This window comes from Miniopterus schreibersii (genome assembly GCF_964146895.1).
Source record: "Miniopterus schreibersii genome assembly, chromosome: 9".
Lineage (NCBI taxonomy): Eukaryota > Metazoa > Chordata > Mammalia > Chiroptera > Miniopteridae > Miniopterus > Miniopterus schreibersii.
The window spans coordinates 30344332-30466227 of NC_138118.1; the positions used below are offsets into that span (position 1 = coordinate 30344332).

General features: G+C 37.2%; 1 protein-coding gene and 1 pseudogene across 8 annotated transcripts in view; one reads left to right on the forward strand and one right to left on the reverse strand.

Moving 5' to 3' along the window:
• The window catches only part of FOXP2 (forkhead box P2), a 664287-nt gene extending 661282 nt beyond the window's left edge, over positions 1-3005 (reverse strand). For all 7 annotated transcript variants that reach the window (XM_081147828.1, XM_081147832.1, XM_081147831.1 and 4 more), the window contains exon 1: positions 2686-3005. The gene's annotated coding sequence lies outside the window, so the exon portion shown is untranslated. The remainder of the gene's footprint in view (positions 1-2685) is intronic.
• A 71418-nt stretch (positions 3006-74423) lies between these two features.
• Positions 74424-121462, forward strand: LOC308562069 (pre-mRNA 3'-end-processing factor FIP1-like; annotated as a pseudogene). The gene is made up of 4 exons: positions 74424-74469; positions 111652-113001; positions 113079-113396; positions 121390-121462. The product of its transcript is annotated as a pre-mRNA 3'-end-processing factor FIP1-like (transcript).
• Positions 121463-121896: the final 434 nt, after the last annotated feature.

Genomic DNA, 121896 nt, shown 5'->3' on the forward strand with positions numbered 1-121896 from the left:
ATTATTTGTATATGTTTTCCTCTGATTATTCTAGTATTCATTCTAATGTAATGGTAACATTTTAATAATCTGTGTATTAAAAAGCATTTATTGTACTCATATTTAAATTGAATGTTAAAAATTATTCTACTTAAAAGTAAACTTTAAAGTGATCTTTTAAAATTTAGTGTCCTCTCTCACCTACAGGGATTTATCATCAGGTTTCTAGATTCCTCTTTAAAAATTAGTAACTTAATCACAATTAAACATTTATTTCACTTATTTTCAGATTACAATGATTTAGTGAGTTTCTTAAGGAAATACTAAACTGAATTACTACTGAACATGGGTCTAGTTAAGTAATAAAAATGAAAGGAAGGAAGGAAACAAGCAAGGAAAGAACTTTTAAAAGCTCTAAAGAGGAAATGAAATTTTATGATCCTAATGATCATAGTATATATAACTTTATATCCACTTATTAATAAATAAATCAAAATTGTAAATTAATTGTGTAGCAGTATTAAATAAACACTGCATTTAAAAATTCCAATAAACTGAGAATATACTTATCCATAACTCATGGTGACAGAAAAGATAAGCAGGCCCCTTGACAAAAAACATTTCCGAGGGTATGCCACAATGCAAAATTGAAGATGAAAATATCTGAAAGCTCATCTTTATTTCAGTTTTTACCTCTAACATAGACTCGCTATTAAACAGCCCCTCCTGTCTCCACAGCTGCTTAACCAAACTATTTGAGTCAGAACAGCATGCAAAGATGTGCCTTGCAGGCAAACTTTTGTTTTCTAAAAGTTAATCTTTTCAAATACTTCCAGTTCTTCCAGTTGGAAAACGTCCACTTCAACTAGGGCATCACTTTGACACCAGGGCATCACTTTCTCTCTGGGCTTATCTGCTATAACTTAATTATTCTTCCAAAGAGATTTAGGGCACTTTGGGGGAGGCAGCTCTTTAAGCATTTCTGAACCCATGATAACTATATATGTATGCACCTCACAGACTTTCTCTGGTCTGTCACACCCTTTCTCCCTCCAGCAGTTTTGAGCACTCGCCCAGGCCCCTTTGCTCACCTCTTGTCCTGAATGCCTGCTCACCTGGAAGCAAACAGTGCGTGAGGAATAATCCTCAAGTTCAAGAAACTGACTGGATTTCTGCATATGTCCAGAGAAAAGGGGTCGGGGGGAGGGGGACTGGACCATTATGGAAAGCAGCTGTCCATTAAGTGCTTTAAATATGGTGGTTAAAACGCTGAATAAACAAATAGAAAGAGGGGTCTAATTCCTTGGGTATTCCGGAGTCTGAAGAGCCTCCCTCCGGAGCGGTGTCCAGTTCGGCCTCTTTTAACTCGTCCCTATGCAAAACGCGCACCGGTTACACTCTCAGATGCCTCCGATTCTCACGTGCCTGTCGCTTCCTTTCTTCCCAATGAGTGTCACACCAGGCACCAGGTGTCCTGGAAGACTTACCTAAGAGCTCTCAGAGTCTGAGGATATAGGACAACTTTTCCTCCTTGCTCCAGCCAAGCGCAAACACCCACGGCAGGCAAAGGTCCACTAAGAAGCTTGCAAAGAGGTGGAGGTGTAGGAGCACACTCAGGCCTGCGGGCGGGGAGAGGCGCTCAGAGACGCACTCGGCGGAGTGCGCAGCCTGCCGGTGTGTAGAGTCCACGCCGCGGCCGCACGTGCGCTGCTGCGACCGCTAAAGTGCGTACGAAGGCATGCTCCACCCGGGTCAAAGTGTACCCCGCGCGCCCGCCTGCAGTCCACTAGTCCCCCGCCTCCACGAACTTACATGTAAAAGCCGACCGAGAAGCCTTCCCTTTCTCCGAAAGGTTTCTGCGCCTCTCCCACATTCCCTCCCTGAAGAACCCGGAGGAGCGATTTCCCTCAGAGCGAGGAGGCCTTTCCAAAGTGAAATATAAGTAAGACAAGGACCAATACCTGGTGAACCGTGTGGTGCTAACCATAGACTGGGGAAAGAGCGTGATGGGGGGGGGGGGGCAGTGGCGATGTCCATTATCCCCAAGCATCACTAGGGACCAGAGTTTCTTCACTCAAGAAACAGGAGTGTCCCCTCTCCGCCTCTGGTTGCCAGAGAAGTACTTCAAATATGTACGCTCAAGTGTGCAACTTAGAGACCAGAAGTAGCGTGCACTTGCCAATTGAGTAAATAAAGGTCAGCAATTGGACCATAAAGTGTGTGCTTCCAACCGGCAAATGTTTTTACTGGTCTTTCTCCTCAGAGGGTGGGAGAGAGGAGGAGGAAGAGAAAACATAATAAAACCAAATAGTAAACAAACACACATTTGATATTTCAAAATGCAGTTCCCTCCAGTGGCGGCCTGTCCAGACCAGGCAACATTTTGCATATTCAAAACTAAAAATCGTCCGTGAGCTAACAGCAATCTCCCCTCTCTGACTCCCCCGTCCCGGATCACATCCTAAAATGTAAAAGAATAACAAGCGGTAGTGTGAGGTGCAGAATGCGACCCAAGGAGCCCAGCCTGTATTTGACGCAAGTCACTCCCGCCCTGCCCGGTGGTGCGTTGAGGCTGGGGCGAAAGTTTGCCGCCTCTTGCCACCGCAGGCGGAGCGCGGGGCCAAGTCTCAGCCTGTCCCGGCGTGGAGGTGGCTGGGACAGGGCGGGGTGTGTAGGTGCGGCGCGCTCGAGTGTGAAGAAACTTACCAGAACTGGGGACGCCTGTGCAGCGTCCAGTGAGGTGGCACCCGAGGCAGACTAGGAGGCAAAAGCTCCCAAACAAAACACACACGCGCGGGTCCCAGCAGCTGCCGCCGCGTGTAGAGGGCGCACCCAAGAGTGGGGAGGTGGGGGAGCAGAGGAAGTCGCTGCCCGCGGAGGCGGCTGCTGCATCAATAACCTGGACCAGCACTCGCCAGCAGGCTGAGGGTGACTCCGGCCTCCAGCTGCGGCCGTAGGCACAGCAGAGGGGCTGCAAGCGCCCGCGTGTCTCGCGCTTTCTCAGAGGCTCGCGCTGTCTGGCTCTGCCGCTCCCCCCACTCGGATCTGTGTGTGTCTGTATGTGTGTGGTGCGTGTGTGTGTGTGTGTGTGTGTGTGTGTGTGTGTGTGCGCGCGAGAGAGAGAGAGAGAGAGAGAGAGAGAGAGAGAGCGAGCGCGAGCGCTGCGCGCGCACCCGAGTTATTGGCAATGCTAACTGTACACACACTGCGCGGGGGCAGCCCCTCCTGGGACTGGCTGGGTTGGGAAGGGATGCATTACAGGATCAGGAAGTACTGCAGAACCACTTGTTTGTTTGTGTTTTACTTTGAGTTATTGTTGTTGTTGATCCAAAAAGTGGTTTGGAACAGGCCAGTTAGGAAGCCTGTCGCCTCCATCCACTTATTTCCTCCGGTCCCACAACTTCTTTAATGGATGGGAAACGCGAAGAAATAGTTCAAATCCGCCGTAGAGCCTCCCGGCTGACGTCAGGTCCACCTGCTGTGTAAGCAACTAGCTGGAGAAGTTGTTTGTTCCGAGCCAGATCTTCCCCCGCCCCCACCGTCTCCTCAGCTCCCGCTCTGCCTCCAAGCTCTAGGCCCAGAAGGCAGTCCAGGAAGGGGGCAGGGAGGAAAGAGCACAAAACCGTATGCTGAACTGGCAAAGACGAGTTGTGTCTGCTGCTTCTTGGCAGTCCCCAAAGTACGTCCTCTCAGCAGACGGAGCTGCTGGCAAATGAAACTGGGGATTCCACGTGAAGTGCAGAAAAACTGGAAGGGATCCAAAGCCCTTAGTGGCAGGGAGTTAAAGTACTTGGGAGTCAGAAGGGGAACTCAAGCGTGCGTTAAACCGCTGATTGGTCTTTCCTCTCTCGGTTTGCGCCGCTGCAGCCTGGGGTGCAGAGAGGCCAAGTGTCTTTTTCACTCTTCATTGTGGTCCTGACTCCTGCCTCACTTGGGCCTAGAAGTTCTCTGGGTTGCATCCCGTGCCACTGGCTTGGGGACGGAGCTTGAAAAGGGGTCACTGAGCTGTGACTTTTAGGGTCCTAGGCTTTCGGGATGGGTCCCATCAGTGACTGAGGGGAGCAAAAGTAACCGAAATGAAAAAAGGAAGAAACTTCCAGAGCCTGCCCTGCGCTCACTTCAAAGCCGAGGCGCCGGGTGGGGAATGAACCCGCGCAGCCTCCAGCACTCAGGTCCGGGTTCCTGTCAGTGGGGCGCGATTAGGCCAGCCGGCCTACGCGAGGCCGCGGGAATGACAGGGACGGCGCAGTGGGGAGCGTGACCCGAGTGCGAGGGGGTGCTCCGCAGCCTTTCCCCCACACTGGCTCGGGGCAGGCGGCTCCTTCCCCGCCGTCTCGCAGCAGGCGCTCGGCGGCCTGCGGGCCGCGGGACCTTTCACTCGGCGCGGTGCCTGCGCCGGCGGCCAGAGCTCCGGTTCTGCTCGCAAGTCGTAGAGAAGCGCGGCGTTCTGAACGGCGCTGAAACTTTCCTCCAGACAGCTGCAGCCAAGAGAGGCTCTGGTGAGCAAAGAAAGCCTGGCCTCTCACTTCTCCCTGGCCAACTTTAACATTTCCGTAGGCAGAAGGGAGGGGTCGTGACTGGGGAGACCGGCGAGCTGCACAAACCTCTGCCTTTGAGTCTTTCTTTTCCTCAAAGAGCAGCGCGCCCTTTCTCTGAAGGGCGGGCGCGAACTACACCCCCGCACCCACACACGCGGTACCAACTCTTCCTTTCAGAACCCGCAGCTCTCCTGGAACGGCTCTGGCACCCACATCTGTAAAGAAAACGCCAGGTTTTCTAGAGAAACGAATTAAGTCAATAAGGCAAGGGGCCATCCGGGAAGGACGGCTCCTGCCAAGTAGGAACGGGGTAGAGCTGGGCTTTTGAATTGTGGTGGTTTTTGTGAGTTTTAAACTCCAGGCAGTCCGTAAGTGCTCTGCTTACGGATTGTTCCTACTCTTAACAAAATTATCTTTTTCGAAATGAAGGCTGAGTAGTAGACAAATAATTCGAATTTTTTAAAGATGGGAGCGGGAAGAGAGGAAGCGGTCCTTAAAATTAGAAATTGCCATATTCACATGGCCCTTCTGATAAGTGGAGATAATTTTATGTTAAGTAATTTGCGTTTATGCTTCACTGGCAAACCTAAGTAAAACCCAGAGTCTCTGAATTAACCTGAAACTACTGGAAAAGAGAACAGCAAACGGCATTGAAATCTTTGGAGAAACGAAGACCTACCTTTCTTTCCACAAGGTTTGTGAATAAAGGTAACACAACAGTTCAAAGGTCTACAGATGTTCACATTTTTCCTTCTTCCTCCCTTGCATACACGGGCCCCACTTACTTGCCTTTCTTTTTAAGGGTTGTGAAAAAGTGAACTGGAAAGGTTTGTTATAAAGCAGCGCGGGGCACTCCGAAGAGACGTTCGCGCTCTCAAGGAGGAGAAAAGAGGGTTAGGTTCTCAAGACTTGGAGAGGAGCGAGTTTACCTAGCCTTTCACTTTTCTATACACGAAGATACATTTTGGTGAAATTACCAGCGTCCGACGTTGGTGCGAAACCATATCGCACAGTCGGAGGAGCACGTGTTTCGGAGCTGACCGCACACCCCGCCAGACATCTCTCTAAGCGGGAGGTCGAGCCCGCGACCCCCCTGTGCCCCGCTCAACTGCGCCCCATTATCTCCTTTTCACCTACTGCGGCTCCCCGGGCCGCCAGCCCTCCCCGCGGGGAAGACGCCGGGGAAGTTGAGACAGCGAGTCCCGGCGGGAGCGGCCGCGCGCACCCCTCTCCCGCGGCCGGGGCCGGGCCGGCCGGTTCCCGAGGTGAAAGTTCAGGCCCCCGGCGCGCCGCGCGTCGCCGCGCCTCCCAGCCCCCGCCCCAGCCGCACGGCAGACGCGGCGCGGCGCTAGCAGCCGCCAAGGTGGCACGAAGTTTGTTGATGGGTGGTCGTAAAATATATTTATTTGCAATTCCTTTAACTCGCCCACCACCCCCGGCTCAGCAAGGCCGGGAACACTGCGGGCTTTGTTCCCTCGCCGCCGTTGGAGCCCGCCTGGGTTTGGCGCTCTGCGCTAACAGACTTCCCCCTAAAGTTCAAGGATAATAATAGGAAAACCGGGTTTCCGCAGCCGAGGAAAACGCTGAAACGGCAAACATCGAAGGAAAATTCTCTTCTGTACAAGTGGCTGGTCAGCCCACCCGGTCACAGCAGCCTCGGAAGGAGTAAGGGGAAGCCAGGTTCCGGCCCTGCAGTCCCGCGCAGGGTCGCAGCCACAGCTCTCACCTTCTTTGCAGCACGTGGGTCTGCGAAGTCCTGAGCAGAGGTTCCAGTGGGAAAGATGAACGGGGCTACTGTGTAATCGATGGCTTTCACCAAGTGGCCCTCCAAGTTCTCTCACGAAAATTTATTTGATTTAAAAATTAGATGAAACCGCGAATCAACAAAATTCCTAGCCACTGTTCTATTGCGATCCGGGGGAAATATAAATTCGTTTGAGATGGTCTCTGCCAGGGCATCTTGCTCGAAATAACCCACCCCAAATGAGATTAACTAAGACCAGGATGAAAGGAAGCAATTTACCCGAATGACACATTAGAAATGTTGGCTTACTGCTTCTTGGAGTGAACCTACTGAGTATTTAGGCATTTGTAATAAAAAAAAAAAAAAAAATTATTATTCATACATTTAGGTCTGTTTTCTCCAAAACTTTCAGTTAAACAGTAAATACATTTTTCTTGTTCAGAGCCATTTCATTGGTGTAATTGTGGTTAATACTTAAAATTTAACTAACTAGGGAGACAGATCACTGGGAGAGCAGGAAAGGGGTGAATTTTTAAAATTATATGTTGTCCTGTGGAATTCCATCTTCAAAGTTGCATTACTCACTTCGGATAGCCTGTAACAAAAGTCTTCTTTAAATACAAAGTAAAATATTTTTTCCTTTCACACAGAAGAATGGGTGTATATCAGGTTTCTATTTCTCAGGTCCACTACAATTTTCTGGAGATAAGCAAATAAACAGACTTCTTTTAGACATTCTTCTATTCTCCTCTCCTCCCAGACACATTTTAGGAAAAAGAAAATTCTAGTTTCACTGAAGTCAAATCAAGGGTAATGTTACAACGACAAATTGAATGTAGAGGCTGCAAAAGTGGTGGAGTTACACCACCATCTGTCGTTAAACTTTGGGACTACAAAATTTGGGACCTATAATAAATCTTAATGAACTTTCTGAACTTATTTTTTAATCACAAACTCTACTTTTCTTTTGTATTTCTATAACATATACCTTAGATCTGCCTGGATCCTGAAGCAAGTGTGTGTGTGTGTGTGTGTGTGTGTGTGTGTGTGTGTGTGTTCATAAATCCATGCTTTTACCTAGGTTCTCGAGTCATCTCATTTAAATAAATAAATACCCCACATCTGCCAGCCTGCAGATAAAACCATTTAGAATCAGCTGTGGGACTACAGATTTCCATCATCCATCCCCCCTGCCCTTGCTTCTAGTAAGTAGGCTGATGATAGGAAAGATCAAGTCTCAACTACAGGGCCACCCGTGTCCTGGAGTGAATAATAGACTCAATTCTCTCTTGAATTATAACCTAGTTCTTTGCTAGTGTATCTAATGTCAAAACATGTAAATGCAGCATATCTCGGCTAAGAGGTTAGCTGGGAGTGTCTTAAAAATGAATTAAAAGGCAGTTATATCAGGTTCCAGTTATGGTTGATCTTGCTACAGAGAAAAAGATCAATTGCTCTGGGGAGAATCTTGCTAAGACAGAGTTTATCCAAATAAATATAGAAAAAGGACAACTACTGGATAAAGAATTCCAATACTGACTCAAAAGCCTTCATCAAGCAAAGAAGACTATATCTTTTTCACAGGACACTCCAGTTGCACAGTATTTATATGAGATCTAATTTTTTAAGGATTTCAAAATATCTCACTCCCATATATAAAATGTTGCACCCCTTTCTGTATTAGGGACTTTATTTAAAATTTTTTATTTTCGCCTGGCTGGCCGTGGCTCAGCGGTTAAGCGTCGACCTAGGATCCACGCGATCAGGGTTCGATTCCCAGTCAGGGCACATGCCCGGGTTGCAGGCTGCAGCCGATCAATGACTCTCTCATCATTGATGTTTCTATCTCTCTCTCTCTCCCTCTCCTTTCCTCTCTCTGAAATCAATAAAAGATATATTTTTTTAAAAAAATTTTATTTTCCAGAAAATAATTAAAATAAAATATGACAGCTTGTTTATGTTGGTAAGGCACTCACTAGAAATAAGTTGAACCATACTAAATTGTCTATGTTTGACCAGCTTTGATCCACACAAAAGGCAGTTTCATATGCTTCAGATTAATGGAACCAAGATTTTTCTGAGATGTAGTCTATCTCTATAAGAGTAAGCATAGTTAATTGTCCAATTTTTAAAAAATTTGTTTTATTGTTGAAAGCATTACAGATGTCCCCCATTTCTCCCCTCCCTCCATCTTCCACCCCTCCCCCGTTCTTTCCCCTTCTGTTGTCTGTGTCCATGGGCTGTGTACAATATGCTTATAAGGCCTTTGGTCCATCTCTTCCCACACTCCTTCCTGCCTTCCCTCTGAGATCGGTCAGTCTGTTTCATGCTTCCATGTCAGTAGTTCTATCTTGTTCATCAATTTATTTTGTTCCTTAGATTCCACATATAAACCAGATCATGTGGTATTTGTCTTTCTCAGATTGGCTTATTTCACTTAACATAATACTCTCCAGGTCCATCCTTGCTGTCCCAAAGGGTAAGAGAACCTTCTTTTTTATAGCTGCATAGTATCTCATGGTGTAAATGTACTACAGCTTTTTTTATTCACTTATCTACTGATGGGCACTTGGGCTGTTTCCAGATCTACAATCTTTGATATTTACTTCCTGCCACATTGATTCAAATATGTTGTATTTCCTAGTGCAAGAGCCCTTTCCTTGTTGATGTTTCCACCATTAAATTAGTCTTAAGTTTGTATGTCTGAGTTACTATGAAATTTTGGAGGTGAAGAAAATTTTAAGATATTCTAATCCAGGATATTTAAAAATTGTAAAGCAATGGTCCAGAGGTGAAAGCAAGATTACATAGCTAGTTAGTAAAACTCTGATTATTATTATCGAGTTATTTTGTGTTTCTAAACACAATCTTTCTTTCTCTTATTTCACAAAAGGCATTTTTGCCACATACACATCCATCTATTTGAATTTTCTTCGCATCCATCAAAAGTGATATGGCTCAGTGATGGCAATACCTTTGGATGTCAGTACAGTATTGAAGATGGTTAACTGCCATGTCCACTATAATGCACAGGAATAAAAATATCTGATGACTTGTTTCTCTTGAAAGTCAATTAGAGTCTACAATATTTCTTCAATAGAGTAAAAAGGTTAATCACTGTTGATGGCAAGTGTTCATTATAGAAAAACTGATGGCAAGAGGTGCTCACACAAACCACAGTATATGATTTTTTTTAGGATTAATAACATTCAGGGGTGAAACCCATAATTTCAACAGCTGTTTGCCTTCACTACGCTCTTAAGAAATAAAGGCTAACACAAAGCAATGAGACAAAATGTAACACTTTTTTTTTTTTTTTTTTTTTTTTAAGCTATGAACAAAAAGAACTATATCAACATCCTGTATCAGTGTAGATTTTTATTTTGGTTTACTAACCATATTGCTCCAGTAACCATAGCAACTTACCAAAACAATGTTTTGAAGTGGTAAATTGTAACAAGTCATATAAGAGTTCAGTCATTTGCCCTTTTCTTCCCCTTCTGCTCCTCCTTCATTGTATTGTCCTTTTGTATCTCTTTCTCCTCTTTCTTCACTAAATACTGTGGTAAGTATTCCAAGATTAAAGATGTATAAGATTAGGTCCCTTCCCAGAACTTACATTCAAGTGAGAGATATAAGACATGTAAGTGCATTATTTCAGTAAAACATGAATTTCAACATATCGTAAGATATAGGTATATCCAGGATACACTTAAATTAGGGAAAATATTTCTTAAGGTTAAGTAAGCAAGTAATGTAGCCCTATATTTTTATTTGTGATGATAACTTTAAAAATAAATCTAAGAATACATCTTTTAATTAAAAAGTTATAATTCACAAATTAACAGCTCCAGAAAACATAATCTTTGGTTGAAGGACAATTTTGTGGTAAAAACAAGTTACACAGCAATAGATAACTAATATATAGATAATAAAAATGGTTATATTTCAGTAGTAGAATTTCAAGTGGTTTCTTTTTCCTCTCAGCTTTTAATATATTCAAATTCTTTGCAATTAAAATTTATTAATTTATAATTTGATAAAAATAAATAATTAAATAACTATTTTAAAATTTATATTTCAAAAAGTTACCCCAAAGTGCCTTTTATAAATGCCATAAATTTAGTGCCCTTGATAAACATCCTCTAATAAAATAAGAGGATCAACATCCTCTTTAAGTTATCTCAAGCATAACTTAAAGTTACATTTCAAATTTACTTTTTATCTTATTTACTGAATAGAGTGATATTCTACATTTTGTTAATACAACTAAACAGCATATCTACATATGATAAGCACATTTTATGAACTAGCAGTGTATCTGAACACCATTTACAACATTGTTATTGAGAAAATGTTTCACGTTTTAGACAATTCACAACATAATCTACTTTAACTTGGCATATTTCTACATATACCAATCAAAAACATATCATATAGGTAAAAGGTCTTTTACTCTTTGACTATATTGAACAGAGTAACAAAATATTTTCAGTCTTATTTTAAGTAAATGAATAAAAACAAACTGTGAACTGAAAAAGTGTGACTAGGTTCTCACTTCATATTTAATCATAAGAAACAACTATTGTCTCTCTTTTTAAAAAATTTATCTTTATTGTTGAAAGTATTACAGGTATCCCATTTTTCCCCCATTGAACCGCTCCACCTTGCTCTCACCCCCTCCCTAGGCCTTCACCCCATTATTGTCTGTGTCCATGGGTTATGCATATAACTTCCTTGGTCAATCTCTTCCCACCCTCCAACCCCTCAACCCTCTTCCCTCTGAGATACAACTGTCTGTTGCATGTTTTAGTGTCTCCGGGTCTATTTTGTTTGTCAGATTATTTTGTTCATTAGCTTCTTCTTAAAGAAGACCCTTCAACATTTCATGTAATACTTATTTGGGGTGATGAACTCCTTTAGCTTTATCTTATCTGTGAAGCTCTTTATCTGACCTTCAGTTCTAAATGATAGCTTTGCTGGGTAGAGTAATCTTGGTTGTAGATTCTTGCTTTTCATCACTTTGAGTATTTCTTGCCACTCCCTTCTGGTCCGCAAAGGTTCTGTTGAGAAATCAGCTGAAAGTCATATGGGTGCTCCCTTGTAGGTAACTAACTGCTTTTCTCTTGCTGCTTTTAAGATTCTCTCTTTGTCTTTAACCTTGGGCATTTTAATTATAATGTGTCTTGGTGTAGGTCTCTTTGGGCTCCTCTTGCTTGGGACTCTCTGTGCTTCCTGGACTTTTAAGTTTATTTCTTTCACCAAGTAGGGGAAATTTTTTGTCATTATTTTTCAAATAGGTTTCAATTTCTTGCTCTTTTTCTTCACCTTCTGGTACCCCAATAACATGAATGTTGGGCTGCTTGAAGTTGTCCCAGAGACTCCTTATACTGTCCTAATAATTCTGAATTCTTTCTTTTTGCTCTCCTGGTTTGGGTGTTTTTTGTTTCCTCATATTCCAAATTGCTGATTTGATTCTCAGTGTCCTCTACTCTACTGCTGATTTCCTGTAAATTATTCTTTATTTCATTTAGACTTCATTTCTGATTGGTACTTTATTATGTCACTGATGATCTCACTAGTTTCCTTAATAGTCTTACTAAGATCCTTGAGCATCCTTATAATCATTATTCTGAACTCTGTATCTAGTAGCTTGCTTGGCTCTATTTAGTTCTTTTTCTGAATATTTCTTCTGTTCTTTCCTGTGACATGTTTCTTTGCCTCTGCATTTTGGCTGCTTCCAGGTGTTTGTTTCTATGTATTAGGTAGAGCTGCTATGTCTCCTGAGATTTGTAGAGTGACTTTGTGTATTAGGTGTCCTGTGGGGTCAGCCTCCCCAGCCACATAAGCTAGGCCCTCTAGATGCTCCCTTGTGTGGGCTGTGTGCACTCTCCTGTTGTAGTTGAGCCTTGGTTGCTGTTGGCATCACTGGGAGGAACTGACCCCCAGGCCAATTGGATGTGAGGACCAGCTGCAACTACAACCAAAGAGCTGCTGTGCTGGAGACACCCCTATGGAGCAGGATTTACTTCAGTGGAGCTTTGGTGTTCACCAAGTCTGCCCCTTGAGTGTGTCATTCGTGGATGTGGTAGGGTTGTAATCCAGTGTGGTTGAGTCTGACCATCGGGTGCACTGTCTCTGGGACCTCCCTGGAGGTGCAAAGTCAGCCTCTGCCTGTACCTTGCCCAGGGCCACCCAGCATGAGCTACACAGCAAACCATAGTTGGCTGCTACTTGTGTTGGGCTTGGAGGTGTCCAGGAGAAGCCAAGCTATGAACCAATGCAGGGTGCCACTAGTGCCAGGCTTAGGGCCACTTATCAAGAGTATGAAGCACAATGAAGCCAGCCGCTGCTTGTTTGAGGGATTTTAGGGTAGTCCCAAGCATGAAGTTAGAGAGGCCACTTGCATAGAAAAGCCCCTGGAACTGGCTTGGATGAGCTTGCAAGTAGGGAGGGTCGGGGGTCTCTGGGAATCACCAGGGTGGGGTGAGAGGTGTGAATCAGGTGCTGGAGATTCAAATATGGTGCCTGCCTGCTGGCTCCATGGGGGGAGGGCTCACCAAAGGAGCAATGGCCTCTGCTTGCTCTTCTGTCTGGGAGAAAGCTGCCCCTCCAGCTCTCATCCTGATTTCAGGCAAGTTAGTTCCTCCTCAAATGTCCCAGGTTCCTTTCAAGATGCTGCCCATCGCTAGAGCTCAGAGGGAGTGCTACTGAGTCTGTGAGCTGACCCTTTAAGAGAAGTTGCCAAGGACTCCTGCAGCCTCTGCATCACTCAGCGACAGTCCCTGCTGGTTTTCACAGTTCGAAGTTGTGGGGACTTCTCTTCCTGACCCTGGAACCCTGGGCAGGGGGGGCTGTTGTGGGGCTGGGATCCCTTGTTCTTCTGGGAATCCTTCACTGATAAGATATCCCTCCCGGTTTTACCCCGTGGCACTGGGTGTAGGCTGGGGCCGTGTCTCCGGGATTCAACCCAATCCACCCTCATCTCCACCCTTCTTACTGGTCTTGTTGCTTCTTCATTTCCCTCACTATAGGAATTCTGTTCTAGATTTCAGGAGGTTCTGAGTGATGGTTGTTCTGTATTTTAGTTGTAATTTTGATGTGGTTGCAGGAGGTGGCTGGTATCATGGTTACCTATTCTGCCATCTTGTTGTCTTGTGAGTTTTACTTTTCACAACTATTGTTTCTTGAGGTTTTCCTAATTAGGTCATAGCACAGTTACAGTAGTTGAATAGAAAAGGTCAAAGCAAGTTCTAAATTAGGTTAGCAAAAATTAACAAGTCAGTAAATATGTTTTTATTGAATTACAATTACCATGCTGAGACAAATGAATTGCCTAATCTGTTAATAATTGTGCCTTCTGTCCTCACATTATAAAAACCCAAAATAACAATTTTATGCTCAGTTGACTTCTTAAAATATTTAAGTCACAAAAAAATATAGAAAGCCATTCTGGGATCCTGATAATATTTTTATATAATCAGTTTTCAAAATATCTGGATTGCCTTGTGGATTAAACAAATTGATAAAATAAAATAGTACTTAAAATAATTTTAATTTTCATAACATATGAATATGTAATGTGGGTATGTTAATTATCTAGTTTTGATATTTTTAAGTAACTGAATACCAAGTACATTGTTGAGTTTATTTTATAAAACTATTATACAGAATATTATCGTTGTATTCATGGTCATAAATAAATATGGTTCCTTCCATAAGGATATATCACATGTATTATACAGATACATTTCTGCTAAAGCAAGACTTCATTTTCCTTTCCAAAGATTCTCACATTTTCTGACTTATTTTTTGAAGCTAAAAAATCTTTTCATTACTTCTATGATCCTTGTCCCTTATGTTGTTGATTATTCTTCCATAACAATACTCTTTATCAACTCCTCACTAAACACTGTGAATGAGGACCACAGACAAAGATGTCTGAACTAGTGAAATGGATGAGGGATATTTTAACCAACTGAAGAAAACTCATTGATAGTTTTTCAAATAACTAGTTCATTAAGGATCATAGATCATAAAGCATCTTTGCTAGAAAAAAATCATACATTTATTAAGCAAAAACAAATGTTCATTAGTTCGTGATCCTATATGCAATCAAGTTCAGGCAATTTATTTTCAGATAAGAGATCTGAACACTCTTTGTTGGGACATGAAAATATTGGGGGAAAACACTGTAAAATGAACCACTGAAGGCAATTTAACCTCTAAAATATGGTAGTAAGATGAGCTCTACCTCATAGACTTTAACACAGAAATGTGGTGAGCAAATGTAGTCTTTCAAAGGAAAGGAAGTTCATACAGCTGTTTGACTGTGAGAATTAGATAACCTGTAGTCATAAAATACAGAACTTTTTATTTCCTGAATTCAACTTGGTTTAATTTCAGCAAATATTTATTGAGTTCACATTATTTGTCTGTCAATATTTAATATCTTAGAATCATAATCTTTAGGTTAGATGGAGCTTAGAGGTCACCTAATTCAAGATTCTTCCCAAAGAAGAAATTTGGGTATGGATTTTTGTTATGAAGTAGTACTTTGTGGAGTCTTTTTGTTAAAAAGTAGTAAGGAAACTGAGTCAGAGGTGGCTGGCTCTGCAAGTTCTTCCCCCAAATTCTTGTATTTCAGAGTAAATGTCCTCAGTGCTTTTACTGAGTGCATGTTGAACAGTTTACCTCTGAGAATTTGTAGCCTAAACTGAAGCTGGGCAAACTTATTTCCTGGGAGATTTTCCTTCCCCACTCCCCACTTCCTACTCAGGCAAACAAGTTTCCTTTCTGTAGCTTCATAAGGATTTACTTTTTCCTAAAGGTTTATACTGGAGCTAACTGTTGATCCCTCTAGAATAGATTCTGGGGTCAAACTTCACTTATGTGACCTTGATTTTGCATTGCCTCCTCATTATTGGCTTTGTATATCACATAGAATATATTGTAGCTTAGCAAAGTTACTTTATTTTACACTGATTATCTGTGGGCAGTCCATAATCAAGTTCATCAAGGATTTTTGGATGCCTCAGGAAGAGTCATCTAATGTCAAAAGCTGACTCAGCTGGGAGAGAAAATATGTGCTAAGCACCCTTGTTGGAACAGGCCCACTTGTCCTATTCTCTTTTATAGTGGAACCTCAGGAAGTGTTTCCTTGACAATATCTTGGGCTGCAGAGGAGTGGGCCTTTGCAGTGGGTGCTTAAGTTTTGTTATCTTGCTCATTCTAAAGAAATGTCTTTTAATTTTTAATTTTTTGAGATGACTCCTTACTGATTTCCAAAGAGACCCAAAATGCTAATTCGAAAGAATACATGCACCCTTACCTTCATTGGAGCATTATTTACAATAACCAAGATTTGGAAGCAGCCCAAGTGCCCAGCATTAGATGAGTGAATAAAAAAGCTGTGATATATTTACACAATACAATGTTACTCAGCGGGGGGGGGGGGGGGGGGGGGATCTTATCCTTTGTGACAACGTGGATGGACCTGGAGAGTATTATGCTAAGTGAAATAAGCCTGTCAGAGAAAGACAAGTACCACATGATTTCACTTATATGTGAAATCTAATAAACAATAGGAACTAGCAAAGTATTGGAGACAGACTCATGTCACCCAATGCCACCTCAATAAATTCAATTTAAAAAGCAGTGTCTTTTCCTAAGGTACTCACTGGCAAGAGCAGATCATCTTGAAGTGTATATATAGAAAATCAGGTACATTTGTTTCTACACATATACCTTATTATTAAGCATAAAATGAGTTCTAAGGGGCTTGTAAGATTTAGTGGGGCAGGCTCAGTTAAAAGTGTTTTAGTTGAATCCTCTCTTTATCATTCATAGTCATTAAACAGAATAGTTGCCACTATATTTTGCCAACTATAAACTTAGATTTCTAAAACACTGAGAAAAGCATGAAAAATATAATTGAACATATTAATTCTTGAACATTATTTTCTGAATAATAAAAATAGAAACAAAAATAATTCACCATGGAAAATGACTCACCTCAGTTAGAAAGATTTGAGATTATCATATATTTGGTATAAAGAATTTACTGAAAAGGTATTAATCAATTGATTTTATGTTGCAGTTTTTAAAGCCACAATAGAAAAGTGTATTACTAATATATTTTAAAATTTCTTTTGTGTATTCTGACTTTTTCTATAGTAAAAATAAATCTATTTTCAGTTTTTGATTATTGCTTCTGGGTTTGGTAGATTTCTGCATGTCTAATTTATTGATGTTTAAATGGTAACATAGCTAATTTTAGTAATACTTATTTAAAGTATTGGGTTAGTCCTTTTAGGCTGGGTTTAAATTTTTTCATTTATTTACCAAGGAGACATCTGAAGGTAACCAAACAAACTAGAAAATAGAGCTAATACTTGTACAGAAACACCCATATAAGCCAAAATGAAATTGTACTAAAAATAAATTTGTATACTTTATTTTATCAAAACTTTGAAGATCTTTTGCTCTGCAAAAGAGCCTGTTTTTTAAAAAGAATGAAAAGACAAGCTATGGGCTCGGAGAAAACATTGGCAAACCACATATATGAAAAAAGATTTGTACATAAAATACTTTAAAAACTTAACAATAAAGAAAACGATTTAATTAGAAAAATTGGCAAAAGACATGAGGAGACATTTTATCAAAGATAATATACAGATGGCAAATAGCACATGGAAAGATGTTTCATATCACTAGCTATTCATATCTGTTAGGACTGATAAAATAAAAGTGGCAATGTCAAATTCTGGCAAGGATGTAGTGAAACTGTATCTCTCATACATTGCTGGTAGGAATGTAAAATGGTGCAGCTGCTCTGGAAAATAGTGTGGTGGTTTCTTTAAAAACTAAATATACACTTATCATACAACGCAGCAACTGCACTACTGGACAATTATTTCAGAGATATGAAATTTAGGTCCACCAAAAACCTGTACAAGAATGTTCATAGCAGCTTTATTTGTAACATCCCAAAACTTAAAGCAATCAAAATATCCATCAATAAGTGAATGGTTAAACAAATTGTGTTACATCCATATCATGGAAAACATGGAATAAAAAGGAACGAACTATTGACACACACAACAGCTTGTACATTGTACTGAGTGTAACAGTCAGTCTCAAAAGGTGACATAATGTGTGGTTCCATTTATATAATATTTTCAGAATAACCAAATCATGAAGATGGGGAACAGATTAGGGTTTCCAGGGGATAGGGACTATCAGGTAAGGGGAGTAAATGTGACCATAAAAGAGTAGCATGGGAGGTCATGACTGATGGAATAGTTCTGTTTCTTGATTGCTGTGGTGGTTACTCAACTATATACATGATAAAGTGTCAGAGCTATATGCACACACTGTACCATTGTCAGTTTCCTGATGTGAAACAGTCATGGGGAAATATAAATATGTTCCTGTTATTTATAAAAATCTAAAACTAAAAAAAAAAGTAACCATTGGAAGAACAGTATGAAGAGTACATAGAATCTCTTTGTAATATTTTTAAATCTTCCTGTAACTATATAATTATTTCAAAATAAAAAGTTAAAAAATAAATATGTAAAAATTCAGAAAGTCAAACTTGAGAAGAGGAAACAATGGATGGTTATAAAGACAGGGGAGATAACTACTGCACAGCCTGCAACAGTCTTTGTTTATGTCCCTGAATAGTATTTAAGAAAAAATATACTCTCCCCGGCCAGGCGTGGCTCAGCGGTTGAGCGTCGACCTAAGATCCAGGCGATTGGGGTTCGATTCCCAGTCAGGGCACATACCCGGTTGCAGGCTCAATCAATGACTCTCTCATCATTGATGTTTCTGTCTCTGTCTCTCCCTCTCCTTTCCTCTCTCTGAAATCAACATATATATATATATATATATATATATATATATATATATATATATATATATACACTCTCATTCCCCAAAACACAGTTATTGCTAATCTCTTCATGTCTGAGCAGCTTACAGTTTAATTTTATCTGTTATAGAACTTCATATAAATTAGCTTATGTCTGGTTTATTTCGCTAATACAATATTTTGAGGTTTATCAATGTTATGTGTATCAATAGTTTATTCTTTTTTAATGCTGAGTGGTATTCTATTGAAAATATATACTACAATTTTTTACCATTCACTTGTTGATTACTATTTGGGTTGCTTCCAATTTTTGGACATAAGGGCTGTCTAAATTTTTTGGTTTTCAAACAGCTGTGCTTACATTACATTGTAAAAAAATAAAGCAAAACAGAACAAAACAACAACCAGCAGAAACAATTATAATAACAAACCCTAAAACCAAAAGAAAACTTCTGTGTCACTGAGAAAATTTTTTGATTTAAAGCAATGTTTAACTAACAGTGGTTTTAATAGTAAGAACTCTTATTGTGCCTTAAGAAATCTGAAGATTCATATTTTCAGGGTCTGCTCAACAGCTTAATTAAGCATGTTATCAGTGACTCAGACAATTTGTACTTTTTGTTTTATTATCCCTTTTTTAAAAAAAATATATCTTTATTGATTTCAGAGAGAGGAAGGGAGAGAGATAGAAACATCAATGATGAGAGCGTCATCGATCGGCTGCCTGCTGCACTCCCCAACCAGGGATCTAGCAGGCAAACCCTGGCATGTGCCCTGACAGGGAATCGAACCGCCCTCTCCTGGATCCTAGGTCCATGCTCAGTGGCTGAGCCACATCCTTCCGGGCTCTCTTTTATGCCTTTCTATAAGGAAGGAAAGCTTTGCCAAAGTTCCTCACAAAAGTTCCCCTCCTGGCTCATTGCTCTGAATTAGCTACCACTACCTCAAAAACAGCTGGGAAACTGTGCAAATTTAAATGATTGGCTTCATTGAAGCAGTCACATTTTGTCACTTGGGGCTGAGTGCAGTGCCAAGCCAGATAAATTAGGGTTGTGTTAGAAGATATATTAGACAGAATGGCTGATAGATATAGAATTAATAGTGTTTGTCATAATGCCTTCCTTTGATCTTTTTATTAATTTATGTTTGTTTCTCATTTGAGGTCTCAACTTTTATGTTGTTAAGTATTTTTAAAAAGTGCAATTCTTTCAATGGCACTCTTATTTGTTTGTTTTAAGAGATTGTAGATAAACAAAAGTCTGTGTTTAGGGCAAAATATAATCCCCCAAGTTTTCTCCAATTGTGATATCCTGTCCATATTGAAGAGCTGCTCTAGAAATACAAAAATTCCATCTCAGCTTCACTGTGTCTTGAGATAAAGTGCTTCTAATTCTCTGTTTAACTTTTCCATACTTCTTGGACAAACTATTTCTTGATATAACTCAAAACATATTTAACATGTACCAACTGTATAAGAGTAAGCTTGAGTTTAAGATATGATAGACTAAAAGAAAAGCTTTTATCACAACTTCTATGCACATTTTCATCAACTCATATGGTGTACATCTGGGCTTTTGATAGCTATGTGATTAAAAAAAACTGAATACATTCAGATTTAATTTTAAAATCTTGTGGATTCTTTTCTTTTCCAGTCATTTTAAAAGATAAATATTATTAACATAATCATAAAGCTATTTATAAAAGTAATTTGAAGATAGTGATAAATGTACATTCTTAGAATCTAAGTGTTTTATATTTAAAAAATAATAATCCCATTGACAAATAAGACAGAAAGAAATTAACATCTATTGAACACTTAAGATATTCCAAGAAGTAAGCCTGGTGCGCTGTACACTATCTTTGCTTTAGTCCTTCCTGTATATCTATGAAATGGATCTTATTTGAGATTTCCAGACAAGAAAACTAAGGCTCAGAGAAGTTAAATAATTTGTCCTAGGCCACATTAAAAATAAGTCCAGGACTGTGGATTTATTATCCAGATTTTAAAAATTAATAATGAATGAGCAACCAAGCAAACATGCCAGAAAAGCCAAATCAATGCAAACATTGGTAATATCAGGGAACTCTTTATTTATGTTGGAAAAATTAAAAAATAGACTATAAGGAACCCAGGAAAACATAAAATTTAAGTGTGGAATATATTTTCCACTTTATCATTATTACCATCAGTAACAAGCAGTTTCTAATAAATTTTCTAGTTTCTAGTGAGTCTATAGCAATTTTCACTTCTATTATAGCAAAAGTATATGCCAGATGGATTTAGAAAGTTTTGATTGAAAAAGATTTGTTCAACAACCAGGTAATTAAAATGGGCAGGAAAAACACAGAGTACCAGAAAAACAATGTGAAAAATTCACTAAACTTTGAATCTAGTGAAAATGTAAAATAAACATAAACCAATAATGTCATACAATTTGGGCAGAAAAAGCACTTGAAGATGAATCATCAAAGGATATAACCACAGTGAATTTTGAGACACTGTCAGGCAAAATAGAATTATGATAAAAGAATAGACATAAAGAGTGAGAAAAAGGATGAGGGGAGGCGGTGGGAGTATATGTTGAAAAAAAGGAATAAAAGGACTGGGCTGTGTATACAATAATGGAAAAAGGAAGTTTTTTTCTTACAGATGTTGGTCGGTGGCCAGAGCCCTGATCACAAAGAATGAAAGTGTGATGATGCAATTATAAAAGAAAGTTAATGGATAGATGAGAAAAACCTTACTATGGTCAGAGTAACAAGAGGGCAAAGCCACCTTGGAAGAAGCCTTTAGGCCAAGTGCATAGCCAGGGAGCAGATCTATGCTTTGCAAACTGAATAACAAGTAACCTCTGAGGCAGAAGTCAGTGTGTGTGTGTGTGTGTGTGTGTGTGTGTGTGTGTGTGTGTGTGTGTTGGGGTGGGGGATTGGGATGTCTTAAGGCATAAGAAACAGGACTCATTTTCCTGGAACCTTAATTTTATTGTCTGATAAATAATCAAAATATTATTTCTAATTATTCTATGACTTAGAATGTTAAATTCACACGGATTTTTGAGATAAATTATTTTCTCAGGTTTATTTTATATAACATTGTGTAAGTTAAAGTGTACAATTCATTGATTTTATATACTTATTAAATGATAAGTAAAACGATTACCACAGTAGGGTTAATTAATACCTCCATCATCTCATTTAATTACCATTCCTTATTTGTAATGAGAACATTTGAAATTTACTCTCTAAGCAACTTTTAAATATGCAATACAGTATTATTAACTATAGTCACCATGCTGCACATTATATCCCCATGACTTACTTATTTTCTAACTGGAAGTTTATACCTTGTGTCTTTCTTCACCCATTATGCCCACCTCAACCTTCCACCTCTGGCAACCACCAATCTATGAGCTTGTTGTGGCTTTTTTTATTGTTGTTGGATTTTTTTTTTAGATTACATATATGTATAAGTTGAGATCATGTGGTATTTGTTTTTGTCTGACTTATTTTACTTAACACAATGACCTCAAATTGTCGCAAATAGCAAGATTTTATTATTTTTTATGATTGGATAGTCTTTAATACTACTGTCTTGCTGTTCCCAGAATTTGCCATGCTCATTATATATATCATATATGTACATTCCATTTTTTAAATCTATTCACTCATCTGTAGACACTTAGGTTGTTTTCAAGTATTGGTTATTGTAAATAATGCTGCAGTGAACATGGGGGTTCATATATCTTTGCATTAGTGTTTTCATTTCCTTTGGACAAATTCTCAGAAGTGAAATTGCTGGGTCATATGGTAATTCTATTTTTAACTTTTTGAGAAACTTTCATACTGTTTTCCATAATAGCTTCACCAATTTCTTACCAAAGTGCACAAGGGTTCCCTTTCTCCTCATCTTCACCAACACTTGTTTTTAGTAGCATGAACATTTTAATGATATTAATTCCTCTCATCCATGAACACAGAGTATCTTTCCATTTATTTGTGCCCCCTTCAGTTTCTTTCTTCAAAGTCTTTTTTGGTGTACAGATCTTTCACCACCTTGGCTAAGTTCATTCCTTAAATATTTTATTATTTTTGATGTATTGTGAATTAGATTGCATATTCAAAGTAATTAGCACTTCATCTTCTGGTAATAGAACAGGCTTTGAGACCTGGAGAACAACATTCATTCATTGATTCATTCATTCATTTGACACAAGAATTTATATGCATATATGCATAACCCAAGGACACAGACAGTGGTGAGGTGAGGGACTGGGGAAAGGGGTGCTTGTGAGGTGGAAGGGGTCAGTAGGGAGCAAAGGAGACATCTGTAAAATTTTGAACAATAAAAAAAAAATCATTAAAACTAAAAAAATATATATATATATATACTATTGCTAATAAAAATGCACAAGATGAATATAAACTTTTTTTAAAAGAAAAATAAGATGCATACTTTTTTATTGTAAAGAAATACAATGTTGCAGATAAGACACTGATTCACACCATACATTTTATTATTATTATTATTTTTTTTCACATCATACATTTTAAAGCCCAAAGAGGTTGGAAAGGAAATACTATCATGTATACAATTCTTCTATAGCTATGCATAGATGCAGAATAAAATCCCAAATCCTCTGCTTAGCACAAAAGGCCATTGTGTCTACTGTTCACTCCTCTAGTGTTTGCCCTTGTCTACTCTGGTCCCTTCTTTCTAACCCTGCCCCCAGACTTTTATTCTTTACTACTTCTGTCTTGTGATTCCCAGAATTTGCCATGATCATGGCATTTCCTCTGCCTAGACTATACCTTTCTCCTTAAGAACCTGAGGGCAGGTTTGAGCATTCCTCCCAAGCTCCCACGGCACTTTGTTTATATTCCACTAAGGAAAATATCCCCATGTATTTCTCTGAATTGTTTTCTTTTCATTAGATTCTACATTCCTTTAGAGCAGGGATCAATTATTTGGTTTGTCTAGAGGTCTCACAGAGAGTGTATCAGAGTCTAATAAGTACGTATTGAATAAATGTATTTTAATAAATGAATGTGGTCATCTAGTACTCTATTTAGATCCAAACATAGAATAAAACTTATTAAATAAAGCTATTGCAGATAAAAGCCACAATTCATTGAAGACATGCTGAGAAAAAGATAATTAGAAAAGAAAATCCATGAAGTAATTGTAACCATATGCCACATTCTTTTTCCAGAATGTTTTAGGGAATGTTTTAAAAATTTAAAACTTTAAAAAGTTGTCATTATTTGCAGATGACATGATATTGTAATAGAGAATCCTAAAGACTCCACCAAAAAACTACTAGGTTTAATAAATTAATTCAGCAAGGTAGCAGGATATAAAATTAACACCGAGAAATCGATGGCATTTTTATACAGCAATAATGAACTCTCAGAAAGAAACTAAAAAAACAATCCCACTTACCATTGCAACTACAAAAATAAGATACCTAGGAATAAACTTAACTGAAGATGTAAAAGACCTTTACTCAGAAAACTATAGGACACTGAAAAAAGAAATAGAGGAAGATATAAACAAATGAAAAAACATACCATGTTCATGGATTGGAAGAATTAACATCATTAAAATGTAAATATTACCCAAAGCAATCTATAAAATTCAATGCAATCCCTATTAAAATGCCAACAACATATTTCACAGATCTAGAAAAAACACTTCAAAAATTTATCTGGAACCAAAAAACACCCCAAATAGCCACTGCAATCTTGAGAAAGAAGAACAAAGTTGGAGGGATCACAATACCAGATATCAAGTTATACTGCAAAGCCACTGTAATCAAAACAGCCTGGTACTGGCACAAGAACAGACATATTGATCAGTGGAACAGAACAGAGAACCCAGAAATTTACCCATGCCATTATGGTCAATTAATATTTGACAAAGGAAGAAAGAATATACAATAGAGTAAAAACAGTCCTTTCAATAAATGGTGTTGGAAAAATCGGATAGATACACGCAAAAAAATGAAACTGGACCACCAACTTACACCATATACAAAAGCAAATTCAAAATGGATAAAAGAACTTAAATGTAAAGCATGAAACCATAAAAATCCTAGAGGAAAACATAGGCAGTAAGATCTCAGACATCTCTCATAGCAATATGTTTGTTGATATATCTCCTAGGGTAAGAGAAACTAAGGAGAAAATAAACAAATGGGACTGCATCAAAATGAAAAGCTTCTGCACAGCAAAGGAAACGATCAACAAAACGAAAAGGGAGTCCACTTTATGGGAGAACATATTTGCCAATGACACATTGGATAAAGGGTTAATATCCAAAATACATAAGGAACTTATACAACTTAATAAAAGGAAGACAAACAATCCAGTTAAAAAATGGGCAATGGACCTAAATAGACACTTCTCCAAAGAGGACATACAAATAGCTAAGAGACATGAAAAAATGCTCAGTGTCGCGAATTATCACAGTGAGGTATCACTTCACACCTGTCAGAATGGCTACCATCAACAAGTCAACGAACCACAAGTGCTGGAGAGGGTGTGGAGAAAAGGGCACCCTAGTACACTGCTGGTGGGAATGCAGACTGGTGCAGCCAGTATGGAGTTTCCTCAAAAGATTAAAATTTGACCTGCCATTTGACCCAGTGATCCCACTTCTAGGAATATATCCTAAGGAACCCCAAACACCAACTGCAAAGAACTTATGCACCCCTATGTTCATAGCAGTGCAATTCACAATACCTAAGATTTGGAAACAGCCCAAGTGCCCATCAGTAGACGAGTGGATAAAAAAGTTGCGGCACATTTACACCATGGAGTACTATGTGGCTATGAAGAGGAAGGACCTTTTGGCCTTTGGCACAACATGGAAGGAACTAGAGAGTGTTATGCAAAGTGAAATGAGCTAGTAGAAGGAAGATAAGTACCAAATGATCTTGCTTTTATGTGTAATATAATAAAATAAACTGATGAACAAAGTGGATCCAGTAACATAGAAGCTTCGAACAAACTGAGGGATCTCAGAGGGAAGGTTGGGAAGGGGATGTGGGTGGGGAAAGATTAATCAGGGAACTTGTATGTTTATGAGCCCATGGAGGTGGACATTGGTGTGGGGCCTGGGGGTGGGATGGATGTGGGGTGGAGGGGATCAGTAGGGTGAAAAGGGGGACATCTGTAATGGTCTCAACAATAAAGATGAAGTAAAAATAAAATAAAAATAAATAAAATAAAAACAAAACTTTAAAGCAGCAGAACCTCTCTTTCAAATCAAATTGCACTGAGAAGTATAAACAAATGAAACCAAACAGTGCAAACTTTCTCGAATGCCTGTGGGAAAGGAAATTTGGGGTTCTAGAGGGCTCTTCCACTGGGAAAAGTGAATGAGAAGTGCACTGCCAATGGTATATAATATTAATATCTTACTTTTATATGGGACTTTTCAGGTTATATACTGCTTTGACATTGTGTTAATTGAGCCTCACAACAACACTGTTAAAGTGTGCAGGTTAGAGGTGGGGAAGTGGGTGTGGAGAGATTAATCAAAGAATTTATATGCATATATGCTTAACCCATGGACACAGATAATAGTGTGGAAAAGGTCTGGGAGGGGGGAGTGGATGAGGGATGGAGGGGATCAATGGGGCAGAAAAGGGGACATCTGTAATACTTTCAAAAATAAAGATAAATTTTTAAAAAGTTTGCAGGTTAGATACTATCTCAATTAACTAAGTCAAGGAAGGCTTAAGTGACTTGCCCAAGTCTTGACAAGAATTGCCCTCACATTGCCCAGCCGGGCATGGCTCAGCTGTTGAGCGTCAACCTAGGATCCAGGCAATTGGGGTTTGATTCCTGGTCAGGGCACAAGCCCGGGTTGTGGGCTTGGTCCCTGGTCAGGGGCATGCAGGAGGCAGCCGATCAATGACTTTCATCATTGATGTTTCTATCTTTCTCTCTCCCTCTCCTTTCCTCTCTCCGAAATCAATAAAGATACATTAAAAAAAAAAAAAGAATTGCCCTCACTGATGTTACATATGGTAGCTACTTAATGAAAATAGGTCCTAGAACTCCACATAGTCATGCCATCATCTTACCTCTGTGGAGAACTGTATAGTCATACTAATATCCTCCTCCACCCCCTCTTCCTCAGCTCCTTAAGAAGAGTTAAGAAATCTATCTAATGGGGATTCTCCCTCGGACCACTTCATATTATTGTGAGTTTACACTTGTGCAGGTGAGTAAGCTTGCCCTTCATGTCTTAATCTCACCCCATTTTAGAAACCAAATACTTCAATTGCCCTTTCTAATTCTCTATCAAACCATTACTTTGAGGATGACATTTCAGATCATTGTGGGACATTTATGGGCTGTTAAGTGTGAACAAACATTACTTGTTCCAAATTGCACAATATATGCTATTCCAATCCTTTTATACTACTCTGAGCATTTGCATCTAACATCAGGTAAGCAAAACCCAGTTGTTAATAAGTTCTATGCCTGCCAGGGACAATTTGTTGCCTCCAGGAATTATTGGCATTAGTAGACTTGCTAGTTAAGTGCTGGGCTTTCTCCCTGGGGAATCTGCACCATAGCCATCTGTGGATTCTCTCTGCTTTGTTGTGAGACAGAACAGTTCTTACTAGCATTTTGTGTCTCAGAGGGCATCTAGATTTAGTTCATGTTTGCATTGCTGTAGGCCCCTAAAGTCCACTCATATTATAAGCCCCGATGACCCCTTTAAGGGAGAACACCAGGATATATACTTCCTAGTTTCAATAACTTTCTCTTCTTGGAAGCATCACCATATCCTACTTTAATGTATCCCTAAATTTCTATTGTTGGGAAGAGAAAGGAGCTAAAAATAGATCATCATTTTCTGAGAAACTTGATACTTCCTGTGTAATCCCATTAAAAGCTCCCTAAGCAACAGCATCTCTAGTCATAAATATTACTCACTATGGATTACCTAAAATTGTAGCACAGTTTAACAAAACTTTAACAAAATCATCTGGAGAGATTCTGATTCAGCAGGGAAAACAAGGTATTTGCATATCTAAATCCCCGCGGGATGCTAATGATGCTAGTCTGCAGACCACTCTTTGAGAATCCTTGTTATAGCACATGGATTTAGAAATCATGTTTATGTCTGTTTCCCTGCTGAAAGATGAATTTTTCAATTGAGGGAACAGTTTTATTTGTCAATATGTTCCCATGAGCTAACAAAACATTTAGTAAATAATCAATAATATTTCTTTTTTTAATTAAAATTTATTGGAATGACAGTAGTTAATAAGATTATATAGGTTTCAAATGGCCAGGACAGAGAAACAACCCAAGTGTCCTTTGATAGATGATTGGATGAAGAAGATATGGTAAATATACGCAATGGAATATTACTCTGCCATAAGAAAAAAAAGATTTATTGATTGAATGAATGGTAATATTTTTTCTGTCTTTATGCTACTTATATTGATACTGCTTCTGTTGGTGAAATCACCTGTATATTTGAGGATGGTAATATGACTTTATTTTTCATATACATACTGTTAGCATTTTAATATAAATATTAGTAATAAAATTATTTTATTATATTTTAATAATTTCAGGATGATGCATTACTAACAGTCTTTGCTGAAACATCATTTGCTAAATAGCTAGATATACATTTATGTGTGCGTGTGTGTGTACATATGCTGGGTTAAGAAGAATACTATATTTTTCTATTATATGTGAATTGATGGTATAAATTTATTACATAAAATATTTGGCAGCCATATTACTTTTAGGCAAAATTAATGAAAAAATTGTATAGAATCTAAGCTAATTCAAAAGTCTGATGAAACATGTTCTCACAAATTAGTTTGGAGAATGGTAGAAACTACAAACATGCATTAATCTTTTTTCTGAAGATTTCTCTCCCATTCTGTCTTCTGCTCATTAATTGTTAAATTAATATTCATTTGGAAACTAGTTGGCCTCTTTAATGCCTGGTTTCCAAACTCAAGTGGAACTAAAGTCAATCTACCTTAATTTTTTTCTTTTACATCATGTTTGAAGTTTTTAAACTAGCACTACTAATTTTTATTAAAAATTAGCAAACCAAATTACCCTGGGCCATAATTTAGTTCAATCTCATTAGCTAAGTGAGGCCCAATCTTAGTGTTGCCCATCTTACTTAGGATATGTAATTAAAAGGGCCAATGAAGGCAGAAGTATGGTTTAAGGTATGGTAGCACTTACATGTGTAATGATGAGAAGCTGCAGTAACTAGAATTATTCAACCCTGCAAAAGTGAAGTTGTCAATAAAATTAACAATATAAAAGATGTAACAAAAGCTGATCAGCCTCTTCTTTGAATCAATCCAATAACTTGTTGGAAATAGTCACTGCACTATTAATGGCATATAAATTTAAAACCTATGAAAAGACACTTCTCCATACAGTATAAAATCAAGCTATGAAATGCTTAACCACTGAACATTTATTGTGAAATTTTGCAGTTAGATTTTTTAAATGACTTTAAAAAATTAATTTTAGTTTGAATTCAAAACTCACAACAGACTTAATAAGATTTAAAGGGCTTATGTTCAGTTTTGTCAACTAAAAAACACACTAATCTGAAGATACATGACTTTTTGATAATTTTACCTAATGTGGAATTACCAGTCACTAATGATAGTGAAAAGCAATGTGAAATGTTAAATATCCTGTGTGTTTCCTATTTGAGGTGTTTACAAAATGATTCAAAACAAAAATTTCTGATATTGCAAAATATTTTTTTCATTTTTGCTGGGCCTAAAATATTTAGATTTGATTTCACTAAGTATTTGCAATATTGGGAAATAAAAAATGTACCAGTATTGGGAAGCTGTTTTGCAATCTGGTCATAGTTAAAACTGTTAAGTAGGTGAAGTTTTTCTTTGAGGCTAGTCCACTTCCTTCTGGTGTCTGATACAATGCTCTCATTCTATTTCAGGGTTTTCCACTTCTGCAACAGACTTCCAAATCCTGCAGGGTCCAGATCTCTAATTGGTGATGATTTGCTAGACCTGTGAGGTAAACTGTGCTGAGGTGTGTAGTTTCTACCAGTTGGATAGGGTGCTGTAGACTATGACTTCCTAAGTCAGTTAGTGAAATTTGCAGTCTCTAGGCTTGTAGGAGACCTTAAGCATTTACTTTTCACACAGTGCAAGAACCTCGTCAAAGATACCTCTTTAGTAACAATTCTAGTATGGGATGCCAGTTTTAGGTATTAAAAAGTTATGTTTATATTAAGTCAAAATCAAGAGGTATGAAGATATAGAGGAAAGAACATCAGCTTTGTGTCCTCTTCATCAAGGCTGTATGTATACCTTCGTGGCTTACAAAAAAGTGTGTTTTTCCCATTGGGTTGCCCACTTTTTAACCTTGTTTGTGGAATTTTGTGCCAATAGGAACACAAGTTTTAAATGTCACATCTAGTGTACCTTTGAGTTTAGGTAACCATCGTCTGATTTTGTGTGACAGAAAAACTCGGATTCAGCAAATCCCTTGTGAGTAAGTAGCGTGAGGCCTGTGGAGTAGAGTTCTTCACTCTTTTCTTTGTGGAATCTGAGGATGATTTTTAACTTCATGGATCTCAGTGTCCTGATAAAAAGAAATAAAAGAAAAATATCAAAAGAATCATGACAATATTAAATATTTGTAAAATAGCATATAGTGAGGATTCAATAAATACTAATTTTATATTTTCTCCTATTATTTCTAGTCTAGTTGTTCATAGGAGATATAAAATTTTTCTGTTCCTCTTATTTCATGACAACTTTTAAAATATTCAAACCTAAGCATCATGTTTCTTTTTTTACTATTTTCTTTTGCAGTCTAAATATAATTTTTTTTCATCGTTCCTTGTATGGCATGTTCTTCCAATCCCTTACTACCCTATTTCTTTTGTATAACTGCATTCTAGTTTATAAAATCTTCATAGAATTATGATACCTATAATTAGGAATGGTTCACTAGAGAAGAGCTATATAAAATATTTTTTGAAATATTTATTTGTGTTTGTCTTCCATTCCTTACATCTCATCCTCCTCTTTTCCTTTGTCATGCTTCAAAGAACCTCATTATTATCAGAAATATTTTCTTATTAATTAGATAATTAATTACTTCAATAAGCATAGATTTATTATATCTCCTTATTTGAATGTAACTCACATGATGGTGAAGATTTATTCTATTTTGTTTTCCCCTTTTATAAGTGTCATTTAATACAGTCTCCAGCACATAGAAGATTCCTATGAATATTTGATAATGAATTTTTAAAAAATCATAAATTATTTGAGGAAGAGCTTATAATGACTATATACTTAGATTTTTCCAATTCACAAATCTTGCATAAAAATATAAGTGCTTTGAATTTAAAATTTGTTTTCTTATTGTAAAAATGTATACATGATAGGAAAAAGAGAACAATGGAAAGAAACAAAGATATCTATTCTTGATTCTACTGATTATCCCTTCTTTTCTGTTAGGTTACAAGGAGCTACTTGCTTTCCAAGCATAGAGATTACTTTCCACCCAGAGACAGAGGAATTTCTGCTGCAGCTAGAGCAGTAGCTCTTACCCACCATTGAGGGAATCCTCCTCTAATTGTCAACTTTGGATGACAGATAAAAAGGAAATTCCTGTGCCCTGGCATGCCATAGATAATTACAGCTGTGGTCATGTGTTCCTTGCAAAATGGAGATTACAATAAAAATACTGTAGAGAGGTACTTGAGGTATCTATTGAAGGAATTAAGGGCATTATATAGCATGTAACAGTCTATGAATATTTACACTATTAGTTCAAATAATTTTTAGGTATCAGCTACTTCAAAATGAGTACCAAGCTTAAGCATAGACTTAGTGGAAACAACTAATCCAAATGTCTCCAATTGGATCTGATATTAGTCTATTTTTTGTTAAATATAGAAATGAAAACGCTCATCAAATATTAGTCATGCATTAAAACAATTTGTTTTAAATTGTTTTAAATACACTCAAATGTTGACTCTAAACTATTGATAAATAATAAATATATTTTTGAAAGGAATCATCGAAAACACCATGTTTTCCTCTTATATTTTGCAAATGAAGTGGACTCTGTAATTTATTGGGTTAATGGAGAAAAGAAATAAAAAATAAACTTTTAATTTTAAAATACTGTATCAGAATTTTATATGCTTAAGAAATAGTTCAGGGGTAGCCAAGTTAAAATTGTCTAAGGGCTTTGGAGGGAATAGAACTGAGAAACTCAGGTCATCTCACTGCATATGGAAGAAGGCACACTCCACCTAGATTGTATAGCTACTGCCTGACGTCAGTGTATTGTGTCACTAAAGAATAGAGGCTTAACCCTGGCCAGTGTGACTTAATTGGTTGAGTGTCCTCCTGAGCACCGAAATGTTGCTGGTTCAATTCCCGGTCAGGGCACACATGCAGGTTGTGGGTTTGATCCCTGTTAAGCGGCATGCAGGAGGCAGCTAAAATGCTCTCACCATGATGTCTCTGTCTCTGTCGATGTCTCTGTCTCGGTCTCTCTCCCTTCACCCTTCCTCTTTCTCTAAAATCAATTTAAAAATCTTAAAAAAGAAAAGAAAAGAATATAGGCTTAGTGTTGCCAGATGTGATTTTTAAAGAGAAGCTCTAAGTTTGTATTTTTTACCTATAACTTTTATACACCTCTTAATACTTAAACATTGACAAAATATATAAAAAATAAATGACTGTACTACCTGATGTATTATGTCTGGACCATATCTAGTAATATGGAGAGTTAGAAAATAAAAAACTTTCTATTTTATCAATGAAGATATATTTTCTCCCCAATATTCAGAAATATAGAAATTAAAACAATCAAATGTAATTACCCATCAGATTGGCAAAAAAAAAAGAAAAAACCCCAAACCCTAAACTTAATTAAATTTAACATTTGCAAGCACAGAAAACTATGCACTGTTATTACAATGTTGGTAAAAGTATAAAGCATAAAGGTGTTTTGGAAAGCCAGTTGAGTGGTAGATATTAACATTTAAAAAAATTATGTATATATGTATATACACACACTCTTGGACAAACAAAGTTCATTTTTAGAAATCTATTTTAAAGACTCACTTGTGTATAAAGTAGTAATATGTATACGAATGTCACTTTCTGAATTATTTACAATAACAAAAGAAATGTGAAGGTAATCTATATATTTGTTGAGTAAGTGACAAATTCAATAAATATAATGCAACAGCTGAAATACAGTGGTACCTCAGTTTTAGAATGTAAACTGTTCCGGAAGACTGTTTGAGTTCTGAAACGTTTGAAAACTGAGGGATCAACAGCCAACAGCTAGGCCTCAGGATCTTGCACTCAGCGGAAGCCGTGTGGCATGTTCGACTTCTGAGGTGTGTTAGAAAACTAAAGCATTTACTTCCAGGTTTATGGAGTTCCTAAATGGAAATGTTCGTCAATGGAGATGCTGGAAAACCAAGGTACCACTGTATTGGGCAACAGCTGAAAAATGTGGAAGATTCATATATACTTACAAGGAAAGTATAAAATATATAATTATTAAAAACTATATCGAAATAATGGGTATAGTGTAATTATGATTACATGAAAATTGTATTTCTAAGTGTACATTTGTATATGTGTTACATATTTTTATAAGTACTGGAAGAATGAGCATTGTATAATTAGGTTTTCATAAAATATTTCTATGTGTATGTGTGTTAGTTCTTAGCAAAAAGACTGGAAAGACATACAACAGAATTTTAACTTATGTTGTCTTTCAGAGAAAATTTTGGAATGGAGAGATGAGAAGGTTCTTAGCTCTTTTATACTTATTACTTAAATCTTTTTACAGTGAGAATATATTCATGAATTTTTACATAAATGAAAGGAATAGTAAAGACCAAACAAAATGGAGTCAGTAAAATGGATTATCATAGTGATGAAAGATAATAATGTGAAAAATAAAGCATTGCCTATTGGTTAAAAATATTAATTAAATTGACATGGAAATTATTCTAGTAAATACAAAGCTTTATATTAAAACAATTTAAAATACAGTCCCTTTCATCTGATTGTGTTTAATTCTAAGACTGTCAGCTGTGTGACCTTGGCCAAGATTTGTGTATGTAGTAAATTCCTATGGATAGCACCTTACACATAATAGATAACGAATGTAAAATACTTAGTATAGTTTGATTCATTGAGTAAATTCTCTAAAAATATTAGCTATTGTTATTTTTGTTCATTATGAGATTAAAGTTATGAAACTAAATCAAAAGAATTTGCTTAAACATTTGTCTTATTTACTTATTCTTTTTCTTTATTGTATATGTGAAAGTTGCCAAGAGTAGATCCTAAAAGCTCTAAAAAAAAAATTATAACTATGTATGGTGATGGGTGCCAACTACATCCATTGTGGGGATTATCTTGCAACATATACATTTATCAAATCGTTATGTTATACACTGGAAGCTAATATAATGTTATATGTCAATTATGTCAATAATACATAAAAACACATGTTCAATTATGTTGCTATCATTTTAGCAAATTTTTGTGTATAGTGTTTTTGTGTATAATATCTTATAGTATAGACAAAGAAAAGAAAAATATTTTCAAATTAAAGACATCTGTAATACTTTCACAATAAAGATAAATTTAAAAAATTAAATAACTAAATAAAAAAGAAAGAATAAGCTTAGAGTTTTGCTCTGCAGGAGACAAAGTGGAGACAAATGCACAAGCAAGTAATAATAGACTCCTATGACCAGCACTATTGTTGAAACATATGGTATGATATCATGGGCGTGAGCAATTATGATGTTGAGGATGCTTCCTAGAGGAGATGACATTTGCAGATCATGAAGGATGATGATCAGGTGTCTGCAATGTTCTGCATAGAGAGCAAAACATGTGTGAACACAGGAAGATTAATGTGTGCTGTGTGCAGTGAAGGACAGCATGTTCTGTATTGGGGAAATGGGAGAAGGGGCTGAAGAAGCGGGTAGAGGTAATTTCATGTTGTTGTATTTTTCCATCAGATCACCAGGTAATAAAAAATGTCTTTTAGAAAAACAACTAGTGGCAGCATAAAAGATAAATTAGCAAGGTGGGGGGAACCCAACTTGGAAGGTATAAAACAGTTTCAATGGAAAGTGATCAAGGCCAGATGAATGGAAGATGTCTCACAGTTCTGTGACGATGCCAGCTCAGAATGGGTGTAATCCCTTTCCTACCATCAGGAAGATGGTTTTCCAGGCCAATGAGCATTTTTCATGGGAAAGAAGATTTTGAACAGTGGATGCTTATGTAGGTAGATGATATCTTTGGTCCTCTACTGGCTCATGATAGGTCCATGTTCTGTTCTGGCTTGGGACTGTGGAATGTTCCAACTACTTTATTCTACAGGTTTTGAGAGGAACTGTTCAATTTTCAGAGCATATTTAAATGATCTGAGACAACCTGGAAAAACTTGGTTTCCACACTAAAGAGGTTCCCAGAGATAACCTGACAGAAGAGTGTCCCCATCCCTGGAAAAATTGTGAAACCTCCAAAGCATTTAAGACCCTTATTTTGTGAACCCAAGGATGCCTACTGGGATTTCCCTTGTGCATTGCAAAGGCATTCCAAAGTAACTTCCTGCCTTCCAGCTTCTCCATTTTCTCTTTTCTTCCTGCAAATCCAACTGCACCACAACCTTCACCTCCTGACTTTCAGCATTGCTGCCCCCCTTCAGGCATTCTCTGCTTTACTATATCCCAAAATTGGTTCCTTCTTTCATATGAAATCCTGGAAAACAGAAGAAACTTTCTTGATTAAGGACAGCACCTTTAATTTTTCAGGAACCTCCTATGCCTCAGTTATATGACCTCCTGCCTCAGTCTCCTCATATGGGAAATGAGCTAATACATGTTGGATACATTTTTAGTGGTATGTCTTAAATTAGAAATCCATGTTATTTTTGTAGTGGGTCAACAACACTGCATAGATATCTGGATATGTGAAAGTTATGTATTTAAGATAATGTGTTTGTGAAATTTTCCCTCCTTTTAGCTGCTGCTATATTATTAGATAGTTCTATACATTATAAGCAAACATGGCAGTGAAATATTGTCTGTTTTTGAGACTATTGACTTTGCAACAACAACAAAATTCATGTTATTTTCATTTATCTTTATAAACATATAAAGTCATAATATTAACTCAGATAATGTGTTTCTAGATAAAACTCACTGTTTGGACATTGAAACCAATATTCATTCTTAGTTAACTTTTCTGTGTCAGCTTCATGTGGAAATGAAGCAACACTCAAACTGAAACCTATGCTATATTTCCTTGGTATCTTAGTAAACATTAGGCAGAAAGTGTACAAGGGTGAATTTTGACAATACAGCATTTCCATCTCTCCTGGAGAAGCTACTGCTGAAAGATCATTTTACCTGAAGATAATCAGAAAACCAAACATACACTTATTTTTGCTTCAGAAAAGAGAAACCACAAGTAATGTCAGATAGTAAAAGGAGAGATGACAGAAGCTACCAAAACATGAGATTTCAGAACAGATCTAGAGCTCTTGTGTTGTACAGCAACTTAAAAAACTTTTAATGATTGAAATGTATTAAAATAAACATTGTTGCTTCCAAATCTTGGCTATTGTAATACACAGGGATGCAGATATTCTTTAGAATTAGTATTTCAGGTGTCTTTGGATATATTCCCAGAAGTGGAATAACTGGGTAATAAGGCAGTTCCATTTTTAAGATTATGAGGAAACTCCATACTGTTTCCACAATGGCTGCAACAGAAGGTGCCCTTTTCTTCACATCCCTGTCAACACCTGTTGTTTGTTGATTTGTTGATGGCAGCCATTCTGACAGGTGTGAGGTGATATCTCATTGTGGTTTTAATTTGCATTTTTCTGATGATTAGTGATGTTAAGCACCTTTTCATATGCCTCTTGGCCACCTGTTTGTCCTCTGAAAAAGTGTCTATTCAGGCCCTTTGTCCATTTTTTAATTGGATTGTTTGTTTCTTTGGTGTTAAATTGTATAAGTTCATTATAAATTTTGGATATTAATTATTTATCAAATGTGTCATGAGCAAATATGTTTTCTTATTTAGGGTTTGTCTTTTCATTTTGTTGATTGTTTGCTTTGCTAAATCTTTTTAGTTTGTTGTAGTCCTATTTGTTTATTTTTCTTTTATTTCCTTTGCTTGAAAACACATAGCAGAAAAAATATTGCTACAAGAAGTGTTTGAGATTTTACTGCTTATGGTTTCTTCTAGGATTTTTATGGTTTCAAGACTTACAGTTAAGTCTTTTTATTTATTTATTTATTTATTTATTTATTTATTTATTTATTTATTTATTTATTTAATCCTCATCTGAGGATAATTTTTACATTTCTTTTCCAAGAGAGTAGAAAAGAGAGAGAGAAAAAAAAGAGAAACATGAATGTGAGAGAGACACATCAATTGCTTGCCTACCACACAGGCCCTGACCTGGGGTCAGATCAAGCCTGCAACTGAGATACATGCCCTTGGCTGGAATCAAACCCAGGACCCTTCTGTCTGTGGGCTGACACTCTAACCATTGAGCCATGCCAGTTATAGTTGAATCTTTCTTTTTAAACTTATCTTTATTGTTGATAGTATTACAGATGTCCCCCATTTTCCTCCATTGATCCCCTCCACTCTGCTGCCACCTCCTCCCCAGGCCTTCAACATTTTTTTTTTTTTTTAAATATATCTTCATTGATTTCAGAGAGAGGAAAGGAGAGGGAGAGGGAGAGATAGAAACATCAATGATGAGAGAGTCATTGATCAAGCCCGAAACCCGGGTATGCGCCCCAACCGGGAATCGAACCCTTATCTCCTGGATCCCAGGTCGACCCTCAACCACTGAGCCACTCCCAGCTGGGCACGGCCTTCAACATTTTGAGTTTATTCTTGTGTATGGTGGAAGGAGGTGGTCTATTATCTTTTTTTTGCATGTATCTGTCCAATTTTCCCAACACTATTTATTAAATAGACTATCTTTACCCCATTGTATGTATTTGCCTCCTTTGTCAAATATTAATTGACCCTAAAGGCATGAGCTTTTTCTGGGGTCTCTAATCAGTAGATGAGTGGATAAAAAAGCCATGGTACATTTATAGAATGGAATACTACTTGGCCGTAAAACAAAAAAGGAAATCTTACCTTTTTGACAGCATGAAGGGACCTGGAGAGTATTATGCTAGGTGAGATAAGTCAGCCAGAGGAAGAAAAACACCATATGATTTCACTTACATGTGGAATCTGGTGAACAAAATATATCGACAAACAAAATAGAAACAGGTTCATAGATACAGAGAAGAAACAGCTGTTGGAGGGGAGTAAAAAGGGTTAAGGGATTAAGCAAATCCACACACACACAACAGACACAACAGTACGGTGATTGCCTGCTGGAGGGAAAGGTAGGAGGAGGTAGAAGACAGTAAAGGGGAGATAAATGGTGGCAGAAAGAGACTTGGCTTTGTATGATGAACACGCAATACAGTATACAGATGATGTACACTTGAAACCTGCATAATTTTATTAACCAATGTCACCCCAATAACTCAATAAAAAGAATCATCATCATTCAGGAAAAGAATGGTGGAGAAGCAGAATTGGGCAGAGGGCTATGTCAAACAGCAGTTCAGACCCCAACAAAGCCTCATCCAATCCACTGAGGAGCTTTGGAGCAAATATTGTTCATCAGAGTTGTCTCACTTTGGGTAAAATAACAAAATGTCAGAACCTTTATACTCTTCCCTCTCTTCATCACTGATCCAGGCTGCTTCGAGAAAGGTAAGGCATCTCTGCAGCTATGGCAGGTCCTGAAGGAGCTTATGGCTGGAAGTTGCTGATTTCACTGCCCACCTCCCACCTGCAACAAGCTGGACATAAAATAATAAAATAATAAAATAAAATTAAATTAAATTAAAAATAAAATAATAAAATAAAATATAAAATAAAATAAACATTGCTTTTATTTATGCAATATTTTTTCATTTTAAAGTTATAATCTTTGTGAAAGTAATCTCAGTGACAGTTAAAAATTCTGTTTAATATGACTACTTCTGATTAAAGAAAAGTTTTATTAGAATTAAAATCAAGAAATGCATATGGATTCCTTTATCCCATTAGTTTCCTCAGCCATTTTTAAAACCCATTTTTTATTAATAAATGTAAAGCCTTTTAATTAACTAATGTTTGGAAGTAGGAAATCACAGTTATTCCCAGATATGCTAGATTCTGGTGAGGGGAATATAATCATTAGTATATATGCTTTTTTTTTTTTTTCCTTCAGGAAATAAAAGGCATTTAAAATACATGCCTCTGAAAAAGGCATGAATTTGCAATAGAACACCTACTAAACCCTTGTTTTCTTCTAATGAATAATTTCTGATTGATAAAATTACACACACACACACACACAATATGTATGCATTGAATGTTAAGAATATTTAAGCTAATATATTTTTACTTATTCATATTGAAGTTAGTCCTTAGTTACTTGAAATTTGGGCAAGTTTGTGACTTTGAGAAATTTATGTCTTCCTTATTTTATATTCTACAAAAGCAACAATTTATGTGGAAAATTATTGTATATTTACAATGAAAAACTACCAATTCAATATTTTTTTTATGTTTGTAACAAGTATCCACTTAATAGCAGTATAGTTTTATATAGTTAGTAGCAGAGTCTTGCATTTTCTAACACAGAATCTGAATCATACTGAACATTCAATGAATGCTTGCTAAAGGAACTACGGTACATTTAAGCTGGTTTTAAGTTATTCTGTTAATTTCATTTTTCTTATAATTTTTGTAATAGATACCTATTGCTAAAATATTATTTCCATCAGTTGAGAAAACTGAAATGACTCTTTGTTCTGCCAGTCCCTGTCTCCTTCTACACAAATTAACACTTTTTATAGAATCTAAATTAAGAACCCACATTTTCAGAGAAATTCTGTATTGTGAAGAACTGAACAATGAGTTGCTGTCAAGCCAGAAAATGAGCTTGAGTGGTAGAGTCCAGAACCTCAAACTCTGAGTTCATCATTACATCTAGGAACTGCCCCATAAAGTGCCTTAACTGCTAGCATCGGGGATAAGGATGTCATATAACTTACAAGTCCTAGGCCACTGAGAGCTTTAGGAACTAAAATGAACACCTATAATGACTGTTGGAAGCCATAGCTATGCACAGAACACCCGTATAATGTGTTCTGTGTGGTTGGCATTGCTAAACACACAAGCGGTCACATACTGTACAAGCTGAATATTCCAGGGCTCTTCCTCTGTCAGCCAAGGTAGAGGACGTGGTAGCAGGCAAACCTCAAGGTGACAAAAACCTTAAGTGGTGTGGTGAGCCCTGTAGTATGGAGGAAAATTTACAAGTATAGGTGGGGAGAAGCATCTGTTGCTACAGCATCTATATCATAATCCAATGTACCCTTGGAGTGAGAAAAATAATTATTAAAATAAAGGCATTGTGTAATGACGGACTTTGTTAAGTAAAACTAGATCTTAAAAAAACACACATAACGTATAGAAAGGGTTATATTAAATATTTCTAAACAAAATAAAAAACAAATATTTCTAATACTGCAGCCATTTGATAGAAAAAAAGAGTTAAATATTTTGAAATTGAAAAAAAATGTTACTGTGAATTTATTAACAGATTATTTCAATTTATTAGAAAAGAATAATAGTATATTTTATCTACTCAGAAAAAACTGTATTGCCTTTGTTACTTATTCTAAAATAAATTATTTTTTAAAAAAATTTATAAATATCTTCAGAAGAAAAGAATGATAATTCTTAAATGCTGGAGTATAGTTACGGAATACAATCTGTGAATTATGGCTATTTGATGCCACCTAGTGGCAGAGTGCTCTTAAAATCAGTTATGTCTACTTTTGGAAAATTTATAGTGAAAAATAATTTATAGAGGGATAGTCACATAAAATAAATAAAAATTAAAACAAAATCATTTGACACTCATAGGCATTAACTAAGGTTATTTGTTACCCTTGACACTGAAGAGACCTTTTGTTTGACAGATATAAGTATATAAAATGTTTTATAACTCAGTGAGATTTGGAGCTGATTTTTACACTTTTCTATTTTTATTTCTTTGTTAGTTGGTTGGTTAGTTGGCTTCTAATGTCAAGGTCATAAAGGTTTTATATAATCATAAATTAGTTATAGTTTTGGAATTATTACTTATTATATCATCAATATAATAAATGACAATCATATCATTCTGTGGGTAAAGTGAAAGCAACATATGTATTAGAGCATAAAGGAGGTTTAAAAGTAGCAAATCATTTTTTTCCAGAACTCAGAATATTGAACATTTCAATTTTAGTGGTTACATCAACATGCCTTGTGCCCACAGCATCCAGAAGGAACAGATGCAAAAACTAAGTGGCCATCCCTGGGGGTACAGTAGATTGGACCTGAGTGAGTACTGGAAGAAAATTGAAACTATCTGATTCTCTCTTGTGATCATTTGGGTTGGGAGTACTGAGAGGTTAAATCAAATGAATGAATGTAAGCATTTAATATGAAAATTCATGATAAGCCAAGGTTGATAACAATACAATAGAATGCCAGTCTTTCAAGTATGGAACCACACAAAAAAACAGAATAAGTCAGTTTTAGGAAAATCAGAATATTAGAGCCATAAGTGGGGGGGGGGGGGGCAAAGATGAAGGACCCTATAATTTATGAGAGAAAGGAGTAATCTCAACTCTTGACTTTCCGTTCCAGTCTTCCTTTGCCTAAGCATTTAACTTTTTTCTTGTCCTCGGTTGTCCCTGATAATACCTTCAAATAATTTCCTTTTTACTTGACTTAGAAGTTTTTTATTTTTTCAATCAAATGATCTTACACTATAAAATTTTGTTCCAAATTTGGTAAAATATATCTCTTCAGTTAGGGATAGTGTCTTTCCCAAAATATCTGTGAATATTAGTTTCACCAGGACATTATAGAATATTTGACTGTAATTTTAATTTTACACTGAATTTATAAATTTAAATGTGATTTTGATAATATTTTAAGACATATACTATTTTTCTCCTTTATTTGCCTTTCCCTTCTTCCCATTTATCAAGTATCAAACTTGTTGCCTCTTATGAATGGTGTTTTGGTGTAGGATGTCTGTAAACATTGCTGTTCCTGACTTGGGTTTCCAAAACCCTGAGGCAGGGCTATGTTTTTATGGGGTGGAGGGTAGTATTACATGGCATCAGCCCATGATTTGGAGAAACATAAATTGAAACTTTACTCCAGAAAAACACTGATATTGGGAAATGGAGAAGAGAAGTAGGATAGGGAACAGAGAGACAATTAAGCCCTGCTTCTTGAAAGCATTGATGGGGTAGAGATGTGGAAGGGAGACAAAATCCCAAGAAGTAAATGGATCTATATTCTCTCTAGGCAGAGGAAACCATACCCAGACACAAAAGGTTTTCCTAGATGCATAATGCCTCCAAAGGAACAGCAAAGGAATCTGAGATGTACAGGGCCAAGTGGCCAGGCTGACAGACCTGTACTGATAACCAAGTCTAGATGAACCCCTTTCTGTTATTCAAGAGCCTGTGCAAGACCCTGTAACTGGGCCACGATCTTGGGAGGATTCCAAGATGGGCTGAGGTTAAGTCTTCAAGATCTAAGTAGAAGGGGGGCTAGGAGCTAGAAATGAAATTGTTACATAAAAAGATAGTTATTGTACTTCTTGGTACATGGGCTGAAATTTCACTATATACATATTTCTAAAATATAAAGTGTTCCATTGCTGTTTCATATTGACCAACAATTACATTAACTTTACAAACACCTTGAGAAAGTTTTATTCTTACATTAGTGGTGTCTCCAAAAACTGGCTGCTTCAGCAACACCCAAGTGCAAGTTAAAACAAATGTACATCTCAAACTGCGCCAAGGATGCACTGCCTCCCCAGGGTCAGAGCTTAGGGGAAATTTTTTGAAAGAAGTGCCCCAGTTTCTTCCTATTTGTAACCAGCATGGGAACCAACACTCAAGCTCAGTGTATCCATTAAAATTACTCCATGGTTCAATCAATCTTTATTACTTAAACATCTTTTGGTTAAGTTAGTTCATTTGGAAGACTTTTATATAGGAGAAAAATTGTTATTTTTACTAAATTTGCTTTGAAATCACTGTGCATGAATAATCTCAATTATTAAAGATAACAAATGTTTATATGGACTTCTCTGACATTAAACACTTTCTGGACTAGAGAAAACTTTTTGAAAGACTAAACTAAAAAGAGAGCATAAGAATATTTTTAGGACCAAGTTACAAGGGTGAGTGGGTTCTAATATGAGTCACTGTCTAGCAAGGTAGAAGAATAGTGCTGGCAGTGATCTCAGAAGTGGACCCCTCTTGGCCCAGGCATAACACCAGGCTAACTCAGTACAGGAAGGACATGGATGACAAATGGTGACAGGATTAAACTTAGTCTTTCAAAGCTTTGCTCTTAACTACAGGGACTGAGTCTTCTCATGTCAATGAAAATCTACTGAATTAAATTGAATATAGGAACTCCCAGGTAAGCTCTTCTTCCTGTGCCTGAGGTAAGTAGTATCAGTAGCTTGGGGACTCCACCCTTGAGTTCCAATACTCATCCAACAGATTTTTCTTGCTTTTATGTAGCAGTGTAGTTCATGTTACTGAAATTCTAGTCTTTATCTGGGCATTTGAAATACAAAAATAAAAAAACAAGTTACTTTCCTCAAAGCAAGTATAACTAAAAACTTTAAATATAACCTTATGCATACATGCCAGAGTGATACACAAAGTACTTTGGTGGGGCAAAGCGAAAGGCCCCTAAGGCAACTTGAGATTTTGGGGAAATTCCCTAGAGAAGATGGTGAACAGAGATGATTTTTGGAATTGATCTGGTAAAGAACTGGAGAAGGGCATTTTAAGAGATGAACCTCCTATACAAGGCACAGGGTGAAAACATGACAATGCTTGGTATAATTGAAAAAGACTCAAGCTAATGCAGATGATAAGTGATGAGCGTGCAAGGCACTGGTAACAAGAATAGAGAAAATGGATATGAGACAGATTTAGAAAGGGAAATTGGTAGCCTTTTGTGGTTGGGTATGGGTGGGAGGGAGTTCAGGATGTCTAATGATTCTGTTTTTACAGATTGGATAAAAGAGGGTCCTATAGAGAAAGGAAATATGTTAGGATAAGAGGGAGGTTTCAGGCAAAGGTAATAAGTGATATTAGATGAATTGCATTTGAGGTGACTATGGGACACTTATTTGGCTACAAAAGCAAGTAATTGGCTATTTAGATCTAAAGTTTCAAATAGATGTCAGGGCTTCAGATACACATTTGGAGATTTTAAGCATACAGGCAGTAGTTAAAAACACAAGAGAAAATAAGTTTATTCAAAGAAGTTTAGAATGAGAAGAGCAGCAGGAAAAGCTTGATTTATAGCAGAGTGGGGCAGGATGAGAGGTGACACACCTTGGATGATTTGGTCTTGGTCTGTATTTGCTAATCACTTGCCTGCTGCTCTTGAACCCAATGCCCTCCCAGACCTAGGTTTAAGTCCCTGCCCCAGGCAAACTCTTGTTGCTCTTATTCATTATAGACCTCCTAGACTGAGTCCGGGCTTCTTTGTTTGGCAACATAATACTTATAAGTCTTTACCTATCAAACCACTTGCCTCAATCTGTTGACTTCCTAGGCTTGTGCAGCCTTCCAGGCTTCACTGAGAAATACAGGGAAAGACACATGGTAGTATGCAGTAGTTCTTGAACTTTTTTAAATTAGTGGGATCAGTGTTTCAAATGAGCTCTCTAATGAGATAAATCAGTGGTGTTTTAATTAAAGCTGAATGTGTGTCCCTGAACAACCCTCACTTAGATCCCACCTTATCACTGTAAGGCATGTCTTCAGAACTCTAGGCTTTATGGGACACCTTTAGAAAATCACTATTTTAGGGTAAAGAGTATGCACTTTAAGAAAAGAAGGTGTTAAACCCTGATTCTGCAGCTCACTGGCTATTTGTCACTGGGCAGACTGCTGTCTTTCTGAGCCTTATATGTTCCTCAGCTCTAAAATATGAGTTCATGGGCATGTTAGCATCAGATGAGATAATGTGTCAATGCAGAGTACAAAAGGCAAGGGAACCTTAAAAATGTTAATTTTTTTGCTTTTACTATATCTAGGCACTGGTGGGCAATTTATGAAATAAAAATAAAATCACAGAGTCTTATACTGGTAAAGGATTGAGAACTTTCTAGTCCATCCTCCCTAGGAATTTCATTTCAAAATGTGAACATCAGATAGTCATTTAGCGTATGCCTAAAGCTTGCTTAGAAATTGAAAACATTATTATTTTTTGATAATGGATTTTGTTATCTTCCTTATGTGCATGTATGCATACACACACACACACACACACACACACAAGCACACTCACCTGGAACTCACAGGGGTAAAATGATTTTCTGAGTGATTTTTCTGAGCTTTATTGAGAATGGTGGAACAAAAAATAAGCTCAAATTTTCTAACTCTTATTCTTCCCACCACATCGATTTTGCTATTGCTATTATTTTGATCTATTTTTTTTTTAGTCTAAATATCCCAGTTCCCTCAGCTTTGTCACTTTTTTATTGTTCACACTATTACAGATGTCCCTTATTACAGATGTCCCTTTACCCACCTCCACCGAGCCCCTGTCCCCCCTCCCTCTGGCTATTACCACTGTGTTGTCTGTGTCCCTTTGCATATATGTTCTTTTACTAATCTCTTCACCTTCTTTCATCCAGTCCCCCACATCACCCTCACCTCTGACATCTGTCAGTCTGTTCCAGGTATCCATGCCTCGGGTTCTATTTTGTTAGTCACTATATTTTGTTTATTAGATTCCACATATAAATGACATTATATGGTATTTGTCTTTCTTCATCTGGCTTATTTTGTTTAGTTAATAAAATAATATCCAGGATGATCCATGCTGCTGCAAAAAGTAAGAGTTCCTTCTTTTTATAACTGAGTAGTATTCCATTGTGTAAATGTACCACAGCTTTTTTATCCACTCCTCTACTGATGGGCACTTGGGCTGTTTCCACATTGTGGCTATTGTAAATAACTCTGCTCTGAACCTAGGCCTGCCTATAGTCTTTCTGATTGGTGTTTTAGGATTCTTAGGATATATTCCTAGAAGAGGAATCACTGTGTCAAAGGCGATTCCCTTTGAAATTCTTTGAGGAAACTCCATACTGTTTTCCGCAGTTGCTGCACCAGTCTGCATTCCCATCAATAGTGCATGAGGGTTTACTTTTCTCCAAATCCTTGTCAGCACTTGTTTGTTGGTTTATTGATGGTAAGCATTCTGACAGATGTGAGGAGATATCTCTCTGATGATTAGTGATGTTGAACATCTTTTCATATGTCTATTGGCCATCTATATGTCCTCTTTAGAGAGGTGTCTATTCAGGTCTTTTGCCATTTTTAAATTAGATTGTCTTTGAGGTGTTGAGCTGTACAAGCTCTTTATGTATTTTGGAAATTAACTCCTTATCAGATGTATCATTGACAAATAGGTTCTCCCATGCAGTTCCCTTCTCGTCTTCTTGATGGATTCCTTTGTTGTGTAGAAGCTTTTTAGTTTTATGTAGTTCCATTTGTTTATTTTTATCTTTGTTTCCTTGCCCTAGGAAATATATCGTCATAAATATTGCTACAAAAGTTATCTGAGATTTTACTGTCTATGTTTTCTTCTAGGATTTTTAATGGTTTCACTACTTAAATTTAAGTCTTTTATCTATTTTGAGTTTTTTTAATGACTCTTTTTTTAATGATTGTTTAAAGATTTATCAGTCTTGTTTATCTTTTCAAAGAACCAGCTCTTGATATCACTGATCTTTTGTATTTTTTTAGTCTCTGTGTCATTTATTTCTGCTCTGACATTTATTATATCCTTCCTTCTACTTACTGTAGGCTCTGTTTGTTGTGCTTTTTCTAGTTTTTGTGTGTTTTGTGTTTTTTTTTGATGTAGGGTTAAGTTGTTAATTTGAGATTTTTCTTCTTGATGTTGATCTGTAATGATATGAACTTCCCTCTCAGTCCTGATATTGCTCTATTCCATAGATTTTTGGTTGTTATGTGTTCATTTTCATTTGTTTCCATGAAGTTTTTAATTTCTTCCTTGACCTCATTGATAACGCATTCACTGTTTAATAACATGCTATTTAGCCTCTATGTGTTTGAAATTTTTGAGTGTTCTTATTGTAATTGATTTCTAGTTTCATGGCATTGTGATCTGAGAAGATGCTTGATATGATTTCATCCTTCTTGAACTTGTAAAGACTTTGTATGCATCCTAACATGTGGTCTATCTTTGAGAATGTCCTATGTGCACTTGAGAAGAATGTATATTCTGCAACTCTGGGGTGAAATATTCTGTAAATGTCAATGAAATCTATCTGCTCTAGTGTGTTGTTTAGGGTCACTGTATCCTTGCTGATATTTTGTCTGGAAGATCTATCCAGTGATGTCATTGGTGTGTTAAAGTCCCCTACTATGACTGTATTACTGTCATCTCACCCTTAAAGTCCTCCAGAAGTTTTTTTATATATTTAGGTGCTCCTATGAGTGCATATATGTTTACCAGGGTTACATCCTCTTGTTGAATCAACTCTTTAGTATTATGTAGTGACCTTCTTTGTCTCTTGTAATGACCCTTGCTTGGAAGTCTATTTTGTCAGATATGAGTATTTTTTACATCTTCTTTTTTTTAATTCCCATCTGCATGGAAATTTTTTTCTTATCCGTTCACTTTCAGCCTGTATGAATCTTTTGTTCTAAGGTGGGTCTTTTGTAGACAGCATATATTTTCGGTTCTGTTTTCTTATCCATTTAGCTACCCTGTGTCTTTTGTTTGGAGCATTTAATCTATTTACATTTAAAGTTATTATTGGTAGATACTTATTTATTGCCATTTTATTCTTTATGCCTATATTCCTCTCTATTTCTTCTTTTTCTTAGAGCAATCCCTTTAATATTTCTTGCAATGCTGGTTTGGTAGTAACAAACTCCTTTAGCCTTTTTTTTTTTTTTTTGTCTGTGAATTTCACCATCAATTTTGAATGATAGCCTTGCTGGATAGAGAAGTCTTGGTTTCAGATTCTTGCTTTTCATTACATTCAATACTTCATGCCATTCTCTTCTGGCCTGTTGTGTTTCTATTGGGAAATCAGCTGACAGCTTTATGGGAGCTCCTTTGTAGGTAACAGATTGCTTTTATCTTGCTACCTTTAAGATTCTCTTTGTCTTTAATTTTTGACATTTTAATTATAATGTGTCTTACCATGAGATTTTTGTTGTTTTTTGTTTTTGCTTGGAACTCTTTGTGCTTCCTGAATTTGTGTGACTTTTTCTTTCACCAAGTTAGGGAAGTAAGTTTTCTTTCACTATTTTAAAAAAAGAGGTTCTCCATCCCTTGCTTATTTATCCCTTTTCTACTTTCTCCTCCTTCTAGCATGCCTATGCTGTGGATGCTGTTACATTTCATTTTGTTCCAAAGTTCTCTTAAGCTATCCTCATTTTTTTTCACTCGTTTTTTTTGTTTGTTTGTTTGTTTTTTCTGCTCTGAATGGGTGTTCTTTCACCTTGACTTCCAAATCACTGATTCAGTCCTCTGCTCATACAACCTACTTTTTATTCCTTCCAATGTATTCTGGATGCCATTCTTCATTTCTGACTGGTTATTTTTCATTATTTCTATGTCCCTTTTATGCTGTTGAGCATCTCTATAACGATTTCTTTGAACTCTATATCTGATATATTGCTTGCCTCCATTTAATCTAGCTCTTTTTCATTTCTCCTGTTCTTTCATTTGGGGCCTGTTCTTTGTCTCCCCATTTTAGTTTTCTCTTTGTGTTTGTTTCTATGCATTAGATAGATCGGCTATGACTCCCAGTCTTCATGTGGTGTCCTGTGAGACCCAGTGGTGCAGTCTCCTTGATCTCCTGAGCTGGGCACTCTAAGAATGTCCCCTGTTTAGGTTATGTGGGCCCTCCTTTTGTAATTGAGTCTTGATTGCTGTTGGCCCATTTGTGGGTGGGAATGACCCTCAGGCTGGTTGACCATGGTGTACAAGCTGCTCTGCAGGTGCGGTCTTGAGGTGTCTTATTTGGCTCAGTAGTACAATCCTCTAGATAACTTTACCTCCATTTTCCAGGACTGTTTCTTTTTGGATTATTTGCACCCCCTGTTGTAGTTGAGGCTTGGTTGCTGTTGATCCTTTCATGGTTGACGTTAACCTTTCAGGCTGGGTGACTATAGGGGTAAAACTCGAACACCATGTATGAGACACTTTGCAGGGGCTGTCCACTAAGTTGGGATTGCTCCCAGCAGGGTCTTGTTCCTGCCAGGATCCTCCTTTGGGTGTGCCACTTTTGCAGCTAGTTGGGACAAACCCTGGTGTGGTTTGAAGTCCAACCCTGATAGTGTTGGTTCTGGGTCCACTGGGGTGAGTTTCAGGTGCACTTTGCTGTCAGTCACTGTTTGTGTCTCTTCTACTAGACCTGCATGTGCATGGGAGCGGCATGCACTGTGTACAAAGGTCAGCTTCTTTTTGCTTATTGCTGGAGGCAGATCTGTTAAAAGACCACAGCTCTCTTCCACTTCCACCTGTTAGCTACTCCACTTCCCTCCTGAGGTTCCACTCAATGAGGGAAATTAGTTCCTGCTTCAAAGCCAAATCCCTCAGTCTCTGACAGAGCCTCCAATTCTAGTTTTCCCTAGAGGGACTCACTGCTGGTTGTGTTGGGTAGAGCCTGTTATCTCCTCTGCAGGAGCAAGTTCAGCTGCCTTGGGCTCAGAGGAATAGATCAAAGAGTCTCCTGTTGAGGATGATGCCCACCCAGCCTGCAGGAGAGGGCTAAGCACTTCCTTCTGGTTACAGACAATAACCTCTGAGGGTCTCACACTATGAATATCCCTGCTGAGTCACTCTCCCTTCCTCTATGGAACTGTGCCCCAGCATGGGTATCTGGGACTTGATAAGGCTTATCCAGTCTCCCATAGGAGGAGGGTTAGGGATTTCCTCTCCTTCCCAGGGCAGAGTGACCTGAACTAGCAGGGGAGCTAAGATCTGCCTCCATATAATGTAGCAACAAAGACCAGCAATCACTCATCTGGGTCTTGGACAGAAGTTTCCCCAGGAGACACAGTTTGAAAGTCCCAGCTTTACAAGGCTCCCCACCACCCTTGCACTGCCAAACCAAGTAGAAAGAGGCCAAAAATCAGCCATGCAGGGCACTCTGATCTCTCCACATGGCTGGTCTCAGCAGGGCTGGATCGAAATTCCCAGCTCCACTCTAGCTCCCAACCCAACATGATGGGCCAGTAATCTGGTTCCACCATGCCATCAAACCCAGTAGGAAGGGCCAAAAATTCCAGCCTTGCATTGTTCCTCTGTGCTGCTGAACCCAAAAAGATGAGGTAGACAAAGACGCTCAACAGATGGGAGGGGGAGCCAACCGTGTACTCGAGGTGGGAGACATCATTCCTCCTCACCAAGTCACACAGTTTTGCCACTGGGTGGGTTTCTGCTTAAAGCCTTTCCCAGGGAACAGAGGGCCCATCAAAATCACTGCTGGGGCCTGGCCAGGCATGGCTCAGCAGTTGAGCGTTGACCTAGGATCCAGGTGATCGGGGTTCGATTCCCAGTCAGGGCACATGCCCGGGTTGTGGGCTTGATCAATGATTCTCTCATCACTGATGTTTCTGTCTCTCTCCCCCTCTCCTTTCCTCTCTCTGAAATCAATAAAGATATATTTTTTTAAAAAAATCACTGCTGGGTATAGCCAGAAGATCCCTCTGCAAAACTCAAGTACAGCAGCCTGGTCTCTCCAGCCCTTGGAGTCCATAACAAACATTCCCAGCTGATGATACAACAGTGGAAGTGCTCCTTTCCTGGGATGGTAAAATCTGTTTTTCCCAGGCAGAAAGACTCCCACTGATTCCCACTACTCAATTCTCTATGGGCTCCTCTTCCCATCTCTGATGCTCTAAGTTGGGGATCCTTGCATGGGGTTGAGATCCCAAGTTCCTAGAGGGAGGGAGTTCTGCAGCTGCAATATCCCACCGGCTTTTCAGCCACATCACCTGCATGAGGGGGCTCTCCCTTTCCACATCTCCACCCTTGTACCAGTCTCTACCTGGTTTCTCTTGTGCTCCTTAGTTATAATATTTCAGATCAGCTATACTTAAACTTGTTTTTCAAGTTGATTGCTCTGTAATTTAGCTGTAAATCCAGTTTGAATCTGGAAGCAAGTGGATGTAGCATCCAGATACTCTGCAGCCATCTTGGAATCTTTCAGCTTTGTTGCTTTATGATATACCTCTGAGACTTTCTATCATTCAGCCCATTCTTCCCTGAATGTATTCCTGTCTTTTATTTTCTAGTTAAAGTGAGGAATCTAGTAGTGTGCATACTATTCAGGTGTATTCTGGAAAACACATAATAGATTATATTACTTTTTTTTATTCCATCCATGTATACTTTAAAATATGCATGCATTTCAGCTAATTTTAAAATAACATTTTGTATTTCCATTATGAATGTAATATATAGTCACCGTAGGTCATTTGACTATATAGTATATTTCCAATAGTTATTCTACCCCAAAATAACTTCTTTAAATATTTTGTGTATTTTTCCACCAGAAAATAAGCTCTTTGGGAATAGAACTTTGATTTATTTTGTTCAATGTTAACTCTGTGCCTAGATTAGTACTTGGTATATATTAGTAGGCATTTATTTCTTGAGGGAATGAATGAAATATTCATATATATACATACATTTTTGAATATATAATAGTATCTGTAAACTTTTGTATCTCGGCTCTTCTCAGTTCATATTAAGTTATTGATAGTATTAGCATTTTTATGTTATAAATTCTATCATCTTAATGACTGCATCACACTCTATTGAGTGAATATGCTGTCTTTTTTTTAATGTTTTTTTATATTTTGTTGCACTAAAAATTAATGCTATCACAAATATCTCTGTGCATATTTTGTAATTTTTAAAAAATATCTTTTTCAGATATTTCCAAAGTGAAATTATTGGTTGAGAAGTGTGAACAGTCCAATATAAACATTCTTATTCTCCCTTTGCAGTTATACAGAATTTGAAAACATGTTGAATTTGTGGTTACCTGTTGTCATTCAACTTCTAGCTCTTTTTCACTTTAAAATCTACAGATAACCTAATCAACAAGTTTTGGGTATGTTGTTTAGGCATTTATGAATCCATATTACTGTAGATTTTGTCTACATTTCCTCTCACTTCACAACAGCAACCAATTCTTTCTTTTTGGTTAGAATTGAGTAGAAGTTCCCTTTTTGATTCTACTACCTTCTGAGAAATGAAATTTTCAGCAAGGCAAGGCAAGAATTTGTTTGATGCTCAGCCTTTTAGTGTAATAAGATATCCAGCAATTGTTTTTATAGTGGAAGTGCCCCATTACTGTTATATCTTTTCTCTATGACAGATTTTTAATCTGTTAAGAACACAATGCTTGTATCTTTTATCAGGCTGGGCAGTCTGTTGTCTTCTCTTCTACTGTATTCCTTTAGTTTCTCTTTCTTCATATGTCTTTCTTCCTTATCCATCCTTTGATTTTAGTATAAAAGTTCTTCTTATTAAAAACAAAACATCATTTTTTAAACAAAGACATAATGTATATGTATGTCTAATTTTAGAAGTCATACAAGTCAATTTTAGAAGGCATAGAAAATACTGAAAAGTATAAAGAAGAAACCTAAATAGAATCCATAAGTCACAATTTTAAAGGAAGTGTTTGTAACATTTTGTCTTATTTCTTTTAGATTATTTTTCTGTGTGTAAGAGAGACAGAGAGAGAGAAAGAGAGAACTGGAATAGGACTGTATATACAATTCTTATTTTGTGATTACATTTAACATTATATTATAAACATTTTATAATGGCTTTAAAACCTTTTGGGGGAAAAGTTTAATTTAATGATTACATAAATTTCATCATGGAAATAGGCTATAGCAATTTAATCATGTTTCTGTAATTTTCATTTGTTTCAATTTATACTTATTAAAAATAATTCTTTCACAAACATCTTAGAAAGTAAATCTTTATAAAAACCTGTAATAATTTCTCTTAGAAAAATTCCTAGATGGGTCCCAGCCAGCTTGGCTCAGCAGTTGAGATCGACCTATGATCCAGGAGATCGCTGTTTGATTCCAGGTCAGGGCACATGCCGGGGGTGAGGGGTTAATCCCCAGAAGGGGGCATGCTGGAGGCAGCCAATCAATGACTCTTTCATCACTGATGTTTCTATCTCTGTCTCTCCCTTTCCCTTCCTCTCTCTAAAATCAATAAAGACTTTTTTTTCCCAAAAAATCCCTAGATGTGTAATTAATTGCCCAGAGAATGTGCTCTACTGCTTTAAGCTGTGTCTATGTGTTTCTATATTCTTATAACCTTAGCAAAAATGAACTTTTGTAGTCTGCTAATTTTACAGATGTAATTGAAGTCTCATAGTTTTAATACTCATTAGATTATTAGGATAAATGTTCTCATTCTTTAGAGCATTTTTTAAAATTTGAAATTTGTTATTTTACTGTGCTTGTTCTTCCTATGTATGAGCTTGCTATGTATTTCAATTATTTATATTCTTTTCTTTCAATAACTTGAAGGTTTTCAACTTAGTTTTTATTTTATTATATTAATTTATGCAGAGTTTAAAAAGTTAAATTGCACTATGAGGTTTATAACTAACAACAGCAGTCCTGGACTCACTTCTACCCACCACCAATTCCATTTTTTTCAAAGGCATCCACTTTCAGCTCTCTTATATGTGTCATCTGCTATTTTCTCCAATATTTCTGAATTATATACTAATACAGCTATTTAAAATATCTTAAATTCAGACATCATTGGCTTGTTATTATAAAATTAGTTAATTTACATACTCTCTGCCTCTACCAATACATATCTCTTCTCCACTCCAACTCTCAAATATAACACATCTTTGGTTAGAATCATGGTTATATAAATATTGCTCATACTTGGTTATATTCATGTACAAGTTATATTTTCCTCTTTTGTTGTTTATTTTAGTTTTATTTATTTCATTTATTTATTTAATCCTCACCTGAGGCTATTTTTCCCATTGCTTTTTCTTTCTTTTTTTTAATTTTTATTCTGTTCATCAGTTTATTAATTAAGTTCTTTAGATTCCACATATAAGTGAGATCATGTGATATTTGTCTTTCGCTGCCTGGTTTATTTCACTTAGCATAATATTCTCCAGGTCCATCCATACTGTCCCAAAGGGTACTAGATTCTTCTTCTTTACAGCTGCGTAGTATTCCATCCATTGCTTTTTCAAAGAGAGTGGAAGAGAGAGAGACAGAGAGAGAGAGATCGACATCGATTGTTTGCCTCCTGCACTAGCCCCAACCCGAACTGGGGCTTAAGCCTGCAACCAAGGTACTTGCCCTTGGATGGAATTGAACCTGGGACCCTTCAATCCTGGGTCCAACACTCTAACCACTGAGCCAACCTAGCTAGAGCTATTTTGTTTTATTTTTGTTTTTGGGTTGTTTTTTTGTCCTCTACCAAAGATATTTTTCCATTGCTTTTCAGTGAGAGTGAAAGAGAAAGAGAGAGAGAAACATCAACATGAGAGAGACACATCCATTCGTTGCCTCAGGCATGTACCACGACCAGGGCCAAGAATTGAGCCTGCAACCGAGGTACATACATTTGCCAGAATTGAACCCGGGGGCACTTCAATCCACAGGCCTATGCTCTAACCAATGAGCCAAAGCAGCTAGGACTAAGGCTGTTTGTTTAGTTTTAATCATTCATCATTAACTTAGTCTCAAATCATATGTTTGTCAATATGATTAAACATACCAAGTAGACTTTTTCTTCCTTCCCATGGTGGCATTCCTCTTGCACCTTTCCTGATCAATTTTACATATAATAGTACAGTGTAGTCTTCATTCTGTTATCCCTCTTCACTAAGAAAGATTAAGGCCTTCAGTCAAGAAAATGTGTCCATTCTGATCCTGTTCTAATTCTATTCCTCTCCTCTGTCACTGTCACTATCAAGTTGGGCATTAGACTCACAGGCTGCTTCCCGTTAGCTTCTGTCCTCAATTAAATCTTACATATTAATTATTGGCTCTTTTTTTATGTACCATATTCTTTTTTAAAAATGTATCTTTATTGATTTCTGAGAGAGGAAGGGAGAGGGAGAGATTCGAAACATCAGTGATGAGAGAGTCATTGATCAGCTGCCTCCTGCATGCCCCCCACTGAGGATCAAGCCTGCAACCTGGGCATGTGCCCCAACTGGGGATTGAACTGAGATCTCCTGGATCATAGCTTGATGCTCAACCACTGAACCATGCCAGCTGGGCATTTATGTACCATATTCTATCTAACTAACTCTTTTTCTGCATTTGAAAAAAGTTAACTGTGGGACAGTTGAGATATACAGAAAGATAAAATATATAATAAAACATTGCATGTGTAACCTCCATTAACCTAAGAAATAAAACATAAATATAGTGTTAAGTTTTTTGTGTACTCTTCTCTGAGTATGTGCACTCTTCTTTTATATCCACTCATTATGCCATACATTCTTCTAGATCATCTTTTGTGTACTCTTCTCTTATACCCACTCACTCACTATGCCATACATTCTTCTGGATCTCCTTGCTACCAATATAGTTGATTTGATGTTTATTTCTGTGCCTTTATTTATATCATAACTGGATCGTACGGTTCCCTAAAATAAAAATACAGTATTATTTAGCTTTACTGATAGCATATTATATGGCATCTATTTTTCTGAAACTTGCTTTTCTCCCTGAACATTTTGCTTGTTAGATTCATTCCTGCTGATAGTTATAGCTATAATTTATTTTATGTTTGTGAACAAATATACTGCACTTTATCCATCTGTATTCCCCATAATAAGCTTTTAGGTAGTTTCTATCATTTTTTTGCTTTTATAAATAATACTGTTAGAAACATTTTCATACATGTCTACTTGTTTTCATTTTTTGCAATTTTTATTTTATATTTTTAGCTTGTGAAGCTATTTTTGTAATGATATATTTTAATAATAGTTTGATTATGTTAATGGAAAATAGGCTCTTTTAAGCATTGATTATATTTAAATTCTTCTAATATTTAAATAATACAGTGTCATGGTGTTGCTAGAATTTATGCATTTTGGAGGTACTGCCTGTATCTTCTATTCTGTTAAAAATATTTTTCTGCCACTATGTGTGTTTCCAATCCTTGTGTTCATTTTTAAGAGATTATGCCTAGGAATAGAATTTCTGGATTGTGGGGTATATGTATATTCAATGTCACCAGGTATTGTCAAATTTCTCTCCAAAGTTTTTAGACCTATTTACATTCTCACTATTTTAGACCTATTTAAATTCCCCTTTCTCCACATTCCTTCTAGCTCTAATTATTGTCAGACTGCCAATCTGGTGGGTATGAAATGGTGCATTATTGAGGTTTCATTTTGTATTTTCTTCAGACTGAGCTTCCTTTCATATATTTATTGACTGGGTTTATGCTTATGTCTATTATTCTTATTTTTATACTAAAAATAACAGTAAGGGAAAATACAATTATAGTAAGGTTAACTCCTCCTCCTCAAACTTTCTCTTTATTAGCCCCAAATTTATGAACCATATCAAAATAGAACATGCCTTTCCTGACCTGTCTTCTGCCTGATTTTTTCATTTGGGCCTCTTTCAAATGCATTTCACTCTGCTTGACTGCGCCTCCACCAACTCAAAAGAGTTGGAAAGAAGTGCTCCTTCTCGGTGCTCCTGTAGTATTGCTCTATTAATGTATGAGGTGCATTATATTGAAATGACTTATTTCCATAATTATTCCATCCTTGCCTTTCCCACTTCCCTGAAACTGGAAGTTAATCTCCTGGAGATTAGGGCTCAAATATTCAGGGGTCAGAGTTTTTGTACTTCCAGAGCTCATCATAGTGTTGAATATAAGTTGCATTTAAGTTCAGGGAGATTTTAAAAGATCCTAGAAAAAAGTGTGCCAGCCTCACAGTTGTTCCTCCATAGTCCAACAAGGAATCTGTGAGTAAGGCCATCTAGTGATGCTACTGAAAGGTTAATGCTGAGTAGTTAAGCTATTCATAGAACTAAGATTGTTCTAGGGAAGTAATTCTCAGCCTTGGCTACATAGTAAATTCGCCTGGGGAGTTTTAAAGACTACTAATGTCTGGTTTCTATCTCCAGAGATTCACATTTAATTGGTTATGACTACACTCACGGCATTGGGATTTTCAAAAGATTTCCAGGTAATTTTAATATGACCACAGTTATTAAAATACTGTTTTTTAAGAGCACAATGTTAGAATTGGCTACAGGCGGAGCTATTTGTAGCTTTAATCCTAAAAAATGGCCTCTGTTGTAGGCAAGGTAAGCTCCTCAGAGTGGATATAGCTGTGAATTGCTGCCCTTCTCTTAATTACCATCATTAGGAGAAGCAGAGAAACCACTTATGACATTCATTGCTGTCAAAGGGAGCTGCTACTACTAGGTGGTCAGGAAATCCTATTCACATGGTATCACCTCTGATTGAAGCTATAAATATAAGACTGGGGAGACTTCAACGCACTAAGGTATTTTTTCATCCTTACCATTCTGGTGAGTGACACATAGCAATGAGAGACCAGAAATCACATAACTTCCTTGGTAGGGGTTTACCTTGAGATTCAGAGAGTATCTGGAGGAATATTTGAATCCTAAACCAACCTTAAGCTTTTCCAGGAAAAATGGATGAGTTCAGAGAAAATGAAGTACATTTAGTTTAAATTAAATTTAATATTTAACAAAATTCTTCAGTAAACTTACTGAAGTGTTATAGTTTACCTAGAGTTTATGCAAAATTATTCTCAAAGAAATACTTTGTTATAGGATAGTTTTAAGAACAATAAAATTACACATGAAATATGCTGTTCTTCAAAGTTTAGGCTATGTTGTAATTTCCTCAGTGACTTTGCCTGTCTCCTTACCTAACAGATGAAGCAAGATAGGGGTGTATTATATGATGAAGGAAGCATCAGTCACATTATGTTTTGGTTATATATTCCTGTGTAATGAACCATTCTCAAAATTTAATTGCGCTTAAAACAGCAGTTTACTATTTTTTTTCATGGTTCTATAAATTGACTGAGCTCATTTGGGTACTTCTCATTTGGTGCCTCTTGAGTTTCAATCAGCTGGAAACTGGGGCTAGACTTTGAAAGCTTGATTGGGCTCGATGTTTAGATGGCTCACTCACATACTGGCAGACACTGTTGGCTGTCAGCAGGGAGCTCAGTTGGGGCAGTTGAAAGAAATGTTGACACATAACCTCTACATGTGACATGGTCTTCTCACAGCATGGTGGCTGAGTTCTGAGAGGAAATCTTCTAAGAGTCAATGTTCCAAGAAACAGGAAATGAAAGCACAGTACTTTTTTAGACATGGACTTGTAGTTAGAATATCACTTTGTCTCATTTCTATTGGTCAAAGCAGTCACAGTGTCTAACTAATTTTCATGATAGAGAAAATCAACTTCACCTCTTGATGTGGAAGTGGAAAGATCACACTGCAAGTGAGCATGTGACCATCTAGGGGAAACAACTTGTTACACATTGCTTTGTTTTTTAGATTTTCTTTCAGTTAATAATTTGACCAGGAAAATGTCACAGATTTATTGAAGAGTTTAATATAAATGATGAAATCCAATAAGTTAGTGAGATAGCATGTAAATAGTGATGCCATGAGTTGCCATCTTGTTTTTATGAAATAAGAAAAAACTCTGAGCTTCAGAGTTATATTGTTGATCAGTGTTTATAAGTGAACTTCAAATACACATTTCATTTATTTATTTAAAGTAAGAGAAATTAATTTAACTTTTCAATAATGTCATTAATAAAAGTTATGCTTATTATTACCCTTTATATGTTTAGCATCATATTTAGTACATTATGATGACGTTATCTTTTTATGTGGTAAGTGGGAAATTTAGAATGTTGGTGGGAAATTCAATTTACTGCAAATATATTATTTTTTAAGATAAACTACTATAGGCTAATTTATTCTCATTTTAAGATTCTTATAAAGAAAAGTTATCGAATTGCCTCAAATGCATCTTTTTTTGAATTAAATATATGTACACATATATTATTAGAAGTATGTATTTTGGTATGTAAGAACAAATATGTTGCATTAATTAGACCAATAATTTCTTCATGTTGTCAAATAATGAGTGCTCTGGTGCTTTATAATTGAAGCTGCAAAATTCCCACATAACTTTATGTTGTGATAGAGCTGGAGAATAAAATATATAACTTTCAATGGACATTCATATTTGTTACATTTTTCTGACAAAAAAAAATTGAACTAAACTCTATGCTGTTTTTTTTGACACCATCTCTTTTTTGTTAATCCTTCTGATGAAGATGTTTTTCTTAGTATATGAAAGGGTAGCAATAGCATTTTGGCTATAATGTGTCCAAATGTTTGTGGTTGAAAAGTGGCAGTTTATGGGGTAAGGAGTTATTTTCTGAAGTAGTATTTGGAATAATCTGGGAATTGGAAGTAGATAGATTGAGAAGTCTTTTGATATATTGCAAAAAGTGAGTCATTTTAAACAACAAATTAATTTGTAAGGTCTAGATAGGCACCGTGGGAACTAGAGGGCCCACCATAAAAACAATAAAATGGGGAATAACTTTCACACCCTTCACAACCTTTTTTATTTAACTGAATTCTTATTTCTTTTATCAGGATGAACATGCTTCAAAGTTTAGTAAAACACTTTTGTTGTCATAACATGATTTAAATTTCCCTTATATAGGGCCCCTTTGAAATACCTGAAAGCAAGATGCCATATAGATGCACAGGTTCAAAGGTGTCATTACTTTATCCATTTTCAGGGGAGAAGAGAGAAAAAAAACCTTATTAGCAGTAGACAGCATCTAAATAGTTAATGAGAAAAATTAATCAAATTTAAAGTTTTGATAAAATAATGAATTGGCAGAATATACAGTTTCCAAATAATTTACATTTGGCAGAACTGGTGAGAATAATACTTATTTATTTTTTATTTCTAATGTTTGGAGGAAAATGTTAAGGTGAATTTTGTACCTTCGTGTATTCAGGAGTATGAAAATACATTAAAACATTTTATTATTATTTTTTATAAATTTATTATTATTTAAGGATAGTAGGCGTACAATCATATTTTGGATATATTAGTTTTATGTGTACAATATAGTGATTCAACATGTTTTTGTTTTCTGTTAAATAATGTATTTATTTATTAAATCCATTTCCATATAAGTCAACTTAAATGCAATATGTTGATTAATGTTCTTTACTCACAGAATATTTATTATAGTTAATTAGAAACTCTACATTTTTAACATACTAATTGGAAAGAAAATAAATATATATAACGTCTCACTTACTTGAATGTCTTGTTTAAATCTCTGGTTGAAATGAATTTTCACTACTTAATAAATTTTTTGGTATCACCAGAGTTGGTACCATTTTGGAAGTTAGAACTTAGGTTATTTTTCATGCACACACACACACACACACACACACACACACACACACATATATATATATATATTTAAATTTATCTTTATTGTTGAAAGTATTACAGATGCCCCTTATTTTACCCCATTGATTCCCTCCACCAGGATTCCCCCCAGAGCCTTCTCCACACTATTTTCTGTGTCCACTGGTTATACATATATGTATATAAGTTGTTTGATTAATCTCTCCTCACCCACTCCCCCACCCCTGCCTTCCTTCTGAAATCCCTCAGGCTGTTCCATGCTTCTATGTCTTAGGATTTATTTTGTTCCGCAGTTTATTTTGTTCATTAGGTTCCATATATAAGTGAGATCATGTGATACTTGTCTTTCTCAGACTGGCTTATTTCACTTAGCATAATATTCTCCAGTTCCATCCATTCTGTCCCAAAGGGTAAGAGATCCTTCTTTTTTACAGCTGCATAGTATTCCATGGAGTAAATGTGCCACAGCTTTTTTATCCATTCACCTACCAGACCTGGGTTGTTTCCAGGTCTTAGCTATTGTAAATTGCACTGCTATAAACATAGGGTACCAAAAACTCTTTCTGATTGGTGTTTCAGGTTTCTTAGGATATATTCCTAGAAGTGGGATCACTGGGTCAAATGGCAGTTCTACATTTAAATTTTTGAGGAAACTCCATGCTGTTTTCCATAGTGGCTGCACACAGTGTACTAGGTATCCCTGTTCTCCATGTCCTCACCAGCACCTGACATTGATGATTTGTTGATGATAGCCATTCTGAAAAGTGTGAGTGATATCTCATTGTTGTTCTAATTTGCATCTCTATGATGATTAATGATTTTGAACATTTTTTCATATGTCTCTTGGCCATTTGTATGTCCTCTTTGGAGAAGTGTCCATTTAGGTCCTTTGCCATTTTTTAATTGGATTGTTTGTCTTCCTTTGGATAAGTTGTATGAGTTCTATATATATTGTGGAAATTAACCCCTTATCAGATGTATCATTGGCAAATATGTCCTCCCATATAGTGGTCACCTTTTTCATTTTGTTGATGGATTCTTTCACTGTGTAGAAGCTTTTTATTTTGATTCAGTCCCTTTTGTTTATTTTCTCCTTTGTTTCTCTTGCCCTAAAAAAATGTATCAGCAAACATTGCTGTGAGAGATGTCTGAGATTGTGCTGCCTACTTTTTCTTCTAGGCTTTTTAATGGTTTCATAACTGACATTGAAGTCTTATCCATTTTGAGTTTATTCTTGTGTATACTGTAAGTTAGTAGTCTAGTTTCATTTTTTTTTGCATATAGTTGTCCAATTTTCCCTACACTATTTATTAAAGAGAATGTCTTTACTCCATTGTATGCTCTTGCCTCCTTTGTCAAACATTAATTGAGCTTAATGACCTGGGTTAATTTCTGGGGTCTCTGTTCTGTTCCATTGATTTATATTTCTGTTCTTGTGCCAGTACCAGGCTGTTTTGATTACAGTGGCTTTGTAGTATAACTTGATATCTGGTATTGTGATCCATCCAACTTTGTCTTTTTTCTCAAGATCTCCATGTCTATTCAGGGTCTTTATTGGTTCCATATACATTTTTGGAGTGCTTGTTCTAGATCTGTGAAAGATACTGTTGGTATTTTAATAGGGATTGCATTGAATTTATATATTGCTTTGGGTAGTGGACATTTTAATAATGTTAACTCTACCAATTCATGAACATGGTATATTCTTCCACTTGTTTTTATCTTCTTCTATCTCTTTTTTTAATGTCCTGTTGCTTCCTGAGTACAGGTCTTTTACCTCCCTAGTTAAGTTTATTCTTAAGTATCATAATTTTTTTTTGTTGCTGTTGTAAATGGGATTTTTTCGTTTCTCTTTCTATGACTTCATTGTTGATGTATAAAAATGCTATCAATTTCTGGGTGTTAATTTTGTATCCTATTACATTGCCAATTCAGGTCTTAAATCACGTAGTTTTTTGGTGAGGTCTTTGGGATTTTATATGTACAATATTATGTCATCTACAAATAAGGACAGTTTTCCTTCTCCTTTCCCATTTGGATGCTTTTTATGTTTTCTTCTTGTCTGATTGCTGTGGCTAGGACTTCTAGTACTCTGTTGAATAAGAGTGGTGAAAATGGTCATCCCTGTCTTATTCCTGATCATAGGGGAAATGGTTTTCATTTAGTACTAACTTCATCTGTAGTTATTGGCCTATTCATGTTTTCTGATATTTTCTGATATTGAGTATAAGGTTGGCTATAGGTTTGTCATATATGGCCTTTACTATGTTTAGATATGATCCTTCTATTCCCCCATTTCTCAGAGTTTTATCAAAAATGCGTGTTAGATTTGGTCAAATGCTATTTCTGCATCTATTGATATAATATGATTTTTTGTCTTTCAGTTTGTTTATGTGATGTATCACATTTATAGATTTGTGAATATTGTGCCAGTCTTGCATCTCTAGAATAAATCCCACCTAGTTAAAGTGTATGACCTTTTTAATATATTGCTTAATCCAATTTGATAATATTTTGATGAGGATTTTAGCATCTATGTTCATCAGGGATATTGGCCTGTAATTCTCCTTCTTTGTAGTGTCTTTATCTGGTTTTGGAATTACGTTAATGCTGGCCTCATAAAAAGAGCTTGGAAGTGTTCCTTCCTCCTGGATTATTTGGAATAGTTTGAGGAGGATAGTTGTTCGGTCTTTTTGAATGTTTGGTAAAACTCCTCTGTGAAGCTGTCCAGAGTAGTTTTGTGTGCTTGGAGTTTTTTTAATTGCTCCTTGAACTTCATAAGTATTGGCCTATTCAGGTTTTCTGATTCTTCCTGATTGAGTTTCAGAAGATGATATTTTTCTAGGAATTTGTCCATTTTGTCCATGTTGTCTAGCTTGTTGGCATATAGTTGTTTATAGTATTTTCTTACAATCCTTTGTATTTCTTTTGGGTCAGTTGATACTTCACCTCTTTCATTTCGGATTATATTTGGGTCCTCCCTCTTTGTTTCTTGATGAGTCTGGCTAAAGGTTCATCAATCTTTTTTATTTTTTCAAAGAACCAGCTCTTGGTTTCATTGATCTTTTGTACTGTTTGTGTGTTTTTTTTTAGTCTCTATGTCATTTATATCTACTCTGATTATTATTTCTTTCCTTCTATTTACTCTGGGCTTTTCTTGTTCTCTTTCTAAGTCTATAAGTTGTAGCATTAGATTTTTTTATTAAAAGTTTTCTCTTTTTTTGAGGTAGGCCTGTAGTGCTATTAACTTCCCTCACAGGACTGCTTTCACTGCGTCCTATAGATTTTGAGTTGTTGTGTGTTCATTTTCATGTGTTTCCAGGGAGTTTTTTATTTCTTCCTTGATCTCTTTGGTAACCCATTCATTGTTTAAAAACATGCTATTTTAGCCTCCATAGGTTTGAATGTTTTTGAGTGTTTTTATTATAGTTGATTTCTAATTTCATGCCATTGTGACCTGAGACAATGCTTAATATGATTTCAAACTTCTTGAACTAGTAAAGACTTGTTTTGTATCCTAACATGTGATCTATCTTTGAGAATATCCCAAGTGCACTTGAGAAGAATGTATATTCTGTATCTTTGTGGTGAAATGTCTCTCAATGTCAATTAATTTCATCTGACCTATTGTGTCACTTAGGATCACTGTGTCCTTATTCATTTTTTATCTAGAAATCTATCCAGTGATGTCAGTGGTGTGTGAAAGTCCCTTACTATGATTGTATTGCTGTCAATCTCTCCCTTAAAGTCATCCAGAAGTTTTTTCTCATTTGAGTACTCCTATATTTGGTGCACATATGTTTACCAGGGTTATATCCTCTTGTTGGTTCAAACCCTTCCATACTATCTAGTGACCTTCTTTGTTGTTTTAATGGCCTTTGCTTTGAGGTCTATTTTGTCAGATATGCATACTGCTACCCCAACTTTTTTTTCATTTGCATGGAAATTTTTCTTCCCATAACTTCACTTTCATTCTGTGTGAGTCCTTTGTTCTTAGGTGAGTCTCTTGTAGACGGCATATTCAAGAGTCATATTTTTTTATCCAATCAGCTACCCTATGTATTTTGATTGGAGCTTTTAAGCTGTTTACATTTAAAGTTATTACCTATAGGTACTTATTTATTGCCATTCTTTCTTTATGTTTGTGTTCCTCTCTTTCTCTACATTTCTTCTTATTCCTCTTACACCAACCCCTTTTGCATTTCTTGTAGTGCTGGTTTTGTAGTAATAAGCTCCTTTAGCCTTTTTTTTTGTCTGTGAAGCTCTTTATTTCACCTTCAATTTTGAATGATAGTCCTGCTGGATAGATTAGTCTTGGATTCAGTCCCTTACTTTTCATTACCTTCAAAACTTCCTTGTGGCCTGAAGTGTTTCTATTGAGAAATCAGCTGGTAATCTAATGGGAACTCCCTTGTATGTAACTTCCTTTCTCTCTTTTGATGTTTTTCAGATTCTTTCTTTATCTTTAATGTTTTCCATTTTAATTATGATGTGTCTAGGTGTGAGTCCTTTTGGGTTCATCTTGATACGGACTCTTTATGTTTCCTGAACTTGAGTGATATTTTCCATCACCAAGTTAGTAAGTTTTCTGTTATTTTTTCTTCAAACACATTGCTTAGACTCTTCTTCTTCAGGTACTCCTATGATGTGGATGTTGTTATGTTGCATATCGTCCCAAAGCTCCCTTAAACTGCTTTTTTGCTTTTAATTTTTTTTCCCTAATTGCTGCTCTGATTGGAGTTTCTCCTGACTTGTCTTCTAATTTGCTTATTTGGTCCTCAGCTTCTTCTATTCTACTATTGATTCCTTCCTGTGTATTCTTTATTTCAGCTATGTCATTCTTCATTTCCAATTAATTCTTATTTATGGCTTCTACATCTTTTGTCAAGCTTATGCAGGTCTCACTAAGATCTTTATAGTTCTCATTAAGTTGCTTGTAATTCTCACTAATATTTTTGAGCAACCTTATAACCATTACTTTGAACTCTATATCTGATAAATTGCTTGTATCCATTTCATTTAGTTCTTTTTCTGGTGATTTTCTCTTTTCTTTCATTTGCATATTGTTTCTTTGTTTCCCCATTTTAGTGGGCTGGTCATCAGGGGTACCAGGTCAAGGCTCTAGAGAAACAACAAAGAGTCATGCCAGATAGTCCCTGAGCACAGGCATCTAGGTCATGATGGTAGGCCTCTGTGTCTGGGATGTGTTGGGTTACAATAGCAAAGCTGGGCACACTACATCAAGGCTGTAGGCCAGGTAGGCAGACAGGCCAGTCTGACTGTAGTAGTGTGAAACTGAAAATCAATTAAAATTTTAAAAATCAAAAAGAAACACATGGAACCTAAATAACAAGTTATTAAACAATGAATGGGTTAACAATGAATTCAAGGAAAAAAGAAAAATTGCCCGGAGACTGCCCAGCCAGTGTTGCTCAGTGGTTGAGCATCAACCCATCCACTGAGGTCACCAGCTCAATTTCAGGTCAGGGCACATGAATGGGTTGCACGCTTGATCCCTAGTAGGGGGTGTGCAAGAGGCAGCCGACTGATGTTTTCCTCTCATCAGTATTTCAGTTTGTCCCTCTTTCTTCCTCTCTTTCTAAAAAATCAATAAAAACATATTTTTAAAAAATGCTAACTGAAAAATAATTACCTGGAGACAAAAATAAACATACAACAACCCCAAATCTATGGCACATAGCAAAAACATCCCTGAGAGGGAAATTAATAGTATTACAGGCATAAATTCTTAAAAAAGCAAGAACAATCTCAAATAAACAATCTAACTCTACACCTAAAAAAACTAGAAAAAAGACAGAAAAGCCAGAGTAAGGAGAAGGAAGGAAATAATTACAATTTGAGTGGAAATAATGACATGGAAATTTAAAAAGTGATACAAAAGATCAATGTAACCAAAAGCTGGTTCTTTGTAAAGATATACAAGATTGATGAACCTTTAGCCAGACTCAACAAGAAGCAGAGAGGACACAAATAAATATAATAAAAAATGAAGAGGCGAGGTAGCAACTGAAATACAAAGGATTGTAAGAAAATGTGAACAACTATATGCCAAAAAATTGGATAATCTGGAAGAAATGGATACATTTCTAGAAACATACAATTCTCCAAAACTGGATCAGGAAGATTCACAAAATCTGACTGGGCCAATTACAACTAATGAAATTTAAGCAGTAATACAAAATCTCCCAGCAAACAAAAGTCTTGAACCAGATAGCTTCACAGGTGAATTTTATTAAACACTCAAAGAAGAACATATACATATAATTCTCAAACTATTTCAAAAAATTCTAAAGGAGGGAAGGTATCCAAGCTCATTTTACAAGGACAGCATGATCCTAATTCCAAAACCAGATAAAGACACTACAAAGAAAGAAAATTATAGGCCAATATGCCTGATGACCATATGTACTAAAATCTTCAACAAAATATTAGCAAATGGAATCCAGTGATACATTAAAAATATCATATATCATAGTCAAGTGGGATTTATTTCAAGGATGCAAAGTTGGTACAATATTTGCAAATCAATAAACATGATATATAACATATACAAAGTAAAGGATAAAAATTACATGATCATATTAATAGATGAAGAAAGCATTTCATAAAGTCCAGCACCAATTTATGCTAAAAGTTCTCATGAAACTAGAAACTGAGGCAGCACACTTCAACATAATAAAGACCATATATGACAAACCCCTAGCCACTGTCATACTCAATGGGCAAAAACCGCAAGCATTTTCATGAAGATCAGTATCAAGACAGAGATGACCACTTTCACCACTCTTATTCAAGATAGTACTAGAATTTCTAGCCACCACAGTCAGAGAAGGAGTAATAAAAGGCATTCAAATTAGAAAGGAGTGAGTAAAACTGTCATTATTTGCAGATGACTTGATATTGTATTTGAAAAACCCTAACAACTCCACCAAAAAATTATTAGAACTGATAGAATAATTCATCAAAATAGCAGGATACAATATTAATATTTAGAAAGTAGTCACGTTTTTATGTACCAATTATGAACTATCAGAAAAAGATTCTAAGAAAGCAATTCCATTCACAATTATTTCAAAAAAAAATAAGTTACTTAGGAATAAATTTAACCAAGGTGCTAGAAGACCTGTATTCAGAAAATTATAGGATATGAAGAAAGAAATTAAAGATGATAGAAATAAATGGAAGCAGATACAGTGCTCATGGATTGGAAGAATTAGCATCGTTAAAATGTCCATCTTACCTAAATCAATCTACAGATTCAATGCAGTTTTTATCATAATACCAATGCCATATTTCACGAGTCTAGAAGAAATATTCCAAAAATTTATATGGAACCACAAGACCTCTAATAGCAACAGCAATATTCAGAAAGAAGAACAAAGTTAAAGGAATCATGTTACCAGATATTAAACTATATTACAAGGCCATGGTAACAAAGCAGTGTGGTACTGGCATAAAAACATACATAGAAAACAATGGAACAGGATATAGAGCCCAGAAATACACCCACACCTTTGTGGTCAATTAATATTTCACAAAGGAGGCAAGAACATATAATGGAGTAAAGACAGCCTATTCAATAAATGGTGTTGGGAAAATTGGACAGATATATGCAAAAAGATTAAACTAGACCACCTCCTTACACCATACACAAGAACAAACTCCAAATGGATTAAAAACTTAAATGTAAGCCTCAAAATCATAAAACTCCTAGAAAAAACATATGTAGTAAAATCTCTGACATTTCTCTTAGTAATATTTTTTTTTATACATCTTTTTGGACAAGGAAAACAAACAAAAAATAAACAAATAATACTACAAACTAAAATGTTTTTCGCAGCAAAATAAACTATCAACAAAATACAAAGACAACCTACTGAATGGAAGAAGATATTCTCCAATGATATATCCCATAAGGGGTTAATATCCAAAATCTATAAAAACTCATACAACTCAACACAAAAAAAAACAAACAATTCAATTTAAAAATGGACAAAAGACCTAAATAAACACTTCTCCAGAGTACATATATATTATCAATAGACATATGAGCAGATGCTTAACATCATTAATCATCAGAGAAATACAAATTAGAACCATCTAATACAAATTAGATGCCTTTTGATCCAGCTATCTCACTTCTGGGTATATATAATTGAAGAAACCCAAGCAGTACTTCAAAAAAACATATACACCCCTATGTTCATTGCAACATTATTTTAAAAAGCCAAGTTATAGAAGCAACCCATCAGTAGATAAGTGGATAAAAAAGTGGTGGTACATATATACAATGAAAATGGGTGAAAATGGATGGACCTAGAGGGTATTATGCTAAGTGAAATTAGTCAGAGAAAGACAAATACCATATGATTTCACCTATATGTAGAATCTAAATATCAAAATTAACGAACAGACAAAATAGAAATAGACTCATAGATACAGAAAACAGACATGGTTACCAGAGGGGAAGGGGTTGGGAATTTGGTGAAAATGGTGAGGGGATTAAGAAGTACAAATCCATAGTTACAGAATAGTCACAGGGATGTAAAGTACACCATAGGGAATATAGTCAATAATATTTTAATAACTATGTATGGTGCCTGGAAATATCACAGGAAACACTTTGTAAAGTATATGATTGTTTAACCAATATGTTGTACACTGAAACTATTATGAAATATCATTGAATGCAAAGTGTAATTAAAAAATAAAACAAACAAAAAGTTACTTGTTTTAACAATCTTGAGAAAATTCTGTAAGAACTTTTGAAACAATTTTACTTGGCATTTGTAATTAAAATTTTAAAAAGAATATGGAAATAAACCTTTGGACTTGTAATCTATTTAGAAAGTAATAGTTAATTTCCCCATTAAAAAAAAAATGTGTCAATTCATTTTCAGTTGTAAGAAACACAAACCAATGACTGTTTTACTATAGGAAAGGTGAAGAAGTGTAAGAAAAAGGACACTGTCAGAATAGCTAGGATGACTGAAGGACTGGGTTTCGAGGTGCAGAGACCCAGGGAAGAGCAAAGGAATAGAAACAGAAAGACAGTACTGACAAATGCTTTAATAAGGATGGAACTTGAAAACATTATGCTAAATGAAAGAAGTCACATGCAAATGGCCACATATTGCATGATTGCATTTATATGAAATATTCATCATATGTAAATCTGTAGAGGCAAAAAGCAGACCAGTGGTTGCCAGGGGCTGGGAAGAGGCCAAGATAAGGAGTAACTGCTTAATTGGTACAGGGTTTTCTTTTAGTGTGATGTATATGTCTTGGAACAACATGGTGAGTGTACTAAGTGCCAATAAACTTATGCTTAAAAATGGTTAATGGTTAATATTATGCTAACCTTGCAAAATTTTACCTCAGCTACGAAAAGGACAGACTGGTTAGCACTACTCTGGGAGGATTGAATTTCCAATTGTTCCTTATTTTAGAAAAACTTTGACCAAATATAGTTTATGCACACTTCCTCCTGTTGTATGGGCACAGTGAAAGTATCCCGAGGCTTTGTGGGGGGGGGGGGGAGGCTAAATTTCGTGGACCAGCAAGAATATAGAAACAATGGAGATGTAATTTTCCAAAAGTAATAACAATGCTGTTAAAAAGAGATAGTGGATATTGGGTGCACACAAATATCCCTAAAATATCTGTATTGAAAGCAAAAATCACTAACAATTGAAACCTGAGTCCTACTACCCATGGCTACTAGAGTCAAACAAGTAGAGACCAGGTTGAATCTTTGTGGTGCTTTTTATTATTCAGATAGCGAGAAATCCGAGAGGGCGACAGGCATAATACCTTGGGAAAAACTGCCCTGAACAACTTCATTTTAAGTCAGCTATTATGTAAGGTTAAACTGGGGGGAAAGTGGGAGGAATCTAACAACTATGTGTAACAGCTACATGAGTTCCCAGGGTCTGCTTTCTATCATTGTCTTCATAAAGATTAGCTCTCAGCCATTTGTCTTTCTTTAGGCGAGTCCTGTCCTTGGTCTGCTCTCAAAATGTATCTTCTTTCTGAGTGACAGAGCCACCTGGACTTCAAGGTTGATTTATCTTTACAACTCTGTTTTCCTTTTCACACTGCATCTTCCACAGTTTCCTAGGGTCTGTAAGAAAATCTCTTATCTCTAGTTAGTAGGTGAATAATTATTAAACAATTGTGATTCTATTCCTATTACAAACTCTCCCCCATCACAATCAGACACAAAACAATTTTTGTAAACAAAATAGATAAGATGTCTTAAAAAAGGAAACAAGAATCCTCAAATATATTCACTATTTTCAGAGTTTAACCTTTTATTAAAAATATAGGTGTTTGCTTCGTATGTAAAACATTTGCTTCGGAATATATAAATAGTTAAAATGAAATTCTATTCCCTTTGAGTGTTTTCTAGAATGCCTATTGTGTAGAATTCAGTGGATAAATGGAACTGGCATACAGGCCCTTTGAAGTCAACTGGGATGTAATACATATTTTGAAAACAGTATGGAAAAAGAGATATTACAAAGAGTTCTTTGCTTTTTATTGATCATGGTTCTTAGGATTCTTTGTGGGATTATGTTTTGGTTAAAATTTAGGAATTTAAATGAATTTCCTTGAGGTATTTGACACATCTGAAGAGGGATTACTGAGACAAAACAATAATAAAATGGCACCATTTTTTAGGACAAAAGAAGTATAAGAATTCAGCTGCAGTTCCTGTCTCTTTCTGTTCCTATATCCAATATATATGGTGTGCAGTGATGCTTGTTCTCTGTGGTGACTGAGAAAGTTACACCAGAGAAGGAATTTAAATGTTGTGTAAAATTGAATATAATTGGACAAATGTGGCTATTTTATGTATCAAGAAAATGGATTTGTCAAAACTCTTCTTTGTGATGATATTTATTGCAATAAGAATTTATCTGAAAAAAAAAAAAAGTATTGAACAGTTTATATTATAATCAAATATCAGGCAAGTATTCATCCAAATTAGAAGGAAATTTATTTTAACTTCCTAATGCAATTTTTTTTTCTCACTGTTAAACAGACTGTTAAACGTTCAGATAAACAAAGTAGAAACATTACTGTATATGGATTCTGAAGACCTGGGTTTGAGTCTTGAATGCTACTAACTTTGAGAACTGAGGTAGGTCACCTAAATTCTCTATAACTTAGTTTCCTGCCTTAAAGTGATGCTGAGGAGAATATCAAACAAATGTTATTTGTTATGATATATTTTCTGGGTTTTTTATTTTATGGAATCTTCAGGAGATAGTTATATTTTCTCAAAATACTGCTCAAGATTTTAATGTTTTTGAGATAAAATGAGGGGAATATAGAAGCCAATTAATGCCACAAGTTACCCTTTTAAAGACAACCATATTCTGCATATTGCTGTCTTTCCATTGGCAGAATCACAAATTTGCTACTTTTGCCAGTGAATATAATCCTATCACCGGTAAATTTTAACCATGTTTGCCCCTTACTGCCAACCATCATCTCTCATTATCTTCTCACCACCATACACTTCACTCACAGTAAGTTTATTTAACACTGGTTCTTAGTTCTTGCCTAATTATTTTCAGCAACACAATTCCTAACATTAAAATAAAATAAACACCAAAAAACAAAATCAGCATAAAATCTGTATGTTGCAGAGCACAACACTAGGACAATGAATATGAAACCAGTAATATTAAATAATAACAGATGGAGAGTGGTGAGCATTCACCTATTCTATGGGATGGTGGGAAATGGGGTGGGAACTGACAGGATTGTAGTAGAGGGGAAGAGGAGTACAATAAAGAAAGACTGGCTGAAGGTGAGGAATGGGAGGACAAACAGTATTGGAATCTAAGCACAAGTGGGTATATTTAGATTCTATGTTAGATCATGTCAAATAACACTTTTACCCATGTAGCTATTGGGAAAGCAAGAAATAGCTAGGAGACAAGAAACCCCTTAAGAATAAAGCAATCATTATTTCTTTTGTAGTATATACTTGCAAAAGTTTTGTATTGTCCTTTATTAAACCTTCACAATATTACTGTGAGAAAGATGGATAACAGAATTAGGCATTTACTCTTCCTTGTGAACTAAACAATGGAAATTAACTTAAATTGTAGCCAAGTAAAAATACCTTGGATAAAAAGCCTATATCTGTTCTGAAAATATATTACCTAAATGAATTGCCAATTTTAGTAAGTGACTATTGAATTTACTAATTTTCCTTTTTACAACACATTAGCTTTAAGCCAGGATAACATTGGAAGATCCAGGGTTGAACACAAACATGGAAGGTAAAATCAGCTTTCTATATATACTGTATGCTTACCACGCTCTTACCTTAAATATTCTTTCAAAGGACTGTCACATTTTCTGAAATTTTTCACTGAATCTTCGGGATCAGTCACTGAAGGCACCCAAGATGGGAAATAGTATCTGTATTACTTTACATTAATTTTAGCCATCTACATTCACTTAGATAATGTTTTTAATAACAATTCCCAATCATCTCAAAATTTCCAACAGAATAGAACAAAGGACAGAAGATTTTCAACAGAGTGGGAAAGAGAATCAAGAATCACTTAAGACAACAGTTACTGGATAAAATTTCTTAGTGAAGGATTGTGACCATGAAAGCCCTTAGTAAAGGAGATCAATCATTTGAGAATACAAAAGGCATACATTAATTGAATTATTCAGCAAATATTTATTGAGTTCATTTGTTGCCCCAGACACTCTCCTTGGTGCTGGGGCTAGAGTGGTTAATAAAATAGACAACAATCCCAGTCCTCACAGACTTTAAATTCTAATGGGAAAAAGAGACAATAAACAATAATAAATGAGCAAACTGTATAGTATGTTAAATATTGACATGTTTTAAGGAGAAAAAGAAAGCAAAGAAGGGGGCAAGTGTATGTGTGTAATATAAGGTAAGAGGGCTATTCTATGGTGAAATTAAAGGAAGCAGAGAACCATCAGATATCTGGGAGGGGGTGTCCTTCAAGCAGAGAAATTATCCAAAGGCACTGGATAATCTCATTAGGGTAATAGGAAAGAGGAATTTCAAAAGGAATGATGAAACACTGAAGTTACTTTCTTAATAATTTTGTTTAATGTCAGTTTGGCCTTGAGTCACATCTTCAAATGAGTATACAGAGGGCAACACTTGCATTGTCTCACCATTCACTTTGCTACTCAGACCTTTGCTTCTTCACTAAAACTACTGTTCTCTATAGGCACTCTTCTAGAAATCCCATCCATTCTCAGCTCACATTCATCACGTGACTCTTAATTTCTTTATCTCTGGAAACTATTTGATCTGTCAACATTTGTTACTACTACTTCCTTGCCAACATCCTTGATTTCCAGGTCCCTTACTTTTCTGATAATTGCCAACCTTTGATCATTTCTATCACCCGTACGTTAGAGTAAATCTTCATATATAATCTAGATTATAGCAATGTATTTTCCTGACCAACTTCTACTTGCACCCTCTCTCAGCTGTGTATCCTATCATTCCTCCTTGAGTAGATTCATGCAGTAGCTGTATGTGTGTGGGATTAAGGGGCCTGCTCAGGATACTGCAGTTGCTTCTCATTGCTACATGGTACTGCTCTGCTAATTGGCGTGCTTCAAGCTAAGCAACTGCAGTACCACTACCAGCTGCTCCAGATCTCAGTTCAGCTCTTTTTTTTTTCTTCTTTAATCCTCAACCAAGAATATGTTTTTATTGATTTTTATATATAGAGAGAAACATCGATGTGAGAGAGAAATATTGATTGGCTGCCTGCCATATGCCTCAACTGGCAACCTAGGCATGTGCCCTGCCTGGGAATTGAGCCTGCAACCTTTTGGCTTATGAGGCCATGCTCCAATCAACTAAGTCACCTGGCCAAGCTCAGCTCAGCTTCTTAAAGTGAAGACAATCCCAGCCCCTTCCAGGAGGTTCAGGATTCTGTATTCTCAGCTTTGTTGGCATTTTTAGTGTGGTAGCTGATCTCTGGAATATTAAGTTAAGGCTGGTTCCAGAATCTGTTACCTATTTGAGTATAAGCCCCTTGGCGGAAGGTAATTTTTTCTTTTAAAACACTCATAATTTCCCCTTAGTTAATAGGTTGCTTGACTCTTTACTAAGGGATGATACCCTCCGGGGCTCCATGGTGATTTGTCTGCTAAGGGTAGAAGAATTTGTTTAAGGATAGTCTGTGACATTATATGACAACACTCTCAGATGAGAAAATGAGAGAACTATCCTTCCTTCCTTTCTGTCACCCAAACATACAACTTTCATCTCTTATGGATTGCCCAACCTCACAGTACTGGAAAGAACTATTTCAATTTTTAAGGAATTTTCAGTCTAGTTGAGAAGACTAAGATTAACTTACTCTAAGTGAAGGGATACTGCTTTACATCTCTTTGGAGTCTTTTCACTCAAAGTTCTCAATTAATTGCTTAGGCTATTGCTGCATAAAATAACAAGAGGAGATGATATATTAAGTTTCAAGATTTGTATAATGTATGAAAGGCCATTCAAGTGGAGACATCCAATAAATGAAAAAGGTAAGTAAGGAATAAGTGAGCTCTTTTGACCTGAAATGCAGATTAAGGTGTCATCTGTTTAGTGATGAGAGAAAAAAAGAATAGACTAATATAATATCCCAAAGAAAATTAGTTCTAATTAAAGATTACACTGTATGGAGTTTAGATACATAATAATGGTAAAAATAAAATCTGTTATTAACTCTACTGCAGCTATCTCATTTAAATCTCTCAACAATTTTATGGGATAGATGATATTAAAATCTCTGTTTTATAGATGAGGCTCAGGTAACTTTTCCAAGATCATACAGAATGTGGTAAAAATTAAATTATAGCCTAAAAATTTAGACTTCAGAGCTTCTATATGAAAGAATACTAATGAACGGTGGCTTCTACAATTTTGTACATTGCTGTATATTGTGAATTTGTTTTATGCACGTCTGTATGTATGTGTATTGATGTATAGATATATGTATAAATAGATGTTTGTTCACTACTGCCTCTAATCCTTTAACTAATATTGTCTGTAGACAGAGGAAATGTATAAGATCTTAGGCTCAAATTACAGAGGCTGAACATTGTTGTTTTCTATTCTTGACTTTAGGAACTAAGTTCTTGTATTGTTATCCAATTCCAGAATATTTTTCTCCATCTATATTTCCATTATTGGTTACATGGGCAAACATTCTAGTTGTGCCTCTTGCATGTTGTTCTGCTATAAAATTATAATACAGTGTTAAAGTTGTGTCAACTTGAACACTTCAGTCTTCCAAGTACCCAAGTTTATACAAAGTTCTGTTTGACTAATCCTTCTACCACCTGAGAGAATAAATTCCAGATAATTTTCAGATAGTAACATCTACTAGTCTTGGTGATTGACTGCATCAAGGGTGAGGGATTACTATCTATATTGCTGCTATCACTTTCTCCCTAGCTAGATAAATGGAATATTGGACATGATCTTGTTCCACATATCTAGCCTGAATCTTTGAATGAATGCTAACACCTTTATATGGGACAGAGAAGGAATTAATAATTGAAGATGAGAACAAGAAAAGGGTTAAGAATTAATCCAGTCTGTGGACCACCCTCAATCTTTAGTTGAGGGTGGTGCTGCCCTCAACTAAAATAGAGAAGCTAGAAGATAAAAGTGTCTGGAGAAAGTATAGTAAATTATGCACAGAATTTTGTACATAGTAATTTCAATAAGCCTTTAAGGATGAAGATACATATATAACTCTTGCATTTAGGAGGTTAACATTAGAAAGATATGAGAGTTATCCACATATGATTTGATGTGTCTACAGTGGCAGTGACACTGCATTGTGTGGGAGAGAGAGGGCATGCGAACGATTTGTGCTTTCTTACATTTAGGTAAAGGCCAAATAAAATTTTATAAAATATTGATATTTTTATTGGCTATATTATGAATCTAAATAAAATCAGTGTACTTGCTCTGCAAATGTAGCTTAAACAGAAGACCCCTGGCTTAACCAGATTTCTGCCCTAAAGTGCCACTTATGTAGAATTTTGAAGCCACCATTGTATGTCTAATGCATAAATTTCTGGACTCCATTTTCAATAAGATATTCAAGAGTTTGTTGGATACAAACTCAATATGTTTTAAAAGGAGGTTATACTTTAATTTACTGTTGGAGAGTATATGTGATAATTCATGAAGACAGTAAGTGATGACCCCCTAAAATTAAAGAGTCAATAGGAGCAGAATAAAAGTAGAACATTATGTGTTTCTGAATTCCAATCTTGTGCCTACCATTTGTAGTAATGGTAAAACTTATAAAATTATCACTTACAGGTGATAATTTTATAGCTACTTTACTGACCAGTTAATAAAAGATAATATTTGTATTTAATCATAACACTATTACTAAACTAGTTTTCTATCTCAATTCCATTTACATCACATTATTTTGCATTTGAGAAAATGAATTTTACATAAAATTAAGTATTATGGGTTAGGAGAAAGGAAACTCCTTAATCTATGGATGAGGAATGATTATTTATTTATATATTATCTTCAGAATTGTATTTTGTGAATTTTTCTTAGAGTGTGATACAATTTTAAATAATAAATATGCAAATTATTTCTTATAAACAAAATATTTATTAGATGGGGTTAAAATTATTAGTGATTACTATAAATATAATTTCAATAATAAACATTTGTGCCAAAATATATCCTATTCTACCTATAATCTTTCAATAAACTCCCTTATACATATACTTGGTCATAATATTTTAGTATCTTTCTTCTCATGGAATGCAAGCAAGCTTCTATCTATGCTGCCACTATAACTGTATAGAAGGGACCCTAGTTTAACAATTATTTTTAATTTTATTGTAAAATATTTGACTTCCATCATTTGAAAATTAGTTTTAACACTACTCTGTGATTACAACTCTTCTTCTATTCTAAAATGTGTGTGTCCCACTGAAACCTAAACATTTCCAATAGTATGCTTATGTGTTTCTTAATAGTATAGGATATGTCTTTTTCATTTTTGGTAACACCTGGCAATATTCTTAGCATCTAATAGGTGCTTTATAGTATTTGTCAACTAATGGAAAAGGGTTCTTTTTTTTAAAAAATAAATTCTCGAGTTTTCTTCTTGTTGTTTCTGTGTATTCTCTGGTGATATAAAAATGTACCCAGTTTAGTAAGGAACAACCTGCTTTGCATTTTTAAACTGAGCCACTCCTAAAAATATTTTAACAAATGTTCCTTTCTTTCTTCTTGATTTAGCTCTAATGTTATCTCTTCTGGGAAGCATATTTAAGTCAGTATCAATCATTCACTTCTAGCAACTCAGCAAGAGTATAATTGGATCTGTATTTTGAACATGATTAATATGGCTTACTCTTTTGGCTTTCTGAGCTATATTTCATTGAGAATCTGACTTTCCAAATTTCATTATGTCTATCCTTAGCATTGACTTAGGAGCCTAGTCCATATATTTGTACATAAGCTGTCTACACAGGAAGAGGATGGAGAAAAAGCCTGTCCCTTTTTTGTGCTGGAGAAATGTGGAAAGGAAAAAAGATAGGCAGGAGAATATGATGAACAGCTATATTCTTTTTATGAGTAAAGATATCACTGGGAGCAGACTGAGGCTTTGACCCCATTCCCATTGGAATTCTGGGTGGAAGGCCCTCATACTTTTCCTGTTACTATTCTGGCTGGGGCTTAGCCACAACAGAGGAATTTTAAAGGTATGACCTGAATTTTTTTTTTTTCTAATACCCTTTCCTGTGTATTATAGGTCCCTGGGAGGCTAAGAGTCTGACTGGTGACATGCCAAGACTTGGCAGTGTGGTGTACTTCTGTGAGTGGACCACTTAGGCTGGTGCTGAATGGGACACTCAGCTTAGTGTTTATAGTGGCAATATGAGTGAAATTGAGTGAAAGTGTGGCGGAACCTGCTAGGGTAACAGTGGGCACCTTGGAGAAGCCAAAATAACAGTTCACAGTTTTCTTGCTCACATTTCAACACTGGAAGACCACAAAGCATCCAGAAACCAGGCAATCAAGGAACATTGCCAGGAGGCTGGAGGAGCCAAACTACCCACTGAAGAAAGCTCCTATCCCTGCCACCCTTACCCCACATCCAGATGCCCTATTGGCAAGGAATCTGGGAGGAAGTACGAAGGGTGAGAAATCAGAAAAACTGAAAACAGTTTCTTGGAGTTACTAAATATCCCAAATATGTTATCAATTGTCATATTAAACTAAGTTTTAAACTGAATTGGATAATTAGTTAATGCTTTTCCCAATAAAGCAGAGATGGAGCCATTTCAGCTATAAATTAAAAGACCATATCAGCTATAAATTAAAAAAGGAAAATCAATAATTCTACAGGAATTACCCAGTCATATTTTTATTAAAAAAATTGAAATTTATTCTTCCCAAATATTTTAATTTGTACATTTGTTATTTTCACACAGTTCTGGGGGCTGGAAGTCCAAGATTAAGGTGTCAGCAGTGTTGGTTCCTGGTGAGACCTCTCTCCTTGGCTTGCAGATGGCCTCACATGACCTTTTCTCCCTCCATGGACACTTCTGGTGTCTCTTCCTCTTCTTATAAGGACATCAGTATTATTGAATTAGGGCTCCACCCTTATGACCTTAATCAACTTAAAGACCTTAACTCCAAATCACCTGTTTAAAGATCCTAACTCCAATACAGTCACATTGCGGAAAAAGGCTTTAACATATGAATTTGTGGGGAGGTGGAGGCATGATTCACTTCATAGCTGTCTCCATTATATTATTTATCTGAAGACAAGGACTTTGTCATTATATTCCTAATCCCTGGCACGGTAACTTCTTAATAAATAATTAATAGTAATATATGCACAATGCAGTACAATGTGGTGAGTAAAAGCACAGACTTTTGAGACTTGTGTTCAAGTTCCAGCGATAACTTTTATCCAGACCCAGTTTTAAAATCTGTAAAGTAGGCATAATAATAATGCTTCCCTTTTTAAATTGTTAGATTAAATGGGTGCCTGGTAAATTATAACTGCTCAATAAATGTTAGTTGTGATTGTTGTCATTTAACTGTGATTCACTTAATCAGTCTGCTTTCATTTGCATATCAGCTAAAACCCTCACCTTTCTAGTCTGATAAGCTGGATCAGAGTACCCGAGGCTGCAATCAAAGACTGCAGATATGGGAGAAGTCAGCGTGTCACAGAACTGTCATTCAGGACAGTTTTCTCTAGGGAGTATTTCTGTCTCCTTGGGGATGATATTTTGGCCCTCCTGATAGGTAATATTCTTAGTGTTTGCAGGCAAAGTTAGGCTGAATTAATTTTAGAACTGACCCACTTACATATATTTAAACTTTAGACTAAGGCAGCTGAACAGCTACGTTGGACAATTTACAAACTGTATTATGGATTATATGGGGCAGGTGACTCTTGAAATAAGACCAAGAAGCTCAAAAGTCCAAGTGAGTGGTTCTTGACATATTCAAAATATCAATTAAATCCTTAACCCTTGGTTGTCTGTTGGAAGTTTAGTAGTTTGGAGGGAGGAGAAAAGAAATCATGCTATAGTCTGGTCAGGGAATCAAAAACAAAACAAAACAAAAAAATCAAATTTAGACTGTCATAGAATTATGAAATAAATAGAAATTTAGACAAGTTTCAACTACACTAAACTGTATTCACTTGCCAAATTTCAATTTTGATATTTAAATTAATTTGGTTAATTTGCAGGCTCCTCATGTTCAAGGAATTGTATAAAACTAATTTTAACTGCAAACAATATTTTTGAAGTCTTTTACCATCTCTTCTGTGAATCTAAAAAAAAATCAATTGATTTGACATAAAGTGACATAATATTTAGTATTTATTTTACTCTTACACTTTTATTTAGTCACAACTCTTAGTATGAGTTGGCCATCATTCTTATATTAAAATAATGTTTCTGACCCATTATCAATACAATAGGTTATATGAGTTACATTTTTTAGGTACCAATGATAACTTTGACCTGATTTGAAAACACCTCATTTTATTTATTCTTAATTAGGGCCTAGATGAGGATTACAATTCAAGGTGAAGACTTCGGATAAAATGTCAAGTCCCAAAATAGATAGCAAAGGAATTTCTTTCTCATCCTGAGAATAACCTGGAGCGCTTTGATGAGAAAAAAATTAAGTCGAACTCAGTAGCAAATATGTTATGGTGGAATCTTGAATGGGAGCAAGAAGCTGAGAGTGAGCTTTGCAGACATGCAGGTTACACTGAATTTTATTACTATTTACTGAGCATCTACTCTGTGTATGACTCAGTGAACATCAATGCTAGAGATACAAAGATGAGTCTCATTTACCATTGAATTCAAAGAAGATAGCAGCATGAGGGAGGAAGAAGGGGAAAAACACCATGTGCCCAGTATGATAAAAGTGATATATGAGGAGTACAGGAAAAGTGCTGATTGAGAATTTAAGGGAGAGAATTTGATTTCAATGGAATATTTTTTAAAAAATCAGTTTAGTGTGAAATAATTTCAAGATATTGTTCTACCATTCCCCCTGGAAAAATTAATATACTGAAAACTATTTAAAAGATTATAGAGTTCTCTTTTATTCTTCATTTAGTTTAAATTATTTTTAAAAATATTTGACACATTTGTAATGTTTCTAAGAGTTATAGACCTTTGCTTCAAAGTCAATTATTTCACTCTTTTTAAATATTGGACAATATTAATTTTGCTATTTAACTTTATGTGCATGGAATTCTATTTCTCTTATATCCACCTCAAGGAAAAGGTTGTGACCATGTGTGCATAGCAAGAGGAGCTATGAACACTGGGTCATACTCAAGTATATATTGGGAAGGAAGTCCTTCTTTCAGTAGATACTGTGCTCCCTCTTGATCAGAGGTAAAAAGACTCATACTAATATTATTCTAGAGGAGATTAAAGGTAGCAGCAGACTAAATGGAAGCTACACTGATACTCTCCCATGACCAAACTGGAATTACAACTACAATATAGAAAAACCATACTGAAAGATCAACTGTAACTGAAGATGAGCTGGAGAGCACCCTCATAACCAAGGAGGAAAAGTGGAGAACACAAAGAGACTGGTAGAAAATGCATAGGCATGAAAGGGCCAGCTTTGCTCCCACATGCAGCAGCTGAAGGTCGAGAGGGATATCTCAGGTGTGGGGGGGTTCCCATTGAGGACTCTGAGGCCTAAAACCAAGGCTGGGTTTCCCAGACAAGAGCACAAGAACTGTGAAAAAAAATCATGCTATAGTCTGGTCAGGAAATCAAAACAAAATAAAACAAAACAAAAAAATCAACATAAAATCTGGCTTTGAAAAGCAGATGGATTTCTATCTGCCGAGGAGAGATAGCTGGAAATTCAGGCACCCTCTTAAAGAGCCAACACACAACGTTTCATGTGCAGTCACTCATCTTGGGCTTCAGCACAGGGAGGGCAGAGTGGACTGGAGCTGTGTGAAGAGAATCTAGAGTTGTGGGCTCTGAAGATAGAGCTCAGAGGGCAACCCTCTGGATTCCTGTGCTGAGTCATTCCCCTATACTGCAAAGGACATCTTTCTCAGGCAGACATATACCTCCCAAGCAGCTTTTGCCTGAGGGGGAAGAAATTGTTCCACCCTGCTAGAGTTTCTACAACATAAAGCTCATTAAGAAAATCAGAGTAATAAGCCTGCAGGCAGAGGCAGACTTCAGAGTGATCTGAGTCTTTGCTTGATCTGCTCCTGGAACAGGGCCTTGGTAAAGCACACTTTGGTGTGCATCTTGGTCCTGTGAAAACATACCCAGTCCCAACAGAGGAGATCTCAAGCCATGGGTTGTTGATAGCTTCAAACAGGGTACTCAGGGCCAGTCACAAACTGTGCCTGATATTGGCCTGTAGCAGAGACCTTCCAAAAAGACTGAGAGTATTAACAGATCTACCTAATACATAGAAACAAACCCAAATATGCAACCAAAATGTGGAGACAAAAAAGCAAACCCTAAATGAAAGAACAAGAGAAGTCTTCAGAATAAAAGCTAAATGAAACATAGATAAGCAATCTATCAGATATAGAATTTAGAATACTGATTGTAAGGATGCTCAACGGCATGAAAAAAGAGATGGAAACTATAAAAAATGATAAGTCAGAAATGAAGAATGACATAGCAGAAATAATAATACATTGGAAGGAATAAACAGTAGATTAGAGGAAGCTGAGGATCAGATCAGCGAATTAGAAGACACGGTAGAAAAAAATCACTCAATGAGAGATCCAAAAAGAAAAAAAAATTAAAAACAAGGGGACAGCTTAATAGAGCTGTGGGACAACATGAAACATAACAATATTCACATCATAGGAGTGCCAGAAGTGGTGGAAAGTAAGCAAGAGTTAGAGAACCTGTTTGAAGAAATAATGGGAGAAAATTTTCCTAACCTGGTGAAGAAAGAAGTCACACAAGTTCAGGAGTCACAGAGTCTCAAGCAAGAACAATACAAAAAGGCCCACACTCAAACACATCATAATTAAAATGCCCAAAATTCAAGACAAAAACAGAATCTAAAGGCATCAAGAGAAAAGCACTTTGTTACCTACAGAGGAGCTCCCATAAGGCTGTCAGCTGACTTCTCATCATAAACTCTGCAGACCAGAAGAGAATGGCATGAATTATGTAAAATAATTCAAAACAAGGACCTGAAACCAAGACTACTCTATCCAGCATGGCTATCATTCAAAATAGATGGTGAAATAAAGAGCTTCAAAGACAGAAAAAGGCTAAATGAGTTTATCACCACCAAACCAGCATTGCAAGAAATCTTAAAGGTACTGATGTAATTAGAAGTAGAAATAGAAACATAGACATAAAGAATGAAAATGGCAATAGATAAATATTTATCAATAATGGCCTTAAATGTAAAGGAACAGAACAGAGAACCCAGAAATTGACCCAAGCCATTACGTTAAATTAATATTTGAAAAAGGAGGGAAGAACATACAATGCAGCAAATTCAATAAATGGTGTTGGGGAAATTGGACATGTACATGCAAAAAAAAATAATAATAATAATGAAACTAGACTACCAACTTACACCACACACAAGAATAAACTCAAAGTGGATAAAATACTTGAATGTAAGATGTGAAACCATAAAAATCCTAGAAGAAAATGTAGGCAGCAAAATCTCAGACACCTCTTGTAGCAATATGTTTGCAGATACTTCTCTTAGTACAGGAGAAACAAAGGAAAAAATAAACAAAGGGGACTGCATCAAAATAAAAAGCTTCTACACAACAAAAGAAACCATCAATAATATGAAAAGGGAGCCCAATGTATGGGAAAACATATTTGCAAATGATACATCTGATAATGATTTAATATCCAAAATACATAAGGAACTCATACAACTTAACAAAAGGAAGACAAAAAATCCAATTAAAAAATGGGCAAAGTACCTAAATAGACACTTCTCCAAAGAGGACAAACGGATGGTGAAGAGACATATGAAGAAATGCTCAAAATCACTAATCATCAGGTAGATGCAAGTTAAAACCACAATGAGGTATCAGTTCACACATGTCAGAATGGCTATCATCAACAAGTTAACAAACAACAAGTGCTGGCAAGGGTGTGGAGAAAGGAAAACTCTAGTACACTGCTAGTAGGAATATAGACTGGTGCAGCCACTATGGAAATCAGTATGGAGTATACTCAAAAAATTAAAAATTGAATTGCCATTTGACCCAGTGATCCCACCTCTAGGAATATATCCTAAGAAATCTGAAACACCAATAAGAAAGAACTTATACACCCCTATGTTCATAGCAGAATTATTTACAATAGCTAATATCTGAAAACAGCTCAAGAGCCAATCTGTAGATGAGTGGATAATATTCCATGAATACTATACAGCTGTCAAAAAGAAGGATCTCTTACCCTTTGGGACAGCATGGATGGAACTGGAGAGTATTATGCTAAGTGAAATTAAATTGTCTTCCTGTTTTTTAATTGATTTTTTTTTTTTGAATCTCTGATTGAGGGCTTTTTTTTCATCCTGTCTTCTAATTCACTGATCTAATCCTTAGCTTCCTCTAATCTGCTATTTATTCTTTTCAATGTATTCTTTATTTCTGCTATGTCATTCTTCATTTCCTTCATAGATTCCATATATTTTTCACACTGTTGAGCATCCTTACCATCAGTATTCTGAACTCCATATCTGATAGATTATTTATCTCTGCTTCACATAGCTCTTCATCTGGAGAATTCTCTTGTTCTTTCATTTGGGGTTTGCTTTTTTGTCTCCACATTTTGGCTGCCTATTTGGGTTTGTTTCTATGTATTAGGTAGATCTTCTAGGACTCTTAGTCTTTTTGGAGGACCTCTGGTGCAGGCCAATGTCAGGCGGAGTTTGTGACTGGCCCTGAGTACCCTGTTTGGAGATATCAACAACCCATGGTTTGAGGTCTCCTTTGCTGGGGCTGAGTGCAGTTGGACAGGACAAAGATGCACACCAAAGTGTGCTTTTCCAAGGCCCAGGTCCAGAAGCAGATAAGGCAAAGACTCAAATCACTCTGAAGTCTGCCTCTGCCTGCAGGCTTATTAATCTGATTCTCTTAATGAGCCTCAGGCTGTAGAAACTCCTCTGGGTAGAGAGAGAGATTTTTCCCACAGAGCGAGACAATTGCTTCCTCCCTAGGCAAAAGCAGCAAAATGTCTGCCTGAGAAAAATGTCTTCTGCAGAATGGGGGAATAATTCAGCACAGGAATCCAGAGGTTTGCCTCTGAGCTCTATCTCCAGAGCTCACAACTCTAGATTCTCTTCACACAGCTCCAGTCCACTCTGCCCTCCCTGTGCTGAAGCCCAAGATGAGTGACTGCACATGAAACGTTGTGTGTTGGCTCTTTAAGAGGGTGCCTGCATTTCCAACCATCTCTTCCTTGCATACAGAAACCCAGACACTTTTAACAGCCAGATGTTATGTGGGCAACTTTACCAGTTCTGGTGCTCTGGACTGAGAAGTCCAGCTGGGGTTTAGGGGCCAGAGTTCTCAATGGGAACCCCCACAGCTGAGATATTCTTCTGGACCTTCAGCTGCTGCCTGTGGAAGGCCAGCCAACCCTTTCACACTTCCTCATTTCTTACTAATATACTTTCTCTCTCAATGGATTTACTTATCTGCACACTGCGTAGAAATGAAATCATATAATATGTAGCCTTTTCTTCCTCACTTCTTTTTTTCAGCATATTGTTGTCAAGGTTCATTCATTTTGTAACATGTATCAGTGCTTTATTCCTTTTTATTGCTGAAAGATATTTGATTGTAAGATTATATCACATTTTTTATCCACTCATCTGTTGATGGACACTTGGGTTCTTTCAAACTTGGGCTACCATGAATATGCTGCTATAAGTATTTGTGTATGAGTTTTTGTATTGCTATACATATTTATTTGTCTTGTATACAGGAGTGAAATTCTGGTCCATATGGTAATTCATTTTTAACTATTTGAAGTACTGCCAAACTGTTTTCTAAAGCAGCTTTAACATTTTGTATTCCGATCACAAATGTATAAGGGTATTTCTTTAAAATTTCAGCTACACTTGTTATTGTCTGCTTTTTAATTATAGACATTAGAGTGGATATGAAGTGGTATTGTATTGTAGTTTTGATTCATATTTCCCTTTTTTAAATATATCTTTATTGATTTCAGAGAGAAGAAGGGAGAGGGAGAGAGAGGCAGAAACATCAGTGATGAGAGAGTCATTACTGATTGGCTACCTCCTGCATGTCTCCGACTGGGGATTGAGCCCAGAAGCTGGGCATGTGCCCTAACTGGGAATCAAATTGTGACCTCCTGGATCTTAGGTTGATGCTCAACTGCTGAGCCACATCCATCTGGGCTTAACCATTTTTGAATTGGGTTATTTGTCTTTTTATTGTTGAGTTGTAAATACTTTATATATTCTATGTTTGAGTTTATATCACATATATTATTGGTGAATATTTTCTCTCATTCTGCAAGTAGTCTTCCCTTTTTTAATTTTTTTTTATATCTAAATTTTATTCTGGAATGTAGAACTATTTTACATTAGCATATAGTTGACATACAATATTATTAGTTTCAGGTGCATAACATAGTGGGATTTCACATTTATACACCTTACAAAGTGATCAACACAAAAAGTCCACTATCCATCTATCACTGTACAAACTTATTTTGATTTTATTTACTGTATTTCTTATGCTATATGTTACATTTTCATGACTTATGTTATAAGTTTGTACCTCTTAATCCCCTTCACCTTTTTGCCCAACCCTCTGGCAACTATCAGTTTTCCTGTATCTATGAGTCTGTTTGTTTTGTTTGTTCATTTGTCTAGATTTTTAGATTCCACTCATATGTGAAACGATAAAGTATTTGTCTTTCTTTGGTTTATTTCACTTAGCATAAACCCACTAGGTCTATCTATGTTGCAAATTACAAGATTTAATTCTTTTTCATGGCTGAGTAATATTCCTTTGTGTGTGTGTCTGTATGTATACACACACATATACATACATTTATATATACATATATATGTGTGTGTATATGTACACATTTATATATATATACATATATATTCAACTTCCTTTTTTATCATTCATCTATTGATGAATACCTAGGTTGCTTGGCTGTTGTAAATAATGTGACAGTGAACATAGGGGTCCATATACCTTTTTGAATTAGTGTTTCATTTTCTTCAGATAAGTGTCCAGAAGTGGAATTGTTGAGTCCTTCTTTGTCTCTTATTATAGACTTTGTTTTAAAATCTATTTTGTCTGATATAAGTACTGCTATCCCAACTTCTTTTTTCTTTGTTTCCATTTCCATGAAATATCTTTTACATCCATTTATTTTGATTCTCTGTGTATTTCAATATGGAGTCCCATGTAGGCAGCACATGTAAGGGTCTTATATTTTTGCTTGTTTGTTTTATCTATTCAGTCACCCTATGTTTTTTTAATGAAATTTTTAGTCAATTTACATTTAAAGTAATTATTGATAGGTATGTATTTACTGACATTTTAATTGTTTTCATACTAGATTTATAAGTGATTTATCTACTATCTTTACCATATGTTTGCTTTACTAGTGAGATCCTCTACTTTCATATATTTTCTTCTTTCTAGGTTTGGCCTATTCTTTTCCACTTAAAGAATTTCCTTTAACACTTCTTGTAATGCTGGTTTAGTAGTGATGAACTCCTTTAGCTTTTGCTTGTCTGAGAAAATCTTGATCTCTCCTTCAATTCTGAATGATAACCTTGTGGAGGAGAGTATTTTGGTGGTAGGTTTTCCCTTTCATTACATTGAATATATAATGCCACTCCCTTATGGCCTGCAGGATTTCTGTTGAAAAGTCAGCTAATAATCTTATGGGCATTCCCTTGTATGTAACTAGTTGTTTTTCTCTTGCTGCTTTTAAAACTCTCTCTTTACCCTTGTCTTTTAACAATTTTATTATGTCTTTGTGTGGGTATCCTTTGATTCATCTTGTTTGGGAATCTCTGTGCCTCCTGGACTTGGATGTCTGTTTCATTCACCAGGTTAGGGAAGTTTTCAGCCATCATTTCTTCAAATAGTTTTCTGCCCCTTTCTTTCTGTCTTCTCTTTCTGGAATGCCTATGACAAGAATGTTAGTATGCTTGCTGTTGTCCCAAAGATCCTTTATGCTATCCTCATTCTTTTACATTCTTTTTTCTTTTTGATCTTCCAATTGGGTGATTTCCACTATCCTGTCTTTCTGATTGCTGATCCATTCTTCTGTGTCATCTGATCTGCTGTTGATTCCCTCCAGTGTTGTTTTTTGTTTTTTTTTATTTCAGTTGTTATATTCTTCAGTTCTGATAGGTCCTTTTTAATAATTTTTACTTGTCTGCAGAGTTTGATAAACATTTTTATGACTAATACTCTGAATTCTTCATCTAGTAGATAGCTAACTTCAGTTTCATTTAGTTATTTTTCTGGGATTTTGTCCTGTTTTTCTTTGTTTGTTTTTAAATTTGGAATATATTCTTTTATTTCCTCATTTTGGCTGTTGCTGTTTTTTTTTTAATATATCTTTATTGATTTCAGAGAGAGGAAAGGCGAAGGAGAGAGAGAGATAGAAACATCAATGATGAGAGAATCATTGATCGAGCCCGCAACCCGGGCATGTGCCCTGACCGGGAATCGAACCCCGATCGCCTGGATCCTAGGTCGACGCTCAACCTCTGAGCCATGCCTGGCCAGGCTGGCTGTTTGTTTTTATGTATTAGGTAGCTCAGTTAAATCTCCTGGTCTTGAAAAAGTGACCCTATTTGGAAGGTGTTCTGTGGGGCCCAGTGGTGAAATACCCCTTGTCATCAGAGTCAGGTGCTCCAGAGGTGTTTTCTGGGTAGGCTAGTGTAGCCTCTTGTTGTGGCTGGGACACAAATTTTACAGGCACCTTGGGAGGTGAGGCTGGTCCCTGGCCTCCTGGGTCTAAGGCCAGGCCACAGCATTTGCAGGCTTACTGTTGTCCAGGGCAATTCTTTAGTGTGGCTGGCTGTATGGACCAGCCACACAATTTCAGACATGCTGCTGTGTGCTGGTGTTGACTGAGGCTGCCCACTGAGTATGGCAGGCAGGAGCCACTTTAGAGGGGTGCTAGCCTGAGTGAGTTCTCAGGGAAATGCCATGGTGGGGTAAACAGTGTTAGCAAGGTTAATGGAGAATGTCAGAAATGCCACCTGTCAGTGTCAATCCAGCTAGGTTAATGAAAGGGGGGAAAATATGACACTCACCAGCACCTCTGACTCCAGGAGAAAGTTCCAATGGATCCCTGTCCCTCCAGAACACACCCTAAAATTAGTCAATGTATCACCTTCATGTATGACCTAAGTGCTTTTCAAACTGCTACCTCTGTGCTGGGACTCAAAAAGAGCACAACCTGGGTTTCCAACAGCCCTTTGGCTCTCTCCAGTGTTAAGCCTTGCTGGTTTTCAAAGCCAGATATAATGAAAGCTCTTCTTCTGGACAGGTACCCTCTGGCTAGGGCTCTTTCTTTGAGGATGACCTCCATGGTTGTAATATCCTTCCCACTTGTTAGTCACCACATGGGGAGTGGGGGATAGAGTAGGTCCTGAGTAGAACTATTTTCTACCGCTCCTATTCATTTCACAGTAGCTTTTTCTTTATATCCATAGTTGTAGAAAATTTGTTGTGCTAGTCTTCAGGCCATTCTCATAGATGGCTGTTCTATATGTAGTTGTAGTTTTGGTATCAGTGAAAGGAGGTGAGCTCAGGATCTTCCTACTCCACTATCTTGAACTGGAAGCCAAGAGCCTTTCTCATGAATACCAATACAGATTGTCTGTGAAATGCCTTTCCTTGTGGTTGGTGCACAGTGCCCACAACCAATATATCTCTGGATGGGATCACCCAGACATTCTGCACTTTCTTGATAGTGTCTTTAGGTACACAAAAGCTTAATTTTTATGAAATCAAATATATATATATTTTTTGTCGCTTGTGTTTTTGGTGTCTAGTCTAAGAAACTATTGTCTAAACAGGAGTGGGAACCTTTTTTCTGCCAAGGACCATTTGGAAACTTATAACATCATTCTTGGGCCATAGAAAATCATCAACTTAAAAAATTAGTTATGAAAAAAGCTCCTAGATTTATTTAATTTCAAGTCCTGCCTGTGGTTGAATTGGCAGGGCCAGACCACATGATTTTACAGGCCATATACAGCCTGTGGGCTGGACATACCCCATCCATGGTCTAATACAAACTAATAAAAATTTATGCTTGAGCTCTTAAAATTTAAGTCTTTGATTCCATTTTGAATTAATCTTTGTGTAAAATTGGAGGTGGAGTCCAACTTAATTCTTTTGCATGTGGATATGCAGTTTGACCAAGATTAAATGTCATACTTAGTGGGGAAATATTGAAATCTATACCCCATAAATGAGAATTTAGCCAGTGATATTAGTTACAGGTACTACTATCAAACATTTACTAGATTATTTTGCAAGTGCAATAAAGCAAGAAGGTAAAATGACAGATATACAGATGATTAAGAAATAAACTTCCAGGACTCCGAAGATGGCGGCACTGTGAGAAGTGGCAGAGAGCCCCCGCTACCAGCCACGGGCTCAATTTAATCCTAAAATACTACACAACCAGCTTGAAAAACCCAGAGAAACACACCTGAGTGGACGGAGTGCAAGTGGGGAGCACTAAAGACACATCACGGAGTCCGGTAAGAGAGGGGGGCGTAGGAAGGGGGAGACTCCCTGAAGCCTGTGCTGGGCTCCAAGCCCAGAGGCTTGGAGTCGGCAAAGTTCCCTCCCCTTGGGAGTGTGGACGGCATCCAAAAGCGGGGACCCCCACACCCGGAACGAAGAGGGGAGGGAGCACCCCGCGCACAGAGCAGGGGATCCCAGGGGAGTGTTGAGTCTGGGAGGGGATGGCACCTTCCTAGGAAACAAAACCTCTAGTTGTGGCTGTGACCAGTGTCTGGCGCTTGGGGTGCTGAACATAGGGAAGGCTGTCCCAAGGGCTGTGGCACTCAAGTGGCAAGGGACCAGAGGACTGAGCTGAGCAGCCTCACTCGGGGACCCTCTGCCCCCCTGAGGGGCATTGTGTTGAGTCCCAAAAGCACAGACTCTGTGAGGTGCGGGGGAGAGGAGGGGAGGAGCCCTCCCCACCCGAAGCTCCAGGTGCCCAGAGGCTGGGTCCTGCGACCAGCCCTGAGGGGCGCCATGGTGGCCCATGAAGCCACCCCAGTTTTGCTGAGACCAGCAGCCCAGGGAGCTGCACAGAGCTGATTTTGGGTCCCCTCCCACTGGGTGCCTCGGAGCGAGGGCAGCGGGACTCTGCAGAGCGAACTCTCTGCCTGTGTGTTGTTTTGTGCTTTTGCAAGTTTGATCTCAGAACGGGTTCCCATCTTCCCGGCTGGCACAGCACCTACAGAACAGTGGAGGCTGAGGTGGGGTCTGCACTGGAGATGGTCTGAGGGGTGGGCCTGGTGCGACCAGCCAACCAGACCTGAGCAGGGAGGGGCAGAGCCCACCGACCTCTCCAGCAGTCAGGAGCACCCCCTCCCAACAGGAAAGGGGCGGGTACCGCTCACTGATGCCCCAGACATCCCCCAGGGCACAGTCCTGAGGGGGAAGGGAGAGCAGCTCACAGGAGGAATTTATAAGAATAAGACTCTCAGGGACTGTTTGGGAACTGGAGGAAACGCTGAAAACCCCTGCTGGGGGCTGGGCAGGCAAAGGGCTCACCAGAAGGTGTTTTTAATTGGACCCACTGAGCCCAGGCTGCTGAAACGGCCCATACAGAAAAGGCAACAGGCTGAAATCAATCTGAAGCTGCAGCAGACCAGAGACTGGGGGACTAGAATCAGAGGACAGGGTAGGGACTGAGGAGCTGGCAGTGAAGCAGAGACTAACCCCCACAGAATGAGCACCTGACAGCGACACCACTGGAGGGAGTGATACCCTGAGCTACACTAGCCACCCTGCACCCTAAAGACTCTATAGAAAACTCTGGAGTAAGACCAGGCAACTACAAGACTGCAAAATAGCTGACAAGAGGAGGTGGCCCACGGAGAGACTCAGAACAATCATCTACCTAAGGGCACCAGAGCCAAAACTAGACAGCGCCTCACACTGGGGTGATACACAAACACCTCCCAGGAGAACTGAAATCAGCACACAAAGCAGTGACCCTCAGACAACATAAGTTGCCCAGAAAAAAAAAAGAAAAAAAAACTCACCTGATTGACTACCGTTTTTTTGGTTGTTGTTTTTTCTACTGTTTTTTTTCTTTTGTATGGTTTTGTGTTTTTTTGGTTTTGGGGACTTTTTTGTTTGATTTTTGTTTGTGGGCTCATTTATTTTTTCTCTTTTTTCCTTCAGAAGAAAAGAAAGGAGAGAAAACTTGTTCTTTACTCTTTTTTAAATTTTATAATAATTTTTTTTTCTCTACACTTTTTTTTTTTAAAACTAATTTTTTTTCTTTTTTTTTTTCTTTTTTCTTTTTCTCCTTTTTATAAAACAATTTTGTTTTGCTTTGCTTGTTTTTCAGTTTTGTTTTGAATAGTTGCTTTGTTTTCTTGTATCCTTGCCTCCAATATCAAGACTTTCTTGATATCCCTGCTCAATGACTGGGACTTTATCATTATATCCAAGTTTACTGCTTCCCTCTATAGTTTCCCCCAAATCTCTTACTGGATTCCCTCCCTGCCCGGCTTTATCTCTCTCTCTCCTCTCAATCCATTGGCATAACGTTTTTCTTCTGTTTCTTTTTTCTTTTTCTACTTTTCTTTCATTCTTTCATTAGGCTCCCTTCTGTCTTCCTGTCTGATTGTTAGCTTCTCCTATTCTCTTTATTGTATTTTTGCTTTCTCATTTTCAACTACTATCCTATTTCTATTCACTCTCTTAATTCTTTGCTGGCCCTTCTTTCAGAATATTTTCTCGGCTATTATCTCCCAGTAGCTTCTCTATTTTTTACATTTTAGTTTATTATTAGTTTCTAAATTTTCACCAGTATCAACAACTATATACATCTCTCTCTCTTTAAGCGTTACTTTTATTTTTTGTTTTTGCTTTCGTTAAGCACTTTTTTTTTCTTTTTTCTTTTTTTCTCTCTGTATGTGTGTGTGGGGGGGTGGGAGTGTTGTGTTCTCCCTTCACTCTCCCAGTTCTATTTTCACGTGAGTTATTTTCATTGTCACTGTCAAGATATTTTGTAAAATACCTCTTGTTTCCTGGAATTTTAGTTGTGCATTGGCCTGCCTGGACAGCACCCATACAACAGCTTACACATCGAGGTGGGGGCTGTGACACAGTTAGCCAACCTGAGAGAAGGGTCCTCCCAAGGACTGAGCAACAACAATCTAGACCCAACCACAACAGGAGAACATAAAGAAACCACAAAAAGGGAACCCACAAGAGGGTCACGACTAGAGCAAAGAGCTCAGAGGTATAAGGAAAACACACCTCTGGGCTCCACTAGATCCACAAGACAAAATCCAATCCCACAAGGCTGGGGGTCAGCAAATATATCTAATATATAGATACAAACACTAAGACCTACCAAAATGGGGAGACAGAAACAACCCCCAAATTAAAGACAAAGAAACATTGCCAGAAAAAGACTTTGAGGAGATGGAGTTAAGCAAGTTATCAGAAATGGAGTTCAGAGTATGGATGATGAAGATGTTCAAGAACTTAAGAAGACCTTAGATGATAAGATCGAGGACCTTAGTGAAAATATGAAAAAGGAGATACATACCATAAATAAAACTGAGACAGAGATAAAGAATGCTGTATCTGATTTCAAGAATGCACTGGAAGGAATTAAAAGCAGGCTCACTGAAGCAGAAGATAGAATAAGTGACCTAGAAGACAAAGTAGAACAAATCACACAATCAGAGCAGCAAAAGGCAAAAACACTTAAAAAACATGAGGACAGTCAAAGGGAACTTTGGGACAAAATGAAGTGAAACAACATTTGCATTATAGGAGTACCAGAGGGGGAGGAAAGAGAACAAGGGATAGAGAACTTGGTGGAGGAAATAATCATAGAAAACTTCCCTAAGCTGTCGAAGGAGAAAGCCACACCAATTCAGGAAGCACAAAGGGTCCCAAACAAGAGGGATCCAAAGAGACCCACTCCAAGACACATCATAATTCAAATGGCAAATGTCAAGGACAAAGAGAAAATATTAAGGGCTGCAAGAGAGAGACAAGCAGTGACCTACAAGGGAACCCCCATAAGGCTGACGGCTGATTTCTCAACAGAGACTCTTCAGGCCAGAAGGGAGTGGCATGAAGTTCTGCAAGTAATGAAAAGCAAGAACATGCAACCAAGACTGCTTTATCCAGCAAGGCTATCATTTAAATTTGAAGGTGAAATAAAAAGCTTCCCCGACAAAAAAAGGCTAAAGGAGTTCAGTTCCACAAAACCAACATTGCAAGAAATGTTAAAAGGACTGCTATAAGAAAAAAGAAGGAATAGTGAGAGAAAGGTACATCAGCATAAAGGGGGAAAATGGCATTAAATAAGTTGATATCAATAGTAACCTTAAATGTAAATGGAATAAACGGTCCAATCAAAAGACATAAGGTAGCTGAATGGATAAGAAAACAGTACCCAAATATATGCTGTCTACAAGAGACCCACCTGAGAGCAAAGGGCTCATACAGGCTAAAAGTGAAGGGGTGGAGTAAAACATTCTATGCAAATGGAAAGGGAAAGAACGCTGGAGTAGCAATGCTTATTTCAAACAAAACAGACTTCAAAATAAAGACCATAATGAGAGACAAAGATGGTCACTACATATTACTAAAGGGATAAATCCATCAGGAGGAAATAACCCTTATAAACATTTACGCACCCAATACAAGAGCACCTAAATATATAAAAAATTTCTTGGGGGACTTTAAAGGGGAGATTGACAGCAACACAATTATAGTGGGAGACTTTAATACCCCACTGTCAGCACTGGACAGGTCATCAAGACAAAAAATCAAGAGGGAAACGCAGACCTTAAATGAATCACTAGACCTAATGGATTTAATTGACATTTACAGAACATTTTATCCCAAAGCAGCAGAATACACATTCTTCTCAAGTGCACATGGAACATTCTCAAAAATAGACCACATGTCAGGGCACAAGGCAAGTCTCTACAAATATAGGAAGACTGAAATCATAGCAAGCATCTTCTCGGATCACAATGCCATGAAACTAGAAATCAACCACTATAAAAAAACTCAAAAATATTCAAGCACATGGAGGCTAAATAGCATGTTATTAAACAATGAATGGGTTACAAAGGAGATCAAGGAAGAAATCAAACACTTCATGGAAAGCAACAAAAATGAACAGACAACAACCCAAAACCTATGGGACACGGCGAAAGCAGTCCTGAGAGGAAAATTCATAGCATTACAGGCACATCTCAAGAAACAAGAAAAAGATCTAATGAACCATCTAACCCAACAACTAAAAGAACTAGAACAAGAACAGCAAGAAAAGCCCCAAGGAAGCAGAAGGAAGGAAATAATAAAAATCAGAGCAAAAATTAATGACATAGAGACTAAAAAAACAATACAAAAAATCAATGAAACCAAGTGCTGGTTCTTTGAAAAGATAAATAAGATTGATGCACCTTTAGCCAGACTCACTAAGAAGCAAAGAGAGATGACCCAATAAATAAAATCAGAAATGAAAGAGGCGGTATAACAACTGACCCAACAGAAATACAAAACATTGTAAGAAAATATTATGAGCAGCTATATGCCAACAAATTGGACAACATGGGGGAAATGGACAAATTCCTAGAAGCATACAACATTCCAAAGCTGAATCAAGAAGAGGCAGAAAACCTGAATAGGCTAATAACAACTAATGAAATCAAAGCAGTAATCAAAAAACTCCAAGCAAACAAAAGTCCTGGACCAGATGGATTTACAGGCGAGTTCTACCAAACATTCAAAGAAGAATTAACACCTATTCTATTCAAACTATTCCAGAAAATTCAAGAGGAGGGAAAACTCCCAAACTCTTTTTATGAGGCCAGCATCACCCTAATCCCAAAACCACATAAAGATACTACAAAGAAAGAAAATACAGGGCAATATCGCTGATGAACATAGATACTAAAATCCTCACAAAGATACTAGCAAAACGGATCCAGCAATACATTAAAAAGGTCATACACCATGACCAAGTGGGATTTACTCCAGGGATGTAAGGCTGAAAGGCTGGTACAACATCCGCAAATCAATAAATGTGATACATCACATAAACAAAATGAAGGACAAAAATCATATGATCATATCAATAGATGCAAAAAAGCATTCGACAAAATCCAGCACCCATTTCTGATAAAAACTCTCAGCAAAGTGGGAATAGAGGGATCATACCTCAACATAATAAAGGCCATATACGAGAGACATACAGCCAACATCATACTCAATGGGAAAAAACTAAAACCATTTCCATTAAAAACCAGAACAAGACAGGGATGTCCACTTTCACCACTCTTATTCAACATAGTCCTGGAAGTCCTTGTCATAGCCATCAGACAGGAAGGAAACATAAAAGGTATCCAAATTGGAAAGGAGGAAGTAAAACTGTCATTATTTGCAGATGACATGATACTGTGCATAGAAAACCCTAGAGACTCCATCAAAGTACTACTAGATTGATAAACGAATTTGGCAAGGTAGCTGGATACAAAATCAACATCCAGAAATCAGTGGCATTCTTATACACCAACAATGAACTTTCAGAGAGAGAAACTAAAAAAGCAATACCATTTACCATTGCAACTAAAAAAATAAGATACCTAGGAATAAACTTAACCAAGGATGTAAAAGACCTGTACTCAGAAAACTACGAGATACTGAAAAAAGAAATAGAGGAAGATTTAAACAAGTGGAAGAAGATACCATGCTCATGGATTGGAAGAATTAATATCATTAAAATGTCTATACTACCCAAAGCAGTTTATAAATTTAATGCAATTCCTATGAAAATACCAATAGCATATTTCACAGACCTAGAACAAGCATTTCGGAAATTTATATGGAACCAAAAAAGACTCTGAATAGCTGCAGCCATCTTGAGAAAAAAGAACAGAGTGGGAAGGGTCACATTACCAGACTTCAAACTGTATTACAAAGCCACTATAAGCAAAACGGCCTGGTATTGGTACAACAACAGGCATATAGATCAATGGAACAGAATAGAGACCCCAGAAATAGACCCATGCCACTATGGTCAGTTAATATTTGACAAAGGAGGCAAGAGTATCCAATGGAGTAATGACAGTCTCTTCAATAAGTGGTGCTGGGAAAATTGGACAGATACCTGCAAAAGAATGAAACTAGACCACCAACTTTCACCATACACAAAAATAAACTCAAAATGGATAAAAGACTCAAATGTAAGTCACGAAACCATAAAAATCCTGGAAGAAAACATAGGCAGTAAAGTCACAGACATCCCACGTAGTGGACTTTTGACTGATACAACTCCTAGGGCAAGAGAAACAAAGAAAAAAATAAACATATGGGACTACGTCAAACTAAAAAGCTTCTGCACACCAAAAGAAAACAACCTCAAAATACAAAGGAACCCCATGGTCTGGGAAAACATATTTGCCAAAGATGAATCTGATAAAGGGTTAATTTCCAAAGTGTACAAAGAACTCATAGCACTCAGCAAGAGAAAGACAAACAACCCAATTAAGAATGGGCAAAATACTTAGACAGTTCTCCAAAGAGGACATATGGATGGCCAAGAGACACATGAGAAAATGCTCGATGTCGCTAATCATCAGAGAGGTGCAAATTAAAACCACAATGAGGTATCACTTCACACCTGTCAGAATGGCTGCCATGAACAAATCAACAAATGACATGTGCTGGTGAGGGTGTGGAGAAAGGGGAACCCTAGTACACTGTTGGTGGGAATGCAGACTGGTGCAGCCACTATGGAAAACAGTATGGAGGTTCCTCAAAAAATTAAAAATGGAGCTGCCATTTGACCCAGTGATTCCACTCCTAGGAATGTATCCTAAGAATCCTGAAACATTCACCAGAAAGGATTTATTCACCGCACCCTATGTTCATAGCAGCACAGCTTACAATAGCTAAGATCTGGAAACAGCCCAAGTGCCCATCAGTAGATGAGTGGATTAAAAAGCTGTGGGACATTTACACCATGGAATACTACGCAGCTGTAAAGAAGAAGCTCGTATCCTTTGGGACAGTATGGATGGTCCTGGAGAATATTATGCTAAGTGAAATAAGTCAGGCAGCAAAATAAAAATATCACATGATCTCGCTTATACGTGGAATCCAAAGAACTTAATAAATTGACTAGCAGAATAGATCAATGACATGGAAACATAGTTGAGACTGACCAAAGGTCAGAGAGATGGAGAGGGGTGGGGAGGTGAAGGGGGAGAGAGTAACCAAAGAATTTATGTGCATATATACACAACCCAAGGACACGGACAATGGTGGGGTGAGTGACTTGGGAGGGGGAAGGAACGGGGGGGAATGGGTCATTGGGGAGAGAAAGGGACATTTGTAATATTTTAAACAAAAATAAAAATTATAAAAAAAAAAAACTTCCATTGTTCACAGATGGCATCATATTGTACACATAAAGCACAATATGAACTGCAAATATCTACAATAAATAAATGAATTTAGTAAGATCACTAGATACTAGGTCAGTATACAAGAATCAATTGTATTCCTATACATCAACAGAAAGAAAAATAGAAAATAAAATGTTTAAAATTACAGTATTTACACTTGCATAACAATCAAATATCAATAAAAGAGTCTAATGTTATATGTGAAAGGAATTCTCACTGAAAACTCCAAAATGTTATTAAGAAAATCTATAAAGAGCTTAAAATGAACGTTATATGATGTTTACAGGTGGGAAAACTCAATATTGTAAACATGTCAATTCTCTTCAAATAATCTATAGACTCAATTCATTCCAAATCAAATCTTAGAAGAATTTGTTGAGAAAATTAACAAGCTGATTTCAAAATTTAAATGGAATTGCATAGGGAAAAAAACATTTGGAAGGCAAACAGTTGGGACTTTAGATTATATGAAGATTCACAATAAATATACTATAATTAAAATGTGATATTAGCACAAAAATGGTAACAACTGACCAGAGAGTTCAGAAACAAGTCCTCACACTTGTGGTCATTAATTTTATTACAAAGGTGACACAACAGTGTAGGGAGAAAAAAAATTCTTTTTAGTGATGCTTGTTGCACTGGACATTCTTATGTTACAAAATACATTTTGATTCTTCTACCTCTTATTATATCCACAAATCAATCCAGATGGACTGTAAATTGTAATGTGAAAGCTAGAAAAGATTTATCTAAAAGACTGTCAAATGGACTCTACTAAAAATAAATTTTAGTTATGAAAAGACACCATTAAAAATGAAAAGCAAGTGACATAATTGGAGAAATATAGACCTGCACAAAAGACTCATTTTCTATATATCTATCATCTATTTATCTATAATCTATCTATCATCTATGTGACTTAAACAGTCACTTCACAAAAGCAGACATCCAAATGGCCAAAAAAAAGAGGATGCTTAACTTTATCAGACATCAAAATAACTGAAATGAGAGCCACAGTAAGATATCATCCTACAATTATCAGAGTGACAAATAAAACTACTGACAATAGTATGTTCTTGCTAGAATGTGAAGCAACTCAAACTCTAACTCTCATATAATACTGTTTGGGAGTGTATATTTGTTATAATACTGTGGAAAACCGGTAATATCTATTAAAGCTGAATATGTACATACCTTCTGATCCAGAAAGTACCTGGGAACAAACTCCTGGGCATATAACTACAGAAATACATATAATCCTGTGCACCAGATTACATATAGAAAAATATTCTTAGCAAAACTGTCTTTAATGGTTCACATCTAGAAACAGTGTTTCAACAGTAGGATGAATAACTTCTGATTTATTCATAAAATTATTATACAGTAAAGAGAATGTATAAATCTCACAAACATATTAAATGAAAGAAGATAGACACCAAAGAGTTTGGTTCCTTTTAAATTAAGTTAAAAAACAAAACAAAAACAAAACGGAAAAACTAAACAGTGGTGATAGGAATCAAGATAGTGGTTACTTTTGAGAGGTAGCTTCTGGGATGGGTTTGAGATTAATTTTGGACTTTAGTGCTGGTGATCTATTTACTTGAGCCAGTTAGTGGTTAAACTGCTAAGTTCACTTTGGGGAAAATTCAGTGACCTGTATACTTCGTGGTTTGTGAACTTTTCTGTATGAATGTAATACTTTAAATATTTTGCTTCACTTGACACAAATTTTTATGAAAACTTTGGTTAATAGAGTAAGTTCTTGTGAAGATATCAAATACTACTTCTGAACAAAAATAAAAATAAGAAACTAGGTGTAGGAGAAAGGATGTCAAGATCGTAGCCCACAGGAGCTGACAGACGTGAGAGTGTGTGTGGGTGTGAGTGTGGGGGGCATCTGTCAGCCAGTGTGGGAGCTCTTTGGGGATGCAGGAGCTCTAGCAGAGGAATTGTCTCAGCTGCAGTGCTGCTGAAAGGGAGCTTCTCTCAGATTGAGAGTGGAGAGTGCACCATATTGGAGGATACAGCCTCCCTGAGATCACTGATGGGCACACCACTTCCCTAACCCTGCACTCACAGCCAGCCTACCTGCCTCCTTGATGGAGTCATGCCTCCCTGACTCAGTGCACAGACCTGGTACACAAAGCTGGCTGACTTGACTGCCACCTTGAGCAGTCATGCTGCAAGCCTGCCTGTCTGCCTGTGTGCCTGCCTTCTTGATGAAGTTGTTCAGCTAACCTGCCTGCTTCCCTGCCAGCAGCACCTCCCTAATGGGGTGCCTACAGCCATCCAGCATGTCTGCCTGCCTACCTCCTCAACAGGGACACATGATGGTCCACCTGCCTCCTTGATTTCATACTCACAGACTCCCTGCCTGCCTTGCCTTCTTGACAAAACCTGCCAGGCCTGAATGCAGGCCTTCATGACTCTTAGACAAGGAGCAACCTGGCCTACAGCCTTGATGTGCTACACCTGGCCTGCTATTATCACCAAACACCTACCAAACACCATCAGACCTGCCATCAGGACCTGACTGATGAACCCCAAGGCCTGGGACTACCAGAAACAAAGCCCCATTCATGCCCAGTACCCTTGACCTGGTACTCTGGGACAACCAGCACAATAAAATGGGGAGACAAAGAAACAACACTCAAATGAAAGAAGAGGAGAAATCGCCAGAAAAAGAACTAGATGAAATAAAGGTAAGAAATTTATCAGATATAGAGTTCAAATAATGACTATAAGGATGCTCAAGCAAATTTATGAAAACTTCAAAAGCCTGCATAAGAATCAACTGAAAATGAAGAATGACATAACTTAAATAAAGAATACACTGGAAGGGATAAACAGATTAGAAGCTGAGGACAGAATCAGCTTATTAGAAGACAGAGTAGAATAAAAAACAATCAGAGCAGCAATTAGAAAAAAATATTGAAAAGCAGGAAGACAGTTTAAGAAAGCTTTGAGACAATGTGAAATATAATAATATTTGAATATAGAGGTACTATAAGGAGAAGAATCCAAACAAAGATTAAGGAATGGGTTTGAAAAAATAAGGATAGAAAACTTCCCTAACTTGGTGAAGGAAAAAGTCACTCAAGTTCATGAAACACAGGGAATCACAATCAAGATGAACCCCAAAAGACCCACACCTAGACACAACATAATTAAAATGGCAGACATTAAAGACAAAGAAAAAAATCTTAAAAGCAGCAAGAGAGAGACAAAGTTACCTACATAGGAACACACATTAGATTTACAGTTGATTTCTCAACAGGAACACTTCAGGCCAAAAGGGAGTGGCATGGAGTATTCAAAGTAATGAAAAATAAGGGAATGAACCCAAGAATACTTTATCCAGCAAGGCTATCATTCAAAATTGAAGGTGAAATAAAAAGCCTCATGGACAAAAAAAGGCTCAAAGATTTCATTACTACCAAACCAGCACTACAGAATGCTAAAAGGACTGGTGGAAGAAGAAGGAGAAGAAGAAGAAGAAGAAGAAGAAGAAGAAGAAGAAGAAGAAGAAGAAGAAGAAGAAGAAGAAGAAGAAGAAGAAGGAGGAGGAGGAGGAGGAGGAGGAGGAGGAGGAGGAGGAGGAGGAGGAGGAGGAGGAGGAGGAGGAGAAGAAGAAGAAGAAATGTACAGAAAGAGAGGAACACAGACATAAAGAAAGAATGGCAATAAATAAGTACTAATCAATAATAACATTAAATGTAAATGGCTTAAATGCTCCAATCAAAAGACACAGGGCCGCTGAATGGATAAGAAAACATGACCCATATATGCTGCCTACAAGAGACCCTCCTCAGAACAAAGTACTCACACAAGATAAGAGTGAAGGGATGGAAAAAGTTTTTCATGCAAATGGAATGAAAAAAAAAGCAGGGATAGCAATACTCATATTAGACAAAATACACTTCAAAATGAAGATCATAATGAGACACAATGAAGGTCACTACATAATTCAAAAAGGATTGATCCAACAAGAGGATATAACTCTGATGAACATATATGCACCCAATATAGGAGCACCCAAATATATAAAATAAAACTTCTAGAGGACGTTAGGAGAGAGACTGACAGAAGCACAATAATAGTAGGAGACTTTAACACCCCAGTAACATCACTGGATAGATCTTCCAGACAAAAAAAATCAACAAGGACACAGCGATACTAAATGACAGATGAGATAAGATGGAATTAACATTTACAGAACATTCCACCCCAAAGATACAGAATATACATTCTTCTCAAGTGCACATGGGACATTCTCAAAGATAGACCACATGTTAGGACACAAAACAAGTCTCTACAAGTTCAAGAAGATTGAAATCATATCAAGCATTGTCTCAGGTCACAATGGCATGAATTTAGAAATTAACTACAATAAAAACATTTAAAAAACATTCAAACACATGGAGGCTAAATAATGTTATTAAGCAATGAGTGGGTTACTAAAGATCATGGAAGAAATCAAAAAATTCTTGGAAGAAAATGAAAATGAACGCACAGCAATTCAAAATCTATGGGACACAATGAAAGCAGTCCTGAGAGGGAAATTCATAGCACTACAGGCCTACCTCAAAAACAAAGAAAAGTTTGAATAAATTATCTAACCCTAAAACTTAACGACTTAGAAAGAGAACAACAAGAAAAGCCTAAAGTAGTAGGAAATAAACAGTAAAGATCAGAGTGGAAGTAAATGACATAGAGACTAAAAAAAACAAACAAACAAACAAAAAAAAACATACAAAAGATCAATGAAACCAAGAGCTGGTTCTTTGAAAAGATAAACAATATTGATACACATTTAGCCAGTCTTACCAAGGAACAAAGAGAGAGGATCCAAATGATAAAATCAGAAATGAAAGAGGCAATGTAACAACTGACCCAGCAGAAATACAAAGCAATGTAAGAAAATACTATGAGCAACTATATTTCAACGAACTGGACAACCTGGGTAAAATGGACAAATTCTTAGAAGTATAAAATCTTCCAAATCTGAATCAGGAAGAATCAGGAAACCTGAATAGGCTGATAACAACTAATCAAATTGAAGCAGTAATAAAAAAAACTCCCAATGAACACAAGTCCAGGACCAGATGGATTTACAAGCTAGTTTTAGCAAACATTCAAAGAAGAAGTAACACCCATTCTCCTCAAACTATTCCAGAAAATTCAAGAGGAGGGAACACTCCCAAGCTCTTTTTATGAGGTCAGCATCATTCTGATGCCAAAACCAGATAAAGACACTACAAAGAAAGAAAATCGCAGACCAATATCCTTAATGAATATAGATGCTAAAAACCTCAAAATATTAGCAAACAGGATACAGCAATATATTAAAAAAGATTATACATCATGATCAAGTGGGATTTATCCCAGCAATGCAAAGCTCATATAATATTTACAAATCAATAAATGTGACACATCGTATAAACAAAATGAAGAACAGAAATCATATGATCATATCAATAGATGCAGAAAAAAACATTTGACAAAATCCAGCACCCTCTTTTGATAAAAACTCTCAGCAAAGTGGGAATAGAGGGATCATACCTCAACATAATAAAGGCCATATATGACAAACGTACAGCCAACATCATACTCAATGAGCAAAAACTATTTGCCCATTTCTTTTAAAAATGGGAACAAGATAGGGATGTCCCCTTTAACCACTATTATTCAACATAGTACTGAAAGTCCTTGCCACACCCATCAGACAGGAAAAAACATAAATGGCATCCAAATTAGAAAGGAGGAAGTGAAACTGTCATTATTTGCAGATGACATGATATTGTTCATAGAAAACCCTAAAGACTCCATCAAAGTACTACTAGGTTTGATAAATGAATTTGGCAAGGTAGCTGGATACAAAATCAACATCCAGAAATCAGTGGCATTCTTATACACCAACAATGAACTCTCAGAAAGAGAACCTAACACAGCAATACCACTTACCATTGCAACTAAAAAAATAAGATACCTAGAAATAAAGATCTGTACTCAGAACACTACAGGACACTGAAAAAAGAAATAGAAGAATATATAAACAAGTGGAAGAATATACCATGTTCATTGATTGGAAGAATTAATATCATTAAAATGTTCATACTCACCAAAAGCAATCTATAAACTCAGTGCAATTCCTGTTAAAATATCAACAACCTATTTCACAGAGCTAGATCATATATTCCAAATATTTACATGGAACCAAAAAAGACCCTAAATACCTGCAGCCATCTTGAGAAAGAAGAAAAGACTTAGAAGGATCACTTTACTAGGTATCAAACTGTACTACAAACCATTGTAATCAAAACAGCTTGGTATTGGTACAACAGACATATAGATCAACGGTATAGAGCACAGAATCCAGAAATAGACCCATGCTATATGGTCAGTTAATATTTGACAAAGGAGGCAAGAGCATACAATGGAGTAAAGACAGCCTTTTCAATAAATGATGTTGGAAAAATTGGACAGATACATGCAAAAAAATGAAATGAAACCACCAACTTACTCCATACAGAAGAATAAATTCAAAATGGGTAAAAGACTTAAATGTAAGTCACAAAACCATAAAAATCCTGGAAGAAAATATAGGCAGTAAAGTCACAGACATCTCACGTAGTGAAATTTTAAACAAGACATCTCCTAGGGCAAGAGACACAAAGGACAAAATAAACAAATGGGACTACATCAAACTAAAAAGCTTCTACACAGCAAAAGAAAACATCCTCAAAATACAAAGGAATCCCATGGTATGAGAGAACATATTTTCCAAGGATATATCTGCTACGAGGCTAATTTCCAAAGTGTACAAAGAACTCATACAACTCAACAAGAGAAAGACAAACAATCCAATTAAAAATGGGCAAAGTACCTGAATAGGCACTTCTCCAAAGAGGAAATAAAGGTACCCAAGAGGCATAAGAAAAATTACTCAAATTTACTAATCATTAGAAAGGTGCAAATTAAAACCACAATGTGGTATCACTTCACACCTGTAAGAATGGCTATCATCAACAAATCTACAAATGACATGTGCTAGCAATGATGTGGAGAAAGGGGAATCCTGGTACACTGTTCTGGAATGCAGACTGGTACAGCTAATATGGAAAACAGTATGGAGGTTCCTCAAAAAATTAAAAATGGATCTGCCTTTGACTCAATGATCCCACTTCTAGGAATATAGCCTAAGAATCCTGAAACACTAATCAGGAAGAATATATGCACCCTTATGTACATATCAGCACAATTTATAATAGCTAAGATCCAGAAACAGCCCAAGTGCCCATCAGTAGATGAGTGGATAAAAAAGCTGTGGTATATTTACACCATGGAATACTAGGCAGCTGTAAAGAAGAAGGATCTCGTACCCTTTGGGACACTATGAATGGACCTGGAGAATATTATTCTAAGCAAAATAATCCAGGCAGAGAACAAACATCACATGATCTCACTTATATGTGGAATCTAAAGAACATAATAAACTAATGAACAAAATAGATTCAGTGACATAGAAGCATGGAACAGACTGACAAATCTCAGAGGGATGTTGGGAATGGGTGGGTGGGGAGAGATTAACCAAATAATTTATATGCATATATACATAACCCATGGACACAGGCAATAGTGTGGTGAAGACCTGGGTCAGGGAGTGGGTGGGGGTGGAAGGGGGCATCTGTAATATTTCCAACCATAAAGATAAATTCACGAGACATATCAGGATGGCAGTGTAAGTAAAAGCTGCACTTGCCACCTCCCGCAACCACATCAAAATTACAACTACAGAACCACCATCACTCAGAACCTCCTGAAATCTGGCTGAACAGAAGCCCTACAACCAGGGAACTGAAGAAGCACCAAGACGGTAGGAAGTGCGGAGACATGGGTGGATTGGGGCTGAATTGAGGAGACACGGCCATGATCCCACACCTGGTGCTGCCATTTAAACCCCTGGAGGGAATCTCAACCGTGGGGGTTTCTTGGAGGGGTGAGGGGTCCCAGCCCCACAGCAGGCCCCCAGCCCAGGGCTCCAGAGCCAGGAAGAGAAGTCCCTATAATTCTGGGCTGTGAAACTAGTGGGGACTGCGGTTGAGGGTTTGGAGGCTGAGGGAGCCCCAGGCTTTCCTCTTAAAAAGCCCATGCATGGCCTCACTCAGATGTGCTCCCTCTGAGCCCCAGTGCCGGGCAGCAGCTTGAAAGAAACCTGGGACACTTGGGGAGGAACTAACCTGCCTGAGATTGGGGCGAGAGGTGGAGGGGCAGCTTTCTCCCAGGCAGAAAAGCTGGCAGAGGCCATTGCTCCTTTGGAGCGACCTCCCCCCGAAACACAGAGGGCAGGGAGGTGCCATATTTAAATCACCAGCACCTGACTCACACCTTTGGCCCTGCCCCATGATTCTTGGAGGCCCCGTCCCTCCCCACCTGCAAGCTCATCTAGGTCATTTCCAGGGGCTTTTCTGTGCCAGTTACCTCTTGAGCCCCATGCTTAGGACTTTCCTAAAATCTCTCAAACAAGCAGCAGCATGCCCCATATGGCTTGATAAGTAGCCCCAGGCCTGACACTAATGGCATCCTTCACTGGTTCATAGTTTGGCCTCTCCTGGACACCTCCAAGCCCAGCACAAATAGCAGCCAACTACGGTTTGCTGTGTAGCTCATGCTGGGTGGCCCTGGGCAAGGCACTGGCAGAGGCTGACTTTGCATCTCCAGGGAGGCCCCAGAGACTGCACCTGATGGTCAGACTTGGCCACGCTGGATTACAACCCTACCACATCCACCAGTGACACACTCAAGGGGCAGACTGGGTGAACACCAAAGCCCCACTGAAGTAAATCCTGCTCCATAGGGGTGTCTCCAGCACAGCAGCTCTTTGGCTATAGTTGCAGCTGGTTCTCACAGCCAATTGGCCAGCAACCAAGGCTCAACTACAACAGGAGAGTGCACACAACCCACACAGGGGAGCACCTAAAAGGCCCAGCTCAGGTGACTGGGAAGGCTGAGCCACTGGACCCTACAGGACACCTACTACACAAAGCCACTCTACAAATTCCAGGACACATAGCAGCTCTACCTAATACATAGAAATAAACACCTGGAAGCAGCCAAAATGTGGAGGCAAAGAAACATGCCACAAAGGAAAGAACAGAAGAAATCTCTAGAAGAGGAACTAAATGAAATGGATACAAGCAAGGTAACAGATACTGAGTTCAGAATTTTATTTATAAGGATGTTTAAGCATACTACTAGGGAAATAACTGAGAAAATCGATAACATAATAAAGTGCCAATTTGAAATGAAGGCTACATGAACTGAAATGAAGAATAATTTACAGGGAGTCAACAGTAGAGTAGAGGACACTGAGATCCAAATCAGCAATTTGGAACATGAGGAAACAAAAAGCACCCAACCAGAAGAACAAAAAGAAAAAAGAATCCAGAAATATGAAAATAGTACATGGAGGCTCTGGGACAACTTCAAGAGGCCCAACATTCGTATTATTGGGGTGCCAGAAGGGAAAGGATGAGACCAAGAAATTGAAAACCTATTTGAAAAAATAATTACAGAAAACTTCCCCTACCTGGGGAAAGAAATCGACTTACAAGTCCAGGAAGCACAGAGGACCCCAAACTAGAGGAACCCAAAGAGGCCCACAGCAAGACACATCATAATTAAAATCCCTAAGGTTAAAGACAAAGAGAGAATCTTAAAAGCAACAAGAGAAAAGCAGTTAGTTACCTACAAGGGAGCACCCATATTACTGTCAGCTGATTTCTCAACAGAAACCTTGTAGGCCAGAAGGGAGTGGCAAGAAATATTCAAAGTGATGAAAAACATGGAACTACAACCAAGATTGCTCTACCCAGCAAAGCTATCATTTAGAACTGAAGGTCATATAAAGAGGTTCACAAATAAGAAAAAGCTAAAGGAGTTCATCACCACCAGACAGTACTACAGGAAATGTTGAAGGGTCTTCTTTAAGAAGCTAATGAAAAAAAGAATCTGTTGAATTAAATAGATCCAGAGTCATTGACACAGGCAACAGATGATCATATTTCAGAGGAAAGAGGGAAGGGGGGTGGAGGGTGGGAAGAGATTAACCAAAGAAGTTATATGCATGTATGCATAACCCATGGACATAGTCAATAATGGGGTGAAGGCCTGGGGAGGGGGTGGGAGCGAAGTGGAGGGTGTCAATTGGGGAAAAAAAATGGGACACCTGTAATACTCTCAACAATAAAGATAAATTAAAAAAACACAAAAGATAAATTCACAAAAAATGAACCTAATATAAATTAGATTGTGGGACAAAATAAGAGATTTTTATAATCTTTTCAAAAGTGTAATGTGTTGCCTTACAAAGCAGTGAGTTTGCTATCACTGGATTTATCCCAGGAAAAGATGAAAGCATCCTATTAATAAATATTTAGTGGAATCTTTAAAAGATGGTGGTTGGACAAAATGACTTCCAGGGAACTTTCCAATCCAGGATAATATAATTTTAACCTTGTATTGAGCAAATAGAAACTCCCAAATCAGGTACACTGATCAATTTGCCAAACTTTTATCAGTGAACAAATCATTTAAACTTTCAAGGTGATTTCACTGAAAGAACATATATTTCTCATTTTTTAAATATTTTTGAAGTTTTGTTATATGATTTAAAAATATATATGATAAGCTATTGGTTTAAGAAAGAAATTATGCTTAGATTTTTTTCTATTTTTAATAAAAATCTAAAATATTTCAAAAATACTGTATTGGTAAAATATGATTTGCCATTGGAAAACAAAATTATGCTAAATATATCTATTCACTGAACTAAGAGTGGCTTATGAAAAATTAAGTAAATTCAATTTGTCACCTAAATAGTCACATTATATATGCAAAATATGTGTACTGTTCACATAAACATCATCATGTATTTTTCATATTACATAGTAAAGAGATTTTAATGATGTATACCAATTGAATTTGGGCTGAACTTTAGGTCCATAAAAGGGACAGATTGACACATATTTTATTTTTAATTTACAGGGCCAGCAACTCCTGATTGTCAAATAATTATTTGTACGTATAAATAATTGTTAAATTTTTGGTTCAGGGACTCTGGATGAAAATTTTGCATACTCAACACAGTAAAATTTAGGCATGAACAAATTTAACATATGACTTTAGAGAATTTCCAGACCATATTTTTCTATCCACATACCCTACAGGGTCCATATATCAGATGTTACAAACTCCTGACCTGGTAAACTAATATAATATAAAAGTTGAGACAACTAAGTACTACTAACAATGTTGCTGGCTTTGTTATAATATTAATCACTATTAGGCATCCTATCCTGCATGGCAAATTCAGCTTAAGATTCTTTGTCATTGCAGAGGCATTAAGTATTTATCATCACCCAAAACTATGCCAAGCATTACATAATTCGTATATATCTTTGAAACTTTGTAAAAATTTATAGTTAATGCTGAATTTTTGCCTATATTAACCCAAATGACAGAAGACCTATAAGAAAATAAGTCCCATATATTACAATACTAGCCAGTAAGTAGAGTAGATGAAAATATATTTTGTGCATGCTTATTAATATAAAGATCCCATAGTAAAATCCCAGAAACACTTAGTTTTACAAAATCAAATATTATTTCCTTCCTTGCCTTATATTGTTTTATCCAATCTTAAACCATTTATCAAATTCAATAACAAGAAAGGACTAATATGGAGTGAAGAAGTCTTATATTGATCTGAACTCATGGTGACTCAGTGCAAAGAAAATATATGCCTTAAAATAGTATAGTATAAAACTAATATTAAACAAGTAATGCAATTTTTTCTTCTGCTGTTATCTGGATGTGCACATACATTGGTATTTACACTTTGTTTAGTGGAAAATATCTTGCAAAGAACAAAGTGTTCTGCTTAACAAAATATTTTGGCAGATGGAGAATTGTCATATATACAACACACATGAATAGTAGTTTCGTAATACTTGAAGATCTTACATTATAAATATCAATTTTTACTATGTTGCAGAAATACAGAAACAGTAACAACAGTATAGTTAATAGAATAGCAGGAAGATCATGCCTACGTTAAATTCGATCATTCTGTCTGTCACCACCTGCTCATCCATTTATCCATGCATACATCCATTTTACATACTAGAGAAACCATGGGAAGAAAATGGTTACACATGGAACTTTCACAAATGTAAGAAATAGGTCTTTTAAATAACTATACTAGATAGTTTATGGGCTGTAAAAAATTGACATATAAAATTGTACAAGGATAACTTTATATATTGTGATGTGATTACCACCGTAGCATTAGCTAACAACTCTATCACATCACATATTTTAGATAATGAAATTTTAAGTGATATATTTTCTTGTGAATTTTTAACTATCATAGTTTTAATTGATATTTGTATATTTTTATTGTTTTGAAAGCTTTCCATGTATTAACTCATTTGATCCTTGTAACAACTCTTGGAAGTACAAACTATTAGTATTCCTATAGCACAAATGGGGAAATAAAAGCACATAAAGGCTAAGTAGTTACCTAAAGTTACTAAACTAATAAATAAAAGCATGATTTGAACATATGCAGTACATCTCCAGACCCTGTATTCTCAAAACCTACAGCAGTATTGTCTCTCAATAATGGAGGTATGTTAATCAACAATATAGCAATATTAACATCAGCAAGAATGACAGTAATAATATACATTTTTTATTGTTTATATAGATTAGTCACTATTGACAACTTCTCATACACATGTTCTAGTTTAATCCTTACAACAACCCATTGACTTAAGTATTATTGTGCTCTATTCATAGAATGAAAAATGAGGCACAGAGTAGTTACGTATCTTATTCAAGCTTGTGAGAAAAACAGCAGGCATTTGACCCATCTGTTTGACTCCAAAACTCTTAAATATTTTATTAAACTTCCTCTATTTAAATATGTTTAATGAAACAAAATTTGTGTCTGGAAAATATGACAAATATATTTAAAATGAATCCAAATAAACATCTAAAATTTAAGTATTGGAAATTATATCTTAAAATCTTAATACTGTTTTAAATAATCTTTTGATAATTCACAGTAATATGATCAAAAAAGCCTTAGATTTTGTTTTTTTCTTGTCTAAAGCAGTGATTCTAGGTGAAGGCTATCTATATCATACAAAGGGATTTGCACTCTGAGACGGACTCCTAAGTGTTCCTCAGCTGATACCCTCACCGACAGTGACAATGCGGTATAAAAAATGAGCCATTTGTGGTTTGAGTCTCACCCTTTCCTCATCTGCGCCTGGTGGGTTCGCCTGTCTCTAACGTCCTCCGGCAGCGAGGCTGGGGAAGGGGCTGGAGGGGGCTGTTGACCGCTGCCTTTGAGTTGTGCTCGGGGCTGCGGCCAGGTCGGCGGGCGAGGCCGGGCTGAGCGCGGAGCTGGGGGGCAGGGGGCCGGGGGGTTGGGGCGCGACGCTATGGCGGCCCACGGTATGTGCATGTGCACAGTGATTTGGCAAAGGACTAGAAAATGAAGTTGAAAGGCCGGAAGAAAACACCACCGCTAATAATCCTCCGTCTGGAACTGAAGAGGAAACTCCTGACAACCGCGTAACTAAACCGAAAGTGACTGAGACTGAAGGTGACAGTGACAGTGACAAGGAGGAGGATGTTCGCATCACTACAGGAGACATTAAAACGGGAGCGCCAAGTATGGGAGTTATGGTACAGCGCCTGTAAATCTTAACATCAAGGCAGGAGGAAGAGTTTATCGACCTACAGGAACAGAAGTCAAAGGGTAACCGAGCCCCGCGGAGCCTTCCTGGAGCCCGCGCTCGGAGGTGGATTTGGACTCTTCTGAAGATAAACCATGAGGTAAACCTGGTGCTGATCTTTCTCATTATTTTAATTACAGGTTTAATGAAGATGCCAGGAAAGCTAACTGTGAAAAACAGAAGAGGATACGAATGAGACTTGAAGTTATACCAGTTATCTCTACTACAAATAAAATTACTGCCGAAGACTGTCCCACGGAGGCTCCACCAGGTGCAGAGATCCAGGCGGCAGATTCGGTCCCTCTAAGGGACAGCAGGGAAGAACTGGGAATCCGGAGAAGGAAGCAGCACGTCCATCTACAGAAGCTGAGTTTACTTCTCCTCTGTTCAAGACTGGACTCCTGCCAAACAGAAACAGCACCTCTTCTCAGTCTCAGACAAGTTCTGCCTCCAGAAAAGCCAATTCAAGCGTTGGGAAGTGGCAGGATTGACACTGGAGGGCCAATCACCTGATCTAAGGAGATTACCTGGGGCAATTGACTTTATTGGTCAAACTATAACCATCAGCCAAGCTGAAGGAAGGCGACGGGCAGAGGAAAACAGCAACATACAGGTCCTTTCTGAAAGATTTGCTACTGAAGTAGACAATAATTTTAGCAAACCACCTCCATTTTTCCCTCTGGGAGGTCCTCCCACCCACCTCCCACCTGCTCCATTTCTTCCACTGTCAGCACTGCTCCACCTCTGATTCTACCACCAGGTATTCCAATAACTGTACCACCTCCAGGTTTTCCTCCTCCACCAGGTGCTCCACCTCCATCTCTTATTCCAAGACTAAAAAGTAAACATTCCTCTGGTTATGATAATCATTCTGGATGTGCTTTTCCATACTGCAGTGTTGCCTTTCCCCACCTTCCTGGTTCTGCTCCTTCATGGCCTAGTCTCGTGGACACCAGCAAGCAGTGGGACTACTATGCAAGAAGAGAGAAAGACAGAGATATAGACAGAGATAGATATAGAGATGATATAAAGATAGAGATAGATAGAAATTAGAGAGAGAGAGAGAGAGAGAGATGATAGAGATATAGAGATAGAGAAGATAGATACCGAGACCTAGAAAGCACACCAGAGAGAAGGAGCGGGAGCGTGATCACAAGTCCTACACCAAGTGTTTTCAACAGTGATGAAGAACGATACAGATACAGGGAATATGCAGAAAGAGGCTATGAACATCACAAAGCAAGTCGAGAGAAAGAAGAACGATATAGAGAAAGATAGCACAGAGAGAAAGAAGAAACCAGGCACAAGTCGACTCGAAGTAATAGATGTCGCCATGATAGTGAAGAAGGAGACAGTCATATGAGACACAAGCACAAAAAATCTAAAAGAAGCAAAGAAGATGCAGGGAAGATGGTGGCACTGTGAGAAGCAGCAGAGAGCCCCTGCTCCCAGCCATGGACTCGATTTACTCCTAAAGTCCTACACAATCAGCTTGAAAAAACCAGAGAAACACACCTGAGTGGACGGAGTGCAAGTGGGGAACACTAAAGACACATCACAGAATCCGGTAAGGGGGGGGGTAGGAAGGGGGAGACCCCTGAAGCCTGTGCTGGGCTCCGAGCCCAGAGGCTTGGAGGCTGCAAAGCTCCCTTCCCTCGGGAGTGCAGACAGCCTCCAAAACTGGGGATCCCACACCTGGAGCAGAGAGGGGAAGGAGCGCCCCGCGCACAGGGCAGAGGTTCCCAGGGGAGCATTGAGTCTGGGAGGGGATGGCACCTTCCTAGGAAACAAAGCCTCTAGTCTCGGCTGCAACCAGCATCTGGTGCTCGGGGTGCTGACCATAGGGAAGGCTGTCCCAAGGGCTGTGGCACTCAAGTGGTAAGGGACCAGAGGACTGAGCTGAGCAGCTGCACACCAGGACCCTCTGCCTCCCTGAGGGGCATTGTGTTGAGCCCCCAAAGCACAGAATCTGCATGGTGCGGGGGAGGGGAGGAGCCCTCCCTGCCCTGAGCTCCAGGTGCTGGGAGGCTGGGACCTGCGACCAGCCCTGAAGGGCTCCGTGGTGGCCGGTGAAGCCACTCCAGTTTGGCTGAGACCAGCAGCTCAGGGAGCTGCTTGGAGCTGACTTTGGGTCCCCTCCCGCTGGGTGCCTCGGAGCGAGGGCAGCAGGACACTTCAGAGCAGACTCTCTGCCTGTGTCTTGCTTTGTGCGTTTGCAAGTTTGACCGTTTACAAGTTTGATCTCGGAACTGGTTCCCACCTTCCTGGCTGGCACAGCACCGACAGAACAGCGGAGCTGTGGTCGGGGTCTGCACTGGAGATGGTCTGAGGGGCGGGCCTGGTGCGACCAGCCAACCAGACCTGAGCAGGGAGGGGCGGAGCCCACCGGCCTCTCCAGCAGTCAGGAGCACCCCCTCCCAACAGGAAAGGGGCGGGTACCACTCACTGAAGCCCCAGACATCCCCCAGGGCACAGTCCTGAGGGGGAAGGGAGAGCAGCTCACAGGAGGAATTTATAAGAATAAGACTCTCAGGGACTGTTTGGGAACTGGAGGAAACGCTGAAAACCCCTGCTGGGGGCTGGGCAGGCAAAGGGCTCACCAGAAGGTGTTTTTAATTGGACCCACTGAGCCCAGGCTGCTGAAACGGCCCATACAGAAAAGGCAACAGGCTGAAATCAATCTGAAGCTACAGCAGGCCAGAGCCGGGGGGACTAGAATCAGAGGACAGGGTAGGGACTGAGGAGCTGGCAGTGGAGCAGAGATTAACCCCCGCAGAATGAGCGCCTGATAGCGAACCTCTATGGGGAGTGATACCCTGAGCTACACTAGCCACCCTGCACCCTAAAGACTCTACAGAAGACTCTGGAGTAAGACCAGGCAACTACAAGATTGCAAAATCGCTGACAAGAGGAGGTGGCCCACGGAGAGACTCAGATCAACCATCTACGGAAGGGCACCAGAGCCAAACCTAGATGGCGCCTCACATTGGGTGATACACAAACACCACCCAGGAGAACTGAAATCAGCACACAAAACAGTGACCCTCAGACAACATAAGTTGCCCAGAAAAAAAAACTCACCTGATCGACTACCTTTTTTTTTTTCCTGCTGTTTTTTTCTTTTGTATGGTTTTGTGTTTTGGGGACTTTTTTGTTTGTTTTTTATTTGTGGGCTTGTTTATTTTTTCTCTTTTTTTCCTTAGGAAGAAAAGAAAGGGGAGAAAACTTGTGTTTTCTTCTTTTTTTAAATTTTATAATAATTTTTTTGCTACAATTTTTTTAACTAATTTTTTTTCCTCCTTTATATAAAAGAATTTTGTTTTGCTTTGCTTGTTTTTCAGTTTTGTTTTGGATAGTTGCTTTGTTTTCTTGTATCCTTGCTTCTAATATCAAGACTTTCTTGATATCCCTGCACAATGACTGGGACTTTATCATTATATCCAAGTTTACTGCTTCCCTCTATAGTTTCCCCCAAATCTCTTACTGGACTCCCTCCCTGCCAAGGCTTTATCTCTCTCTCTCCTCTCAATCCACTGGCATAACGTTTTTCTTCTGTTTCTTTTTTCTTTTTCTACTTTTCTTTCATTCTTTCATTAGCCTCCCTTCTGTCTTCCTGTCTGATTGTTAGTTTCTCCTATTCTCTTTATTGTATTTTTGTTTTCTCATTTTCAACTACTATCCTATTTCTATTCTCTCCCTTAATTCTTTGCTGGTCCTGCTTTCAGAATATTTTCTCTGCTTCTATTACCTCCCAGTAGCTTCTCTATTTTTTACATTTTAGTTTATTATTAGTTTCTAAATTTTCACCAGTATCAACAACTATATACATCTCTCTCTCTCTAAGCATTACTTTTCTTTTTCTCTCTTTTTTGTTTTTCTCTGTATGTGTGTGTGTGGGGGGTGGGTGTGTTGTGTTCTCCCTTCACTCTCCCAGTTCTATTTTCACGTGAGTTATTTTCGTTGTTACTGTCAAGATATTTTGTAAAATACCTCTTGTTTCCTGGAATTTTAGTTGTGCATTGGCCTGCCTGGACAGCACCCATACAACAGCTTACACATCGAGGTTGGGGCTGTGACACAGTTAGCCAACCTGAGAGAAGGGTCTTCCCAAGGACTGAGCAAAACAATCTAGACCTAACCACAACAGGAGAACATAAAGAAACCACAAAAGGGGCACCCACAAGAGGGTAACAACTAGAGCAAAGAGCTCAGAGGAATAAGGAAAACACACCTCTGGGCTCCACTGGACCCATAAGATAAAATCCCCTCCCACAAGACTGGGGGTCAGCAAATTTATCTAATATATAGATACAAACACTAAGACCTACCAAAATGGGGAGACAAAGAAACAACCCCCAAATTAAAGATAAGGAAACATCTCCAGAAAAAGATTTTGATGAGATGGAGTTAAGCAAGCTGTCAGAAATGGAGTTCAGAGTATGGATGATGAAGATGTTCAAGGAACTTAAGAAGACTCTAGATGATAAGATCAAGGCCCTTAGTGAAAATATGAAAAAGGAGATATATACCAAAAATAAAACTCAGAGATAAAGAATGCTATATCTGATATCAAGAATGCACTGGAAGGAATTAAAAGCAGGCTCAATGAAACAGAGGATAGAATAAGTGACTTAGAAGACAAGGTAGAACAAATCACACAATCAGAGCAGCAAAAAGCAAAAACACTTAAAAAACAAGAGGACAGTCAAAGGGAACTTTGGGAAAACATGAAGTGAAACAACATTATAGGAGTACCAGAGGGGGAGGAAAGAGAACAAGAGATAGAGAATTTGGAGGAGGAAATAATTATAGAAAACTTCCCTAGGCTGGCAAAGGAGAAAGCCACACCAATTCAGAAAGCACACAGGGTTCCAAACAAGAGGGATCCAAAGAGACCCACTCCAAGACACATCATAATTCAAATGGCAAATGGCAAGGACAAGAGAAAATATTAAGGGCTGCAAAAGAGAGACAAGCAGTGACCTACAAGGGAACCCCGATTAGGCTGACAGCTGATTTCTCAACAGAGACTCTTCAGGCCAGAAGGGAGTGGCATGAAGTTCTGCAAGTAATGAAAAGCAAGAACATCAACCAAGATTGCTTTATCCGGCAAGGCTATCATTTAAATTTGAAGGTGAAATAAAAAGCTTCCCCGACAAAAAAAGGCTGAAGGAATTCATTTCCACTAAACCAGCATTGCAAGAAATGCTGAAAGGACTGCTTTAAGAAAAAGAAGGAATAGTGAGAGAAAGGTACATCAGCATAAAGGGGGAAAATGGCATTAAATAAATTGATATCAATAGTAACTTTAAATGTAAATGGAATAAACGGTCCAATCAAAAGACATAGGGTAGCTGAATGGATAAGAAAACAAGACCCAAATATATGCTGTCTACAAGAGACCCACCTGAGAGCAAAAGGCTCACACAGGCTAAAAGTGAAGGGATGGAGTAAAATATTCCATGCAAATGGAAAGGAAAGGAAAGCTGGAGTAACAATTCTTATTTCAGACAAAACAGACTTCAAAATAAAGACCATAATGAAAGACAAAGATGGTCACTACATATTACTAAGAGGATCAATCCATCAGGGGGAAATAACCCTTATAAATATTTATGCACCCAATACAGGAGTACCTAAATATATAAAAAAATTCTTGGGGGACTTAAAAGGGGAGATTGACATCAACACAATCATAGTGGGAGACTTTAACACCCCACTGTCAGCATTGGACAGATCATCAAGACAAAAAATCAACAGGGAAATGCAGACCTTAAATGAATCACTAGACCTAATGGATTTAATTGACATTTACAGAACATTTTATCCCAAAGCAGCAGAATACACATTCTTCTCAAGTGCACATGGAACATTCTCAAAAATAGACCACATGTTAGGGCACAAGGCAAGTCTCTACAAATATAAGAAGACTGAAATCATAGCAAGCATCTTCTCGGATCACAATGCCATGAAGCTAGAAATCAACCACTATAAAAAAACTCAAAAATGTTCAAGCACATGGAGGCTAAATAGCATGTTATTAAACAATGAATGGGTTACAAAGGAGATCAAGGAAGAAATCAAACACTTCATGGAAAGCAACAAAAATGAACAGACAACAACCCAAAACCTATGGGACACGGCGAAAGCAGTCCTGAGAGGAAAATTCATAGCATTACAGGCACATCTCAAGAAACAAGAAAAAGATCTAATGAACCATCTAACCCAACAACTAAAAGAACTAGAACAAGAACAGCAAGAAAAGCCCCAAGGAAGCAGAAGGAAGGAAATAATAAAAATCAGAGCAAAAATTAATGACATAGAGACTAAAAAAACAATACAAAAAATCAATGAAACCAAGTGCTGGTTCTTTGAAAAGATAAATAAGATTGATGCACCTTTAGCCAGACTCACTAAGAAACAAAAAGAGAAGACCCAAATAAATAAAATCAGAAATGAAAGAGGCGATATAACAACTGATCCAACAGAAATACAAAGCATTGTAAGAAAATATTATGAGTGACTTTATGCCAACAAATGGACAACATGGGGAAATGGACAAATTCCTAGAATCATACAACCTTCCAAAGCTGAATCAAGAAGAGGCAGAAAATGTGACTAGGCCAATAACAACTAATGAAATCAAAGCAGTAATCAAAAAACTCCCAGCAAACAAAAGTCCTGGGCCAGATAGATTTACAGGCAAGTTCTACCAAACATTCAAAGAAGAATTAACACCTATTCTATTCAAACTATTCCAGAAAATTCAAGAGGAGGGAAAACTCCCAAACTCTTTTTATGAGGCCAGCATCACCCTAATCCCAAAACCACATAAAGATACTACAAAGAAAGAAAATTACAGGCCAATATCCCTGATGAACATAGATGCTAAAATCCTCACTAAAATACTAGCAAACTGGGTCCAGCAATACATTAAAATGATCACACATCATGACCAAGTGGGATTTGTTCCAGGGATGCAAGGCTGGTACAACATCCGCAAATCAATAAATGTGATACATCACATAAACAAAATGAAGGACAAAAATCATTTGATCATATCAATAGATGCAGAAAAAGCATTTGACAAAATCCAGCACCCATTTCTGATAAAAACTCTCAGCAAAGTGGGAATAGAGGGATCATACCTCAACATAATAAAGGCCATATACGAGAGACATACAGCCAACATCATACTCAATGGGAAAAAACTAAAACCATTTCCATTAAAAACCAGAACAAGACAGGGATGTCCACTTTCACCACTCTTATTCAACATAGTCCTGGAAGTCCTTGTCATAGCCATCAGACAGGAAGGAAACATAAAAGGTATCCAAATTGGAAAGGAGGAAGTAAAACTGTCATTATTTGCAGATGACATGATACTGTACATAGAAAACCCTAGAGACTCCATCAAAGTACTACTAGATTTGATAAACGAATTTGGCAAGGTAGCTGGATACAAAATCAACATCTGGAAATCAGTGGCATTCTTATACACCAACAATGAACTTTCAGAGAGAGAAACTAAAAAAGCAATACCATTTACCATTGCAACTAAAAAAATAAGATACCTAGGAATAAACTTAACCAAGGATGTAAAAGACCTGTACTCAGAAAACTACGAGATACTGAAAAAAGAAATAGAGGAAGATTTAAACAAGTGGAAGAAGATACCATGCTCATGGATTGGAAGAATTAATATCATTGAAATGTCTATACTACCGAAAGCAATTTATAAATTTAATGCAATTCCTATGAAAATACCAACAGCATATTTCACAGACCTAAACAAGCATTTCGGAAATTTATATGGAACCAAAAAAGACTCTGAATAGCTGCAGCCATCTTGAGAAAAAAGAACAGAGTGGGAGGGATCACATTACCAGACTTCAAACTGTATTACAAAGCCACTATAAGCAAAACGGCCTGGTATTGGTACAACAACAGGCATATAGATCAATGGAACAGAACAGAGACCCCATAAATAGACCCACGCCATTATGGTCAATTAATATTTGACAAAGGAGGCAAGAATATCCAATGGAGTAAAGACAGTCTCTTCAATAAGTGGTGCTGGGAAAATTGGACAGATACCTGCAAAAGAATGAAACTAGACCACCAACTTTCACCATACACAAAAATAAACTCAAAATGGATAAAAGACTCAAATGTAAGTCACAAAACCATAAAAATCCTGGAAGAAAACATAGGCAGTAAAGTCACAGACATCCCATGTAATGGACTTTTCACTGATACATCTCCTAGGGCAAGAGAAACAAAGGAAAAAATAAACATATGGGACTACGTCAAACTAAAAAGCTTCTGCACACCAAAAGAAAACAGCCTCAAAATACAAAGGAACCCCATGGTCTGGGAAAACATATTTGCCAAAGATGAATCTGATAAGGGGTTAATTTCCAAAGTGTACAAAGAACTCATAGCACTCAGCAAGAGAAAGACAAACAACCCAATTAAGAAATGGGCAAAGGACTTAGACAGTTCTCCAAAGAGGACATACGGATGGCCAAGAGACACATGAGAAAATGCTCGAAGTCGCTAATCATCAGAGAGATGCAAATTAAAACCACAATGAGGTATCACTTCACACCTGTCAGAATGGCTGCCATGAACAAATCAACAAACGACATGTGCTGGTGAGGGTGTGGAGAAAGGGGAACCCTAGTACACTGCTGGTGGGAATGCAGACTGGTGCAGCCACTATGGAAAACAGTATGGAGGTTCCTCAAAAAATTAAAAATGGTGCTGCCGTTTGACTCAGTGATTCCACTCCTAGGAATGTATCCTAAGAATCCTGAAACATTCATCAGAAAGGATATATGCACCCCGATGTTCATACCAGTACAGTTTACAATAGCTAAGATCTGGAAACAGCCCAAGTGCCCATCAGTAGATGAGTGGATTAAAAAGCTATGGGACATTTACATGGTGGGATATTACGTAGTTGTAAAGAAGAAGAATCTCATACCCTTTGGGACAGTATGGATGGTCCTGGAGAATATTATGCTAAGTGAAATAAGCCAGGCAGCGAAAGAAAAATATCACATGATCTCGCTTATATGTGGAATCTAAAGAACTTAAACTGATGAGCAGAATAGATTGAATGACATGGAAGCATAGTTGAGACGAAATGTCGGAGGGAAGGGGGAGAGGGGGTGGAGGGGGAGAGAGTAACCAAAGAATTTATATGCATATATGCACAACCAAAGGACATGGACAATGGTGGGGAGAGTGACTGGGGAGGGGGAAGGAATGGGGAGGAACGGGTCATTGGGGAGAAAACGGGATATCTGTAATACTTTAAACAAAAATAAAAATTATTAAAAAAATAAAATAAATAGAATAAAATAAGTAAACAAATAAATAAATAAATACATAAATAAATAAAAGAAGCAAAGAAGGAAAAGAAGCTGGCAGTGAGCCTGCCCCTGAACAGGAGAGCACTGAAGCTGCACCTGCAGAATAGGCATGGTATAACCTTTTGTATATATTGGTGCCAGAAATAGATACTACAAATCTTGTTTATTTTTCTGGATAATGTTTAAGAAATTTACCTTTAATCTTCTGTTAGTATAAAACTTTTTTTCCAAAATAAAAGAGTGAATATTAAAAAAAAAAAAATGAACCCTTTGCTCAGTGGTTAGAGCATTGACCCACAGACTGAAGGGTGCTGGGTTCAATTCTAGCCAAGTGTGCCTACCTCGGTTGTGTGAGGGAACACATCAATGTTTTCTTTTCCTCTCTCCCTTCCGCTTTCTCTGAAAAGCAATGGAAAAAAATATCCTCATGTGAGGACTAAAAAAAAAAAAGATGTTAAAAAAAGAAAAAGAAAATTAAAATGAGCATAGTATTTTCAATTAGAGGTTAATACTTGAGTCTTTGCAATTAAACAGTCAATAA